Source organism: Hydra viridissima, unplaced genomic scaffold (assembly GCF_058129835.1).
Source record: "Hydra viridissima isolate aposymbiotic clone 2 unplaced genomic scaffold, HvirCarnegie_v1 scaffold_7, whole genome shotgun sequence".
Lineage (NCBI taxonomy): Eukaryota > Metazoa > Cnidaria > Hydrozoa > Anthoathecata > Hydridae > Hydra > Hydra viridissima.
Window position 1 is genome coordinate 10,768,343 of NW_028324306.1, and position 130,826 is coordinate 10,899,168.

Here is a 130,826-nt window from a genome sequence, read left to right on the forward strand (position 1 = left end):
ACATACCTTATATATAAAATTTCCCATGCAATTACAAAAAAACGGAAATTTTCTGTTATTATGCATCATTTTGTATTAATAAATATATGAGCTCTTAAATTTTTTAAATTTTACAAGAAAATAATGAGAATATTATATTAATAATACTATATTAAAAAATGATGAGAGTAACATATTATACGTAACAATACATAAATTTATGTGTAAGTCTTATAATCTTATGCCAAATTTAAGGCATAATATTTTGCTATGAACAGAGTATGTAATTTTGAAAAGATTTTTCAATGAATTTTTGATAAGGAATAAAATACATATTTTGAAAAATATTGCTGTGAAAAGAAAGATTTTTCTTAAATTGGCGTCAATTGAAGAAAAATCTTTCTTTTTTAAAAAACACACACAAAAAAATTGATCTGTCTTATAAATATTAATTTTTTGAAGTATCTTACAACTCAAGTGTTGAAGTTGTCATTGATGCAATGCTCAACTTGCAATGATCGTTATCATATTCTTCTAACATTTATTCACCCAGGGTTTAATCTTAATCTTACACAGAATTTTAGTCGCGAACCGAACTTTTTTTGAATTCAAAATGGCTGCGTCAAAAATAATGATCGTAGCTCACCCTGCTAACACTAACGCTGTTAGACTAGTTTTTTTTTAAAGATATGTGCAACTAATATTTTTAATGCTACTATTTTAAATGGTCGCAAATAATCCAAAAATGAATGGAGTTAAGATAAGAAAGGGAGGACGAGGCCAAAACAATTCGGCAAGGTTAGTTTCGTTTTTGATTAGCCTTATTCTATAGTGTAATGAAAAAGTTAACACTTTAAAAGCATATAATACATATATCCATAAATGTTTAGATATTCGCTTTTTTTTTTTTTTTTTTTTTATGTAAAATAATAGTATTAGATATTCATTTATTTACAAAATAGATATTTTTTTATTTTTGTACTGTAGAATATTTGTCAATCAAAATATTCTTTTTTGATATCAATTATGGTTTTGATATAAAGAAAATTTTTTAGTTTAAGTTTTTTATTTAACGGTATTTTATTAATATGTAATAACTGTAACCTTTTGTGTGCATCTATTCAAACTTTAGTCTTGTAATTTCCAAAATCATTTATGTTAGAAGCTTTGCAAAAATCTATCAATATCCTGAAAGCAACTTATGTTATATAAAATATGATAAAAATGCCATAAAAAGTGTAGGAATTTTATAGAATTCTAAAAAAACAATTTTAAGTAGAATTATAATAAAAAAAAAAAAAAATCTGAAATATTTTATATTTATTGAATTTTTTACTTTAAGATATGTGTGGTTCTAGTTTTTTAAATATACCTTTTAGTTAATGTTTTACATATGTGAACATTTAAATAGTTGACCTACTTGTCTAATAAAGTTAAAAAATTTGTTTTACTTAACAGCCTTGTTAAGTACTACCATAGAGTTTGTTAATTTGGGATCTAGTGCAATAGGTTTTTAACTAATTTTATGTTTCATAAGCAATGAGATGAATAAAAATTCTTTTAGATAAAAAAATGAATTTGTTGAAAGATTTTTTTAAAATCAACTTTAGCATTTTGAAATTAACTTAACAATAACAAAGAATTTTCAATTATAAAAATAAAATTGTAACTATTTTGTGTTAAATTTTACTTATGTAAAATGAAAACTCCAATTACGATTTAAAAGTTGTTAAATCACAAGTATACATACTTATTTATTTAGGTAGTCACATTACATTTTGCATTATTTAGTATTCTTTACAAGATATACTTCTTAAGTTTCTAAGCAAATATCCCAAATGGTAATATTTTGCATTTTAAGCAAATATCCCAAATGTCATATTAAATAATAAAGTATTTTTATGAGGTTCTCAATTATTACCTTTTAAAATTTTCTAGTTTGTTTTTTAGAAATTTGCGATCAAATAAAGTGCCAAATCTAAACTCAAGTTCTGCAAACTGGAGAGATATAGGAAGCAAGGTATTTCAAGCAATTGTTTAAGGAATAAATAATCATGGTTTTTAGAACCTGGAAAATGACTGATATATGGCATAAGTCAGGGAAAACCTGGGAAAATCAGAATATTTTTGTTAACTTCTTTCATAAGGGAAATTTCAGGGGGGTTTTTTAAACATTTTTAGGTTTTTATGTACTAAATTTAATAAAATATTTAAATTGTTTGATAAATGTTTTAATATTCAATTTTTTAAATGGTGTAATAAAATATTGTAATGGTTTTGAGAATGAAAAAAATTATTCTACTTCAACTAATTTTATATCCTAAATAAATTACTCTCTTTAAATAAAAATAAGTAAAAATAGCTAATTTACCATTACTTTTATCCTCAATAATTTTTAGCTGCAAATTTAAAATTGCATCAGTAAATTTTGTCAGTAAGTATAGCTTATTGTTAAAAGTCAAACATTTTGTATGAAGCATGGCAATATTTTATGAAAAATGTTTCTTGGTACTTAGCAATATTTATACAAAGAACTTTTCGTGTTTGTTTTTGTATTGTCATTTTTATTACTCTAATTTCTATCCTTGGTGTTGTGGTGTCTTTTTTTAATTCAAATTTTAAAATTATTTACACCTTGCAAAACATTTCACTTTAGTTTGGAGTTTAGGTTACTTAAGGTGTCATTAAGAATTTTAATGTAGGATTGTTCAATGTAAAGTGTAATAAGTAAATATTGCAATATTATGAAATTGTTTACCAAAATCTGAACAAATAAAAAATTTATAAATAGATATCGCCTTAGTGACAATGATTTTATAAATAGTTTTTTTAAATCTTTCGAAATTTAAACTTTGGGTTATGAAAATTTTTTTTTAAATCATGGTTGCTGTTAAATTATCCTTTTTACATTTAAACATAAATTGCTTTGCAATAGTAATTCTTTAATTGTATTTGGAAGGATGTTTTGAAAAATCTGCTACTAGAATAATAATTTTCTAATTTGGTTCAGATATAAAAACAATATTTTTCTTTTTAAAAAAGTTAACACAGAATAGTTGTTGCATAAATGAAGAATGGAAGTTTCTAAGTTGATACAGTGTCAGGTATTTTAAATTAGCAGAAAAAATATTCTGAAATAATGAAAATATAAAGTTGGTTAGTTAGAACAGGATCCAAAAATCTATAATAGGCTAAAAATGAACTTTATTAATAGTAGCTCAGTTTTACAAATGGTAAACAGCAACTAATTATCTATTTTAGGGCAATAATAATGTGGCAAATGAAGCAAATAATTATGGTTATAAAAACCCATATGTCACAGATGCATTTTACTTGATGGTTGTAAGTCAATATTTTCAAATGAAATTGTATGTTTAACCATATTTTACTTGCTGCAGTTTTGTTCAATACCTTTTGCTATTCTCATATTTTTTAGCATGAAAAAGTTTTGTAAATTGAATATCCTTTTTTATTAGTAGTTGTAGCTTAAATATATTTTATTGCTCAAGGGTCTTCAGGTACAAATACAAAAAACTGATGGAAACATATATGAGGGAATTCTTGAAACTGTTTCAAACAATGTAAGTCCATGAAATTAGATTAAATCTTTTATTTTTTGAAAAACTTTAAACCTAGAATTAAATTTAAAACTTTTTTTTAGCTTGACTTTCATTTATGTAATGTTAGTCAAAAAGTAAATTTTAAGGAAAATGAAGAAAATGGGCGATCTGAAAACAAGCTTATCTTTCATTTTCGTGATATAAGTTACTGCAAAGTTAATGATGTAGATATGGAGTTTGGTAAAAAAGATTCTTTCTTGACAGATGCAGCAATTGCTGCATCTAACATGCCTATCCAACAGAGAGAATTAGTTCAGTGGAAAGATGATGATCTTCATGGGTCAAGTACTACAGGTTTACTTGAAGATGATCTACATATGGTTAGTTTTTTTAAAAGTTAGTTTGGGGTAATTATAAAACTTTTAATGTTTATGATATTTTCTGGATGGTTTTCTTTTCTTCTTTTGTTTCTTCTCATTTACTCAGAAATACAGGTGCTAATTATCTTTAACTCTTTCCAAAATGCATAATATGCAATGCAAGATATGTACATGATGGACACAATTCATTTTAATTGGTACTATTTGAAATAAAGATACTTAACTGTATTTTTTACTTATACTTCTGGTTTTAAAAAAAAACACAGTTTTTGTTTACTTACTATTTTCTATTCACTTTTTTATACTACTAATTCACTAATTTTATACTACTATTACTAAGAACTTGATGTTAGAACAAGCCTTTATATGAATCAAACTCTGCATAATTACTACTTTAGTTAATAATTTCTCACAGTCATAGTCAAAAGCAATTTTAAAAAGTATTTTTGGTTTATATAAATAATTTCTAAGTTGATATTTATCTTAAGGATTCTCATTTGTTAAAAGAGTTGAAATCTGTCATGATACCTTGTTGAATAAATATCAAAATATATAAATATACATAGAAATGTATTTCCAGAGTCAATATACATACATAGAATCGCATACATATTAGCTTGGGGAAAACATTTTCTTTATTTAGTAAAGAAGAACTTTTTATTTTCAAGTTCATTTTTCTAATATATATGTTGACTTGTTGAACTTGAAACAAATTTGGCTGTTATTCAAAAAAAAGTATGTTTGAATAAAGTTTCTTTGAATACATTGGGTGATGACAAAAAAAAGTGGACTTTTTAAAAAGGGCCATAACTCCCTTACATAAAAATAAATGTTCTTATTAAAAATGTAATAAATAGAGAGCTTTGTTTTTTTGTGATGGTTTGAAACTGACTATGCCAGAGTATTGACCATCAGAATTATGTGTTTCTATGAAAGTCCAAGTCTTTTATCTAAGCATTTATTTTTAGATATATATTCTGATTGATAACAAGACAACTTAGAATGAAATATGGCTTAGAAATTCTTGAGGCAAGATATCAAAAGGAACAATTTGTATAAAGTTTTTAAAATTATTTGAAAATGTTGCTGTTAAAGTTTTTAGGAGATAACATATCATTTTGAGTTAAATGTGTAGCGTAAAAGGATGTTAAACATGCTAAATATTTTCTAAAATGTGATAAAATATTTATCACTATCATACTGGTGCAAATATGAAGGCTGTCAAATAATCTTGCTTAACCTTGTGCAGTCTTTTGTCCTTATGAACATTGTCACTTTAATGTCACAAATTCTTTATTTACCAGTATATTTTTACTTTATTAACCAATATTCAAAATATTTAGAAATGAACCAGTAGAACTGCATTTTAAAACATCTCATAAATGATGAGACTTAAAACTTTTCTTGAAATAAAACAAGTACAATCTTCTCTCAGAAAAGTATAATAAGGATCCTTGTAAAAATTATAAAGATGAAATACAACAACCTCCTTTTTTTAAAACTCTTCTCTATTGATTTTTTATTAATAAATAACATTTGTAATAGCGTTTCTTTTTTTTTATTAAGTTAGCTAAAGTTTGACACCTCATTTTGTAATTATCTGGGTTCAATGGGTTTTTCATCTGACTGTCTATCAATTCTAAAGAAATCTATTTTTTTTGCAGCTAAATTTAAGATAAGTCATAACTTTAAATCCTGTACACAATTGTTTTGATTTGATCGTTTGCTTTCATTTTAGAATGGGTCTTGGGGTTTTGAAGACATGTATCGTGAAAATGAAGAAAAACATGGTGTGAGATCTACTTTTGATAGCAGTTTAAGTAGTTACATGTGAGGTTTATTTTGATATTTAATAATAAATTTTCTTAAAGGTTTTTTATATGTATATATTTAAATTTAAACCATATATGAAGTTTTTGGGTTGTTTTAAGTAGTCAGAGGATTTTAAATTAGTACCAGTAGTTGCCTAATGTATTTTCTTGAAGGCTTAGAGGTTTATCTGACTAAAGCTTGCATCTGTCAGTCATCTTGTCCAAGAGATTTGTGTATGTGTCCAATCCAAAAATATCTGGTTGCTTTCTTAAAAAAAAATTTTTAACAAGTTAAAGTCTAGTGAACAGAAAATTTCAGCTTTACAGGTGTTGGCCAAAACTAAAAAATGTGTTTTGACAACATTCTACTTGTTTACTTTTAGCCAAAGCTTTAGTTCAAACTATTACCACAATTAACTGAAATTTTGATTAGGAGATTTTTTTTAAGTTTAGATGACTTGTTTTTAACTAAGTGAGGGGATCATAATGATTTTCTAGTTAAATTGGTGTTTTATTTTTTTGGGGCATAGTTAACTTTAACTATAACAGTTGTAGTAATTTTGATAAAAACCATGTTACAAAATTGATTCAGCTTATCATTCTCAAGTCATTCTTTACTTAAATTTTAAATATTAAAATGTTTTCACATGCTTTTATTCAATTATGTTTCATACTGATCATTAAAATACTCTGTGTCCCTTAAGTCACTACCAAAATCTATTTTATTTTTCCAAATATTTAATTAAACAAATTTGAATGATAAATGTCATAGGAATGTTGGTTTGTAAATATCACTTTCTACTATTAATTGAAGTTGGTAGTAAAGACTGAAGCACCGGTCCAATATTGTCAGTAGTTATTTGCTGGGCTGCATCTGATATTCAAGCCTTTCAATTTTTAAGTAATAAAGGTAATATGAACGCATACACCAACTGTTTTAGATTCCCCCAGTACCAGAAATGGCTAGGCAATGTATCTGGTGAATGTGGTGGCCAGAACTGTGGGAAAAAAAAGCTAACATCATGATCATTTGTCAAGGTTTCTGTTAGAAAATGTTGTACATTTCTCTTTATATGCTGCTGAGTGCCATCTTGTTGGTATATTGTTGATGCATATTTTTGATGGGCTTTCAAGTATGGAGCTACATGGTGCTGTAACATAGACTAATAGCTGTCATCATAAATAGTCCCAGTTTAGATGAAAAATGTTGGAACATTAATTTTGCTAGAAAAATCTATCCACACCCACAACTTTGGTAAATTGAGTGGCTTTTTGACATGGCTGAAAGTATTCAAAATGACAGTGTTCTTGGTGTAAACAGTCCTGTCTAAATGGAAATACAGCTCATCTGCCCACAACTTTGTCTAAATTACTGGTTTTCCAAAAACAATTTAGCAAATTCCTTCTGTTTTGTATAATCGTTTTGTTTCAATTGATGGCACACTGATTTGCAAAATGTTGTATTTTTTATAAAAACCCTAACCAGTAATAATGAAGATAAAATATTAGTTCACCAAAAATATGTATTTTTGCAAATAAAATTAGCATAAAATAGTTATTGAATCTGTCAATATACTTGGTAAATATATACATGTAAGTGTTTGCATAAATTGGTCACCTAGATACCCTGAAGTTATCTCCATTTTTGGGAAGTTTACTAGAGCACAACTTCTTATTTTATAACTGCCTGCACTAAAGAAGTAGTTAGCTTAATACAAAGTATTTTCTTATGAAAATATCTATTTTCTTATTCTGTAGTGGATTGTTGCAATACTAAACAATGGTACAGATACACAGACTGTACTACACAACACTTTTATTTAAACTATTTTTATTCAATCTGTTTTTATCCATAAAGGTTGGAGCTGATGAAATAGTAGGTTACAGTTTTGCTATACGTTTATTCATAATCACTCACATTATAACATATGTTCACATAATAACATATGTTCCTTGCACTTTCGTTGCAATAAAAGCAAACAGATTTCTCCATATTTTTTTAAGGGAAATAAGTACAAGTTTATTAACTGTTAACAACCCTAAATGCATATGGGAGTGTGTTATAAAGAGGTGTGCAATCTTGTAAAAAAAACTGATAGATGTACAAATGTAATAAATTGACTTGTGCAAACTGAAATAACTGCAAACTAGTGTAAAGTTAATACAGTTAAAAGTAAGCCACATAGTAGTTTAACAAAAAATGGCACCAATATGAACTGGCTTAAGTGCAAATCACTGTATATTACTCCACAGGTTTAGCTTAATTCAATGTGCAGTTATACAAGGCAGTGTATTAAGTTTGTACTTGCATGACTTTACATTCACTCCAGTGTACATAGTTTTTATAGTTAGTGACAAAGGTTGTGTACATTAAGCTAAAAAAAAAACTTTCTATCATTTATTTACTTAAGATTGCTTAGATATAATTTGTATAAATACACTTCAAGTAAATTGCTACTTGTACTAAGTTTTTATATTGCATGTGCATTTTGTTACACATATATTTAATTGTATGGCTTACAATTTCTTATTGTACTAAGTTGAAACAATTTAGGACACCTATTGAAAAGCGTGATGATGAGACTTATAAAGAACAAGAGCGAAGAGCTGAACAAATTGCTCGTGAAATGCAAAATTTTATCGATCATGAGACAGCTGACAGTGGAGTTGGTGAGGAAGAAATGTTTAGTGCTGTGTCTCGTGCCAGCAGTATTTCTAGCAATGATGGTTTTGCTACTTATACTCGTAACGTTAGAAACATTCGCGGAAAAGCAAGTAATAATGTTGTTGGTCCAAGACTCCAGCGTCAAAACTTTTCCAATAAGCATCAAGATCAATTAAATCAAATTTCTAACAATAGTAATCAGCCTAACCGAAATCAAGTCACAGCTCAACAGAGTGGAGACCTTGTGATGCGTAATAGCAGCTCTGGTATATTTTACTTTTTTTTCCCTAAAAATGTCTCAGCTAAAATGTCTATATCTTTTATTAGAAGATTTTGTTAAATTAATGTCTTTTATTTTGTGCTATTATGCCATTATTATAATATACATTATCTTTTTTTCAGTTTATCCTAATCAACAAATTCTTAATTCACAACAACATATTGAAAGTATTGGAGCAATATCTGATGTTACTCGAGTATCACATCAGCTAGGCAATGTTTCAATCACACAAACTGGAGGCCACACTATGTCTTATTCTGCAGTCACAATGAAAAAACAACAACAACTTGCTTCTGGTAAAGTCAACCAATCTAATAAACCCCTGCAATCTTTATCTCAACAACCTAATATTTCTTCCATGCCACCACCACCACCATTAAGTGATGCTCCAACTTCTAGTTCTCCTCCTGCTATCAGCTTTTCACAGCAATCACACAACCAAAATACATCCCCTGAAGCTTTAGCTGCAGCAAAACAGCAAGTAATTCAAAATTCTAAAAACTATGCATCTATTGCTTCTCACTCTGTAGTCCAACCACAGGCAAGTGTGAAGAGTAACTCCCAACCGTTAGGTAATTCTGAGTTTAATAGTAGTAATGAATCTCTACCAAAATCTCAGGAGCACCACCAGACTCAGGCATCAAGTAAATCTTCTATGCAGGAGAGAAAAACCTTGCTTCCAGAACAGAAAGATTCTTCTCAAGTTCCACCAGATCTAAATGTTAAAGAACACAGAGATGGTATCAAATCTGGTTTAAATAAATATGGAAAAGTTCATCAAACTCAAAATGCAAGCGATGGTATTTAAATATTTATGTTATTTTATTTGACAAATTTTACACAAATGATTTACTTGTTAAAAGTATAGATTTAAATACTCATTTTAGAGCAAAAACTAGTTGATGTGAATGAGTTGAAGGAGTTTGGAAGAGACTTCAAGGTTAACAATAGTGTCTACATTTTTTTTACCCTAATTTTATGTGTAACTGTGTTAATTACTTTTAAAATTAGTCAAACAAAGTGTTAGTCTTTTGCAGATTTTCAAATATTGTTGTCTCTACATAGTACATATTTTATGATATCTTCTAAACTAACAGTGAAGCATTAAAAAAAGGCTAGTTAGTTGAAATGAGTTCTCAAAAATTACCCTGCTACTTAAAAACAAGGATTATCATGATGATACAACCCAAATACCAAGAATCAAAAGAAAAAATTTTTCTGAAATTACCAAGGTTAAACTCCAATCTATAGTTTAATCATTTATAAACCTTTGAAAAATTATTTATACAAAGATTAACATTTTGAGTTTTCCAAATGTCAAAATAACAGCTGTTTTCCCCTCACTTCACATTACAATATATGTTTAATAATTATTTAATAAAAGAATATTTAATAAAAGACTTATTTTTGATTTAGTTGGCAACAGATAAGTCTGCTAAGAAGACATCTAAAACTAGATCTGTTCCATCCAATACAAATGATATATCTGAGTGGATCAATGGTAAATAATATGTAAATATAAACATAAATAAAATAATTAAGGCGATGCTTTAGACTTTTAGCATTAATATTTTGGATCTAAATTAAATTTTTCACTTTTTTATATTTCAGATAAGTTTTGTTTTAAAACTTCAGTAATTAATTGTAAGTAAATAATTTCAATAAAATATTTCAGTGAATAATTGTTTTTCACTAAAAATTTTCTATAGCAAAACGTGCAGTGACAAGTGAAAGCAGTGTATCAATCACAACAACATCTGTAACAGCTGCTCCTGTCACAACTGCAGTTAAGACTACAGCTTCTACAGTGGTGTTAACATCTGAAAATATTGTCTCGTAAGTCTAATATTTGATCAAAAATGAGTTTTTGAAAGAACTGAGATTTTCAAATAGTTACTAGAAATTGATAAAGGAAAAGCTACAGATTCTAAATATTCAAAAGTAACCATTCAAATGAATTTTAAAACCAAATGTTAGTTTTAAAGGTCTCTGCTTTTTTTTTTCTATTTAAATGAGCTATAAGACTTGGTGAGTGATTTCTTCTGAATCTAATTGCAAAAGCCAAGAAATTTATATTTTGTTAAACAAAAACTTTTGCGTTATGTTAAAAAAGCTGAATAAGTTTCCAGGTTTTCAAGTGTACTTTTTTAAGAATTGTCAATGTGTCAATATTCAAACACAGTATTATCATTTTATTTTATTTTTTGATTTTATTACTCTACTTAACCTTTAGTTTATTTTACTTAACTTTCAGGAAATCAGGAAAAGAATTTTCATTTAACCCAAGTGCAAAAGAATTTTGTCCTAATAATAAGCCTATTCCAGTAAAACCATCAACGTATACCGTAAGTCTATTTGCAGTTGACATCATTATGCAAATGTTATGCATTTCTGGTTTTACAAAAGTGTTTTTCTTTTTTTTTTCCTTTAATATCTGTTAAGATAATTTAAAATGTAAGCAGATTTCAATCATTTTAGATGCAAATGTCTGGACCACCTCAAACACCTGTATACTTTCAGACCCAGCAAACTCCTATTGTGTTCAATTATAATGTTACTCATGATGTGCTGCCATTGCAAAACAAAAATTACTCAAGAGTTATATGTGAGTTTTTTTGTGTTTTTCTCTCCATGGCTTTTTGTTTAACTGGGCATTATAAATAACCACTAAGCAACATATGTAGTTAATTACTGATTGTTGCTACCAGCAAACAATCAGACAGTCGGATTGTTGTTGATTACTTGTTGACTGATTCCTAATATTTATCACTCTACACAATTATTCTTGGTGTATTTAGATAATGTTCCTACTATGTATGGTGTTCCTGCTGCTGATATTAACAACCAAGCTGCATCACAGCAAGTAGTTGCTCAATCGAATTTTATGCATGCTCAGAGTGTAACTAATCAACCTATTTTTTTTGTGAACAACCAAGGAACCTATCAGCAAGTAATACTTCTACTATTTTAACAGAAAATTTACAAAGAATTTGATAACTGTTGTTAATACTGCTTTAAGACTTTATAGCATTATTTTTCATTTAGGTTCTTCAGAGTCCTCAAGGTCAATACATTCAAATGACAGAAGTTCCTTCACAAGTTATTAGATATGTAAGTCACCAAGGGCAACCTGCAATAGCACACGCAAGAATTGCAACAAATTATCAGCCAGCAGAAGCTGTTTCTGGAAATTTTGTGTTTTCAGGTGGAATTTTTTAATTTTTTTTAGGCATTAAAAAAAAGCTGTAAAATAGTTTATTAATAACTATGTATTAGTAAGATTTTTTTGAAAATAAAATTAAACGATCTTTGTTGAAAATTTAAAAAAAGTGTGTTGTATCTTTGAATTTATGATAATGTTGATTACTTTCAATTTAGTAAGCCAGCCACACAATCTTCAACAGCACCAATCACCTGCTAATCCGCATTCAAGTTATTCGGCTCCTTCGCCATCACCTCTCATGCAACATGGATATGTTGTCAGTCAACACCCTAGCAGTAATTATCCCCAAATCGCTTCGCCTGTAACCCATCCTCAAGGTTCCCTTAATTATCTCTTTTAACTGCCTATATGTTGTTAGTATTTATGTAATTTTACATACACATTTACGTACACATTTACATACACATTTACATATACATAAACATCTAACATTCTAAAACTAAGAAGGATTTAACATTCTAAAACTAAGAAGTAGCCAAACTAATTTTTATTTCTGACGTCTATGCGTTGTTTACAAAAAATAATCAGAGTCAAATCCATCAATAAAGATTTACTCGCGTTATTTATTACTGTTTCTTGCAGAAGAAAGAGTAATAAATAAGTAATGCGAATAAATCCTAATCGAAGGAAAAGTTCCGAAAGTTGTTTATTTTTAAAAAGATTCGCCTTTGAAAAAGCTCAAAGTTTTACAAATTCCGATTTTGGATTTTTCGGAAAAAGACCAAAATTTTTTATAGTTTTGACCGTTTAATGTCGTTTTTTGAAAAACGTTAAGCTTTTTAAAAGGTTTGTTCTTCAAAAAGTCCATTTGTCGTCATTTGAAAAAGTTGGACTTAAACCTTTGTCATTAAAATCTTATGTTTTTAGTTTTCCCGAAAAATGTAATCTACAAGTAGTATAAAAATGGTAATATAACAATGATAATACCTATACTATCATTCATTTCAGGTAATATATAAGTACTTATTTAGTAAATACCCTACATACTTTTGAAATATCGGAAACTTTATTGAGCAATTTTTATGCTCAAACCAATTTAACTAGATTCTTAGTTATATAGTCTTAAGCTTTATATAAGTATATTCCTAGTACTGCTTATACTTTAAGTGTTATTGTATACAATTTAAAAAGAAATTAGGATAATATTTAGATGTGCTATCTGGACCTAATATAATTACAATTACTATTAGTTAAAGTTACTATTAATTAATTACTAAAAGCGATAATCTAAATATTTTTTCCCTTTATTTGGAAATTTATGTGTTTTATAAGGAAATATTTTTTATATGGAACTCTACTTTTCCAATTCAGGTTTCTTGTTTCGCTGTTTCTCGCTAATTCTCATTTTGCCGTCTAAAAAGTGTTTATTTGGGATTTGCTATACGCTATTGTGCTATTCCCATTATAACACAGAAGTTAACCGCCGTGTAATTTTTCCTTGTGTTAGTTCTCTTGACTTAGTATCCCTAAATTACTAACTTATATCATCTTATTGATTATTTGTATATTCAGAAGGTGTACTTTTCAAAGTAATGTAATTATGAATAAGCTTTTAAAATGGTACTAGATGATGCTTCAGAAATTAAAAGTGTTCAGAATAAGTTTAGTTTTAGATAATAAAATCGTTTTAAAAAAACAAAACTTGAATTACACTCGTTAAACTAGCAACGAGTTCATATTTATTATTGAGTTTTCGCACTTATTATATTAGTAATTTTATTTATTTCAAATAAACTTTATAGTTGCTGCTAGCTATCGCAATCCAACACCAATTCAACAGCCGCATCACCACCAACAACAGCCTTATATAGTGCATATGGGTGGTGTTCCACTTTCATCGAATCATGGTTATATTCAAAGTAGGTAGCCATCACTAGGGATATAGTCTATTAGTTTTAATGTGTCACTTAATATCACATTTCTGTTACACCTTACAACAGTTTACTAGCTTAAGTTTTATTTCTTTAGATCAGCAGCACGGACCTGTCTATCAAAACAATTAGCTTGATGAATGTAAAAGAGGTAGTTTTTCCTTTTGAGTACAAGCATGATACAAAGCTGTTTTTGTTTAGACTGGTGGTGTCAGCTAAGATTTGCGTATTCTATGTAATTTAGATTTAAGAGAAACCTGGAAGTTTTTTTGCGGCATTGGAGCAAAATTGTTATCGAGCATAATTTTCGAACAAAATCAGCCTTACAGTTTTGTATCAAAGAGAGATTTTAAAGCTATGAAATTATAGAAAATAAAATAATTTACATTACATCTATTTTTTATCTTTCGAATGAGCTGAAGATATTTCTAATTCAGTTGGTTTAAATTAATACACTGGAAAACCGGCATTACGACCAAACTATTAACAATAAGGGTGACGAACTACTCAATGTTTACAATATTTGTTTGTTTTGTTTGTTTTTTTTTTTTTGTTTTTTGTTTTTATGTAATAGGATAAACAGGTAGTAAAGAAAAATTCAATTCCAAGGTGGAAAAAAAAATGTATAATACAAGTAAAAGTTTATGTTTAAAAGCTTAAGTTTTTCTTGAATATTAGAAATCAGGTGGCGTTGCTTAATCCCAACAGTAGTCTGATATCATGTTCCATCTTCCTCGGTACCGTTGTGCCATCACTACATTTGGTAGCCATCTTGCAGCCCTAGCAATAGGTTTATCAAGTTTCTAATCATTCCTCTCTCTCTCTCTCTCTCTCTCTCTCTCTCTCTCAATATATATATATATATATATATATATATATATATATATATATATATATATATATATATATATATATATATATATATATTTATAGGGTGAAATAGAATGTATTTTGTTTTATCAAGGTTTACCACTCAGATATGCATTTAAGTTCTTTGTTCATATCAGAAAACAGCTCATTGATATTACTGTTTGATAAGAACAAATTTGTATCATTACTGTATCGTGTGCTCTGACGTCATAATAGAAAAAAGAGGAGGAAAAGAAATAAAGAAACAAAGAAAGAAAGGAAATAAATAAAGAAACAAAGAAATAAGGAGAAAAGAAAGAAATAAAAAATAAGGAAGAAAGAAAGAAAGAAAGATAGTATGAAATAAAAAAGGAAGGAAATAAAGAAAGAAAGTAATAAAGAAGAAAAGAAATGAAAGAAAGCAATAGAGAAATAAAGAAAAGAAAACAAAGAAAGAAAAGATTTAGATCGAATTGATAGCCTTAAAATAAAATTGACAGACACACATATATATTTGTAAACAATAAGAGAATATACATCCTATTTTTTAAATATGAACAAGATAAAAAATTTTTTTTATGTAAACTAATGAAAGATATTTGCTTACATTTACGTAGATTGCAAAATCTGTTTGAAATGCCAAAGTCTTGTACATAAATATTTTAGATCAATGCTGTCATACCATAATGGTTTGTCAGTACTAATCTTAAATATTATAATAAAATGCCTTTGCTTGAATTGAATCTGCCATGTGTGCAAATTAAGTTATAGTACACGTATTTAAACATTTCAGGATAAGGTCTTTGGTCGAGCTTGGTCTTAGCATTAGCTGTTACCGTTAGCTTGCAACCATGTTTGACCATGGGTTGGAATGTTTCATTACAGTGTATTTCAACTGCTCGAAAAAATTCATCCCAGGATAAGAAAGTATCATGAACTTTTAGCGACAAAATTTGGAACAAAAAAATTATCTAAAAAAAAATTATTATACTAATCTGATCAATAAGTTTAAAAACAACTCAACGCGCACCTGGCAAATAATAAAATAGTTAACAGGAAAATCAAAAAATCACTTAAGTTCTTTACCACAAACTATAAAATTTGAAGATGTAAATATATGTGAACCGAGCAAAATTGCAAACATATTTAATAAATTTTTTACTGAAATTGGAACCAATCTCTCTAAAAAAAATTCCTATGACCGAAAATTCGATTGAAGACTACTTGTGTCCTATAAATAAATCTCATTATAACAATGAGTACTCTTCTGAATTATCCCACGACTAGCTCGATATAGCCTTTAAATATTTAAAAAGAAATAAAGCTATTGGTGCTGATGAAGTAAGTGGTAACATAGTTGCAGAATGTTATGAAAGTCTGAAAGATATTCTTTTTAAGTGTTTAATGCATCTATAAAACAAGGAGTTTTCCCAGATCAATTGAAAATTGCGAAAGTCATACCAATTTACAAACAAGGTGATAAAATAAATATCAACAACTATCGCCCGATTTCGGTTCTTTCAACTTTTTCAAAATTATTGGAAAGAATAATATATAATAGAATATTTAAATATTTTGACCAAAATAATATACTATATTCCAAACAGTTTGGCTTTCGATACCGTTGACCATAAAATATTGCTTAAAAAGCTCGAATACAATGGAATCAAAAACAACATGTTAAAATGGTTTTATAGTTACTTTTCAAATAGAAAGCAATTTCTTACCTATAATGATGGCCTTCAAAGTGACTATACTGAAATAACCTGCGGTATTCCTGTGAGGAAGCTAAACCTAATTAACCAAGATGCTATTCATAACAATCAAAACACCCAAAATCAACCATTAATATTTTACACGCTATCTAACGAAAATGAAAAGACGCCAACGCCCAAAAACAAAGCAACAAATATAAAAACGAGAAACCCGAAAAGAGTAGAGAGTTGGCAAAGGGAGTTGGAGGAGCAGCGAAAGGGAAGAAGTGGAGAGAAGAGGAGAAAGAACCTAAGAGATAGGTTACGAGAAGGCTTTGAGAAAGTTACGAAAATTGTTTAAATAAAGGAAGACAAATTATAGACATAAGGGATATACGGGTGGGCATTTAGGGTAGGGAAATTTATAGTTGGTTACATGATAAACGATAAAAGAAGGAACAGAAGAATTAGTAAGAAACAGTTTTTTTTTATATAGTTTAAAGTGGAGAATATATTATTTGTTAATAACGGAAAAGATTTGTTAATCATAAAGGAATATATCACGCGCCAAGAAAAGTAAGTACGCATTATAGCACAAGTCAGAGAGCTACCATTACACAGAACCAAAAGAGGCATCCCAACATCCATACCCCTATCCTCCGTAAATACAAACCATTAAACCCCATTCCTCGTAAAGAAACCCCGACTCACAATATTTAAACGATAAATTTATATTTATACACAAAGAAAACACCCGCCTCACATTCCACAAGGCTCTATTCTAGGTCCTCTTATGTTTTTAATTTATATTAATGATTAAAGCAAAGCAGCTAACCTTCGGAGTAATACGTTTGCTGATGATACAAATTTGTTCTTATCAAACAGTAATATTAATGAGCTGTTTTCTGATATGAACAAAGAACTTAAATGCATATCTGAGTGGTTTAAATGTAACAAATTGACCTTAAACCTTGATAAAACAAAATACATTCTATTTCACCCTATATCTAAAACCTATATCGTTTTTTACCAACAACCATGCCAAAAATTCTTATTATTAATGAACTAGAAATAAAAAAAGGAAACTTTTACTAGTTTTCTTGGCATTTATCTTGATGAGAATGTTACATGGAAACCACATATTGACTACATTTGTACAAAGGTTTCTAAAAATATAGGAGTCCTCTATAAGTCAAGAAATTATTTAAACAAAACCATTTTAATCCAACTCTACTACTCATTTATACATTGTTATATTAACTATGCAAATATTGCTTGGGGAAGTACAAGCAAAAGTAAGTTGCGTACTCTTTACCATTGTCAGAAACACGCAATACTCTTAGTTTGTTTTGAAAATCGACTTACGCATTCAAAGTTTTTATTCAAAAATATAAAAGTACTTAACATTTATGAAGTGAATGTATAAAAAATATTATGCTTTATGTTTCAATGTAAAATTAATCCGTCCTTAAACGTTTTTAAAGATTTTATTACCTTAAAAACAAAAAATAAGTATACACTACGAAATGATAACTCACTCTTTGAACCCTTTTGTCGAACAAAATTCAATCAGTTTTGTACAGCTTATCGTGCACCCAATCTCTGGAACAAAATTGTTTTACCTAATTTTGATTTATCAATTACCTTCCCAGTCTTTAAAAAGAAATTTAAAAAAATTCATTCTCTCTAATGACAATATGTTGAACTACTTTTAAAGATAAGAAATTTGTATAAACACGCTCTTTTGTTTTTTGTATTTTGTCATATTTATTTGTCTATATTTATTAATGGCTTAAGTTACATTCTATTATAACTTTTTATGGTTCTGGCGACAAGATCATTAGATCTTCCATCAGATACCAAGTTTTTATTTAAATTAGTCTATATATCACGGATTTTATTGCATCACGAAAGCATATATCACGGACTTTATTGTATTGCGACTAATTAAGTGTAAAACTAAAAGAAAAAAAAAAAAAAAAAAAAAAGCAAATCACATCAAAATTGTTCAAAACATCAACAAGATTTAGCGCATGCGTACAAAGTATTACGCTCCGAGTAGCATAGGGCTGCATAGAGCGCATTGCGCCTAAAGTAGCAACGGCCAATAAAAAATACGGTTCGTTTCACAAAATAAAGTAAAATGATTACTATTGTTACGCACACTAATACACCTTAAATTGAAACATTTTTGACTTATCAGCAACTAGTGCTACCACCTTTAGATGTTATTAAGGCCTGAGAGCATCGAGGCATACTTTCAGTTAGTGATCTAATCGTTTTCTTGAAAGATATCTTCCCACACCCGAATAAGACTTTGCTGCAGCTCGCCTAGGCTGTTAGGTGGTGATGCAAAGATGCTCTATTGGGTTCATATCTGGACTGCAAGCTGGCCACTCCAAAACTTGAATATTAACATTATACAAGAATTCAGTAACAATGTGCCGCATGTGGCCATCCATATAAAGTGGTTCCTCGAATGTTAGAAGCGAAATATCTTTCATTTGGCCAAGTTGTCTAACGTGATCATTGGTCTCTACAAACCTTTGTAGAACTCTACGGACTGTTGTATGAGACACTCCAAATTTTCTATCAAGTTTGCGATTTGTTAATCCTTGATTGGACAAAGTAACAACTGCAACACATTCATCACGACTTATATTTAATCCAGAACGCTGCATTGCTACGGTTATCACGGATCATGATTACTTACACGTTACCGATTACTGTGATATTCGGTTACAATTTTTACTGCCAAAATGCATAAAAACGATAAAAAAATGGTTGAAAAGCTTTTCTAAAGATACCTACATAGAAAAAAAGTATATATTTATTTCTGTTGAAACAGAAAAACTGTTAGAAAACCAAATATTTGTTATATTGACTAAGATAACTGACCGCTAAAAAGTTCGGAGGGCCAGTCTGAGAAAAATCAATCTTTACAAATTTCTGTTGTTTTGAAATGAAATTTGTAAAAATTTTATAAAAATAATTGCAGAGGCACAAAAAGAGAAAATCTCTATCAAAAGGTTTCTAAAAGTGTAGTAATTTTTGAAGAGAGAAATTTTGTGAAGGGCAGAATAGTCCTTTGAAGAGCGGTAAAAATCGTTTGTTGGACTGTCTCATCAAATAAGTGTGAATTAAATAAGTCTAAATTGTCATTAAGTGTGAAAAGTATCATTGATTTATATAGTTAAGTTTAAGTATGTTGAAAATTGTAATTGTTAACAATTGTCATTAATCATAAGTATGTTAATAACAAATAATAAGTATCATTAATAATTGTTAATATAAATTTAGGTTAAATTTTTTAAAAAGAAGAGCTTGATTAAGGAAAGCTAGATTTAGTGAATTAACAAAATGCCAAATTAAGCAAAGATTCATGATGAAAATCAAAAGTTTGCGTGCTTGCTCTGTCTGAAAAAAAAGACAGCTTACTGTTTTCTAAGCGAAAAAGGACATTCTGGTACAGTTCGGGTTGTTGCTCACTGCAGTTACTTATCAAGTCTTGTGAATCATGTTATTCAATCTCGCAAAATTTCTGGTAGTTATTTTTTTAAGCTCGGATTGATGGTGCAAAGGTTTTCTCAAGTTTTATCTAAGTATTGTTGATACTGCGTTAAGGGATGAAACCAGCTCACCGCCCCAAAAGCAGCCTTTCACTCAATTAACTGATAAAAACACTGGAGTCAAGAGACAAATTTTTGTTGCGGTATCAGAAGATTTGCCAGAAACTCATTCCAATATTGAACAAATCTGGTCAATTCACTAATTAATGCAAATGGACATAAACTAATTTTGACTTGTGATTTGAAAGTTGCAAATTTAATTTGAGGTCTTCAAACCCATTCAAGTATCTACCCTTGCGCATGGTGTGACGTCAAATCCAAGTGTCTTGCCGAATCTGGAAACTTGCAAACACTGGGCCCTCAATCAAATTTAGCCTCGAGTCTTTTCACCAATCTGGCGGGGTTTTTGCTAATTCAAAGCTGTTCGGCAATGTCATTTGAAAGCCAATCATCAGTGGGCCTGACAATCTTCTAATTTTGGAAATCATCCTGTCGATGGAATTGCATCTCCTCTTAAGAGTTGTCAAAAAAAGTTTTAATTTAGTTGTCAAAGCTTGCTTTGGATTCATCCTACAGCCGGACTTCGCTGAAAAAATTGAAAATTTCAAAAGGTGTTACTTAATGATAACTGGTACAAGCGTGATACCTAAAATTCACTGTCTTCTACCACATCAAGGATTTCATTAGTCATAAAGGGTCTCCCTTGGAGCCCTATAGTGAACAAACTGTCAAAACCGCTCATCAAGATTTTTATCAAATTTGGTCAAGGTATAAGCGAAACAATAATCATCCAGATTACAAAGAAAGATTGTTACTGCATAACTAATCTAAACAGTAAGCATCTCTAAAGAACTGCAAGCATAATTTGAGTTATTAGAGATTAGGAGCAGAAAATCGTAGCTTACAGTTATTAATGTACGCTTTAAATAGCAAACCAATATTTTGGTCTATAAAATGAAAACGGTACATGTAGTGATTAAACAATGATAACAAAAATTATTGTGATTACATAATAGAACAGTCATGTAACCATAATTTTGAAAATAGTGACCAAATATCACAGTAATCGGTAACGTTTTGAGGTATAAGTAGCAAAAAACTAACGAAATTTAAACTAAAACTGCCATAAATCCGTAACCCGGTAACCAATCCGACTGAAATTTTATCCAATGTTTGGTGTGGCTATAAGCCAACTTGCACCAAATTTTATCAAATCAAATAGAGTGGTTCTCATTCTATAGGTGTTTTTATTGTCGCACTATGAAGTCAAAATTTCACTCAATTTGAACATTCAAATTAAATTATTGTCCGCGGACAAAATAAAATGGTTTCAAAATTTGCATCACAAGGTATCTTGATGTGTACGCTCATATAAGTGGCGTTCTTGAGTCATCTATGTTGTCATCTATGTTGGCATCTTGTTGCGAACAGATGCGTTGCTCAAATGACAACTATTTTTTCTACTGTTAAAGCAATTTAAAACCAATTCATACATTTCTTTTAGAAGTGAGGTTTAATTACAGCAAAACATGCCAATTATGAAAAGCTGCTATAATTTCGAAATTAAATAAGGGAAACAGAATAAAGCCTACAAAAGGCGTAGTAATAAACATTATTATCATCTTTGTAATTGATAAATCCGGGAAATACATAATATTTTAAAAATAAGCCGGAATTTTTAAGTGGTGCGTTAATTTTACGGTTAAGTGTATGATTGTGTGTGTTTGTATGGATGTATATGAATGTATGTATATTAATATCAATATATTTCATGATAAAAAGAACGTTACAAGAACACAGGTCTAATTGGGATTTACAAATAAAACGCAAAAGATAAATAAAGAAAAAAAGAAAAAAAGAAAAAACTAAATAAACTACATAATAAAAGTAAAATCTTACAAAAATTTATGCAGTAACACCCATAAAGTAGATTTTTAAAAGAGATAAGTTATAGGTAAAATAATAAATATAATATATTAACATATATGCATGCTCGTATACACAAATAAAAAGTTATGAGGTATACATATAATCAAAGAAAAAAGGTATAAAGGTAAAGAATCAAGTTAAGCATATTTTAATCCCATTTAACAATTGTGGGAAATTTTGGACCGGAAAATTGAAGATTGGTCATTTTCCAAAAATGAGAACCTCAAAATGACAATTGAAGAAGCTGGGATAAAATCCAACCAGAAGAAACAAAATCTTTAGTCGAATCAAAGCCTAGACGTCTAGAAGCTGTAATCCAAGCAAATGGACATTATATATACATGACCTACACATTTAGAAAAATGCATCTTATTCTCAGCAATTAATGATCATTTATATATATTTTTTCATTTTTATAATGTTTAGTGTTAATACACATATCTTTAAAAAAGTCCTCTTTGATTTCCCTTATGTAACTAACAGTTATGTTTAAAGTAGTTAAAAATTTAGTGGAAAAATAATAATACAGAAATGGTTAGTTTGAGTTTATATTGAGAAAAATCAAGAAAATTCAATGTTTATATAAAAAATAGTTAAATAATAAAACAATTAACATAAATGCATATTAACAAAAATGTCAGCTGTCATACTATTACTGTCTGTTATTAAATAAATAGGATAATCATTTATAAGATAAATATGACCAATAACAGATGACGAGAAGTATCCTCACACCATGTAATTTAATGTGAGTCAAACTCTTTCTTTGATGGTCTGCAGACGAACAGCTTACCATCTGATCCAAAAATATTAGTTTTAGATTCGTCTGTCCACAAAACTAAGTCCCATTTCTTATTTGTCCATGCTAAATATTTATGACAAAACTTTTCTGGCTTTTACATGTCGTTTTATAAATAAAGGTACGCTTCTAGATGATCTTAAAAATAAATTTTCTTCATCTTTTCGGTAAATTGTTTATCTTTTGCGACCTCTAGGTTCCACACGTTTATGGGGTTTTAAAGCGTTTTGAAACATTCTAGCAGAACGCTCAGTTATTCTTGAAATCACTCTATATGACTTTCCGCTGTTTTTAAGTCTTCGAATTTCTAATCGCTATCTAATCGCTTTCTAATTTTCTTCCGTAATGTCCCATGTAAAAAAGGTTGTATGATTTATATTCTTAATATGTCATATAACAATAATAGCACCACATCATATTTTTAAATATTAAAAGTACTTACAGGCAAAAGGTAATACCTGTAAATTCAATTATTATTTTTTTAAATTGTAAATAATTAACTGAAATACTAATAGCATAACATATTAATAAATTGTAAACACTAATTAAACATACCATGTTTTAAAGTATCATAAGATAATAATCATAATATTACTCAATGGTGTAAGAAAGTCATAGCTTTCATCATCGGGTGGAGGGGGAGGGTCTAAGCTGCCAGGGTTACCCCTTCTTCCTATGCCTATAATATTACGGAGCCAAACAAATATTCTAAAAGTAACAACATTTGAAAATTAAAGAAAAATAGCAATTAATTACTTTTGTATCTATCATTTTTTCCACTAAATTTCCAGCTACTTTAAACATAATTGTTAGTTACATTAGAAAAATCAAAGAGCACCTTTTAATTTTTTTTCAGTAAATCATGTTCAGAGGAAATTAATTGGGAGAAAACTAAAGCTCTGAAAGTAGAGACAAAAACATTTGGTCGGAAGGTCCGTGAGGCTCTTGAGATACAGAGACACCAATGTTCTCCTCTAAATTGCGGGACACCATTTTTCACGTTTTCACGTAAGGATAAAAAACGAAGAAGCCATTCAACTGCTGACGTCAGCTAATTTTAAACCGTTTTTTTTGTAGCTTAAAGTAATTTTACGAGCTGATGATGCTGGTAACCAAAATCCAGCGAAAATTTCTCATAGTAAATTAATATTTGTATTTAGAGAATTCGTATTATTTGGTGTTTTTTTTTATTAATATATGTATGTATATATAATATTATATATATATATATATATATATATATATATACATGTATGTATATGTATATATGTATATGTATATATATTGCAATTGCGTTAAGTCTGAGAAGAACTTGACGTAGTTTCCTTTTATCTTTTAACTAGAAATCTTGTAAATATGGCTTGAGCGGTTTTTTTATGATGGTATTTGAGATATTTTTCTGGAGTATGAGCAAGTGAAAATTGAATGCAAAACATTTATAGAACAGAGGTTTTATGGAGAGAAAAAATTTGTAAATGCAACTTAGTGTTTGCTGCAAGAAAGCGACATACAGTAGCGTACAAAATTTTATAAACAGCTAAATTTTTCAAGTTTTTTCGTTTGTTATACGGATTTCTTTTTCCCGTTCCCGATGTTGTACAGATAAATCGAAACCAGCTTAATAGAACGTTGATTTATTGCCGCAGTACCAGATGTGCACAAGGTCTAAATAAATTAAAAAAAAAAAAAAAAACTTTTTTATCAAACAAATGCTATTTAACTACAAAATGGAACAACAGATTAAACACCTCACATTAACATTAGTCATAAATAGCCTATAAAACAAACTTTAATATTATAATGTATTATATGTTTCTGATTGAATTCAGTTTCTTTCTGCATTTTCTTAGAAGTAAGTAAATTTACCACATTTTAATGAAAACAAAATATGTTTAGCTATTCTTTATTGTTTGCTAAAGTATATTTTTCTTTTTGTTTAGAAGGTGTTGTTGCAAAAAATAGTTCCTGCATTGCATGTCAGAGCTTTGTATCTTATATGCATCACGAAAGCCATAGGTGCTCCCAACTTTCAAATCTAAAGAATTTATTTAAGCTGTCTCTTCTAAAAGATGTATGTTTAATGCCAGAAAAACATATTTTTATTAAAACAAAGCAATTTGAAGCTGCACCTCTATTTGATTACAAAAGCATATTGTTATCATATGTTTCATATTTTTCAGAAAAGTTGACTTCATTTACACAATTTTCAAATGGTTGTCTTCTGTGTTCAAAACAAAAAAAAGTTGAATCTGCTTATTGTAATAACCCTTTTCATACAGATTTGTTTACAAAGTTAGTGTATGGATCTTCAGTACAGTACAATCTTAAAGATAATATGTGTTACATACCACAAAAGGTTAAAAATTCAAATTTTGTTAAAGATCATTCAACAAAGCTGCAAACCTTTTCATCAAATAACAGCCTCCTAAACATATCTACATGGTATGGTAATCTCATAAACTTTTCAAAGCCTTTAATACAAAGAAAAAAAGATTTTTTGAGTATATTTAGTTTACCTTTGTCATTTGACTATTCTGATTCAGCTAAAAAATTTAAAGTTGGTGTACATAAAATCATGCAAAACAAAACCTCTTCTCTAACAAAAAATTGCATCTTTGATCAACAGTTCATAAATCTCATTAATGAGAGCTATAAATTGTTTGAGATTCAGAATACTACTCTTCCTAATACCAAATCTAAAAATAAAAGTTGCAAGAAATTTAGGATGAATCATAAGTTTGAAACTGTGCAAATAAACTTGATGCAGTCAAATAAATCCTTGGATAAAATTACTCTGAATTATTGTGTGAACCCAAATATTCTACTGCCTTGGTCTGAAAAAGATCTCAAAAATTTTAGTTTTTCCTCAAACAGAAATGTTTATTCTTCTACAAAAAGATATTGGTATCTTTTTTTTACAAATCTTCAATCTTTTAAATCAGATAATAAGTGTATATTCCAACAAAAACCAAGAATCGTTCATAGTACTAAAATCAACTCAAAGAATGCATCAGAACTTTGTAAAAACTACAGCCTATTAGCTGTTGCTAAAAATCCATTAAGAAGATTCGTTGATAAAATTACTTGCAGGGTGAAAATATTTTCTCAAAGTTCTGGTAGTACTTGTACACAAGCAATCAAAAGAAGTAGAAGACAATTAATTTCAGGTTTATTCTTTTTATTTTACTTTAAAGGGAATCATGAAGAAATGTTTTAGTTCTTTGATATCTGTTATAGGAAATGCTTAAGTATTCATTAATATTATATAGTTGTAATACACTTATACATTATGTGATTAATATAGTTTGTTAATTTTGTTTAGTTTTTTTTTTTTTATTTATTTTGGTTATAGGAGATGCTATTGATGGATTTTTTTTTGTGATGCTGTTACATTTGTTACAAACTTTTATGAAAATTAATCCAGTTAAAAGGTAATTTTGTTTTCAAATAAAATATAAAAAATGTTTTAGTGGAAGCAAAAGATTTTTTTTTTTCCATACTCAAAAGGTACTGAGACATTAAAACTTTTATAAAATTCACAAAAACCATATTCATAAACAAATTGTAGTTATTTTGGTTTTATTTTCTGAATGAAAGGAATTTAATAATCTTACTTGATAATTTTAACCAAGCTTAAGTGAGTCAATCACCCATTTTCATCATAACATTGCAAATCCCTGTCACTTGACATTATAAATTTAATTTGAAACATTTCAAAGTTATTTTCAAAGTTCGTTTTTATTTTTTTGAATTTTCTATTATTAGCATCTCTAAGATCAGAAGTTTCATTTTCATTTCCTTATAATTTATTTCAGGTTTCATGGAGAAACTTTAAAGAAAACTTGTAGCTTTGAACCAGAAAATCTCTTTCATGATACAAACAAAACAGAAAAGCCTTCGTGGCGAAAATTTGAGCTGGAGCTTCTAGTTGCCCTCGTTGAGATAAGTAACTTGGTACCGAAGGAAGCTCATGGGTTAATATACACCTCACTTGAAACGCAACAAAAATGAACGTCTTAGAGAATCTCGTTTCTTATCAAGTCATCAATTGTAATATTAAAAAAGGCTTTATTAAACTAATCTATTGTTGAGTACAGTCAATAGGTTCGTTTTAAGGTTTGGAAATCTCTTCTCTAATCACGAATATCATCTTATTGATGATTATTTTATAATGTATATATGTAATACATGTAATAATGTAAAATTTACAACTTTAAAAATTGAAGGAAACAACTTTTTGGAACGATTAAAAGCCTAAATGTTTAGCATGTAAGGAATGAAAGTATTGTTAAATTTACTATCGTATATGGGCTCACTACTACTAACTTTATAAATTGAACGTTGATTTCTTTAAGGAAACCTTTAAAATAAAAAGAAACAATTTTGCGATTTACGTTTTCTTGCTTAAAAAGTTTTGGTTTAAAATAAAAGTTTTTTGATTAACTTTTGCTTATAAGTTAGTTTATTTTTCTCCTTTGAACTTTGAATATTCTCCTATGTACCCTAGAGCTGGTGCTTATAATGTCTCGTTTAAACTCTTTTAAAAACGCAAATTTGACGTTCCATAAATTTGATATGCTATAAGTAATTAACTAAAAATGGTAATATAATGGCTTCATATTTACGACGATTTCTTGCATCTAACAGCAAGGTTATACGTGTAAACATGTCATCTTCTCCTCCTATTGTTGTCGTCCACGAACCAAAAAACAATAGATTTGCAATTCATTTAGATGGAGGTAAAAAGTTCTTTTTTTCTTAAACTATATGGTGTTTTTAGAATTATGCGGCTGTTATAATTATTATATCTACGAGTCATTTAGTGGAAGACAGAGATGGGTTTGTTTAAATTGTATAAACGAGTATAAATTGTTTAACAAATAGGTGATTGTGTGCTGGATTATGTTTTAACCAAAAAAACGTTGGAGCTGTATCACACAGAAGTACCTAATATTTACATGGGAAAAGGAATCGCCAAACAGTTAGTCAAAGTACGATGCTTTTCTTTAATATTAATGCTTTTTTTTCATTTCGATAGCAGATTTTTTTTTTTTTTTTTTTTTTTTTAAAGGAAGCTGTTGACTATGCGATGATGAATTCACTGGCCATTAAACCGACATGTGATTACGTTCAAAAGTATTTAAAGGAAAATCCCAACCCCAAGTTAAAAATTGTGAACAAAAAAACTTAACTTTAAATACGCTCCTAACTAGTGGAGTTTCTTATTTTCGAATAACATTCTTTAAAAAAATCTGTAAAAAAAAATATAAAGCTTTAAAATCTTTTCTTGAAACTAGTCCAAGGTCCAAGTATTTTTAAAATTTTTTTGCGAAACCTAGTTTAATTTATGGAGTCAATATCTAGTTTTAAAGGGTTCATTTTCTATTAGTGTCATCATCCATTTTTGTGGTTTCTTGAACCATGACTTTTAATTGACCGCTTGGTCGAACATGAACAAACACTTTCCCCCACATCTTATCGCGCTTAAGCTGCTCCATGGCCATGGCAACAGCTCGAGCAACGTTGGCTGGTACGGTATCCATGTTGAGCTTTTCTTTTGGATGATCTATTTTCTCTCTAGTTGTAGCTTTCACATCTTGCGATTGCGAAATCAATAAACTTTTATGTACTTTTTTTAAAGTTTCTGGTTTTAAAACAGCTGTCTTTGAAATTTTTGGTGCTGCTATCTGTTCATCACCTAAAACCCCATCTTTATTTTTCTTTATTTTTATCTGTTCTGCGGCTTTCTTGGATTGTTCGAGTAAATCTTTTGTTTCCACAGCGTGTTTGTTTTTATCTTTTGTAAGATCTTTCTTTTTAATTTGAATTTTTTCGATCGTTTTCGGACCACGTGGTTTATTAAGAAAATCTGATATAATATCTCGTTTTTCTCGGCCATTATAATTATCTGTATCTTTTGTTTCTTTTTCATCAATTACATTGTCTTGGTAATAGTTTTTAGCATCACCACCTGTTTTGTAAGCCTCGTTAGATCTTCGTTGACGATTGTGCTTTTCTTTACTTCCTGTAAGTTTTCTCTTTTTTTTTCTGTTTACGGTGCTGTTGTGCGAGTTTGAAGTAATGAGGGATCGCATAAAGCCTTTATCTACTATTTCAGACTTGTTTTTAAAATGGTTTTTGGCAATATTGTTTCTTTTTACTCCAGCGTTTCCGAGTTGTTTTGAGTGAGGTACGGTTGTCTCAGCCTTTAGACCTGACTCTTCTTCATCTAAAAAACTTTTATAATTGAAGTCAAGTTTTACTCTTTCAGGGTCTTCATACCAATCAACTTCATTTGATGTGAAGTCGGGCTGAATTTCCCAATGGTAGCTTCTTTTTGCATCAAGATTTTCCAAATCTTTGAACTTTCTGCCGATGTGCTTTGATATATGATGCGAGGGTATTTCCCATTTCTTAAGCACTGGTAAGTCACTCAATTTGAAGCAGCTGTGCACTAGAATTAGTGTCAGAAAAACATCTAAATTAAAGTAACATTGAGGGCGTAAAATAAAACTCCAAATTTGAAAATAAACTTACCTGATACCAGTATTGCAAAGACGATTGTGTAAAGACCAATCATATTTATCTTTTTTCTGCTCCTAAACCAAAACAAGAAGATGGTGAATCTGTGTTTTTCTTTTGAATGGGTTGAATTTTTATTTCATTTTGAACATTTTTGCGAGAAAATCTGCTAAATTTTCACTCCTTTTACAATGATAATCATAAAGACTTAGTTTTTTTAGGACTTTCATGCACACTGTAAACAAGCTCAAGAAGGAGAAATTTAATATAAAAAGACCATCACAAGATTTTTAAAAACACTGTAAATGAGTGTAGCAAACATCGTCATCGTTAAGGATTTTATAGGTTTAGAAAGCCCAAAATAAAGTTACCCAGGTTTATAACAATATAAGTAATACAGCAGAAAATGTAAGCGTTAATTCTCAAAGTATTTCCTTTGATTATAATTTGTTTTAACTTACCGAAGTTAACTAATCGCATTTTTTTCATATATATGAAAGCCATCTATCTTTGCAGCAACATCTTAACTATCGCCGTTGCAAAAATTGAAGCAAGCGTTTGAGCACTCATGCATGAACAATTCAGTTCACAGTAGTACCGACATGATTTTCATAAACAAACATTTCAGAAGAAAAAACTGAAAGACAAGGATTCAATTTCAAACTTACCTTAGAGCATATTCCTCAAAATCTGAAATGTATTAAATAGATAATTATGTTCTTCAACAATTTGATTTAAAAATTTCATATCTAAGAGATTCGTGTTCTTTTCCCATAGCACACAGTGGCTCAAAGCTGTGCAGCGCTGGGAAAATTTTTTTTGTTATTTCTAGTTTATCCCTAAGTTTATCATTAATGCTGTTGCTGCTTTTAATATTACTACTGCTAATATTGGTACTATCATTTTTGTTGTTATTATTATTATGAATATCTCATACTCTTTTTTAAACTACTTTCTACAAAATATTTTTTTCGGAGATTTGAACTTGTTGAGATTTCTCAATAACTTTTTATTTGATCGATTTTGATAATTTTATTTTTTAATTTTAACTTACTATGCAACGAATCATCCTAATTAAAAAAGAAAAAATTTAAAAAGACTTTTTTTAAATGAAAGTCTTCTCATTGCTGAATTTCGTAAAGAATTAACAAAAGTTGAACCAAGAACAAATTGTTAGTGATAGAATCAACACATCCAGGATCATTTATTGTCAAGTAAAGTCCTGAAAAACCACCATTAACAACACGGCGTGGCAATAATATACTAATTTGAATGTCAAAAGAAAACCAAAGGTTGCATCTAATATTTAAGCTGAACCAATAAAAAAATATTATCATTTGCGCAGAGCTGGCGCGTACTACACACGCGTATGCTTGTTAGTCTTTTAGACGCCCAAAGATTAATTTAAATAAAAAAATTTGGGTTCCTCAAAACAAAACGCGAACATGTACTAATTAAAATAAAATTTAGATTAAAAAAAACAAAATACCGTTTTATTTTACTTTCCTGTGACCAAAACAAAAAAAGAAAAAGCTTTCTTTTGTTATTATGTCATTAAAAAAGACGAAACACGGTTAACCTCTTATCGCCCACTTTAATTTCTTGTTGTGTAAAAAATATACTTTTTTGAATTTTAGTCACATATGATCCTAGTATAATAATGAAATTAAAAAAAACACTTGTTTTATTTATTTATTTTTTTTTTGTCAATTTAGAGTTTGTTGCTTTCAGGCAACAACGGACGCATAAAGTACTAAAATAATTTTTTTTTAATCTGATATTATAGTGCTTTACACGAAAAATCCTGATTTTTCTCCTTTACATCTCTCTGATTTTATATTTTATTTAGAGAAACGCATTAAATATTTAGGATTCATGAAAAGTCTTAAAACAGTTGGATGTTGGCGTAAAACAGAGATGGACATCACACTTGGAGCACTTTACCTTAGGGAAACCATTACAACCAGGATATCTACATCTTCCTTTCTTATCTGTAAACTCTGGCCAATGTTTGTACCCATCATTTCGAATAAGTTTGTTCAGAATTGGTGCTGCAGGACCTCTTATTTTCTTTGCATTATAATTCAGATCAACTGATTTTGAAGGTCGTCCTTTTCTGATTGACCTTTTCCCTAGCATAATCAATAATTCAGCAATTGGCACTTTAAAAGATTTTAATGACATTAGTTTTTTTTAATTTTCTGAATCTTTTCTATACAAAATCCATGCTTGGACTCCTGAAACATCAAGAAAATGCCAGATTAGCCGACGATACCACTTTTTTGAACGAGCAGAAATACGATCCCAGCGAACATTGACAGACGGGTACCATATGGTTTTTAACTGGGCTTACGGGAACGGGATTTAGAAGGGTTTGTGTTCTGGTTTCCAGACGGGTCCCTTACGGTTGAAAAATTAAGCAAAAATAGTGATATGGGCCGCATGTGGTATTTATAAGGGCTAAGAAAACTGGGATTTTTACGGGTTTCCCATTAGGGACCCATCTGGTGAAAGTAATATGCGGAAAAATCTATGCAATCACACCATTATCGCCATTTGCAACTTACCTTGGGCAAAAAAGTTTTTACAATATAACGTATAAATTAAAGTTATAATTGTTTTCTCGTTTTATGCTTTTTATGAAACTCTATATAAAAAGTTGTTATAACTATTTTTATTTTTTATACATAAATTTTTCTCTTTTTCTTTCTTTAGTAAAAAGTTGAAAATTTTACAAAGTTTTACATGCAATTTGAACAATTAATACTTTAAAGAATTCATTAATATTTACGTTTATGAAAAGTAACGCCACAAGGAAATGCATATAATATTATAAAGTTGACGTGAGTGTTTTCATTATTGTCTTACTTCCTTGTGGCATATATTCTTAGAATCATGAATGGTTTTTGAAGACCATTGAACGTTTTTCTGTAAATCCAAAAGTGCAATTTAGTAATATTTTATTCCTATATAAAGGAGATTGCGGAGTATGGATTTTTTCTACTTTCGTTTACATTTTGTAGCAGAGTAACTAACTGTGTAATTTCTGTACTGTGTTACTGAGTAAGATGTTGTATGCAAATGTTGCATTCGATGAAGAAAACAATACCGATTACGTACCACTAATTTGGTTAGTGAATGCTATGAGTGAAAATGTGTTATCAAAAATTTCATCTAGAAAATCTACAGATTTTTATTGGCCTCGCTGGACAAATATGAAAAAAATAGACTTAGCTAAATCAATATGTCAAGAACCTGAGGTTGGATAGCTTAGGTTTTCAGGAAGAATTTTGTCAACTGCAGGTAGTTTATATAATATTGTCAAAGATAGTAAACTAATAATTTTGATAATTTTTTATAAATTTATTTAAGCATTTAATCATAATTATTGAAATTTGAAAATGAAATTTTGATACATCAATAATTATCATAAGTACTTTTTAAAATATAGACACAGAATCTGAAGCAAAAGAGAAATACAGATATGCAGAAGATACCTCAAATGTTGATGAAGTATATCAAAACCAAAAAAATAGGTATATAAAGTTATATAATTTTAATTTAACATACAAAAGGTGTTTATGTTAGTGTTACTCCGCTTATGTTTATGTAACTGGCTTAAAACTTGTACATTTATGAATCATTAAAATTTCAAAAAAAAAAGTAATACTTTTGATATTTTGCCAATCCTTTAGAGATAATCAAGAAAAGCCTTTTGAGAAAAGTGATTAAGATATTGTTTTAATATTTGTTTTAATAATTGTTATCTATTATAAGGTTAGGTTCCAATTAAATGTTTGTCATTTATAGATTGCATAAAAATTTTTATGTATATTATAGCTTCCATTGTCAAGGTTTTTCTGTAGGAGAAAATTTTAATTTTTTATAATATTTTATAGTATATATATATATATATATATATATATATATATATATATATATATATATATATATATATATATATATATATATATATATATATATATATATATATGAAATATCAAAGGGAATAGATAGATATCTAGACTTAGAAAATGTCAGAATTAAGCAAGCTCTACGTATGTATAGAGTGTTTAAGGGGAATCGAAAATCTGTCCGATTTAATAAAAGTCTGACTTATTAAGGATTCAACTTAAGGGTATATATATATATATATATATATATATATATATATATATATATATATATATATATATATATATATATATATATATATATATATATATATATATATATATATATATAATTTAGAGCCTTTAACATTACTTGCAGGTTCTTGTGCTAAAAGGGAATGTGGTGTGCATTGATATGAAACCAATTTACTTCATTAACCCCCTTGAATGTTTAAATTATTGTATCATATCCCCTAACTGCCTTCTTTTTTCTAGAGTTTGTAGATTGAGATAAGTTAGACAGGCTTTTATGTATATAAATAAATAAATAATAAATACATGGGTTTACCCACAGCTACTGTGTTTTGCCAGAAGTTGGCAAAACACTTGCTCAGCTGTACAACAAATTAAACAAAACTAGAAATTTTAATAATCAGGAGTTTTCTGGTGGAAGAGTTCTCCATTCACCATTAAATATGATTTTAGTTTTTCATTAAAAATAGTTGTGTTTTTTTTTATACTGATGGTATTTAGAAGTATATTCCAAAGTTTAAAACCATACTGGGATAATGCTTGATTGCTGAAATGATTATTGTATTTTGTTTCTTTTAGTTTTAGTGTTCTTTCTGACATAGAGTATTGAATTAAATTGCATAATGACGTTAGTGCTTCCTGTTTAATAGATTTCTGCATTATTAAAACGACCTTGAAATATATTGTTTCTCTAATTTTTAGCCAATTCAAGTTGTTATATTCTTTGTTATTTACTTGAGTTTCTATTCTGGTGTTAAATTTTGCTGCACAATTCTGAGCAGTCTTGCTGCACAATTCTGAACAGACTGCAGTTTTTTTAATAGTGCCTTATCAATTCCAAAGTAGAGGGAGTTCACAATAATATAGTTGCGAAAATAATAATGAACATACTATGGTGCACAGATCTTTATGGGATAAGAATTGTTTTATTTTTGGTATTTTTCTTATTATATTGTAACAGCTTTTAACAGTCTTATTTATTTGTGTTTTTAAAGATAATTGATTGTTGAGTATCACATCTAGACTTTTTGCAGAATCAACAAATCAAATGCATTCCTTGTTAACAAAAGTACCCTTCATAATAATATCTTTTTGAATGTTAGGTGGTGCCATAATTAATATTTTTGTTTTTGATTGGTTTATGAATGATTCACACATCCATTTAGAAACGTATTCAAGACATTTTGGTATATCCAAAACTAGATATTAAAGAGATTTGGACCCAGGACTGTACCTTGGGGTGCTCCATATTTTACATTTTGGTTAGATGAACATGAATTACCAATTTTAACTTTTTGGGTACGGTTAACTAAAAAAGTTCAAATATATCATTGGTTAGTTTAAGTAAAAGTGTTTCAGTTGAATGATGTTGTTTGTAGATAAGTGTTTTTACTAATTTATAAATATATATATGGGCCATGGCATGACATTTTAGTGGGGGACCGAAGCACCAAAAAAACCTAAAATACTTTTTAAGTTCTTAGTGAGAAAAAATATTATATGAGGTCCTTTTGGAAAAATCAAGGGGGTCTTTGTCCCCACCCACCCCCACCCCCCGTCGATGTGGTTATTGTATATATATAGTGTATGTGTGTGTATATATATATATATATATATATATATATATATATATATATATATATATATATATATATATATATATGTTTATTTATTTAAAAATGTATACAATATCAATATAAAATTATAATTTATTTATCAGTAACTAAAGGAATGTTATACATTTACTATCACAACAATTTTTTATCTGAAGAGTGTTGAGTAGAGAGTTTTATAATATATTAAATGAATAAAACCAGGTGTGTTACCTATAAAATTTTAGACTAACAGTTAAATTTTATTTTTTACAGCTTATATTGAAACAAGAAAAAGCTTCGAAACGAGAATAAAACGATGGAAAAGCTTCCAATTCGCGAAACAACCGTGAAATCAGATGATACGCGGATTAAAGAATGGTTAAAAATTCTCTCAATTTTGACATTGTAATTTTAATTGTTATTTTGTTTGAAACAAACAGTCAAATCATATACAGTTTTATTTTATCTGTAAATTATAAACGTAGATTTTCAAGATTTGCAATTGGCAAACTTTGTGGGAACTATACGGGTAACCCAGCGGGCATACCCATATGGGCCCCAGAGGAAAACCGCGGCCAAGATCCGGCGGGTTCCTGATGGGTTTCCCATATGGGTTCTAGTTGCAAACCCAAATGGGTCCCTTATGGTTTTAAAGTACGGGATTTGACTGGGAGCCATAGGGGAAACCCAGCGGGCATACCCATATGGGCCCCATATGGAAACCGCGGCCAAGATCCGGCGGGATACCGTTGGTCTTCCCATACGGGACCCAGTTGCAGACCCGTATGGGCCCCGTACGGTACCCGTCTGTCAATGTTGGCTGGGATAGTAGCTCAATAGTCCATCTAAAAGATCAACGTCTCCCATGCGTTTGTTATAGGTGACGATAGCAGAGGAACAATCAACTAAAATCTCTTTTTTTTTCTTTTTTATCCCATCTTTTTACTTGAAGTCAACAAAACGCGTTTTCAAACAAAACTTTGCGGTTTCACTTTTTAAGCGGATATGCGCAATGTTGCTTTAAAGCAACGAAGGTTTAAATTATATTTAAAAACTCGTTTGATGAAAAATTAATGTGAAAAATATATAAAACCACATTAAATATGTTATTAAACAAATTAGTCATTTTTTGAACTGCAAAAAGACAATATATTTCTGAAAAACAAAGATTAAAAACTGACCTTATTTACAAACACGCAAAAATTGTATCTTTTAAAATCGAAAAGCTTATAAACCTGAGAATTCAATGTATAACCTTTTAATGTCTGTTTATTTTGATTGGTTAAATATTGAACTAAAGTTTTCAGCATTCTTTTTATTATAAAATATCATTTTAATTAAACTTTTAAACCATTTTTTGGTATGTTGACTACAGGCAACTCGGGGCTATAAGAGGTTAAGTGGTTTTCCATTTTCAGATTTGTGGTTTTTAAAACTAATACAGTTAATGAACCTAATATTTTCAGGGGTTGCTTTCTGCTACTTTTAAATTTACCTCAAACTCGAACAGTCGTTTCATTTCAGCTTTAAGATATTCTTGTTCATTTCTGATCAAATCTTTCGTTTCCTTCGTGATGGTTAGTTTAAGTGGAAAAAGTCTTTGCTCGTTAACTTGGGCCTTGTTAATATCTTCATTCTGTATAATGGATGAATTTCTTATAATTTGATACTGTTCATTGGAAAGATTACACTAAATTTAAAGCTAAAGGCATTTTCAATCATATTTTTATTGGAAAACTAACCTCTATGCTTTTAACTTTGCCAGGATTAGTGGCATTTTTCATGACAACAAAAAAAATCTTATTTGATTTCCCGAGCCTTTTCTTATTAAAGCTCATTCCTATGCTTTAGCAGGATTTCGTTTAGCCGAATTTGGCAATATTAAACAAGATAATATTTCATTTTTAAATGAGTAAACTACTTGCTGAATTGGTTTAAATTCAATTGATTTTTTACTACCTTAGAACTTTTACTTCTCTCACAAATCTTTCTAGCCCTTGTTCTTTCTACCTGGACCTGCTACAACGTCTATTCTGTTACCTGTTATTTCTTTATCCAACCAGGTTCGCTCAAGCTCCAGAAGTCTTTAGAAGATTCTTGAATGTTTCAGCAATTTAGATTTGAATTTACATTTAAACATTGATAGAGTTTTCTTGAGATTTATCACTTCAGGTTCATCAAAATTTTCATGGTCCAGACCATCCGATCGACTAAACTCAAGTAGAAGAGCCTAAAGTAAATTATCATGATTAATTCCTAACTCTTTAATGATAGGAACTAGATGTATTTTTTCATGATGAGTATAAGCATAAAACTTTTATTCTTATATTAAATATTTATTTTGTATGAAAGTTTTATTTTTAAACGTTAAATTCAGGCAATAGACAGTCAAATTGTACAAACTTTAGTTTTTGAGGTTTGAAAATTAGCATGATTATTTTGAGTATGAGTTTCTGAATGTTGGCTTTATGAGTTTTGACAAATTACCTCTGCAGTTCTAATGTAGTGTGAAAATGTGTGAAAAATAATATGAAATTTTACAAATAACTTTTTTAAAAAGGTTGTATATTGAATCGGGGCAAGTTCGAGAAACTGATCGTTTTTTTCTGCTTTCATATACTTACCCTATCTATCGGAAAATATTTAAATTACCATGGAATCTTGTGGAATCTCTAAATTTTTCAACAAAGCTCATGCTTAAACAAATAAAAAAAAATAGTTTGGGACACATTTTTCAAGATCTTAGAAATGACAATCTAAAATCAAAATGCAATGTCAAAAATATTGTATATAGTTGCGAAATATCTTAAACATATAACTTCATGTTAAATTTTGAACTGTTTCTACCTTAAAAAATCAACCTTAAAAAAGTGACATTAAAGCGAGGAATTTGTGCGCGAGTTTTTCAATAAAAAATAAACAAAATAATAAGTCTCAGGAAAAAGTGCAGAAGTTGATGAACCCCAACAAAATTAACCAAAAAGGAATTATTTTTCATCTTCCACTGATATTGGTTATATTATAACTCAATTGATCAGTTCCTGGCAAAAGTTTTTTTGGGGGAGTTTTCTGCCAATATCTTTAGATTTGGACTTAATGTGCGGCGTCCTTCAAAAAACCCGTTAATACATTTGAAGAACTTCTTGGTCTGAATTGAAAAAAAACATCTTGATTGGACCTCAGCAGTGGAATAAAGTGCTGTGGAACGGTGAGAGCATATTATTATTGTTTGAAATCAATGGAGTAAAGTTCAACGTCCAGTAGGTTAAAGATTTGATCCAAAATATCAGCTTTCAATAATAAAGCATGACAGAAGTAGTATCATGGTATGGGGATGCTTTAACTAAGACTGCATCGCTTCTCTTCAAAGATGCTATGCTGCTACTTGCAAAATATAAAATACTAGGAGAATGGATTTTTCAACAAGATAATTATCTAAAACACACAGCACGCTGCGACAAGGACTTTTTTTAGAGCAAAAAAGGCTAACCTTTAAATCGGGCGTCTTAAAGTCGAATTGAAAATTTGTGGGAACACTTAGATTGACAAACTAAAAGCCAAAAGTCCTAAGTTATCACTAAACATACCATAACGGGTCAGATGACCCATTTTGAACTTTTGCATTGAAAATGCACGGATTATCTTATTGCTTTGCACGTTTGACTCTATGACCTTTTCTATCAAATTAATCTACAGTTATTACACTGTACAAGTTCTTAGAAGATATAAATATTATTGGTGAAGAGTTTTCGGAAATTGCTGAAGATGAATTTTATTGGTTTCAAATGAAAATGAGTTTGAAGCTACAGATATTGACGATGAAGAGGAAAATATTGGGAATATACGCTGTGAAAGAAGAAGAATAAGATTACTATCAACTTCTGAAGAAAGTGAAGAAGAAATAAATGAACAACATGTTGCGAATAATGGATCTGTTTGGGAAGAAATACAAGTAGGTGGCACACCTGGAAGACCAACATTTCATAACATTTTCGAGCAAGAAGTAGGCCCAACTGGATATGCAAAACGTCATATAATGAAAGCTAAAGTTAGTACTGCATTTTCATTAATAATTGACCACCGTATTATGAAACATATAAGAACATGCACAATAGAAGAAGTAAAGAGAGTGTTAGGATGTGATTGGAGTTTATATCAAGAAAAATTAAATGTATTTATTGCAATTTTATATGCCCAAGCTGTATATGGAGTAAATAATTTGAATATTTCTTTTTTGTCGTAATTATTCCGATGACAACTTTTTTCCCGCTATTATATCGGAATGATTACAGTACGGAACTGAAACGATACCGAGACCCTTAGAAACTACTGTTTGGAATACTTTTATTAAGAATATCCAAAACTGTTACAAACCGGGGGGGGGGGGGGGGAGGGCAAAATTACTATAGACGAACAGCTATTTCCGACAAAAGTAAGATGTAGATTTACGGAATATAAACAAACCGGATAAATTTGGAATCAAATTTTGGTTAGCATCGGACGCCGATAGCAAATACGTCATTTATACACTTCCATATCTAGGAAAAGATGAAAATAGGCCCTCTTCAGTACTCAAACTCTCTGAATATGCTGTACTCAAACTCATGGAGTCATTTACGGGTTGTGGAAGAACTGTGACCACAGACAACTTCTTCAAAAGCAAATCCCGAGCAGCACAACTCCGAGCAAAAAAAAACTACGTTGGAGCTATTCGGTCAAATAAAATGGAATTACCACTAATTGCGAAGCAAAAGAAAAATGATATGGAACAATTTTCATACTTTTTCTTAGTTCTAAACATAAAATTGTAACAGTAGAAAACAACGATAAACGTTATCCTTGATTAGCTGGCATAAATGCCTGGATTTAGCTGGCATAAATGCCTGGATTTTGTATAAGCAAACAATAGGAGAAAATATCTTGAGATTTTTTACTCAAGCAGTAGAACTTGACGCTGATTTTACTCAAGCAGTAGAACTTGACGTCGATTTTCGAGAAGCCCGTGAACAACCAAAAGAAAGAACAAAATACGAAAGGATCGTCGCCTAATTCTACTATAGATGCTTATCAACGTAAGAGGTGTCAACTAGGATACTGTAAAGAAAATAAAACCAACAAAATTTGCTTTGAATGTAAAAAATGTTTGCGGAAAATGTACAATGGACACACTTATACGTAAAAAACGCGATGAACAATAAATTAAAAATTCTTATTTTTTGCGTTTGTAATAGAAATGGTCTTGTAATAGCAATGGAATTTTGTATAATTATAATAAATTTAATTTTTATTTTTGTTTCCTTCTTAACATCCATATTTCATACATTCAAGCAGGAAACATAAAACCGGGTCATTTGATCCGCTATGGTAGAAATATCAAGTGTTGGTATGATTAGTGTTAATCCAAAAAGTTACGCAAACAATTATTAATTGAAAAAATTGATTTTTAACTTCTAACAAACAAATTTTATAGAAAAGTTTTAAACCATCTATTAGTTTGCGTAAGAATGTTATTTGAAAATAATTTTTTTTAAATGATGTAAATTTATTTTACTTTTTGAAACTAGTTATTCAGTAATAAAAAAGCCATAATTTAAACAAATAATGTTTAAAACTGATCAAGTAGTTAAAGAGTCTTTTACAATTTCAAATAATTTTAAATCGTCTATATAAAAATGTACGGTAGTGTAGTTATAACTATTTTTGGTACCAAAACGATCAGCTATAGAGTTTCCAGTCCATGTTTAGCTTCATGTACAAGAGTTACATTATGGTGATTTTCTTGAAGAGCCGAAATCCGATTAATACATATATATATATATATATATATATATATATATATATATATATATATATATATATATATATATATATATATATATATATATATATATATATATATATATATATATATATATATATATACATATACACACACACACTATTATTGCGCATAATTTTACTTTGAAAAAATAAAACCTCTCCAAAAAAACGTCAAACGCATTCGAAAATTTTTTTTTGTAGGAAAAGGATCATTAACCAAAACAAGAAGCATACTACAGTATAAAATCGGAGTGGCATAAGTGACAATATTAAATAAGTAATTTCGAAATAATAAAATCTGGTTTTTAAGGATTTTCTAAATGCAAAATCAAAGTCGAATTTCAATTTAAATGTGATGTTTAACTTGATGCCTAATCTTTAATTCTTTTAATGTAGCCATCCCAGTTAAAAGTCCCATTATATCTAAACAAAAATTGACAATAAAAACATGTGGCAAAGCTGTAATTAAATTAATATCATGTACAATTATAATTAATTAAAAATGTACTATAATTTATTGAATAGCACAATACAACTTATTAAACTTTTGTACCCGAAGTAATCTGTATAAAATGTGTCTACTCTGTAGAATTCATCGTATTTCTTCAGAAAGTTTTTCATTAAAGTCAACTTTCTTGCTCCCCACTTATCATACTGATCATGTAGCAGTCCTTGACCACTAATTAAAGGTGTATCAGGTGAGGTATCTTCTATTATAAAATAATCACCTTTACACATATATTTGTGGAAATGCTCCATAACACCAGTTACATCAACATGACAATCTTCAGATATCATCCATGGATGAGCGCATTTCTAAGAAAATGGTTTTCAAATTTTTCTTCATTATTCTATTAAATATTAGAGCAATAAAAAATTAGCAATAAAAATAAAAAAGCTGGGCGATGCAATACCCATTTCTTTATGCCGGTTTGAATTTTTTCAATAAAGCCGATCAAAAAGATAACTTAATAAAATACCTTTAAAAATTCTTCTGAAAAGATTTCGTTGATCTTTTTGACATCTGCTTTCTTTACGATAATGTTCTTGCAGGTCGCAACTTGAGGGTCTACAAGCTTTACGTTGATATCTATGGAGTAAATTTGTACAGGAAGATTATATATTTTCATCATATCTGCCATCCATAAGGCACATGCTCCAGTGTATGCACCAGTTTCAAATATTGTTTGGGGTTTTATTTCCCAAAGAAGTTGTTCATAAATAGTCATATCAAAAGTGTCTTTCATCATACTAATTCCTCGCCATCGGGTTGTGTATTTTCCTAAAAGAATTTTATAGAATATTGGATAAAAAGAGTTTTATAGAATATTGGATAAAAATCAAAATGACAAATTTTAGTAAAAGAGACTCCGATAATATTTTGTATAAGAGAAAATTGCCTTTTGGTAATATAAATATAATTATTTAGTCAGAATTATTTTAATTCTACAATTCTTGATCACAAAATAAAAGTAAAAACATACATATTTACATTGAACATGAAACATACAACTTGAAATCGCTTCAGACTTGAAAAAGGGATTTTCATACTTAAACGGTTTTTTGATATTTTTAAACATCCTTTATTCTTTATGACTATGAGTTAGATTTCATTTTTTAAATTTTTTGTATTTTGCAATTAACCATACTACTTCTATTATAATTTACAACTGAGTTTTTAACTCTGCTTTTTTAATTTGTTTTTTATATTGAGATTTAACTTTCCTCAAAGAAAGTTTCAAACAAAAAAGGTTTTTTGTGAATTTATTCATCCTATAAAAAATCTTTATAAAATGTAAAAAAATATAAAGATAGAGTTTACTGTGTTTTTAGATACCTTTAGATACTTTTTTGATAAGCTCAAGATCAAAAACACTTCTTTCTTCTCGTTCATTTATCGATATAAATCGATCAGGCCTCGACAATAAATGCGTGATCTCTTTACAGATACTGGTCTTGCATCTTAAATAATCTGTAACATCTGTAATAAAGCCTCTTTCCATATCTTCATCACTTGTAGAAGCCATTTGAAGTCTTTGAAAATTTTAATCAAAATGTAAAATAAGTTAAAATTTCTAAACCTCTATTTAAAGAATGAACCATCATTTGTTTAAAGTTTTCTTTATTTGAATACTGTAAACGATTATAAATATTTTTTTTCAAATCATATTTTTTGCAATTCGTTTTAACAGTTGTATTTTACTAAAATAATTATCTTATAAAAACATCAAGAAAACTTAGGTAGTGTTTCTAAACAAAAAATATTTTGGTTTTAATAAAGTTTTACAACTTTTGTTTCTTGTATGATAAAATTTAAGAATAAAATATGTTATTTGAGATACTTGATTCAAACATCTGTTTTATCCTTGTTTCAGTGCGGTAAACGCAGTTTTATAGACAGGTTTTTCCTTATGAACATAAATTAGTGCAAAAACTTTAAATTCAACAAATGTTCTGTAAAAAAAGAAAAAGTTTATGAATTTCATTATTGAGTTTCTTCTCTCTTAACTGAGTTTTAGAAATTTCTGTAAAAAATATTAAAAATTTTTTAATTATTTTTTTTTATAAATATCAAAAATAAAGAAAGATGTAAAAAATGCTTCTTGTTCTTTTTCCATTATAATACAATTTTAATTATCTTCAGATGACCTGTAAACTGGCTTTTAGAAACAAACTGGCTTTTAGAATATCGCCATATATTCATTAATGATTGAGAAATCTTGTTTATCATGAAATTCGATTTATTAGTAAATTCAGCTGAGAATTTATTTCTATACTTGACAAAAACCTCGATTTGAGTAAAGATTTAGGAAAAGAGTGACTAATGTCAACTCTAAAGGCTTTTAAGGACTTAAGTTTACTTGTTTTTTTGTAACATGTTTTTAGTTTACATGTTTCCAAAGTATATTTTAAGCATAAAACAAGGTCTTTTCAAGAAAAACTGATTTTAAAGAAGTTTATTTCATTTATAATGAGTTTATTATATATTTTTTTAGACCAGTGTTATCTGAAATTTCTTTCAAATTCGACCTACAGTCTTTTTTTTTTTTTTTTTTTTTTACTGACTTTTTATTTTGATTCTTAAATCGAATTATTGTTTAAAGCTGTTATTTGATGTTGATATGTTCTGTTTTGCGCATAAATACTAAAATCGCTCACAAATATGAGAAAATTTATGTAAAAAAAAAAAAATAATAAGTAGAAGAGAATACCGTCAGTTTACCCTTTAGAACTATTTCTTGGCTAATATATTAATAGACATGAAGCTAAGAAATGAGATCTCGGCAAAAAAAAAAAAAAAAAGAAAAAGAGATTTCCCATGCTCAGTTTTCACTCTGAGTCCCATGCTCAGTTTTCTCCTTTGAATTACTATGCAGTTAACAACAATCCAAATAGAAGTTTTTGATTTCTTAAGATTGTTATCAGTTCCTTATTACTAATACTTTACTAATATTACATTTCTGAAATATCAAAAAGGATCAGCGATAAATCGATTGCAGTTGTCGCTTCTATTCGAATTATCATAAATGGTATACTAAATTTTAATCAGCCCCTCTGCCACAGTACTTTTAGTTTAATTAAAAAAGTTTATCAGTTTTCTTAAACTTAACTTGCTTGAGGTTAATTAAAGAATTTAAAAAATCAACCGCTATAAGCATCAAAGCCAAAAAATCATACAAATTGTGCAACCTTTAATTGTACTCAAAATGACATAAATTTTCCTTTAAGTGTATATTATGTGGCATTTACTCGCAGGGTTCAAACTGATCAAACCCAGTGGGCAAAGCGACGTCGAAACAACGTCGGATCGACGTCGGAGCTGACGTCGGATCGATGTCGGATTTACGTTGGAAATGGAAAGGTTAGGCGACGTCGAAAAAAAGACATCGGGCGACGTCAGAATTCTGATGTTAAACCAACGTCGAGAGATGTTAAACCAACGTCGAGCGATGTTAAATCAACGTCGGAATGACGCCAGAATACTGACGTAAAGACGATGTCATTATGTGGTAGAGCGATGTTAAACCAACATAACAAATACAATTAAAAAAATAGCACATATTTTCTAGCGTAAAAGCATTACAAAAAACAACTTTCTATTTTGTATTAGTATCTTTCTGGAGACCCCCACCATCCCTGCCAACAACTTTGCTAGGAGCATACCGCAATATCTTTTGAACCTCCGCTTTAATATCGACTAACGTAACTTCGCTTTTTTTCTTCATGACACTATCTAAATAGAAGTTCACAGTATAAAGGCATAAATATATAAAGACGAACTTTAACTAACTTTGAATTTCAAATCACATAAGTAAAGTTATTTCGGTTAGAAAAACAAGCAACTAATGAAATCTAAAAATATAATTCATAAACTACCCAACAAGAACAGCTTAAACTGACTGAAAACGTTAAAAACTTTCTGAAAACTAGACCCATTTACCACCTTTAAAGGTAAATAAAACAGACCAATATTAAGTCTGTTTTGTTACTTCAGAGTTTCGTCAATGCTAAAATCAGCTAAATTGTTGTCAACTTTAGTGCGGTGGTAGAATAGTTGTCAACTTTAGTGCGGTAGTAGAATTGTAGAGCGCTCGCCTTGTATTCATGAGGTTTGTAGTTCAACACTTTTCCACGTCTCTGGAAGTACCGCGCTCAATTCGTTTCTCCGCGTAGAGGCCCTATTCATATTTCGAAGTGAAGAGTTGAGAGTTGAAAAAAATGTCACAACTCTCATAAGTGGCCACACATCTCTCATGAGATGTTGTCACACACCTCTCACGAGATATTGTCACACATCTCTCATGAGATGTTGTCATTTCCCATTGACTATCAGGAAAAGTTTTCAATTCTATGCTTTAAAAAGGATTAAAATAATTTGCCGATCTTTAAAGTAAAATATGGTACATTAAACATTTTATTATAAAAGAAGAAAAAATTACCAATGATAAGCTCATAAACTTTTAACTTTTCAAAACTTAGTTTATCCTGAACATCTTTCTTATTTTTTTCGTTGCGGTTAGTCCCTTTCATGTTAAAACAAGCCATAACTTTGTGTGACATTAGACTATAAAAAGAAAGAAAAAATTTAAAAATAATGAAAGAAGAATAATTTTATGAACATATTTGCCATGTACACGCATCAAGTTTTATATATATATACATACATACATGTATCCCTTTAAAAATAAAAGTCCCCATAAAATCAGTAAGATACTTAAAAAACCCCTGTAATCAACAAAATTTCTGTTCCCTAATTATTATAGCCACTAAAACTGTTAACTCCGTAAAATTAGAAAAAATGAAATCAACAATTTTCTTTTATTGACTTTTATGGAGACTAAAAAGTTGATAAGTTATTTTAAAGTATATTTTTAATGTTTTGAAAAAAAATATTTTTTTTACTTTGCACCAGCAGATGCCATTTTTTCACAAAATTTGAAATTCTTAGTGGTTACTAAATATCTGGAGACATGAGTGTGCTACAGACAAGTATATGACATATTTGGTAATTGATCATGTAAATGTGATGTGTTAAAAAATTTCAGTTCCTATTTCTATTACATCAACTTGTGCCAAGTACTTTTTTAAATTAAGTCAAAAAAAAACCAAACTCAATTAATCCTTAAAAAATGCAGATTTTGGCGCAAAGTGTTGTGACTGCCACAGAGACCTAAAAAATTTTTTGCAAGCTCCTTAAGAAAATATAATACATTTAAAATATACATATTTGAGTTCTTTGTTGAAGAGGGAGCCTATTTCCCAATATGACATGTCCAGTTGGCTCGCCATAGCTGTATGGGGGATCAAGATTGCAGTCATTTTATTGGTTGTATCCATACTTATATCAGTTCTCATGGTTTACCCAATACCTTCTTTAATAACAGTAATGGTCTGTCCCTGATTTCTCAAATGAAGTGTGTATTCATTCTTTGAGTTATACTCTGAAGTTGATTCCGAAAACGAAAGATATTGTTTTTGGAACCAATATATTGATAAATAATTATTTTTAACTATCAAATATGCATGTCAGTGCACTTAGGTTTTCAAATAATTGATAACCAGTAAGATTTTCTTTTAAAATGTTGCCTACTGATGCAAGGGGAAAAATTTTTATTCAAAAACTCATAAATAGCCATTTTTTAAGTCTGCATAAAAGAAAATTGTGTAAAAAATTATGACCATGAACTACAACAGCATAGACATAAAATTTTATAAACTTGAAAGTTACTCTACTATTAATACATTTTGACAAATTTCTGTGCTTGTTATTATATTGCACATTTAATGTTTATTCAGTGCTACCAGTCCCCACAAAAGTATCATACCTTTCCAACATGTTCTTAACATTTTCTTTCAATGTAATCCCACCAACTCTTGAAAGACGAGCAACCTAAAAGGAAAGATACTATTGATATTATGTTTTACTTTTTACCTTATTGCTTGTTTTACTGTAAATAGTATAAAAACAGATATTTTTATTATACAATTTGTTATAACAAAATTAGATAATAAAAATTCTTACCCCCAACATCCATAGGGAAGTCTCTACGTCTAAATCGTACAGCATCTTTTCTTTGCATAGGGGTAGAGTTATTGACAATTGGCGATACTGCTACTGAACCAAATCTGGTGACATTTGAGACACTTGATGGTGGTGGTTTAACTGGGGTGGATTTCAAATGTTTGCTTGAATGAGATTCAGTAGTTTTGCTTGAGTTAGATTGTTGTGATATTCTGTTGAAAATGTTGCACATTAAAACTTGATTGCTTGTTGGAACGCTGTGATGAGCTCTGATGAAGCCGATGTTTGGTTGGAGGTATATTTAATGGATTCTGAGTTGGAAAAGTAGGAAGTATATTTGGAAAAAATTTTTCTAAAAGTCAAAATGAAAAAAGTATTTTAGACACTAACAATAATTAGTGGAAAGAAGGTTAATTATTCTAAACTGATTAAAGCACAAAAAAGCCATTTAAAAATAGTAATTAACTAAACGATATGTTAATATACAACATACAAAGTACCATAAAATTGAGAGCATCTACAATATAACATGAACACATCACCTCAACCTTACCTTTATCAGAAATAATTTTTTCCATTGGTTCTGTTGGTTGTTCTTCAGTTGTTGTATAATCTGTACAGCCTTTACAGTCTTCTTTTGTACCTTAAAAAATAGCAATAGAAAATAGAGATTAAATTGTCTATAATTTACTAGATTCAAAAGTACCAAAAACAATCAAAATCACCCACATCACAAAATATGGAGCATAATACCAGTTTATTCCCATATATTGTGATATAGTTTTAATGTTTCACTTGAAAGTGAAATTTTATTGTTTTACTTGAAAGTGACTTGAAATCAAATTTGGTTATGAATTTCAATCTTTAAAAATATATGATTTTTCTTTATAAATATCTTATGTAAAAACAAATCATCTTATATCTTCCACCTATATTTTTTATGGCCATTCTCACTTTGACTTCTTGAATATAATACAAGTCTTTGATCACTGAAAAATAGATCAAGTGCTATAAAACATAACTCTTCACTCACAATGGCTTAGTTTCTCTGGTATAAGTACAACAAAAATACACAATAGCACTTGGTAAATAATGCCTACATACCACACATTTTGCATTTGATAAGTAAGAATTGTTTCCATCCAGGTTTGGGAGTTTCTAAATTTTCAAATGCGTGTTTTACATTTAGACCATTTGGCCAATACACCACTTTTCTTGTTGTATCAACCCAGCTTGATGGAATAACTCTTTCATAATCTTTATCTTTTTCAACCCAACAAGCTCTTGTTTTAGACTAAAATAAAATCACAAGAAAAGTAGACTCTATGACAAAATTATGACAAATTAAACATTTAAGACTAGTAAAAGTTTGATTTTCTCCTTGAAATCCCTACATATCTATGAGTACTACAGCCCTCTGAATTAATGGTGGCAAATAATAATGCTGTTGTAAGTCCCAATAACTGTTATGTATCAAGAGGGAATCACACATAAAACTTGTGTACATCCCTCTCAATAGATATCTGATATCTGACATAAAGATCATAAAAACTGTGAACTATAAGAAAGTCAAAGTTTTGGAGTATACAGTAATTTTAAAAGTATGATGTTCACAACTTCAAAAAAGCATAACATAATAACATAGTTTTCAGTATGTCAAATAGATAAACAAAAATATTTTTAGAAATTTTACAATCTGATGCTGTGAACATAGGGCATTAAAACATAACTTTGATTCCAAGTTAAACAAACAAGTTTCTGAAGAATGTCATCTTTAGAAATGTTTTTATTGTTCATTTGAGTATCTTGATTGAATACATAAATATCCAAATCTCTAGAGTCACAAGGTTTAAGAAAAAGATACCTTGTATGCCTCTTGTTAACAACTTTACAATTAAACAACTTGTTAGTCAACTTTTCTGTTATACAGACCAAATCTCCATTTTTTAAACAAAACCAACTATCCCTGTTGATAGTAGAGATCTTATCTCTTGCATGTTTATGCTTAATAGATTCACTTGCATTCTCTAATTCAGTACTTCTTTTGATGACTTGAACAAGAGGACTATTTGAATTTCTTTAACACCTGCATATGGTTTTCAAACTGAAAAGCGGAGATTGAAATCAGATCTTCTCTTTGATTCGATACATCTTCATGTATATGTATCAAAGAATGTGTGTTATATGTTGCAAAAGTTTGACCATAGAAATCTCTTTGCCGTATGGTAACAATGAAGTTCTTCTTTCAAAATCTGTGTAACACATAATTCTTATGACAATACTAAAAGAAAGAAAATGTACATAACTATCCCTTGAAAGAACTCCTTTTAACACAACTGGACCAGTGTATAAGAGAAATTGCTTAAACTCAGTGGCTTTCCACAGTCTTAATTCTTTTAAAGATCTTGGCTGCCTAGCACATTCACTTGGTAACTTCAATTGCTCTAGATAACAAGAAACTTCACTTATTTTCTTCTGAGATAGTCTGCATACTCTTGCACCTTCTTTCAGAAACTGGAGTAACCTTTTCATAACACCTAAAAAAACTAAATGCATTAGGTCCAGCAAAAAGTTTTTAACACAAGGAATGTCATAATCAAGAAGTATACTTTGGTTCAATTGATGGCTTCCTTGATAACTCTGCTGTGAAAAGTCAATATCATTGCGCAAAGGACAATCTTGCTCTTCAAAAACAACTCTATTTTCAACATATGTGCCATGAACAGTACACCTTTCACAAGAGTCATACCCATTATCCCCCCTAATACATTTTAATAACTGCCTTGCTGGAGCATCACAGCAAAAATATTTTAAACCCACTTTAAAGAACAAATTGAAGTTTAAGCCTTTTGCCTTTAAATCACAAAATTCTACTAAAAAATCATTTAGAAATTCAGAAACAGGATCTGGTTTTTGCATTTCACAGTACAATGCTATGATATAAGGTTTCATTTCACCAAATGCACCAAGTATTGGCCAAAACTGTTTACTGCTGCTTTTAAACAAAGGAAGTCCATCAATATTAACTTCAAAATAAATTGGATTTAGAGATAACCTGTCTCCTGTGTATGATTCTAGTACTTTCATTATACCATTTAAAATACCGAGGTAAACATATTCTCCCCCACTTAAAGGTAAAGTATGCACATACCGTGGTGTTTTCATCAGTGTTTCGGTTTAAGTCATTATGTCCATTATCAATGAGAATCTCTAAAAGTTCATTAATACATGCACGTGTACATTTGTTCCGAACAGCCCAGGATGCTAGTTTTTCAGAAAGAGAACATCCTGTGATTGGCTCATCATTGTCAAAACTTAAATCAGAAAGATCATCAAAATTCGATGTATTACTATTAGCACTTATGTTCTCAATAGGACCATGATCAAAATTGCTACAACTAGCTGACTCAGAACAAAGAGATTCAACTTCATTGTTAACAAATTGCAAACTGCATCAGAATCATTTTGCAGAGCATCATAAATTAGATTATTGGTTTCTCGATTCCGTGCTCTCCAATTACTAATGTAAGACATCTAAAGAATAATGTTAAAAAGCTGTTGAAAAAGTTATAGATTGTGATATCAATCAATTTAAATGGATTTTTGAATGTTCATGTTTGTCTGTGTGCCTATCCAAAAAAATTAACATGGAAACAAAAAAGTGGGACAAGATCATGGAAACAACAGAGACAAAATCTGTAAAGCAGGATGAATCAGTTATACATCTAACAAAGTGTATATTAGCATATCCGAAGAAGAATGGAAAGATGTGCAAACCACAAACATTTATTTACAAAAAGCTCAAATACTCAACAACACTAAGTACTTGTGGAAAATGAAACATTATGAAACAAGTTCCATCATTTAACTAATAAAAAATAGTTTTTAACGAGAAGCATGTATTTTTTACCTGATGATTGCAATAAGCATCAAACTTAAAGTAGAAAACATTATGTAGTTTTATTTTAAATTTATTGCATAAAACAAAATATAATCTAATTTTATTCATTGAGCACTCTTGTTGAAATTACATAAACTTAAGAACACTGAAGCAATCAATTAATAAAAAAGTTAGATAAATATTTTTTACTAACTTAAATACATACATACATACATACATACATACATACATACATACATACATACATACATACATACATACATACATACATACATACATACATACATACATACATACATACATACATACATACATACAAACATACATACATGCATGCATATATACATACATAGATAAAAAGAGAGGATCATTAAAATATATATATTCTCAGAATACATATATATACACACACACACACACACACACACACATACACGTATATATACATTATACATATACATACAGACATACATATATATATTTATATATTTGTATGTGTGTGTGTGTTTTAAAGCATCACAATTGATTAAATCAGATAAAAAAATAAACTAACTTACGCTTGCCATAAAAAGCATGCGTTTATTGGCTGTCAAAGATGGGTAATTCCATGTCAAAACAACAAGTCGAGATAACCCACCATCTCAGAAATACTTGATTTTTGGCACAAATGCATTTAATACCGTCGTTAGGAATAATCAAAAATAATTTGGAGCCAATTTCATTATTTTGAGAGTTATGGGTCTTTGAAGTTTGAGATTTTTTACATTTTTTTTATTCTCCGCGTTCTTAGCAACGTCTATAGCAACACTTAAATGTTAAAGTATGCACAGTTACATTAACTATATGTTTACAAAATTTAATAGGCATAGAAACTTTTGAAGAAAGAAGTCAAAAATCATTACTTAAAGTTATTAGATCTTATATTTGAATAAAAACTTTAAGATGAAAACCGGGTTTTTATCAATAATTTTTCAGTAAACATGTATAGTTTAAGATTAATTGCAGAAAAGGTATTGATCTATTCATTTTAAATCTTTACAATAATAGTTTATATATAAATACCTGTAAGAGTCAAAAATTATTTCACTGTTTTTTAATGCACATATCTATTTTATTATTGTTTTATTTTTGCAATTTTATTTTTGCATTTTTATTTACCGTTTTGGTTATAATCTCCATAGAGAGATTATAACTAAAACAAATTCTCACAAAAAAATTATAATTTCTCACATAAGTATTATTATATATAATACTCAAATGTTAGAACCATTTGCTCCATTTAATTAGTTAGACAAGAAACCAGAAATTCATTTTTATTTTGAAAATAAATAAGTGTAACAGCTATGATTACACTTATTTATTTTAAAATAAAGTTTTGATTATAATACTCATGTTAGAAATTATTATTTATTTAATGTTGGTTTTAGAAAAATAAAATATTGAAATTAAATATTTTGATAATGGCTGGAACATCACAATGCTCTCTTGGATTGATTTTAAAATCAAATTGTCACAAGTTAACATATACAAACCACATTGGAATAATATTTTTTAAAGATTTAGCTCCAGATGAGCAAAATTTAGTTGCGCTGAGGTCTGGTGTTTCTCCTGATTTGATTATTGACTTATGTTTTCATCATCAAAAGTTCTATCTTGAGAAGTTCCCTGTGTTTCAGAATAAATGCTGTGATCCACTGTTAGTTCACAAAAGACCGTGCAAAGGTTAGTAAAGCTTGTCATAAAGTTTTTTATAAATGTTACTTTGTCATAATATTAAGGTCTTTATGTTTGTTAATACTAGGCATATTTTATTTTATTAAGTTATATTTTTTAATTTAGCATCTCTCAGAGTAGTCACGTTAAGAACCATAGCTTTAAACAACAGGTTCAATATTGTACCTGGTCAAAAAATTTGTACAAATTGCTTAGTCAAATTAAAAGCTTCCACTGAAATTAATACTGATAACATTGATATTTCTGATGATTACACAAATGAAAGTATAAATAAAGAAAATGTATTTCACGTTCAACAAGAAGCTGATATAAATAAAAACAGACAAGAACTTTCGGATTGTCTCAGTATAATTGGCGTGTCACCAGTCAAGCTTCATGGACAGCCATTTGCGAATCGTATGAGTATTGGGGAAAAAAAAATTAAAACTATTACAACAGTTTTCAAAGAAAAGTTATCAAGTTCTTTAAAAATTCCATTGACAGAAGTTGAAGTTTTTGATAATGAATATATTCTTGATTTAAAAAAAAAAGTTGTTCAGTTCGAAAATATGTTAGTTTTGATAAAAGATAAACTTGAAAAATGCTGTTCATTTAGGGACAAAATTCAAATATTGACTTTGTGCCCACAAGAATGGTCAATTGAAGCAGCTAGTGAGTATTTTGGTGTTTCAAAGTATCTAATAATAAAATCTAGATCTTTAGCAAAGAAGGAAGGAATTCTTGCAGTTCCACAAACTAAGCGAGGTAAAATGCTCCCTGATCAAATAAATACTTTAGTAAAAAATTTTTATGAAGATGATGAAAACTCTCGCCAGATGCCTGGTCAAAAGGATTTTGTAAGTGTTAGTTGGAAACTCCATATGCAAAAGCGACTACTTTTATCAAGCTTAAAAGAGTTATTTGTTTCATTTAAAGTTCGATATCCACATGTAAAGTTAGGTTTTTCCAAGTTTTGTGTTTTAAGACCTAAATGGTGTGTTTTGCCAAACTCATCAGGAACCCATTCTGTGTGCATTTGTATCTACCATCAAAACATGAAGTTAATTCTCCTACCCATTAAAATTGATTACCATGAACTATATAAATTTATTGTTTGTGATATGCAAAACAAAGAATGCATGTTACATCGATGTACACAATGTCCAAAAAATACATCTAAATTAGAAGAAAAGCTATTCGAACTAATAGGACAGTTTGAGGAAGAAGATACTATCGAATTTAACCAATGGGTTACTACTGATAGATCAGATTTAGTTATACAGCTTGTAAGCATACCAGATTATGTAAATATGGTGATGGAAAAACTAGTCAAGCTAACAGCACATTCATATATTTCTAAATGCCAATCTAAATATTTAAAAAATCTTAAAGAAGAACTGCCATCAAATAGTGCAATAGTTCTAGGAGATTTTGCAGAAAACTATAGTTTTGTTGTGCAGGATGAAGTACAAGGTTTTCATTGGAATAATCTTCAGTGCACACTTCATCCAGTAGTTGTGTACTATAAAGAAAATCAAGTGTTGCAATCCACTTCATATTGCATTATATCAGATGATAACAATCATGATGTACCAATGGTTTACGAGGTACAAAAATCAATTATCAATAATCTAAAGCAAAAGATACCCAGCATTGTAAATGTGATCTACTTTTCTGATGGCTGTTCATCTCAATATAAAAACTGCAAAAATATTTTTAATCTATGTCAGCATAAATCAGACTTTGGAATAGATGCAAAATGGGTTTTCTTTGCAACCAGCCATGGAAAGCAACCTTGTGATGGTATAGGAGGAACAGTTAAACGGCTTGTAGCTAATGCTAGTTTGCAGAGAGTTTCTACAAATCAAATATTAAACTCACGTGATATGTTTACATATTGCACTAACAACATCAAAGGTATAAACTTTATTTATATTTCAAGTGAAAGTTTGATAGAAACAAGATTATTACAATCTGAACGATTTAAAAATGTAAAAACAATACCAGGAACAAGAGACTTTCATGAATTTATTCCTGTATGTCAAAATGAAGTTAAGATGAAATACTGCAGTGATGACACTATCCCTATCTTGACTTACAAGTTTAAAAATTGTGAGATGCAAAGTGATGTGCAAAGTTGATGTGGGATTTAAATTTATGCACCAACATGGCCCTTGAATCTTAAAAAACATTTGCTTGCTTCCTTTTATCAATTATTTCTTAGAATTGACAGTTTGCATATGTCTATGATATGTATATGACAGTATTTTTTCATTTGTTAACAAATATTACCTAATTTTGTTTTATTATACAGTCCAAAGAAAAACAAAGGAATATGTGAAGAAGTTCACTGATTTGAATATAAATTTGTCAATTCATAAAAACATGGAATTCAAAGAATTAATGTGTTTTGATATTTAAAATTGAGTTTATTTACGGACATGAATACTATTCATAGACATGTATGTCATGAATATTGCATTTTTATACCTAAGTGAAAATACCTCTTATTTTTGACTAGCTCTGAGTGAAAATGCCTGTTTTTAATATTTAAGTATTTTTAATTGAGTTTATTACATATGCATATTGTAGTTTTACACATAAGTAAGAACTCTTACTTTCTGGTTGTGCCTAAACATAAATACCTATCAATTTTCTGTCTCATTCTCAATATTCTTTCAATCAAAAATAAAAATTAAATTTTTTAGATTAGTGAGTCGAAAAACAACTCAATTTTTTTTTTTTTTTTAGGTATTTATATATACTTTAAGAATATGAAGTTTGGAAATATATAGATCATAACCTTTTCTGTAATTCCTCTTATAGTAAGCCTGTTTACTTTTAAATTTTATTAAAAATGCCAGTTTACTCTTTTTGATTTATTAATAAATATAAAAAATTATTATTTCTTAGTATAATTTTATGGTTTAGCATCTAATAATATGTGGAAAATTTCAAATTATGAAATAATATAGTTAAGGTAACAACGTATGTTTTGACATTTTCTTGTTACTAAGGACGTTGCTAGGGGCGCATGATAAGTAAAAATGTTACAAAGTTTTGAATTTTAAACGAGCATAACTTTTAAAATATTCCGATTTGTTTAAAACAACTTTGTGGAATTCTTTTTAGCCTAGTTAAGTATCTTTGTTGAAAGAATTAAGTCATTTAGAGATAGTGGGTTATTTTTTTGAAATTTTGTTGTTGTTTTGACACGGAATTACCCAGATATAAATATATCTTCCCGGTAATAATAATTTATCCGGTAGAATACCGTAGATTTTCCTAACTCCGAACAAAATCGTTCTAAAAATTGAATAACTCCGCTTGCTTTTTGAATTTCATATTAATTTTTTTAAATAAATAAACTGGAACCTAAACTAAATCGAACAATATTAAGCAACAAGTATATTTATTATAAAAATATTGTTAACTTTTAAAATTTAAAAAGTAAAGTTTTCGTTTGGAATTTGGAACACGTGTTTCTAATTCCGAATGTACATATCAAATTCCAAAAAATGTTTGTTGTTTAGTTAATGTCGTTATATTACTATTGTTAAATATTGTTTTTAATTACATGCACATAAAAACGCTAACTTTTGCAAAAAAAAAAAGGGCGTTTCAAAATCTGTTTAGAATTTGGGTAACGTTTTAATTATGCAGAAAAGTACTGCTTTTAAGATATCTTACGAAGTATTGCTAATTTTTGACTTTTTTTTCAGATAAATAATCACCATCAAATTCTACATCGAATAGTATGCAATTTCAACTGTCTTTTTTTTTAAATCGGTTTTAAATTGTTGGTTTTTCAGGGTTTAAAATGTGTTTTGCTTGCAATTAAAAAATTTAATGGTATCAATATATATTTTGAAAATATTTTTTCATATTCTCATTACCCTAGTCTTCCAATTTACTAATCAGTTTTCCTTTTAAAAATCCCACAAAAATAAAAGGTGCAACAATAAGTGAACTAAAGCTGTTCGTAATTAGGGACTGTTCGGAATTAGGGAAATCTACGATAACTACTTTTTTCCAGTAAGATGTTTGCGGTAAAAAATCTGTTTTTTACTGGTAGATAAAGTTACTTTCCGGCATTCAAACTTCCAGTACAAAATAATATAAAAAAATTATATTAATTTTGTTAATTAATGAAACTATGTCGATTTACATCGTATTTATGGCAAAAGACATCGCACGATTTCAGAACGACGTTGGTAAAACGACGTCGTTTTGACGTCGTTATCGCGACGTTATAACAACGTCGTAATAAGTCGGTTGACATCGCCGATGAAAACCCAACGTAAACCCGACGTCGGTTTGACATCGCGTGCCCACTGGAAATTTTAGATTTTTTTTGAAGAAAAAGTAGAACTCGAAACCTTTGTATTTTTATCTTTCTTTAAAAAAAATTTAAGTCTTATTTTTAAAACTTCAATAAACAGAAATAATTATATTTTGATCTTAACTTTTATTTAAAAGATATTTTTTTACATAATATAATTTTTTTTTGTACAAAAATAATTGAAATCTAAAAAGACGGCGATTAAATCTTGACAAAAAAAAAAAAAAAAATCAGTATTTGGTGGTGGTACAGAAGATATTTAGTGTTTATATTATAAAAAAAATTATACCCAGTAGGCATTAAACGTCCACTGCCTACTGGGTAACACTTTAAAAAACACTTTCTGCTTTTCTCTTCAAAACAGAATGAGGAAGTTTAGATAATTTTGGTGACTGAAGTATTTTTTTCTTTAAATGAAAGTAGAAATAAAGCGATATAAAACCCTTTAATGCTAATCAATTTAATAATAAAGGGTTGACCCGAACAAATAAAATAAAGTAACTACAGAAAATGGCCAGACTAATGCAGCCATTAACGTATAAATCAGTTGATTGGATGCCACTCCAGTTTAACTAATTTCAAAAGAATAGTTCTTACGCCAGTAAAAAGTAACCCAGCAAAATTTAACACAAATTTTTTACAAATGACTTTTGAAACAGTTTGATCCTCTTTTTTTCTATGTTAGGTTTTTAGAATAAAAGTATAAAAGCTCTGTTTTTACGAAGAATGTAAAAATCTTCTCCCTCCCAAATAATAATAATTCTGAAAGATAAAACATCGCGTTTCTTGCGGAGCCTGAATATGAAAGCATCAATAAAACAAGATAAAAAGTTGCAAAACTTTCTAAAAGTATCTAAAAATAGAACTTCTTACAAATCTCTTCGACACTGAAAATATTTTTCTACTGAAAAAATTTTTTGAAATTAAATTTTGGGAAAATATTCCTTCTATTTGTATGAATCTTTCAACCAGAACTAATCTCATTGTCTTCAACTTCTAGTGTAATAGGAGGAATCGGTTTAAACGTTGTTATTTTCTCAACTGGAAAACTAGGAAAAGCAGGAAAATCTTCTAGAAGTTCAATGGATTCAAAAAAAATAGTTTTAAAAACTTTTTATACGAGAAATCGAATCAATTTTTTTAAATTTACCATTATCTGAGTCTCGTAATGCAATTGTAGAGGTTTTTTTATACTTTGCATTATTTCTTTTAAATATCTCTTTAGGTTGACCAGAATCATATAAAGTTTCTTTTGATACGTTTATCGTATTTATATTCTTGAGCAATAGTCTTCTGGTTTCTCTTTGAAATGTTTTTCTTTTTTTCCTCTCAATTAAGTGCTCCACTTGAGAATTTTGGAAAGTGATATTTTCTAATGAGCTGTTTGGGTTTTCATAAACATTATTTGACTTTACTACCAGCTGTGTATGTAATTTCTCTCTTTGATATTCCTGATTATCTAATACACCTGATACTTTCATGATACTTTCCCAAGTTATATTTGTACGGTTTTCTGTTCGGCAGTTTTCTGTTTTATTAGGGAATGTTTTGGTGAAATTAGTTGTGTTTTGTAATAATAAATTTGTTATATTGTAAGTAAAGTTGTCATTTTTCTTAAGTGTGATATTAATTCCGAACCGATTAAACTCTAGTATTTTAAAAACCGTTTCGTTATTTCTTGTTCTTTTACGTACGTGATAATTTATACTACTGCTTTGTGAATTATCGATCATCTGAGATTTTTTAACATCAGAAACCGAGTGCGATCTTTGCGCGTGAAGTAACATAAGGCCATTGTGCATTTTATAAGTCTCTGAACGTGACGACCCGTCCGTTCCCTTTTCGCTTTCCACCTGAGGTCGCTCGGTAGTCATTAGGGAAAAATTTGCTTCAATAGTATGATTGTTGAGGTCAAGTGAGGTGACTTGTAGGTTAGAGCATAAACCATTTCCTAAAAAAAAAACAACAACTTATAAAATAAAAAAGTTTTTTCCAATAAGTTATTATATACGAGAAAAATATCAGAAAAGAAAGATAATCTAAGTTTATCAAAAATAGAAAATTGTTAATTATTATTTCAACTTTTCCCACTTGTTCATTCTGATTGTTTTTATTTGCTGCTTATTTCAAAAATATATTAAAACTTTACCTATTATATAGATTAAAATCAGCAACGAATCCATTGCAGTTAGCTACGTTTGATCTTCATGTTTCCTATGCATTGTAACCATGATAGGCTTAGCATATATAAGCGTAACAAATCAAACTAAGCTTTCTAAAGTTAAATTTATTCGGTACTTAAAAATGAGCCGAAAAAGAAATGCCGAAACTAAGTATTTTATTGCAATAACAACAAAAGACAAAAAAGTTTTGTATCTTGGTCTTTTGATCCTCATAATGCCAAATTGGTGAAAAGTTTACATGACTTTCAAAACCTAGAAATTTTCAATGATATATTATATATACTAGATGTCTAACTTCGATCCGAAAAGTGAAGCCGTGGAAGCCACTTCTAATTCGGGCAAAAAGCTTTTCTACATATATGACATTTCAAAAATTAACTATAAAATAGTGAATTCAAAAATTAACTATAAAATGGTTGTTCTAATAGATGCATCAAAGGAAGTGACATCTTTTCCCAGATTTCCAGTTCATAACCAAGAATTTTGCAAAAAAGTGGACAATCGCATTAAATCGCATTTAAAATGCAATTTTGACTTCATTAAATCGTATTGAGCTAAAGTTCACCGGGCGGATATAAGCTGATGAAATTCTTTTGTCAACGTCGGGATTTCTCTATACAATAAAGTATTTTTCTTTGGTATTAACACCAAAGACGATTATATTTAAAAAAACAACAACAAAAGAAAAACGTTTCAATAAATGGATTTTAAAAAATATGGTTATATTTTATCATTACAATAGCTAGAAATAACGAGTCTATCGTGGTAGTCTGCAATTAAAGTTTAATTCAACTGCGAGAGTTGGAAGTACCATATTGAGGAAGAGTCTGAAGCTAATCATATTTGAAAAGTATTTTAAAGGATTTTGAATTTAAAATTATTATGTACTAAAAAATCTAAAAAATCTAAAGAATCTCTATGCCACTAACTGTAATTACTTACTTAAAAAAGTTACACGCATCCACCTCAATTAGTATTTAGTTTTGTTGACAGTTAAAAACTTCAAAATCACGTGATGCCAGCACAACCAACGAAAGATTTGAACATCATTATCAAAAAATATCAAAAAAAAAAAAAAAAAAACAAGACAAAAAAAAACAAAACAACAATTAATAACTCAAAAAAAAAAATCTTCAGGTTAAAGAAACGTAAAAAATAACGAAGTTCAAGAATAATTTGGCAAAACTGAAATTGAATATAACATAATGAATCTGCTTGATAAAGTAAAGACTTCTTACAAATTAAATCTTAATTTATGGTAAAAAACATTAGAAAAGTCATCATTACGACTAAATACAAAATAAAAAGTAAAAAATCAAAATGAAATAAAGCTGCTTAGAAAATTCGAATAACTGATCTTTAAAGTAAATACAAAAAATGAAACGCATAATCACGTGGCTAAAGAAACAATTTTCAAAACCGAAAGATAAATTTCGGAATTCTTTTCTAAAGTATCTGTGTAGGGCAGGGCGGGGCCAGTGAAGCTTTGGGGCAAGTTGGACAACTAAAATATCTCAAAAACAACGCATCAAATTACTAAACATTTAATGGATGAAAGATAGGTATATATATAATGGTAATACAATGCGCATCAAATGGTTGTTGGACCACGGTCAACTGAGAAGCACGGGTACTTTCGAACTATAAAAGTAAAAAAAATTTTTGCTATTTTTCTCTTATATTCTTAAAAAAATATTTATCTGACAACACCTAAGTGTTGATATTTTACCCATTTATTTGACTTTCGGTTATACTTAGCCATTTTCTCTAAGTATTATAGCTCTTTTTATAACCTAACTTTTGTGTCACCTATTCTAGTCGGGATAAGTTGAGCAGGTTTGAAAAAAATTAATTAATAAAGTTAATTTAAAAAATTGATTAATAAAACGGCATTATTGGATAGGGAGAAACAAATTTCTTTGGGTAAACATTTTAAGATCCATAAACACTTTTAAATTAATCATTATTAAAAACAGATATCTGAAACCCTTTTTTTAAAAAAATATGTTAATGTGATTTAAAACTATAAAATTTTTGCTTCTTTTAAAAATATTTTTACTTAAATATTACTTAGTAAATAAAATATAAGTCAAAAGTTCAGAAATAAAAATTTTACTTACTAATTTTATTTTTAACTTACCCTACACAGCTGCTCAACCTGCCCCAGCTGGGGCAGGTTGAGCAGCTTGATAAACTTCAGGGAATATTTTCTCAAACAAATCTAAAAACTTCTTTGTTTTTTTCTTAAGCAACTTTTAGCAAATTTATAAAATTATCTTTCTAATAGTGAAAAAATTATGTAAATCCGACACACCGTTCAAGAGATCTTTTAGATTTAGTAAAAGTTGCACAACTAGCCCCGCCCTACCCTACTTATTAAGCAAGGTTTACAAATTAAAGGTGGAACAAGGGTGTTTGCAACTACTTTCAAAGAAACACTATAAGACTTTTTCTCCTAAAGTAAATAATCTAGTTTATTTTTATTACCGGCACAATGACCTTTCAAAGTTAAAGGAAAAAGTTAAGATTGTTTATAATTAGAAAAGTTTACAACTAGAAGGTAACAACAAAAAGATCATCGCAGAGCCATCAACTGCTCATTCCGTTTGTTTATATATCCTTTTTTTGTATGTACCCATGCTGTAAATTTTATATGACGTTAAAAAAACTTAAAAGTTTTGTTCTTGTTCTAAAAGAAACACTTATTCATGATTGAGAATTTTATCATCAAGATTAGCCACGGCATTACCCAAAACCAGAAGTTATCTCTACCTAAAATAAGCCAACTTTCTGAAATTTTTCATTTTTTAATGCCAATCGGTAACGCTTGTACTCATTGCCTAAGTTAACTGAAATCAAAATAGGAAAATATAATTTCAAGTAGGAACCAGTTATAGGGCCTTAATACGTATTGATACCCCCTATTGGAAATAAAGTTAGGTCTTATGAAGCAATTCGTTTAAGTTCTTCGTCAAGAATCTGAAGCTTTTTGATAAATAAAAATTTTTTTCCTAAGTTATCTGAAACTAAACTACAATCGGCATTTTAGATTTAAAGACTTTTACCTTACTTTTTCGTAAACATGGAAACAAGGTTTTTGAAAGGTTTCTAAAGATTTTAAAAACCCGCAACAGACGGCCCTAAATATGGGCCATCATGCCTGAAAAAAAGTCTAACAATGAATATGCTGCAAATGGTAATCTGACTATCTTTAAAGAAAAAGTCTGAGTTAGTAATCTCTATTAGCAATGGATGGCTTCGGACGCAGTTTGGTAACTGTTTAAATATAATTTCTCTATATTTGTCTCAAATTTTATGGTGTAGTTTGTAATAAACAGTGCATATGTCATAGTCATTGTTAATATCCTTGTCTGGAATTACAAGTTACTTAAAAACAGACTTTATTTTTTTACAGCTTACCTAAAAAGGTCATAAAATAAAAAAACATTAAGCTTTAATTTTTCTTAGGTTCTAAAGTTTTTACTAAATTAGTACTATAGTTTTAAACATGTTTTGTTCCATCACAAATACAAATGTAAACAATTTTCAATAAATGTATTTACTGGAAGGAATTTAAGCAGTATTTTTGACTGTTCGTATTTTTTTTTTTTAAGCAAAATTTTTGTCTAGATTTATGGAATATGTTATCAACTATACAATTATTGTTTACTTTTGTATTTTCTTAAACATGAAAATAAAGCAATAATAAACTAAATACAAAATAAAGTTTGGAGACAAAATCTCTATTACAAATTTGTTGTAGAGAAAAGCAATAAATGCATATTAGCATTTCCATGTATAGATAAAGTTACACAAAACTGTTTTGCCATACGTTCTGTTATAGAGATAGAAACTCAACTTTTTTTTATTTAACCAAGTGGATAGGAAATTGAAAAGTTCTTACATGAAGGCAAAACATAAACTTGTTCCACTGATTAACAAAAGTCAATTAACTTGATTTTTTAAGTTAATAAATGTTATATAAATATATACTTATAGGTATTAATTTACGTTTTAAACTTCATATTAGTTATTATACTTTAATGTTTTAACAAGTTTGGTGAAACTTTTTCAACTCTCTTAAGTATTTTTTTTTTTTTAGAGAGCGAGGGAGGCAAAAGTTTATAATGATTCAAAAATAGATGATGAGATTGAAGGAAAGAGACAATTCTCTGTGGAAGAAAAGCTTGTAGATAAAAAGTTTAATGAAAATTTAAAAGATGTCATACTGGAAATGGAGGGCCAAAGTAAATAGTTCTAAAAATTAATGATTATTTCCTTAATCTGCACAGTTATTGACCCTCCAAAACCTCTTAATCTGCACAGTTAGTGACCCTCCAAAACCTCTTATACCCAATCCTAATTGTGTACTTTTATCTAAAAATAAATTTCTTTTTAAACTATAATATGCCTCTTCCATCTCTTTTGTAAAAATATTTGGTTTGTTAGCTGAATGAAACAAGTGTTGAAATATTTCTTCTGCTATATTTAATTCTTACCTTTGCTTTTCTATATATTTTTCAATTCAATCAAATCTTAGCTGGAAAAAATAAATTGGTAGTCTTAATATTACATTTGTGATAAGTTAGAATTTGTTGTATGCTAAAAAGCAATCTTTTTAGCATATTGTACTTTGAGTTACCTCTTTTTTTTTTTTTTTTTTTTTTAGATTTCAATTTGAAATATGTTCAAGCAAATGGTTTCAATATCCCCATACTTTTTAAGCGTAAAGATGGTCTAGGACTGAAGTAAGAGTCATTTAAAGAAAAAATAAGTTTTTATATTATAGTTTGAACTATATAGCAGTTTCATAATTGTAATTAAAAACCTTTAGAGTTCTCCAGGCCATGCAGATTTACAATAAAAGGCCTGGTTAAAGTTAAATACAGTTATAAGACAGCTGTTCTGATATAGGTAATTTAGCTCTCATAGTCTACATACTTTTTACATTATTAAACATTTTATTCAAACGTCAAAAAATCATTTGATTGATATTAATATAGTTAATTTTTATAATGTATTTGTAGTAATTTATTTTTCATAAGTCAGTTTTTACTCCTACATTTTTCATTTTTCTTATTTTTACAAATCCCTATTTTCTTCTGCCACTAAGTGTGTAATTCCATTATGTGTATTAAACAATGAACAGCAACATGCAATAATTTGAACCTTAGCCCATTGTTTTTGTAAAAGTTGACTTTGAATGCATTTTTATGGAAAATTTAATTTTACCCTATGATGCAAAGTTTCTAAATGACTAACTATAATATTTCCCTAGCATTAAAAATAAAAACTATTATGTTTACTAAAATTAGATGTTTAGGGTTTTTTGATTGTTTTTTGAAAAAAATTTTTAACTAGAACTAGATGGTTTTAAAAGTAAGCCTATAACATCTGTGATTCTGATTATATAAGTAAGTTCTAAAATCGTCATCCGTGTTTCTGATTATATTAGTAAGTTCTAAAATAGTTATCCGTGTTTCTGATTATATTAGTAAGTTCTAAAATAGTCATCTGTGTTGTAGTAAACAACACTTTCAATTAGTATATCATAGTTGTATTGAAAAAGAGAAAAATAATTGTGCAATGGAGTTTCATTTTCTTTTAACTTTTTTAATTAAAATATCTTGAGTAGAGGGTATTTATGTAAAGAATTTAAATATGAAAACTGTTTAAATTCTTATAAAATATGGTGGAAGTTTGTCAGATTAACTTATTGTTAATAGAACTTGTAATTATTCAACTTAGAATGCCAGATGCAGATTTGTTCAGTGTGATAGATGTAAAGAGCTATGTAGGTAATTAACTATTTTACTTTTGCATGAAAATACAATAAAAGTGTATTGTGCTGCCTTATCCTTAATTGTCTTGTAAAAATAAATGAAATATATTTTAAAAGTGACTAATTCTTAATAATTTTATTTTAAATGTTTAGCAAATATATGTTATTTGGTATTTCTAAGAACAACATTTGTCTTAGATAAAGTTAATTGAGGAAAAAATATAAAAAAAAGCTTTGAGTTAAGATTTCAAATTATTTATAATTTAAAAGTAAAATCTTTTTTAATGTTTAAATTATTCTACATCTTATATACTACTTTCAAAATAATTCTTTTAAAATATTTTTGACCTACCTACACACATTATTGTGATTTCAGATAAAATGTTTTTAGGTTTGGATTCAGTTGTTCAATTCAAAACATATTTGCATGTTGTTAATGTTTATGTTGAATTTTTTTTTTTTTTTTTTTTTTTTTTTTTTTTTGCAAAAAACATTTTTATCTAGTTTTTACAAAAACTAGATAAAAATGCTTCAATAGATTTAAATTTATTTTTTAGGTGCACGCCGAACAGTTGATGTGTTTGATTGTGATACACATGAGGCCATCCAAATGAGCGTGCATCAATGGGTCAAATACTATATGGGGCTAGAGAGAGAAAAAATCTTAAATGTAACAAGTCTAGAATTCAGTCATACTGGACTTGACAGGCTAGTGAAATGTCCTGATATTGTAAGTTTGATAGTAAAATTTTTATTTACATTTTTAATTTCATACTTTAAGTTTAAGAATAAACCATGAGATTTGTATTCAGAAACAGCAAAATTTTATTTTATATATAAGTATCTTCAAGATTTGTAAAACTATTTCATGAAACATAGTAAGTGGGTTTTCCTATATATTTACATTTGCTATAAAAAAAAAAAAAAAAAAAAATTGCAATACTTATTTGAACATAAGTCTTTTATGGCAATTTTTGCATTTGATTTTATGGCCATTTCACTTATTTATTTTAAAAGCTTTATAGATCAGAAGATATCAGTGTGAATGATACATTAGATTTTACAATCTCATTTGAAAATAATTTTAACAATATAGTTTTTGAAAGTAGCTCCTTGAAATAAGCAGTTTACTGAAGAAAATATGTAAAAAAAGATTTAATTAGGAATTTTTTTTTTCAATTCAATAAATTAAAAAAATATGAATTTCATTATTCTGTTTGATCTCTAATGAAAAGATTACCTGAGGCAAAATAGATAATTTTTCATGAAAAATTTCAGGTTGAAGCTGATCTTGATTGGGTACAAATGGTGTGGCCAAAACATCTTTTATCAGAACAGAAGGATACCACTAATGTTGTTGAAAATATGAAGTATCCTAAAGTGCGCAAGTAATTATCATTCTGTTGTTATCTAGAAAAAATTTTTTTCATTTATTTAACATACTGTTATGTAATTGAAAATACTTTTAAAAAGATATTGCCTGATGAGTGTTGCTGGTTGCTATACAGATTTCCATATTGACTTTGGAGGCACCTCAGTATGGTATCATATTCTTAAAGGAGCTAAGGTAAAGTTTTCTTTTTCTCCAGTGATCCATATATTGATTTTTCTCCAGTGATCCATATGTTAATATTTCTCCATATAGTGATCCATATATTGATTTTTTCAATATATTCCACAAAGTAGCAAGGTATTAAAGTTAGAATGTTGACATTATGCACAAAGTAGTGAGCTGTTAGTGTTAGATTTTGACATTATGAAAAAAAAAACCTATTGCTTGTTTAAACAGTCTGTCAGTAAAATCAAAAAGTTTTGATTAATGTAACAAGATTCAGTTAAAATACATTAAGTATGTATGTTGAGTTGCTCTACCATGAAGATCACTTTTATTGTTTTTGTTTCAAAAGACCATAGTGCATAGGTGATTTCCATTTACTTTTATTTACATTATCATGAAATAAGATGATTGCAATCAGAATTAATATTACTATATGGATTTAAAATAAATGTAGTTGTAATTTGTTATTTTTATCTGTTAGTAAAATGTTTAAAATATTTTTCCAACTAAATAATTTTTAAAAATGTCTTTAGTTTAGCTTTTAATAAAAATAAAACTTTAATTTTGATTCATTCCTAAAATACCTGCTCTGATGTACATGAATTCTTGATTTTGTTTTAAAAAGGTGTTTTGGTTAATCCCCCCTACAGATGAAAACTTGAAGTATTATGAAGATTGGGTTTTGTCTGGTCGTCAGCAAGATATGTTTCTTGGAGATGTTGTAAATCAATGTCACCGGGTTCATTTAGTAGCAGGAGATACTTTTATGATTCCAACAGGTTTTCACTTTTTTTTTTTTTTTTTTTTCATTTGTGCTTTATGGTCTCAAATTTTACTGTTGTTTTCAACTGAATAAATAAGTTTTTAATGCTCTTAATATTTTCACTTAGCTTTTGTGTATGTTTTAAATTACTATTAATAGATTTAGAATTAATGAGTTATAATAATTGACATTTTAGGCTGGATACACAGTGTTTATACTCCAGTGGACTCTCTAGTGTTTGGTGGGAACTTTGTTCACAGTTACAATATTTCTCTTCAACTAAAAGCAGCCAAAATTGAAGAAACTACTCATGTACAACTTAAGTTCATATATATGTAAATTAAAGTTAATGTTTTTTGAATTTTATGTATTTTCTGGACTTATTGATCAAATTATTTTTATTTTCTGAAAACTTTTCATAATTTTTCAAGGTTCCTCGCCGACTTTGTTTTCCTTTTTTTGCTGAACTGCATTGGTATGTCATAAAAGCTTATGTTGATATACTTGAGCGAGATCTAGATGAAAGAAGAATTCTTGAATTTGAAGCTGAAGATGAAAACTTTTTGAAAGCTGTAAAAGATGATGCTGTGGAAGAAACCAAAAAAGCAAAGCAAAAATGGGCAAATATTTATCTAACAACATATGAACTAAAAGGTTTAAAAGATCTGTGCAAATCATTTCGTATATGGCCATTTGCAAAGCTCAACTTTCCAAAGGATTTAAAAGATGATGGAGTGGATCTTATTGATAGATTAGAAGTAATTTATTTATTTTATTTTTAAAATTTTACAGGGTGTGGCAGTAATTTGTAGAGTTTTATTACTACTGAAGTTTTAAGACAAAAATAATCATTTCTTGAAAAAAAAAGCTTGAGATAAATGCCTTGTCTACCTTAAGATTTTATTTGACTTCCATTTTGTTTAATGATGTGGGCAGAAGGCCTAGTAAGTACTGATGAGGTATTCCCTAGACCAAGTTTTATGCTCTTTTAATGAATAACTTGAGAGACCTGAGTGGGTCATTTTGCATGCCTTGCTCTCCACAATCCTCAGTGTTGAATAATCAAGTGGATTCAAATCTGGCTGGAATGAACTCCAAAAGTCTTTGAGCCAAAATCTGGCCAGATTGTCTTTTGATTTTTGTTAGCCTTTCTGTTGATGATATAGCATTAAATAGCTTCTCATCTAATAAAATTTTGATGATCGATGGATAGGCCATAGCTCTGTAGTCATTTGAAAAAAGAAACTTTTTGGTTGTTCTAATTTGAGAGCTTAGAGTCTTCTGTCAAAAGTCAGATAGGTTTGACAACACTGACCTCACAATCCTTTTATCAAGTTGAAAAGTTTCAGCAGTCTTTCTAATGGACAAAATTCTTCTTAATATGCTTCTTTAGTTCTTCTGTGAACTTCTTGTCAACTTTTTTGTTTACAAGAGTTGTTATCTGAGCCCTTTCAACACTATTGCATTTTTTTTTTTTTTTTACCTTAAAAAATGGACTTTTAGAAATCCAAGGTATTTTGATCACTACACTTTTAGGTAAACCTGTGTGTAGTTAAAGTTTTTTTATACAGGAGTTGCTACAACACCATGAAGATGACGATCAATTTTTGGCATGTCAAGGTGTCAATATTTTCAAGCAATTAAACGATCATCTTGATTTTCCTGACCAGGTTTGCTTTGATTGTTTTGTTGATCTTCGATTGTTGATATTTTAAAGGTCTTTATTGATATTTTAAAGGTTCCTTTTATGATTCAGAAAAATCTATCGTCTCCTGTAAATGTTCCTTTGGAAAATTCGCCAATCAAAAAACTCACAACCAAAAAAGTTGTATCATCTAAAAAAATTCCGTCAAAGCCGATGTTTAAAGAAAAACTTAACAAGTATTTGGAAAAAAGAAAAATTCCTTTAGAAGATATTCCAAAAGCTATAACCAGAAATAATTTTAAAAATGAAATTCAATCTCCCTTGTTAAAAGATAAACGCAAAGTTCGCATAGAATCTGAGAAGCGAAAAGAGCATGGTAAGAAGAGCAAGACAGTTGTGCGTCGTGTACGTTGCCGTGTTTGCGAGGGATGTTTACGGAAAAATTGTGAAGAGTGTCGTTATTGCTTGGATATGATCAAGAACGGTGGACCCGGTCTATTAAAGCAGTCTTGTGCAAGGAGATTCTGTCAAAATGTAAGTTATGTAAATAAAAATATGAGCTTTACCTGTAGAATGAGTATTAGCAGAACGAGTATTAGCTTTACTTGTAAAAAAAAAATACATTTTTTCGTGGAATTATTTTCTATTTATTTGTTTTTCCCCAAAATGTTTGTTCATCAAGCGGTGAAATCTCACAGACTAGTGAGATCTGCTTTTCTCAACACTCACGGTATAAGAAGGAACAAATTCCCCAAATTTTAACAAAGTTATAATTAAAATTTCGTCAAGTAAAATGATTTTAAGACTGAAATTTACTGAATCTAGCTGAACCGAAATAAGAAAGACGAGCTACGATGCTTTATGGAACTTCAAATAAGAATGGGAGTTATTGTGTACTTTGCAAATATATGTTTTTGTTTAGCCCAAACTCCCTGCGTATGTTGAATGTTACATCTGCCATAATGGACATAAAGAAGATGAGCGTATACTAATGGAATGCTCCATATGTTCTGAGATTGTACATCCAGAATGCTTAAAGAAATCTTCACCATGCAAAATGTCAAAGAAAGTAAACAATTGCTGGGAGTGTCCGAAATGTTGCACTGACAAGAAGGTGAAAGTCTTTTCCCCCATTTTTAACCGTTGCTTCCTCACTAAAATAGCTTTAACTTTATAGAGGGTTTGTATAGGGTCCGGAAAACAGTGAAAACTACTGACTAAGCGAATGTTAAGGAAAAAATGGGAAACTCGTGGAAATTATTTGCAAAAACTTTTACAATCGGGAAATCTTTTAAGCTGTCTCTTATTTATAGAATGGCGTTAAAGTCAAGAAATTTTATTTTACTGGCAAAATTTTATTTTCTTTACTTTTTTCTCATTTTTTTAGTTTTGCTATATAATTTTTTTTAACCAAAATGTTTTAAAAAAAAATTTATAGCATATATATATATATATATATATATATATATATATATATATATATATATATATATATATATGTTATTTTTTCAAATAAATAAAAAAAATACTTATTTTAATGATTAGTGGTCACACATTTTGATCAGGTAAAAATGTTGCATTTTTGCCGAATATGGAAAAGTCGGTGTTTTCTGTACGAACCGTGTACACAATTCACTTTTCTACAATCCTCGCTACATCTGTCATGTAAAAATCTTTTTAAGAACTAGATTTCTAGAATGAAACTTTGAACTAACATCTTGTTAATTTAGGCAGAGAAATTTTCTCCTCAAAAAGCGAGCGGTCACATGAGCGAATATAAGCGCAAGGTATAATAATGTTTTTGTTTTTCTTTTCTATGATACATAGCTAAATAATTCTTCTTTTCATTATAAATAAATTTTTGAACAGGAATATTTCGTAGATAGATTTACAAGGCGCCTAATCTTCGTGTTTTTGTTTTTTTTTTGTTTATTTTTGTTCTCCAGATGGCTCTCAAGCAAGAAGAATCAAACGACCTTAGTCCAGGAGAAAATCATATTAAACCCGAAAAATCTCTATCAAAAAAAAAGCCCATGTCTAATAATCAAATGGCTAACAAAGTAAGTATTTAAGAAATCTTCTATAAGGTAAAGAAATTAAATTACTTTTCAGTTTTTGAAGCTTTTCTCGTATTTCTTAGGAAATTTTTAAAGTCTTCTTCCAATTTAGGTTCAAAACTTGAAGCAAATTTTACAAAAAGCAAAACTAAGTGTAGATAGGATACACAACATCGATATAAAAGCGCCCAATGGCCATAATCACGAAACGACTTCTAAAGAAAGTAAGAGTAAGGTATGAATCTATGCACGAGGTTATGCATATGAATATGCTAGTATGTGTGTATCCTAAATCTGCAATAATTTATGTTCAGGTTTGTTGTGAAGGCTCAGATAATAAATGTGAACTCGAACCACTTATGAAAAAGTTAAAGGTAATTTCTGCTTTTTGCTTTCGATCTGTAAATGCAAATGTGCTATTAAATTTGCAACCTCAACGAATAATTAAATATTTAAAAATAATTAAATGTATGTATATTTAAAAAGAAAATGTTACTGATAAGCAAAAAAATAGCCACTTTCTTCAATATGCTTTATTTTCAAATTAGTAGTGAGTCACTTGGACTAAGTTATTTTAAAACTAAAAGTTTTAGTACTTCTAGTCGGACAAAACGACTTTCCTAGAAATTTAAGAGGCAGATTATGATGAAAACATTGAGTATATGGAAATTAACCAGACTATGTATCTCAAAAGATTTATGTGGAAAATTATTTCTTTAAAAAAAGACCAGAACGTAAAAAAGGTTGCTTATTATCTTTGAAAAAAAAAAAAAAAATGTTACTTTCCTGTGCACTTTTTACATTTAAGGCGCCTAAACACAAATCGTTTGACAAAGTTCCCGAAAATATCCGATGTCCGTTGATTACGCACACTGCAATTACGGTTGTTCGTCCTGGACCATTGACTCAGCACGAGACTTGCATAATGACTGACGATGGAAAACATCCGCTAAATAGAAGACTATGGGTTCAGGTTTTCATGTATTTAAGTAAAGGTGACATTGCAAATTGCATGTTAGTCTCTAAAGCTTGGAACCAATGGTGCTTAGATAATCGCCTGTGGAGCGAGATAGATATATCTAATCGGACTTTAACCACTTCGATGCTTTGTGGAGTTGTTAGGCGTCAACCTTCTCTATTGAAACTTTCATGTACAAATACGACAGCTAAACAATTAGAATGGCTTTTGAGGCGCTTGCCTCGCTTAGAGGGTATGGATTTAAGTTTAAGCACTGCTGCGACAATATCAGCTCTCATGAGAGTAGATTGTTCTCAGTTGAAGTATTTAAACTTATCATGGTGTAGCGCTATTTATGATAAATTTATGATACAGTTACTCGGCCCTATTACACTAAACCCTTTATACTCAAATGAAAGCAGATTACCTGGTCTCGAAGACCTCATATTAGCCGGATGTGATATCTCGGATGATACAGCTGCTTATATACTTAAAAATCTAAGATATTTGCGCCGTTTGGATATAAGTTATTGTTCTCGTGTAACCGTTGTAGGTATGGAAGCTCTTATTAAGAATGAACACGTATCTAGTGGTGTTTTACAAGAGGTTTTGTGTGAAGGATGTTCGTTCTCAGAAGAAGATTTTATAATGCGTTTCAGAAACTCCTATGCTGTTACCAAGCCACTATTATGCTCAGCCAATTAAGCTTCTTTATTACTCAGCTGCATCCCCTGTTTTTCATTCTAATTTATATAATTATATACAAGGGCAGCAGGATTGACTATTGTGCGTTTGAAGTTTAAGAACCGCGAAATTAAGTTTGATAAAAACGTAATTATCTTGCTCAAAATAACTCAATGTTTTCACTAAGAATGAGGTCAACCAAAAAGTTTAATGAAATGTTATAACGATCACTACAAGTTGAATATATACTGGTAAGTCGTAATAGTAGTTCAAGTAATGTTGATACAAATAATAATAAATAGAATCGCAGGATTGTGATTCACCTTGATTTGTGGGACACCTTTTATTGAAATCTTTAAGTTTTGTTATCTCGATAGAGTGTGGCCTTAATCTAACAAGACTTAAAGTGTTTAACATGGTTTCCCTAAGATCTTTTCCTTCAAAACGTAAACAGTTAAAAGTAATTTTCTCAGAGTAAAACGTAGTTTGTAATCTTATAATAACAGTAGCGAGTTAGTGTTATCAATAATCATGCGAAAATTCATCAAAAGTCTTTCAATATACTCCTTTTGGCATGAAAAGTTTAGTAGTAGAGAAATTCGGTTTAGTTTTTCTATTAGGCGTATTTAGTTTAAAAATTTTGGTTAGGAGTCTAAATAATTCAATTTAGAACTTTTGAATTTAACGTGGAAGCTCTAGAGTTAGGTCATTGGGTATTTTTATAGTCCTTGGTTACGGTTATTTATATATACATAATTTTAATGAGACCCGTTTATTTTTGCACTATACTTATTGCAAGGTTATGTTCACTCATGCAAATGTGTTATTAAAAGATATAGACTCACGTATGTATGCATGTATGTTTGTATGTATGTATGTATGTATGTATGTATGTATGTATGTATGTATGTATGTATGTATGTATGTATGTATGTATGTATGTATGTACATAAACGCTCAAGGCTGTATAGATAGACTTTAATTGTTCTGTTAGTATGTATGTAGTTTTTTTTTTAAACTGAATATATTCAAGCAAATATGCTTGTTTCATAAAACGATTTAAATTCCTTTTCGATAAATCACATAGTTTGAGGCTTTTAGGGTTCTACTTCTGAGGCTTTAACCCTTTATTTGCGCACTTATTTTGTAACCTCAAAACACCACCCCTTGGCTGTTGCAGCTGGAGAGTTGCTATAAGATTTTAATGGTACAAATTTATTACAGTTAGTTTATTTATTACAGTGTAGAGTTTGTTAATAGTATAACTCTGTTAAAGATAAATAAAATATACATTTTGTTTTCTTACATATAAATTAAAAACAGAAAGTGATATTTAAGGTCAGCGATAACTCAAAGTCATTACATACAAGTATGACTAACAATTAACGAGTGCTCTCCACAGCTGTGGTCAGTACACTCGGAGCATCTTGCAAAAACACATCGGTTACGGATATAGCACAGATGATGTGACTTTCTAGTTTTGCCTAAAGCATCTTGGGCTGGAAAATGTTGTTTTGCAGACATCAAAGCAAAATATCGTCTCGGGCCTGACTGAAATACTCAACAATGCGGCGGTCCATTGCAGTTTCCATCATTTTTTAGACTCATTTTCAGTAAGAACTGTATTTCTTTTGATAAACTATGATTACCTTCATACTGCGGCTTGTTGAAAAGGAACTAGCTAGTATTGACAGCATCAAATTTAAGATTGCCAAACAAAGTCATTGGTCAACACAGTGTCTGCCAGAAAGTTAAATAATATAAACTTATAAAAAATTAAAAGTTAAAAAAATCTTGTGACTATATTGGAGTCTTGCCTTTTGCCGTGCAGTATATGCATGAGCTAGCTGGTCAACTGTAACTACGCCAAACTTAGTATCATTGTAATTGAGGATTGCAATTAGCATCTGATGTACTTTTTCTGGCATTTCTGTGGGGGTGTTGAATAGACAATATGTTAATTTTAAGACTGTAGCTCACTAGCTGCATTTATTCAGAATACACAGTGATAGACTTAAATTGATCTCGAGAAAGAAGTAATTTGGAAAGGATATCTAGTTTGTTTCCGTTTAGTGCTTTAACTAGTGGAACAGATGTGAATAATTGGTCTGTTGTGACATTTCTCCCACTACCATAAAATGGTTCAGTTAACTGCATCACCACTCGTTCTTCTTCTCGTACCCCATCAATCTTCCCCAAACAGGTCTCAACGTAATAAAAATAGAGGAACTTAAAATTGGTCAACTTCAACACTTAAGTGCTATGGTTGTCAGGTTTTTTTGGCCCGTATTGACACTATTTGTTCATTAACGCAAATCATATCGGAATCAATGAAATATTAGCGATGACTTTTGGCAAACTGTTCGCAAATGTTTCTAAAAAGCTGCTAGTTTATCGCGTTGATATCTTTCAGTACGTGTTTCCTTGTTATCGAATATCACGAACTTCGTAATCATTTCAAATCTTTCTCGAGGCATTGTGGTTTTATAGGCAGAAATTCTGAGTTCGTATAGGCTTCTGAGAAACAATTTTGTTGTCTCATAGCACCCATCAGAAATCGTATACCACAATAACTAATCACTTTATGTCCTTTGATGTCATACCCATACCTTGAAAACCTTCCAGCGTTGTGCAATATGTTGAGATACCTCTCCAGCTCGTAATGGCACGTTAAGCCTCTTGATTGCTTTCATGAAGTGTCCGTTCTTTCATTTCTAGAGTAAAAAATAAATAAATTGCCAGATTAACTGTTGGTCTCATTCGCTCTCTCGCAATGCTTTCCCTTCTACGTCTACCACGTTGTTCCTCTACTGTTGTTTTCTGAATTCTTCCATTGCACCCAACATGCTATGTTCTGCATTAACTACAACTTTACTTTCACTATCTTCTTTCTAAATTTTATCTTCCAATTCACTTCCAGAAGATTCATTTTCCAAATTAAAATTTGTAAGACGTTCAAAAATATTCTCATTCATGATATTTTTCTAATTAAATACTTTGAGGTACCACAAATATTTTAATGTAGAAATTCATAATCCCAGACATGGTAATGGAAAATAAAAGTAAGAAGGTGGAATTCATCTAAATATATAAAAAACCAGGCTGTAGTTCAATAACATCATGTATTGTGATCTGTTAAATCAAACTTCAATCTTCAAGACGATAAAATACCCGTTAGTAGACCACCAGAAATCGAACACAAAACACGGAGTATGACTGTAAAAAAGAAATATGCTTTGGAAATGTTTCATTAGTGTTGCCGGACCTAATTCTGTTTATTACTAATCAACATGTCTACAAAAAAAAAAAATAGAAGATCAGATGATTCTCTTTGCAAGAGGCAAAATCCCTTTGACCATACCAATGATTTATCAGCAAGGTACTGATTCCAAGCCAAATGCCAAATCAATTAAAATATTCTTTCTCAATCAAAATATCATTTGTTACAGTGCTAGGCCCAATTACACGGCTTAAAACCCATCTAAAACCTATGGAAATGGCATGACGACATATTTTGACTACATAAAACATCGTCATTTAAATCTTGCTGAAGGTGTGTGAGTGTTTTGTAATTTTTATCCAATTATCTCTTTAGCTTTGGAACACCTTATAGCAGTAAAAGAGGTATTAAAAAGAAAAGTATTTTTTATATTTTTATTTATTATTATTTTTTCGTTTAATTTTTTTAGGGAAAATTTAACATTTATTTTTAAGCAAGTAAGTACACATAGTAAGGTATGCAAATAACTTGTAAGCTATCAATTTTTCAAAATATCAGATCAGCAAAATCACCTTAAAGAAATTTGATAGTTAGATGACATTCAGGATCACCGATTGTAAATAGAAAATCAAACTATTTATTTGTTCTATCTATTAACATAATCCTTACAAATAAACTTAAGAGTTTTTTCTTCTGCATCAGATTTGCTCTGACAATTGTCAATTTCTATATAAAATTAGCGAGTTATAATTTTCTATTTCTGTCCCTAATTCATTAGGGTTTGCTCATGAATCTACATAAGTCAGTATAAAAGCTCTGCTTGTTGATGGTTGATAAGATTCAGCTGAAGCTTACCGAGCGTTTTTTACACTTTTTTTTGCAGAGGAAAAAGTGTCGTCCACAGCGTCCGACGCCAAATTTGACCTCTAATTATATTTCAATTTAAAAGTAAATAATTATCTTTGCTTACTTTTATAAAAGAAATAAGGTAAGAGAGAATAATACTTTGAAAAGAAAAAAAACAAATCATGAATAACTCTAACAATCATGAAACTATCATGAATAATCCTATTATCCATGAAAAAAGTAAAATGGTGTATGATAAAATGTTTTCTTAATATTATACATCAAATTCTTTTTTTTCTAAATATATAATAGGATGAATTAAAAAAAAAAAAAATCCGCCTTTGATATTAAGAAATTATAAACTTATAGGCGGACCAAAAAAACGTCTTTGCGGATCAGATACGGCCTGAAAACTGTTTTGATCAGGGGTGGTTTAGCTAAATGTTTATTTTCCAAATATATAACTCGGTTACCATAGATGGAGGGTATGGAACAAGGCAACCAAATAAAATGTTAACATTATATGAAAACCAAATCAGCATAAAGTAGCTTTAAAAGCGTTTTATTGTCAAAAATATCGTTATCCTCAAATTTCTACCGGAATCAAAATCTTAAGTCAATATGAAAATTTAAAACTATCGAGTGACTTTTAGAAACACACAAATATTTTAGAAACACGCAAATATTGTAACTGACAGATCATCTTAAAAGTAAAACATTTTAAAAGTAAAATTCGTAAAACTTTCAAATTTAAAAATATTCGTAGAAAAGATTGTAAAGATAAGAAAAATCTGAAATAATTAGCACTACGAAAACAACTAACTTTGCAAGCATCCAAACAATAAAACGTCTCCAGGGTGAGGTAACCACATATTCCAGAATCCTAGATCCTAAGCGTGATAATATATACCTTTGTACATATGACTACTTTTCTGAACTCTCTTTAGTTGCTGGAGTTTTTTTTTCCTTGCTCTTTCTAACAGATCAATCTAAAAATGAGCGACTGTAATAGTGCCGTATTTTAAAAATTGAATAATGCCGTAGAAGTATAAATATGAATAATATCGTCAAAAAAGGGAAATATGCTATAATTAAGAAAAATGAACGCCGCAATAAAAAGATAAATAGAATAATGCTGTAAGTTAAGAAATATGAATTAAACCGTATTTTTTTTTAAAAAAAATTTAGTGTATTGTAAAAATATGAATTAGGTAGGTATTTCAGTCTTTATTAGTTTTTCATTTACGACGCTATTCTTTTTTTTATTAATTTTTTTTACTTACAACACTATTTTAATAAATACGGTGCTATTTGAACGATTTTAACAAACAAATTTACGATATTAAAACCTCTGCGACACTATTGCATTAATTCATAAAGATGTGTCATTTACTATAATAACGATTTACACTGAACAATTTACTATAAATGCCATTGGATGTGAGGGCATGTAAATGCAAAATGTACTCTTTTTAGTTACCTGTGTAATACTACTCTAAATATTAATTGTAAACTTGACTGAGAATAATATTATCTTGTAAATTCGACTGAGAATAATATTAAAGTTTCTAAGTTTTTATACTTAACAATTTGGATAAGTTTTATACATGAAGTTCTCATCGTTGCTCAACTCAACAAGAAATCTCCCAGATGCTGAGCTTGAATTATTTTGACAAGCTTTTCTAAACTGAAGCCAAATATAAATATAAAATATAACGTCGGGTATTAAACGTTTTTTAAAAACTACGTGTTAATTTTGTTAACGGGAAAAAACAAGAGTTTTTCTTACTTTTTTAACAATCAAAGTTTATTCAAATTTTATTCATGCATTCTTAAAATTAAATTTATCAATAAGGTGTACTATTTCATATTTTTTGTAGTTTTAATATTTTTATTGATATTTAGGAAAAAGTAAAAAACATGGACGATATCGTGCTTGGTATCACCCTGTAAATCTTTGTGATTATCACCCTTAAAACTACGTGACATCACCCTGAAAACTATGTGACATCACTCTTTAAAAGGATAAAGTTAATATACGAAAAGGTGGTTCTGCAATATTACTTATAAAATTATTGCAAATTTCACAGTTTAGGGTGAAATGCTACAACAAAGTTAACAGAATTTTATTGATTGTAAATTATTTGTTTAAAAGATATTTATAAATGAATTTTTATCGCGAATTGTTAAATAACCAAGAAAAATCTCGTGATATTAAAAAATAAAACAAGTCTTAATATTTTATTAAGATCCAAAAAAATTGTTGTTTAGCAAAATATGAAACGTAACATGAGATTATTTGGTGGAACATGAGATTATTTGGTGGAACATGAAATTATTTGGTGGAACATGAGAATATTTAGTGGAACATGAGATTATTTGGTGAAACATGAGATTATTTGGTGGAACATGAGAATATTTGGTAAAACATGAAATTATCTTGAGAATTGGTTTCGTAGTCACGTTTTCTGATGTATCATCTACTTGGAGTGTCTCACTTAAAGTGTCCCACTCAGATTTAAATGCCTATCCTAAGAAATGAAAATTGAAATTGATAAAAAAGGCAATGTTGCATCTTTATTATCATACTTTTATGTTAAGATAAAAAATTATGCACTTAAATAAAAACATGCAAGATTTTACTTTATAAATGCAACTTAAGTTCATCAATTTTCAAAACAAAACGTTATGCTGATCATTATGATCTACTGCTTCTAAGATAGTTTTTTCTTTTTCTAATAAAAATCAATTTTAATCAGCATAGGTCAGTGAAACTGCGTCAATTATTATTATTATTATTATTATTATTATTATTATTATTATTATTATTATTATCACTATTATTATTAGTAATACTATTATATACATACATACATATATATATATATATATATATATATATATATATATATATATATATATATATATATATATATATATATATATATATATATATATATATATATATATATATGTATATATATATATATATATATATATATATATATATATATATATATATATATATACATACATTTTGTTAAAAAAAACTCTTTTCTTTAAGTATTATCTCCCGTGATATAGAGCATTTAATTGGATAAAAAATAGACATATCACACTTTGTTTTGAAACTTGCATGCGTATGTAGATTTAAAAAAAAAAGAAGAAAAATCTTCTTATCGAGCGTACATTTTGGTACGCTCTGAGCGTACATTTTGGTACGCTCTGAGCGTACATTTTGGTACGCTCTGAGCGTACATTTTGGTACGCTCTGAGCGTACATTTTGGTACGCTCTGAGCGTACATTTTGGTACGCTCTGAGCGTACATTTTGGTACGCTCTGAGCGTACATTTTGGTACGCTCTGAGCGTACATTTTGGTACGCTCTGAGCGTACATTTTGGTACGCTATAAACTGGGAAAAGTAGCTAAGGAAATCCACAACAAATTGACTTTAGTAGAGGGCCTCAAAAACCAAAACCGTCTTGGAGCACCAATTAAAAACGTTGAGAGCGGCAACTCATCAATAATAGTTTCCTTTTTCCTTTACATCAACTTGAAGCCCAATCATCGTTGTTCTATAGTACTATCGAAAGAATTATTTATCATTTTTATCTTCCGAAATTCGCATCACGCTGGTTGAGAAGTATTTGGAGAGAATACAACTATGCATAGATGATAAGACCTTTGAACAAATATTTGTAAATATACTACTTCGTTGCTCCTTAAATATAATTTGTATAAAAAATTTATTTATACCTTAAGTATAGATAAAATTTTTTCACAAATTAATAACATTTTTATTACATGATTACTCAAATAAATATTGACATTTCGAACAATTAAGTTATAATAGTTCAATAAGAACGATGAAACTCCACTTTTTAACAAATATCGTTTTAACGTTTTAAACCAAATCGCAAGGATCACATACACACAATTAGAAGATCAAAACTTGATGTTGCAAATAACACTGTTGCATAAATCTTCGTTTTTTAAAAACTGATGGCTTAAACACAAGTAATGTCTAGACTGTGAAAATATTTAGTTTTTATTTAAAGATATCTTTACAAATTTTCACAAAAATATTTTCATTTTTAACTTTTCAGGTTTTTTCTTTAAAAGTTACAGTGCCTTGCATCCCGACGATATTTTTGGTTTGAGCAAAAGTACATTAGGCTGGTCTTATACGCAGTCAGTTACGCAATTTAATCTGTTTTAGTCACGTTTTCTTACCTCGTTCCCGGTTTTAGTTTGCTAGTTTAATAAATTTTGAAAAAATAAAGAAAAGTGGACTCCATCTAGTCTATACAATTTAACTACCGAACGTCTTCTTAACAAACTAAAATTAAAACAATCTCTTATTAATGTACTAAACGTGTGTTAGTTTTATAAAATTAACTTTTGTGACCGCAAAACGCAACCTTTTTATTAAACTATTAATTGTAAATAGTAAAAAGTTAATAAAATTAAAAAATATTTAAAAAAAAAAAAAAAAAAATTAAAATTCTTCAATTTATAAAAATTTTTATTTATCATAGTTTTAATTTAATTTTTAAAATTTTTAATGACTTAAAAAACTTAATTTGTAACAAACAAAATTCTCTATTTGTTATTTAATATGCTTATTTCTGTTTCTTACTTTTTTTCTTAAATTTTAAGGTCTGTGAACAACTTTTTCTATTTTTATCGAAGGCTGAAAATATCTAGTTGATATTTTTTAAAATTTTATTTTAGTAAACTGTGAGTTCTTGAGAAGTAAATAGATGTATAAATTGTAATGAATTTTCTTTAAACTTTTAAAACACTGATAAAAGCAGGTGCGACAACATAATTTGTCAGGAATTGAAGTTATCAAGTTATTTTTAATGAGGTTTAGAATGTTTGTAGAATATAAAAATGCATCATCTAAACTTTCATATGAAATCCTCTCATATTTGAAAACAAGTTTGTAATGTGGAGGATTTTTAATTACATCTGAAGCTCACCTTCATCCAAATGCTAGAAAAAAATGCGGACTAAACGGAGATAGAAGACGAAGGTTTCCAAACTTAAACATGTTCTTGTTTTATAATTAATGAGAAATCTAAATTCAAAAATCAACTTTTGTAAACACCTGCGTCTTTTAACTAAAGAAATGGTGAAGTTCTACTTAAGCAGCTGACGAAGGAAAGAGAAAATAGACAACCATTTTCATCTTAGAGATATATCTCATCGTATACGTTTTTAAAAACAAATTTAAAAAAATTAAATTCGATACGATTTATAATAGTTAAAGATAAGTTTTTGTAAGGAAAACTTTTTCTTACAAAGAAGCTGTATGTAAGTATGTATGTATGTATGTATGTATGTATGTATGTATGTATGTATGTATGTATGTATGTATGTATGTATGTATGTATGTATGTATGTATGTATGTATGTATGTATGTATGTATGTATGTATGTATGTATGTATGTATGTATGTATGTATGTATGTATGTATGTATGTATGTATGTATGTATGTATGTATGTATGTATATGGATGAATGTATATGGATGAATGTGTGTGTGTTTATGTATGTATAAAGTCTAAAACGTGTTAGTTATATATTAAATTGTTATTAAAGTTTACAAAAACTAAAAGTTTATGAAAATTAAATCTTTAATATTAGTTCTTTTGAATTATTGATTTGTCTATTATAGTATAATATCTACATCTAGTAGCCTCAAGTGTTTATTGGGGTCAGAAAAAAAGCACATACTTTATTTTTCTAAGTCATAAGTGGATTTTTATTTCTCTGCTGGAAGTTTTTTTCTGAAAATACCTTTTTACTATTTTTAATTTCTTTGTTTCCATTATAATTAAATAAATTTTCCAACTGGTTTAACTTGTTCTGTACTAATTTTTTAGTAGTAATTTTGAAATTTTATTTGGTTTACTTTAACTATAAACAATAATTTTTACTTTTTTTTTTAATTTATAGACATAATTTTTAATTTGATTTGATTTTTAGTTATAAATAATAATTTTTAATTTTGTTTGGTTTTTAATTATAAGCATTAATTTTTCTCAAAATTTTTATAAAAAGAAAAATGTTAAGTTTCATTGAAAAGAAAAAGAATTTAATGTCAGAAATCACAGCAAAAATAATTTCAATAACTTTCTGTCCTCTTAATGTACTTGCAATGCATATATCAATATCATAATTGTGACAGAATTTGTAGTACACAAAATCTTCAAAGAAAAATTTGCCCTAATATTATTTACTTGACTTTCCATAACATTCATTTCCTTTTATTTAAATGGATTTATTTCAAGTAATTAATATTTAATTTCTTTTTAGCAAACTGATAGCAAGAATAAGAAAAAAAAAAGAACAAGTCAATAAAAAGTCTTCTCTTAGAATGACAACCAAATTTGTAAGTTTTTTTTATTATTGCTGTTCATTTTTTGTTTTAAAAATTCAGTTTTTTAAATGGGTTTTTACTTTTGTTAACATACATTAAAATATCAAATGTAAGAAGCTATTTTCTTTATGATATGGTATGGTATCAATGACATACATTTTCAATCTTAAAATCAAAAGAAGATAAATGTTGCTATAAATTTGATTTTATTTCTTATTGCTTCATAACTTCACAGCTTATAGTTTTTGTTTTGAATACTTTTCTTTTTATCTTCAACAATTCATCTTATTTTTCTTATTACTTACAATTACAATCTTTCCTATTCCTAAAATGAAAGAATTAAAAGTGATGTCTCTGTTTTTTTTTTCGCCTTTCATTAGATTTTCAAAGAAAGTTTAGAATTTGAATAAGAAGTAAAGTAAGCTATTTAAATGTGAATAAATCTGTTTTCAAATGAAAAGTAAAAGTACAAACTGTCTAATAATATATTCAATTAATATTCAAAAAATATACCATAGCCCTTTTTAGCAAAAAATTTGTTTCTAAAGTTTACAGATAAGATGAGTTTTTGTTTAGTTTTGTGCATCTGAAACAGATATGTTTTATCTTAATTTAAAGACATTATCATAAAATTTGTTACTTTGTTGTTGTTATTGTTCTTTGTTTTTTTAAATCATATTTGCAAAAATTTTTAACAAATTTTGAATTTATTTTCCAATCAATGAAAGCTTAAATGTGTATGAATAGGCATATATAAGATTTTTCAATTATATATATATATATATATATATATATATATATATATATATATATATATATATATAAAGCCAGTGATTTGTAATTATTTCTTTCTTTTCATACTTGTTTAATTTTTAATTTTATTAAACACCTTTTTAACCTCAGCCACAATCTAAATCATAGTTAAATAATCGTTGGTATTTCAAATACATTTTGAAAACCTAGGATTATTCACAAACATAAGAAAATTATTTGTGTAAATAGATTATCTATAAACATGAGAAGGCTTTCTGTGTAAATGGCATTCAATCAGGTATGGTTGGATAAAAAATGGTACATATTTTTTATGTGCATGCACATGAAATTGAAACTTAGAAAAGTTAAACTTATGTATAAACTAATGGAAAAGTTGCTCACAATAGTTTGCTTAGAAAAACTTGAAAAACTTGTTTTATATCTTCTTTACATTATTTTATGGTTTATGAAGTTGTTTGTTTTTTTTTTAGATAGGAGATGGAGAAAAGATTATAACTACTGTACTTTTAAATGGTGAAAGAATTCATATTAGAGTTCATGTAAGCAGCTTTCTTTTATACCTTTTATAAATTTTTAAACAACTTACTAAACTGTATAAAAATGGCTGTATGTATTTTATAAATCAATGTAGTTTCTAGTTACTTAATATTTGAATTAGGTATAATTTATTTTTTTCTGAAATAATTTTTTTTTGGTTTAATTTTTTTTTGAATGCTCATAAACAATATCTTACTACTATATAATGCTTTAAAAATTAGATTGATTTATGTAAATTTAGTTCCACTTGTAGATTATAAGCATCATTTTATCAAAGATTCTATATGCTCTCAATTTTTTTTAACAGTAAAACAGTTTTCAGAGCAATTTTTTTTTTATAATGGGAATGATTATAATGCAGAAATTTTTTTAGTAGCCCAGTTTTAAGTGACTTGAATTAAATCTATAATCATAGAGAAATTTAATTGACAACTATGTGTTGAATAGTTAGTATTATTCAATCTTGTATTGAGACGTTATTTAAGAATTTTACTTCTTTCTTAGACACATGCAAATGCACAGAATGTGTTTGATGCTATAGTTCAGTATATCGGCCTAACAGAAGTGGTTTATTTTGGCCTCATGATAATCAAAGGTATTTTTTTGAAGAAAATATTAAAAAAGTTTAATACTGTATCAAAAAGTAATATAAAAGTAATATAGTATTTATAGTGATTGCATTTTAGCAATAATGGTATTTGTGTTAAAGTTATTGTAGATTGAGTTTGGAAATATGTAACAATAATTGTAGAAAAACAGTAAAGTATAATGGTGTTTTCATTTTTAAGATGGTGAGCAACAGTTTCTAGATTTAGATGAGAAGCTAAGTAGACTTGCAAAATATGCACCCCACTTGTGGAAAGATGATGTAAGATTATGTTAAAATTCTTAATATCTGTTTATAATAGAAACATAAAAATATCAAGTTTACTAAAATGACAAATATATTTGATAGCTGTGGGAAAAAATTTTTTTATCTACAAAAACAAAATTAATATTTAAAAAAAAAAAAAAATGAAAGAAATAAAATCAACTATTAAAATGTTATGCTTTCTTTGTTTAATTTTTTTTACTTTTTCTTTTTAAGAATTCGTGTAATTCATCATTAGTATTTACTGTGTTCTTCAGAGTAAAGTATTATGTGGAAAACATCTGCTTGCTGCAGTGCGTTTTTTTTTTATTCATTGTATATATATATATATATATATATATATATATATATATATATATATATATATATATATATATATATATATATACATATATATATATATATATATATATATATGCATTAGGGTGATTCATCATTTAATGGAAAAAAATGTTTAAAAATCATTGTCCTCAAGGTTACCTGTGTTTCTCTATCAATTAAGATACTGCACACCAAAAATTTGAATATCTTAAGTATATTTAGGGGTTGCTATGATTTGTGAGATTGTCTGATAAACTGCTGATTTTAAGTTTTTGTATTTTTTCATTTAAAAAAATCAGTATCATAACTGATTGTATTTAGTATCATAACTGATTGTATCAGTATCATAACTGATTGTATTTAGTATTATTTATGATTATTTAAAATTAAATGTTTCCAATCAGATATTTAATAAATCTAATGATAATGTAATACCCTAACCACTGAAATTTGTAATCAATGTTAATTGTACATTGTTTTGTTAATTATATTCCTATTTATCATGTATTCTTATTTATTCTTATATTTTATTGTATTTTACTCTTATTCTTTTTTCTCTTATAGAAATTTTTATAAGATTCAAAATTGAAATTATGGCTAACACTAAATCGTCAGTTGAAGTTTGGCTTATTGGTAAACCAACTAAAACACTCTCCACTTCTTGGCTACCTTCGAGGTGAGATGCCCTTTCAGATTCTTTTCCATCACTTAGAAGAAGTGAAATAGAGTGTTCAATCTATAGTTAAAGCAATGCTAACAATCTGGGGAAGAAGCAGGATTCCAACTCAGAGAAACAACGCTGAAAGAAATCTCAAAAAACTTTACGATAAGTTCCTCTTTTTTAAAAGAACAGAACAAAAAATATAAACATTTGTTGTATGAAAGAAGAAGTTTTCAAAGCTGATTTTGCAGAACTCTTTGACTTTTCAGCAAAGTGCACACAGTTGTATAAAAAATGAAGAGGACAAAACATTTTAAATAATGCAACAAGAAGATCCATTACGCTGCAGTATGACTGGGGTTGATCAATCTTTAGCAGGTAAAGAAACTTTAAAGAGACTTAGAGAATATCATCTCATGATTGTGTCAATATCTCAAACACTGTCCACTTTTTGTTGTAGGAACAGGCTCTTGGACACCCTGTTGAGGAGCTATCATTGTCATATAGTACATTCCCTACAGTAGATTCAAGAAGACTGCTGCCAATGAAGCTTCATTTACTCCTGATCCATTCATCCTGCGCTGGGATGGAAAACCTCTACCAGATATTGCCAGTGAAAAACAAAAAGTGGACCAAATTACCATTCTTGTCACTGGAATTCCACAGATTGTTTGAGGAACAGGCAAGGAACATGCATTTTAGGAATTCCACAGATTGGTTGAGGAACAGGCAAGGAACATGCAAAGGGTTGAATGTGCACCCTTAAGGATTTGCAGGTGGAAATGCATGTGTCTAGACTTGTTTTTGATACAACTTCTTCAAATACAGGGGTAAATATTGGTGCCGGTACAATTCTCAAACAGAAACTTTGGACTTATCTTGAATATCGTGGATAGCCTGCAAGCATCATGTTTTCGAAATTATGCTTTCCAGTTTTTTCACAACATCTTTTGATTATATTGAAAGATGAAGACCATAATTTCTATATTATTCTACTTTGTCTTGTAGATCTGCACAGAAAAATTTTTTTAACTGCATTGAAGGCAAAAGTATGAAAGATGACTCAATAAACTGTTTTAGACTTATTCTATGCTCAATATTATGTAGCTGTTGTGGTAACATGCAAGTTATTATACAATTATAATTACTAAAACCATAATATATTTGACTTTAATTGATAATGTTAAAAATCATAGCAATCCCTAAAGATTATTTGATTTGCTTCAAGTTTTATCTTAAAGTCACTAATAACATATGGATAAAGGGGAGCCTTGAGAAGATCAGTTAGGCTTTACTTTAAGATTTTGAATCACCCTATGAATGTGTGTGTGTATATTGTGTATATATATATATATATATATATATATATATATATATATATATATATATATATATATATATATATATATATATATATATATATATATATATATATATATATTATATGTATGTATGTATGTATGTATGTATGTATGTATGTATGTATGTATGTATGTATGTATGTATGTATGTATGTATGTATGTATGTATGTATGTATGTATGTATGTATGTATGTATATACATACATACACATTCAAAATTTCATTGAATTTTCACTTGACAAATAAAAAACATCTGGAAATGTAGTTGTTAAGATTAAAATAAGGTTTGTGTTTCTTGCTTAAACAGAGAACAGCAAACACGACATCAGTACTATTTGCAACTTCGTAAAGATGTTTTAGAGAACAGCATCAGGATACATGAAGATACTTCCATGGTTCTTGCTTCCTATGCATTACAAGCAGAATTGGGAGACTATGATAGAAATGTTCATGGAATTGACTATTTTGTACCACAGCACTATTTACCAGCCAGGGTATACATTTTTCTTAAACTTTTTTATCTGACTATTGTCTGCTTCAGTTTTTTTTCACTTGGTATACTTAGATGTAGAAATTATTTTTGGCAATTTTGATTGTCAACAATAATTTACCTGATTCTATTGGAAGAATGAACTGCAAAGATTTTTAATGTTTGTTTTAGTAAAAGTTCTTGAATTGAGTATCTTTGCTTATAGTTAAAATTTATTAGATACAATCTGATAATTTAATTACTATTGACATTTGCAGTTAACAGTTTTAGTCTAAAGTATTTATCTAATAATTTATTATTACTTTTCAAATCATAATTATTTACAAAATGGCAATTTTAAAGATTTCTTTGTTTTTTTTTTCCAAGGTGGAATAAACCCCCCCCCCCCCCAAAAAAAAAAAAAAAGTTTTATTTTTATATTGTATCACCAGAAAAATCATCACTAAAGCTAAATGTTAATAAATATCAACTTACTTCTTTTAGGCTATTGCAAAGCTTGCTATACCTTATATTAAAAATACTTTACCAGCAATGCACCAATCACTTCGTGGTCTAAGTGAAAGCCAGGCAGAGATAGAGTTTTTAAAGGTATTACTCTTTCATTACAAAAACATAAATAAAACCTATAGAAAAAAGTTCTTAAGTATAAGTCCTGTCCTTTTGACTAGTTTTTTTTTTAAAATATCTTTTTAATTTTTATTTTTAGGAAGCCCAAAAGTTAAGTGAGTATGGCATATTGTTTCATCGGGTCTACAAGGTGGGATTAGAAGCTACATTTAAATCTATGTTTTGAATTTCTTTGAATTGAAGTTTAATGAACTTTTTTTTTAAAAGTTTGTATATCAGTGAAATGGAATTTTTGTAGAAAGAGTATTCAAAGCAAATTCCACACAATATTGGAATATGTCTTCGTGGTTTAGTGATATATGAGGTGATTTTTTAAAGTCATGTCATCCCTGAATGTTTCAAATTTGAATAAGTATTCTTATATAAAAATATATATTTCAGACCATTCCTTAATATTTTAGATTGCAAAAATATTTTTATTTATAAGTATATTTCTTCAGGAAACTGGTCCAGTAAGAAACTCTTTATGTAAATATCCCTGGTCAAAAGTTAAGAAAATGTCATTCAAGCGTAGCAAGTTTATAGTTGAAGCTGATACACCAAATGTCAAATATTCAAAGCTTACATTTTATACTGCCAGCTACAAAAGGTTCTAATCCCCTTTTCATTCTTTTTTTAATGGTTGTGACAGCAGACAATATCTTTTTTATTTCTTTGTAGATCAAGTTATCTTCTTAAAATCAGTTCTTCCTTTTTCAATTTCCAAATGAAGATGGGGAGCAAGATTGCAATGTTACCTGAGCATGTTATGCAAAGTAATTTTATTTCATATTTTCAATGCTAATGTAATTTTTCTTCATTCTCTTGCATGATGTGTTAGTATTATCTAAATTGAAAAGAGTTTGAAAATGTTCAGGAAAAAAAGTTGTCATTGAGTCAGGTAATCAGCATGCCAGTATTAGCATAGCATTTTAAATTGACTGCCTAAATAGAAAATTAAACTTACATTTTTGATATTATGCAGATGATTTGTCATGACATGTCATTTGCATAGAATCTAAATTTACTTCTACTAATTAATGCCCAATAGTGATTTTCACCAATTTTGTTAAAACATACCACTTTCTCTTAACATTCACATTCTCCCTCTAAACATTGCTTTTAATATGTTCTAAAATCATTATTAAAAGTGTTGCAAAAATGATATGTATTGGTTGTATTGGTAACACCTAACAAAGTTTTTCAAAAAAAAATTTGCTTCTCCCATGTACCCTTTTTTTTTTTCTATTTACACCTTGTCTGGTGATGCAATTGAACTAAGTTGATAGGTTCCTCTGATAGATGATTGTCCTATGCTATTTTAATTGTTGTGAGTGCATCAAAATGGGTGATTTTAAGCAAATTGTCAAGCTGTTCCAGTAAATCCTACTCCATCAAATATCCCAGAATTGCTCTGTTTTTTTTACCTTTTGAAGACTTTTCTATTCAGCAAATATCATTTCCAGCTTGTTAAAGCAATCTTTGGCTGTTCAAGTAAGTATTCCAACCTTTTCCTAAAATGCAAACACTGCTTTGATTGACTAGCATCTTACATTATAATTTTTTTACTCTGCAGAGATGTGACTACACACACATCTCTGCAGAGATGTGAACTAGCATTTTACATCATCTAGACTACACCACATCTCTACAGAGATCTTAACTAGCATCTTACATTATTATTTTTTTACTCTGCAGAGATTTTTTTACTCAGCATCAGTATGCTTGGGGTAAGTTGAATCAATCAAATCTAATTTCTTTGAGTCTTTTTACAGCCTATACATATATATTGTGTGTTATACTAGTGGATTAGGTTCACTGTGAACTAGATGTTTAGAAATTTTTGAAAAGACAAGAATTGGCAGCTTTCCACCTGTCAGGTTCTGCTAATGATCTTGGCTTTTTTTCAAATCCTGATTCCTGATGGTATTTGGTTACTCATGTTGAATAATAATTCAAATATCTGATTCAGATTCTTCATTCAGATTTTTGGACTTAAGAAATTCTGAAGTCCTCTTTTCAAAACTGAAACGCTCCTATAAGTACACAGTAGCAAGCACAGGGCAAACAGTATGCATGTAGTCTAAAATAAAACATGTGACACAGGAGAATGACAGTTCCATTCAGGTAAAATATTACTCTGATGAATATTCTTATAATTGCATTTTATGAATTCTTCATCTATTACATGCAATTGTCAATACACCTTCCTTTTATTTGACATCTTTCACAAGCATTTAACCAGTATGGCTTTTTATTCATTTTAAATAAGACTAAGCTGGTGCATCACAATTAAATGCTAATATGGATGTATAAAATATCTTATTATTATACCAAATTTTATCTGATTTTAACCTTGTGTATTTAGAAATAAAATCCAATAAAAATTCATTAACAGAACATGGTTAGCTTTTTCTATAAAACAAACACACCACAAAAGGTCTATATTTTTTAATGCAGCACAAAATTGTCAAGAAATTATCAGCCGAAGATTTTTTTAATGGTAACCCATCAAAATTAACCATTTGTTCAATGACATTGTAATCATTAACAAATACTGGAGTTTCTTTTAAAAATTGTAGTATTTTTTTTTTCTTAACCATAGTAATAGTAACTTAATCTTCAATTATCTAAAAATGGTGTAATTGAAGGAGTCACTTATATAGCTGAAGAGTGTGACTGTCAAACTCTTCAGTTATATAAGTGACTCCTTCAGTTGTTCAATCCTTCAGTTGTTCAATCCTTCAGTTGTTCAATCCTTCAGTTGTTCAATCCTTCAACCATTGAAGAAGTCACTTATATAACATTTTGGCAAACTTAAACTGTGTTTTCTTAAAATATTGAGCAAACTATCTGCACGTTCTCTGCTACATTGGCATTCTATAGGCTTTAATTGCTTTTAGGACATCAATGTTGTTTTTAGGTTCATTTTCTGTACTAAATAGAGATTTGTCTGTGTCAATGTCAGAATTAAACTCTGGAATTATATATATTATATCATTGAGGCTCAATGTAGATTAGTGATCTTTGATTAATATCATTGCATTCATGATTCCTTCCAGTTTCATTTATAAGTTTTTGCATGTGTTTGCTTGTTCAGCATTAAGGCTTTAGATAATTTTGTTGAGAGCTCATTTATGACAAACCTGTAAAACATAAGCCTTCCTAGTACTAACTTATGACTATATTTATAACATTATAATCCTGCCTTATTCACCAACTCCATGAAATTAATGCATTTTTCTCACTCAGCTTATTCATTTTTTCTCCATACTATATCATTTATTTTCTCCATGTCATATCATTTCTCAGCTTAACCTCTTGAATGCTTTGAATGCTGTAAGTAAGATTTATCACTATTTTTAAAATGTTGAATTGTAACATTAGCTTGTGCAACCAATACACATCATTTTGACAATATTGTTTGCCAGATGGGTATAAACATTCAACTTAACAGATTTTTTGATCTTATTTAAATTTATTTTTAAAGTGTGATCTTTAAGTAAACCAGTAAATTTAAAGTAAGAAGCTTTAATATAGATACTGTACCTGTTGTGCCATTAATGCGCAATGAATCTGGAGTTCATCTAAAGAGTGGCCTTACTTCTGAGCCTAATTCACACAGCGTTGTTTCTGCTCGACAATCTGGATCTGGCAAAGATAGTCCAAAATCAAAATCGCAAATTAAGCCAGAGGTAATACTGGATTTTATTTATTTCTAAAAATAATTTTTGTATTGTTAGACAAAATAAGTTGTATTAAATATAAATTTAAAATCTTATTGTAAAAATAGAATATTTTTTCATTGTTAAAAATTTCTTAAAAAAGTTATAAAAATTTGTAGCATTATTTAAATAATTTAGCATAACTTAAGTATTGATATAGGTTTTCTTTCCAAAAACTGCATTTAATGTTTATAATAAACTTATCAATATTAAATTATTATTTTAGCTGATTGAGATGGAAAAAAACGAAGATTCAAAAACAGAGATCATATTGTAATTTTATTTTGCGCTTCTTTAAATTTAAAGTAAAATAAAATAATTGAAGGATAATTGATTAAACTATCTATAAAAAAAACAAAACATTTAAAGGTATTTAAATAAAGTAACAACTTTGTTTAACTATTAAATGATGGAGTTAATAATTATTTAAAATTTTAATTGCACTTATAAAAAGTTTTATACTCAAAAAATGGTTTAAAAAAAGGTTCAAACTTGTATAATTTATCTGATTATTTAGGTGAAGCAATATACACTAGATTTGATTAAAAAAGATGGAAGTTTTGGGTTTAGTATAGTGGTACCTTTATTTATTTTTTAATAGTTTTTAATTTAAAAAAATATTGAATTTAATCATAAACATTTTTCAAAAATCTTTAACTTGTTTATAAATTCTTAGGGGGGCATTGAGCTGGGTGGTATATTTGTGAAAGATATTACTCCTGGTGGCCCTGCAGCTCTCTCTCGCCAGATAAATGCAGGTGAACACTGTTTTTGTGTTTTTTAATATTTTTAAGTTGATGTTCATTGTGATAGTTCAAGATAGTTCATTATTGTGTTTATCTTAAGGGGATCGAATTGTTCAAATAAACAAAGTCAGTTTTGAAAATGTTACACGCCGAGAGGTTTGATTAATGCATCTCTAGAAATTCATTTAACATGTCTGCATTATGTTGTTATTGTTGTATTTTAAATTTAATCTTGATATTATTTCATCCATAAGTTACTTTTATTAAGGCTATTAACACACTAAGAAATGCAGCAGATAAATCTAAATTTATCATTGAATCATTTGGACAAAATCTTGTTATTGAAGCTGATGCATCATTAAATACACCTCTTGTTATGTCTACACAGTCAATTACAATGACCCAACCACAAATACCTTTGGTACAGACTGAACGAGAATCTGTAAAAATCTTTATTTTTGTTTTTTATTGCTTGAAAAAATTGTTCTTTTTGTTTTTTAATTTATTAATGTATTATGCTAATTTTTAAAGAGACTGCTTTATTAGATGAAAAATTTTTAAAAAGATTTTATTTCAGGAATTCATTCGTGTCAATCTGGTAAAGCACAATAATACCTTTGGTATAGGATTTACAGTAAGTCATTTTATTGTTCAAGGGCACTTTAGCAGATAAATATCTTTATCTATGTCACTATACATCAAGCTGAATTTTGTTGCTTATTCAAAAATAAAAAAATGGTTGTATAATAAAAATTCTAACTTTTATTCCAGGGGGGCCCTGAACTTGGTGGTGTTTATGTCAAGTCTCTTCTTCCACATAGTTCTGCTGAGATTGATGGTCGAATAGCAGTTGGTAAATATTGTTTTTGCATAAATTAGATATAAAAACTCTCTTCATTTTTACGATTTACATTTAAAGTTTAAAGTATGATTTTTTAGGAAGTTTATTTTTAGGTGATAGATTAGTTGAAATTGATCAAGTCAACGTGGAAAATTTCACAAGAAAAAAGGTTTCTCTTTGAAAACTATTTAAAAAAATTGTAAAGCTAAGGTTTAGTCTTATTGGTATAATATAAAGTAAGAAGGTAAAGTGCATCATCATCATCATCATCATCATCATCATCATCATCATCATCATCATCATCATCATCATCGTCATCATCATCGTCAATTTTTTTTTCATAATTATGAGAATGAATATTAATTAGGTGATAATTAATATTCTGCTTATTTAGTCAAATTTTTTATTATAATACATATAATATTATCTCAAGATTCAAGAGTTCTTAAAGCAAGTTCAAGGACATGTGTGCATAGTGGTTGAGCGTTACAAACAATTACCATCTGCTGGTGGGTTGATGTATATTGATCGAGAGAAAGTCTTGAGATCAAGTCCTGTTAGTGTTTTTTTTTTAAGTTTTTTGTCATTGTTATTATTAGTATTATGAATAAAATATCATAAATAAAAAAATTATTTAAGTTTTTATAATTTTATGTTCTTCTATAGAACTTCACTTCAATAACTCTGAGCAAGAAAAATGACAGTCTTGGATTTAGTATCACTGTATGTTGTTTAACTTTCAATAGAAAAAAGAAATGTAAATTTACTGTTTAGAGTATGGATGAGTTCTCATTAATAAAAGTCTTGAATAGTTCTCAAGAAATAACCTTTTAAGTGTTTTCAAAAAAGATCACTTATGTGTTTGAAAACATTGCATTTGTAAAAGTTTTTAAGTTCTAGTTTAAAGTGTGATCTTCAGAATGAAAACAGGGACTTGTTTTTATTTATCCTTTTCTTATCTTGAAAGACAAGAAAAGGATTAATAAGAATGAGACTATTAAATTATTTCCTACTTCAAAGTGTTAAAAAATTGTTAATTGCTCATTTAAAAAGAACTTATTTCAAAATGTTTTAGGGTGGGTTGGACTTAGGAGGTATATTTGTAAAATATCTAAATCCTAATGGACCAGCAGCATGCGATAAAAGATTGGAAATAGGTATCTCTTAATTACTATTTTGTTTCTAATTCATAATTAAAAAAGTTCAAAAGCTTTTTTTTTTACTGTACTTCATTTATTTTGTTACAAACTTTAGTTAAAATTTTTATGTATGATTTATCAAAAACTATTTTTAAAGGAGATCGTGTTGTGGGAGTCAATGATATAAGCCTTGAAACTGTTAGTCGGCAAAAGGTTTGTTTTTTTTTTAGTAAATACTTGTAAAATTTGTTTTCTTCTTTTTACATTTAAGAATAATGTTTAATTGTTAGGCACTAGAAATTCTTCGTAATGCCACTTCTCCTGTGAATTTGATTATTGAAAAGTGTATGTCTCCTGGAGGTCCTCTATCAAAGATAACTGATTCAGGAATAAAACTTTTGAGATCAGATTCCATAAAGTCATTACCTACTCAAGCTATGCATAGGTAAAAAATCATTATAAACAAATTTAAATTATTTATTTTACATAATTTTCTTTTTGTAAATGTAATTTAATGGCAGTTCTATTTTATTTAGACAGAATATTGGTACACAATCTCGTAACCTCAACTTTTCCATGCAGCACTTAGCCAATGCTATATCTGGTGTACCATCAAGTATTGTAAATCAGTTAAATACTCATGATATGAATGCAAATTACACTGCATCATCAAAATTTAACCCTCCGATAAAGTCTTCTAAAGTAATAAACCTGATCAATTTATTTTCTCATGTTTATTTTTATAGTTTGTTAGAATTATTTAATATCTAACAATTAAGATTATTTCAGCAACAAGCCTTTTTTATCTAACACCACAAGCTCATAATATTATTTGATCATTTATAGTGTTTATTAATTGTATATGTTGTCTGGATGTATTTGGATGTACAAATGTGATTTGTGTTAATGTATATCTGTACTTGTGTCTGTTCAAATGCAATTTGTTTCAATGTATATATGTATTTCTGTATGTAATCATGATGTCTGTCAATATTTAGGCTAAGGAAGTAAAAAAATTTTCTTTTCCACAAAAAAAGCAGCCTAAAAAAACAGCAAAAATATGTTTTTTTTATGTTTTTTTTTTCAGTTAAATTGTAATATTTACATGTTTTATCAATTAAATGTTACATGCTTTTCATTAAACATAAATGTGATGTCTGTCAATGTATATGTAAAAAAAGAAAAACCTATACTTTTGTTTAGGAGGTATTTGTTGTTGATTTAACAAAGAAAAATGGTTGCTTTGGAATAAGTTTAACAGTAAGTCAGAATTTGACGTTTGATATATTTATTATTTCTTTATCAATTTCTAACAGAAGCCATTTGCATATATTTATAATTAATTTTAAGGGTGGAGTAGAAGTGGGAGGTATATTTGTAAAAGCTCTAAAGCCTGGTACCCACCCAAGTATACAAAAAGGTTTTTTACTTTTGTTTATAGCTTGTTTATACTTTAATGTCAGGTTGGCTTTAGTTGGAAAAGGACTAAGTAGGGTTTGTAATCCCGTGCTATATTTAAAATCCTGGGATTTCGGGATTACATTTACCTATTCCCGGGATCCAGGGATTAATCCCGGGATTTTTAAATACCTGTTTTTGAAAGATTTTAACATGTTATTTAGAAAAATTTTAAGGAAATTAATAAGACATTTAAAGTATGTTTAGAAAAAACTTTCAAATTACAAGGAAATTCTTTGGTTTGTTAGTATTATACATACTTAATTATTAAATTATAAAGACTTCGTTGTTTTTGTAGATATAATATACGTATGTAATTATTTTTGATTATTCTTAAAATATGTTTTGAGGAAGCAGAGCACATCCAAAGTTTCATTGCCCAGACGACTTCTTATTTTTGTTGCAAAATGTCTGGCCGCAGAAAAAGCACGTTCTGATTCCACACTGGTAGGCTTAATAGTCATTAAAAAATTATACGCTCTTTGCAAAAAATCACCACATGTTCCTCCATTTTCAAACAACACCATTTCCTTTTGAATTTTCATCGATAACGCCTCACATCAAGTTGGTATGCTGGGCAAAAGTGCTTTTTTTCAAGTCTGTGATTCTTTTGCTGTTTTTAAGAGCAAAAGAAATAGATTCCGATGAAGAGTCAGAAGAACCAGAAACAATTTCAAGTAGTGCCTCATATGAAACAGAAAGTTCAACTTCTGATTCAGAATCATTAGCTGTTAATGATGTAGCTGGATTTGTAGCGTCTAGTCTTTCAAGTAACTCAACTATTATTTTGCGACATTTTATTGAAGTCGGAACTGTTACTAGCTCTATTTCAGATTTGGACTGAATGTTGGTTCTACCATTGTGCAGATACTGAAGGATCCCACTTGCATCGGTACGCCTTTGTTGCATTCGAAGAACGAGAGATGAATGCAACTTTTGACTTATAACGTTGTTAGCATCTTTAAGTTTTTTTAACATAAAAGTTACTGCAACATCGGCTGTAAACAAATTAGCATCCCAATGGCAAAGGGCCTAAACTGTTGCTTTTACTGGAAGTAGCACATTAATGATAGCAGATACAGTTTTAATCTCAATATTAGATAAAGCGAAAGATTCACCTTCTGGTAGACTTATGTCAATTAATGCCTTTTGTATACAATTTTTTAATAAATAGACGCATTTAAGCATTGACAAAAAACTGTTCCATCTTGTCTTGCAGTCTTTAATTAGAGCTATTTGTTTCCCAAATTCAGCCGCAACATACTTCTGCAAGATACCGTTTTTTTTTTGGTGATCGTCTGAACATTACTATTACTTTTTGTACCTTTTTGATCACTGGACCACAATTTACCTTAGTAACATCACATTGGTTTCCTCGATGCCAATTATGACTAGCATCGAGATCAACCAATTTATCGTTGTCAGAAAAATCATCATCCTTGCAAGAGTTACTCTCTGAATAATCATCTTCTATATCTGATTGTTCGTCTTCATCTTGCTGATCTATTTCTCTTTCTATATCCTGCTTTTGATATAGTACTTCAATAATGGCCAGTTGCACACCATGGGCAAAACATAACTGTTGATTTACAGGTAATATTCTCTTAACTTTTTTCATCACATTTGCTCCGTCAGTCATAATACCAACAATATCTTTTCTCAAATCAAGTCCATGTTGTGCAAGCTTTTGTTCTAATAGCTCAATACACTTATCTGCAGACATTGATCCCGTTATACGAATTAAGCCTAAGCTCCAGAACTATAAGACCTGCACTTATATCACTAGAATGGCATATCACGTTGAACGAAATCCCATCAATGGCTGTTAATTGTGCAAGTGTAGCAGGAAGTGATTTTTCTTCTCACTCCAATATTAGAAAATAATTGGTTAACGTTTTGTTTTTTTTTATTGGTAGTTCATCTCGTTTGTTTACTGAAATAGTAGTTGGTGTGAGGTTAATTTTATGGACAGAAAGTAAGTGTGTATGGAGACCTTTTGTTGAACCACCTCCAATTTTTAAATTTTTTGCAGTCAGTAGACTTACAAATTGCTGTTTGCCCTTTTTCTCCTCTTAAAAAATGTTTCCAAACACCAGAATTACTTTTTTTGTCATATTCCATGTACGAAGCCATTATAATTTTAGAAAATTTACTGTTCAAATAACCAGCAATTTTATTTTTTATTAAAACTTGTACTATAAAATAGTCACAAACAGATAACGTCTATTCGAGATAAAAATTGTCAGAAACTTGAATAAATGCGACTAAGTACCAAAAATTTTTAAGAATGTAATTGCAATCCAATTTCAATTGTTATAACAACTTTAATCCAATTATTCAAAAACATAACTGCAAGAATTTCAAAATTGTAAAGTTCGAATTTGATTGCAATTGAACGAAAAAAATAATTTTAAAATGTTGAACTGAAAATGATTTAAAAAAAAATCCCGGGATTAAATGCCTAATCCTGGGATTTTGGGATGTTAAAAACCGCGGAATCCCGGGATTTCAGGATCCCGGGATTCCCAACCCTAGGACTAAGCAACAATGTGTAAATTTTTTAATTTTAATTTCTTGAATAAATTAAGACAAATGATTTAATTTAGGTGATCGTGTCATTGAGATAAATGCTAGACGTATGGATGGTCTCTCTGGTGCTGAAGCTGTTAACTGGTTAAAGCTATCTGGCAATACTGCTACTTTTATATTAGAACGATATCTTTATCAACCTCATGAGTCACCCCAACTGTCTAGGTTATCTAGTTTGGATGGGGTAAGTCTTAGGTTGTATCTGTTTTGTTAAGAATCACATGGCCCCATAATAAAAATTTTAGTAATTATTACTATAAAAGCTGTAATGACTATTATGATAATGACACTCAATTGGGTTATGATTACTCGACATTCAGTACACTGTCAGTTAGAATTAAGTGTAGACTATTTGGCTGTTTTTAAGGAATCACTCTGCCCAGGGTGTTAGTACAGTCCCACAGGATCACTCTCATACAAAAATTAAAATGAAACTATTTTATCCAAGAAAATAAATTGCATTTGAAAATTCTTATTTTTCATTCTATCACAAAATGAGCCAAATGATAGATTTTACAAAATTTTACAGTTTTACAGCATTAAAAATGGTCTAGATGAACAGGGAAAGTTCTACAGATAATAGATCTTGCACAAGAATACCACACAAATGAAAAAAGTAGAAGACTCCCAAAAGGTACTAATTTGACTTCTTTTCAAAAATAATTAGTTTGATAAATGTTTGTTGTTGAAATGACCATATGCAGTTCAAACTTCTTTCCATATTCTGGATGGGTTTTATACCTTTTGTACCTTTCCCAGTGACTCTAAAAGCGTTGGTGCATGAATTAGAGAGTTTGTTCACTGAAGATACCAAGGGACATTTTCATGGCAATTAAGTCCTTAACATGAAAGAATACTGCATGAACTTTTGAACTGATGGTGATGCCTTGCTGAGAATAGTAGGAGCGGTGAAATTGAGCAATTTTCTCCTCATAATCATGATCCCAAAACAGGCAGTGATCACACTACTAAACATTTGGAATGTGTCAATCAGGCTAAAGACCTGAAATGCACAATTTGACTCAGCCAGCCTTTGAAGAAGCTTTATGTTTTTCAGAAGTGTTTTGCAGTCCTACTCCAGCTGTCACCCATGTGACTGCTGGAGTGAGACTGCAAACCAATTAGAATGTTTGCCAACTTCAGGTCACATGATGTGATGAAGTCAAGCTTGTCCATTTGAATGAGAGAGAGAACTTGCTTAACATTTTCATAGTTCTCTGAGAGGTTCTCAGCAACAGCAACTAATAGTTGTTCCTTAATACCACTGTCTTCTGCTGTCTGGGATGTTAAAATTTTATTGCTTGGTGGGCTCAGCTCTGGGTCGACTTCCTAGATGCCCAGGCTGACTTAAAAAAATCCACCACCTCCATCAATACTAATTATTGGTGAAGTATTCAGAATACACATTTCTCAGAAAGACCTCTTTCTAAATTTCAGCCAGACTTTTGCAGTGCACAATAATGAGTGGCTGAGTCACCTCTGCTGCTAGTCATGTTCAGTGTTGTCTAGGCGAAGTAGTACAAGAGTTTTTCGCTGATCTCTTGAAATTTGGCTTGAAGATCTTGCTCAATGAGTTTGGTGATTTTCACCTGATTGAGAGTTGTTTCCAGCTTCTTGATGCCTGCATTTGACAAGCCTGTGTTGACTTGAACTTTGCCAACCACCTTTGATTTGTACAATTCAGGCAGTTCCATGGGTAAATGCATCTTTTCAGGCAATTACAGATGATGGAATGAGTTGAGGATCTTGAGATGCTAAAAGCCTTACCTCAGGGCTTCTCAACCTGGGGGTCGTGACCCCCAAGGGGGTCATTTAGTTTTTCTAGGGGGATCATGAAAGTATTCCACTTTATCCATAAGGGGATCATTTACTTCTTGCATTTGATATAATTTTTTAAATATGCAATATAGTTTTTAATAATATTAATACAAAAAATAAAGTTAGTTTTGAATTTAAGATTATTGTGAAAACCAGATCAATCAGTAACAGTCACGTGAAGCATATGATTCACGTGACTTTGTTTCTTTATGTTTTTTCATATTGGATTAAGTAATTTGTTTTTAAAAAAATATTGTTATAGTTGTTATTATATAAAAAAAGATAATATTATAGTTTGTTAAAGTTATTTCAGTCTGTATTTGAAAGAATGCCCAAGTAGTTTCTTTAGTTAGCATGCTTATTTTATTATATATATATATTTTTTTATTTAAATTTTAAGTATTGTGTATTTAAATCTAGAAAACAAATGGCTACGATAAAGAAAAGAAAGTATGCAAAAGAGTATATTAAATTTGGATTTATTGCATTGGATGATAAAGGTATAGAAAGACCACAACGTGTATTATGTCTGAAAGATTTGGCTGCAGAATCAATAAAACCATCGAAATTAAAAAAACATCTGCTGACAAGACATACAGAACATGCTGGTAAAGATGTGTTATTTTTTGAAAGAAAACAAAATGACCTGAAACGACAGCACCTTGATTCCAGTGGAACATTCAAGCAAGAATTAAAAGCTGCTGTTGAAGCGACTTACTCTGTGTCTTATCTAGTTGCCAAAAAAATGAAGCCCCATAACATTTAACTGACATATTTTCTGAACTGAATCATCTTAATTTGCACCTTCAGGGCAGAGAAGCCAATATCATTGATTTTAGAGACACAATTAAAGCTTTCATCAGAAAATTGGAAAATTGGCACTGAAAAGATAACTGAACATTTGAAGCAGTTGGCATCTGAATTCAATAACCATTTTCCAGAGCTATCAAATGAAATAGCAATATTGGTAAAAGATCCATTGAATGCTCCTGTGACATGCATTCCAGATGAAAAAGATGCTGCACAGACACAGTTAATGCAGCTGCAAGAAGATACATCTGCAAAATTGATGTTTAAAAAAGAGAACTTAGTTGGATTCTGGTCAAAAATTGGTGCCAGTTACCCAACGTTATCTGAAATGGTAATGCCAGTGCTATTGCCATTTGCATCAACTTATAGGTGTGAATGTGGATTTTCCACAATGCTTATGTTAAAGACAAAACAAAGAAGTGTATTGAAATTTTAATATGATATGAGGCTAGCACTATCAAGACAAAACCAAGAATTGAAAAACTATGTGCTAAAAAGCAACAACAACCATCACACTAACCAAATGCATAAATAAAATAAATTTTTTTTTTTTTAATTGAAAATCAGTACTTTTAATGTTTTTTTGGGAAAATATATTCAATATTTGCTAAGGGGGTCACTGTTTTCTATTAAATCTCAAAGGGGGTGCTGGACTAAAAAAGGCTGAGAACCCCTTCCTTATGTTCTCTCTGAACTGTGTGCAGTTGTGTTTTCCAACAAGTGTCAAACATTCTGAGCACTTATTATCTGCCTGCAGTCTTTCTTGCTGATCAGTCCCCTTAAGCGGGTATTTTTTGTTAAGTGTCAGCTTTTCTATCTGACAGATCAGACAGTCACAGTTTGTGCCTCTTGTATCTGGTCTTGGTGTGATTGTTGAACTTAAAAAGGGAAGGAAGGATGACACTCACCATCAGACTTTTTGCAAAAAGCTTGTGGAACTCTTGAGTCAGTGATGACAATTTCTGTGGCCAAGATAGTTTTCACCCTTTCTTCAATAAAGCTTGTTACCTGCCTTGAACACTTTCCCATGCACAGGAAACTCACAGTTTTCCGACAATCATCATGTGCTTTAGCTATGTTGGGCATTTTGCCCAGGAGTCTTAAGCCTAAACTGTCAATAGTTTTGCAACTCAGAGAACAGAACTCAATTCTAAAGTGTAAACATTAGAGGCTAAAGCTAAATATGCAATTATTGGAAGCAGGGAATTATCAGTCTTAGAAATTGTATATTTATTTTTGCTAAATTAAAAATAATAAGATTTCAGCTAAAAATTGTAAAATTATTGTTTATTCCACTTAAATAAGTAACTAGTTCCTACTTTTACAAAATATTATAGTTTTAAAAATATTATAGTTTTTACAAAATATTATACTTTTACAAAATATTATAGTCTTACAGCATTAGCACATTTAGATCAGTACTAATGCTGTAAAACTGTAATATTTTGTAAAAGTTATCAATGAGTACTTTTTGTGATAGAATTAAAAACTGAGAATTTTTAAATAGTATTCATTTTCTTAGACAAAATAGTTTTATTTCAATTTTTGTTTGATAGTGATCTTGTGGGACTGTCCTAACACCCTGCACATATTGTGTCCTTAGGATCAGCCAAATAGGTCATACTCAATTCTAACCAATAGTGAGTGTTGTTACTTTGCAATCTTATGTCAAAACCATTCATAAAGTTAGAGAAGTATTATCTTAAAAATGTTGGAAGAAAATCAAATAAAGAATTACTCTTTTTAAGATGAAAAGATTTTTTATAGGATGTGCTACAACTACAGCTTCAGCGAAAAAATAACTCGTTTGGTTTATGCTTAGTGGTAAAAGTATTAGTTTTTTGATTTTCTTCAGTACTTCACATGATTTTTGTTTATTGTTAGGAAGTCTTATTAAAATAAATATTTGGTTTATGTTTTTCAAGGATGGCCCTGAGCATCGTGGTATCTTTGTCAAAAGTATGTTGCAAGGAGGTAGTGCAGAGTTAGATGGAAGAGTAGATAGAGGTGATAGACTCCTTGAAATTAATGGTATCAGTCTGGAAGGACTAAATAAGCATCAGGTGACAAAAATAAAAGTGACAGAAAATAGTCTTTTGTATGCACTCTATCACAATATTTCATTACTTTTTTTTAAATTTATTATAATTTTGTTTTATAGGCGTACGATTTATTGAAACAAACAACAGGAATCTTACATCTTTTAGTGGAAAAATATCATGCAAATGAAAATCTTCGCATTTTTGATAAGGTAAGTATTTTGATGGTATATTATTTAAAAGTTTCATATTTATTTTATTGGTGTAATTATATTACTTACTTGAACCAGGACTTAAAAGTTGTTACTGATTTATGATATTTGAGATATATAGGTTTACTCTTATCTTCAAAAAGAAATCTTTTAATGCTCATCAAATTTGTTCAATTAAATTTGTTATTGTAAAATTAGTGATTGAAAGAAATTTTTTCTTATAAAGTTTTTTTTTATAAATATCCTGCATGATCATCATGTTATTACTTTTTTTTTTTTTTTTTTTTTTTTTTTTAAAAAATTACTGGAAGAAGGTGATCAATTTTTTGTATTAAGAATTTGTATTTTGTGTTTTAGGACATGTACAGTGTGGAGTTAAGGAAGGGTGATGCTGGGTTAGGGTTAAGTATAACTGTAAGTAATAGTTAAAATCTAAAAATCCAGACATTAAAATGCTCAGGGTAAGAACTCCTATAATTTAAAAGTCTATTCAAATGTTCCATTAATTTTAAAGACATTCTATAAAATTCCTATTGCATCCTAAAAGTCTAAAAGACATTTGCTTGATTGGTTGCAATAGCAATGTTTTACGTTTAAGGTTCTTAAAAAGTTATTCTTCCAGGAAATAGTTTTACTTAAGTTCAAAACAGAAAATTTGTTTTAAATAAAAACTTTTTTAAAAACTTTAAATCTTATTTTTTCTTTTTAATTCTTAGATATTTCTATTCTTAAATTTTGATAAGTATGTGTTTATTTTTGACCTTTTCTTTAAAATCAATAACTGATCCAGGATCTTAACTAAAAACAAATTAATTCTTGTACTCACTAATTTCATAAACTTATAATATTTCTATAAACTTTGTAAAAAAGATAAAAGTTGATATCATTATTATAAACTTTTATCATTTTGGTAAAAAGTTTGGTTAAAAATATTTTTTTTTTTTTTTTTTTTAAAAAAAAAAAAAAAAACTTTGTTAAACTCTTGAATTTGTTTAACATTTAATGTTCTGTAACATAACCCAAATATCTTTTCCAAATTTTTTCCAAATTCTATTTTGTTTTATTTTATTTTGGGGGAAAGGGGGGGGGGATAGTATTGCAAGGACATTGATCAAGATATTGTTTATGAGATAGAGTTGTTTATAAAATAAAAGTAAACAGGGTTTTCTAAATATTCCTTCACTGCATTTTTGCAGTTCTTTTGCATAAATAGAAGGCCCAATGAAATGCTATCTTTAATATGTGATGAATTTTTTAATTTTTTTTTCCTAGCATAAAATTGTGCTATAAATTACCTAAAATGTGAAAAATATTTTAGTGAATATAGCAAGCAAACATAATAATATACACTAATGTTCAAACTGTATAATTTCAAATTTATAAGCAATCTTTTTCTTTTGATTAAAAGATAGTAATTCTTATGTGATATTGTTGTAGGGTGGACCAGAGTTAGGTGGGATTTTTGTTAAAGGACTTTTGCCTGGTGGAGCAGCTGATGCCAGTAAAAAAATTCAAAAAGGTAATAAAAAGCCTTAAAAGGAAACTTTTTATTTAAATTTTGCAATAAATCAATGTTGATGTAAAAATAAACTGACTTTGAAGTTGCCAAAAAGCCAACTTGCTTTTTTTGTTCACTAAAATTTGTGATATTAAAATTTGAGCATTTTTTTATAGGTGATCGTTTTGTTGAAGTAAATTCTATAAGTTTAAATGGGCTATTAAAATTTGAGCATTTTTTTTAAACGTGATTGTCTCGTTGAAGTAAATTCTATAAGTTTAAATGGGTTATTAAAATTTGAGCATTTTTTTTAAAGTTGATTGTCTTGTTGAAGTAAATTCTATAAGTTTAAATGGGCTATTAAAATTTGAGCATTTTTTTTAAAGGTGATCGTCTTGTTGAAGTAAATTCTATAAGTTTAAATGGGCTGAGCAAACAGCAGGTATTTAACTTTTTTTTTCTTACAGGATTTTTTTCTTGTAGGATTATGTAGAAAATGTTTGAAATAGTTTTTACATTTTAATCTGTTTTCCTTTCTTGCAAGCAAACAAAAAAACTTAAAAATTTGTAATAACAATTTTGTTTGTTAAGGCATGGGAAGTTTTCCAAAAGGCACCAATAAACATGAACCTTCTCATGGAGAAAAATGCAGCGTTTGATAACATAATCATTCCTGAATCAGTAGGTTTTATATTTTTTTAAACTCTAAACAAGTTTCAGCAGATTCAGAAAATGTTATTTTACCAATTTCTTATGGATTTTGAAAAATACTTTATCTTGTTAGTAGTCTGCTTCTTAAAGTTGAACTTGGTAGCTAAATTAACAGAAAATGAAAATCCTTTTTTTTTAATTAAATAAAATCATTAAATGAAGTTACAAAGCTTGAATAGATGTATTTTACTATATGGAAACTTATGTAATCCTTTTTATTTCCTTGTGCTAAAAATGTTTATACCTGTGTATAAATTTGGGATCAGTGGATAAGTGTTTAATGTTAGCACCAATATCTTTTGACAAATCAGCTGCTTTATTACGTTCTTCAACAAAATTACTTGGATAATCAGTGGCTGGTTTATTTTTAACTGATGATGGTGATACAGAAAACTTCGGTGGACCAGTTATTTCAAAAAACCTGAAAAAATGTGGAAAGTTTTAGTTTAAAAGCATAATTTTTTTTTCATTAAAAGGATATTTATAATGGAGCTTTAACAAAAAATTTTCATTTTATTTTTAGCTTTTACATTTAATTGGCAATATACATAACAACCCAACAGTTTTATTTTTTAACATTATATCAATTAAGTTCATAACCAATTAAATTCACTTAGCAAACTTTAACTGGATGATTTGGTTTTTGAGTTAATGGTTGCTTAATTCTATTTCCATCATTTTTTTTTACCATGTTATCTTCTATGAAGTTAACAAGGAAAGCAATAAAACTCTGGTCATAAAGTTACATCATGAAGAAAAAGTAATTACACAGAGTATAGCATTTTATACCACCACAACTGTGGTGTGCAGCTCTGAACCTGATTGTGGTATGAGATTTAAAGAATGCACTATATAAAAATAACATTCTAAAAGTTCCAGGTTCTGGGGAACAGGTCTACCTAAGTTGTTTGTCAGTAGTGATTGTAATGGAAGTGGCACAAAGCTTTGGTAACCACAAACACTAGGCATTAGAGTGATATGTTCTAAGTGCTAAAAAGCCATACAATTCCAGTGCTAAACAAATTTTTTCTATGGCAAGGTCTTTTTTTCACTGATCAGAGAATATAAACTCTTACGTATTTTTTAAATTTGTGTTACTATTACTATACTGGCTCTGAAAACAACCACTAAAGTAAAAATAAGGATTGCTTACTTAAGATCAATTTAAGATTAATTTAAGATGTGGAGCTCAAAAAACACCCAAAAAACCTGCTAAGACTTAAAAGTAAGTTATTTTCAAAATGTAACAAATTACTTTTTAATTTGTAGTAACTGTAAATGAGTTTATTTGTAACTTTTATAACACTAGAAAATGGACCTTTTTTTATTGGTAACAATTGTTTCATTGCTATTATTAAATTTTTATGAGTTTTTAAGAGTCACTTTTAATTCAGTAAGAATTTTGCTCAAATTTGTTTTGAAAACAGAAATAAAATGTAAATGGATATTCTTTTTATGACTGCTTCAATATAAGTTTCTTTTTCAGTTTTTTTAAAATTTTTTTTCATTTAAAATGAAGACTTTTTTTATTTTAACTTTTTGCTTCTTTCAGGATTACTTTACAGTTGAGCTCCACAAAAAGAACAATGGTTATGGATTAAACTTGACTGTAAGTTTGGAGAATCATAAGAATGACTTCACTAAAATCCACTGGAACTTTAATAATACAATAAAAAACAAAACTTTTACAAAAACTCTCCACATAAAAATTAGGACATAATGTTACCATCCACAGCATGAATCAACACGACAGCACTCTATGAAACAAACGGTAACTAAAAATATTTACAGTTTATTTTCAACATACCTCTAAATCTTTATTTAAAAAAAAAAAAAATTTACTACTTTAATAAATAAAACTAGTTTAGTTTCCAGGTTCATTTACAGGTTTGTTTAGAGGTTTGTTTATAACTTTTGTTTATGAGTTTTTTGGCAGGTTTGTTTACTGATAGTTGCTGTTGTATGTCTAATTGATTTTTGCAGTTTTAGAATAAATTTGAAACTGCGTTTTTAGGGTGGTCCGGAAATTGATGGTGTTTATGTAAAACAAGTGCAAAAAGATAGTGCAGCTGATCAAGATGGAAGAATAAGAAAAGGTTTTCTTGATTTTTTTAATATGAAGTTTATTGCACAAAATTTACTTTTTAATAGACTTCAGCAGGTTTCTTGATATATGCAACAGTTTACTATATTGTGGATGCTTCATACTTCATTGTGGATTCTTAGTACTTGAGTTCTAAAGGAATCGCTATATGTTTTAGGTGACCGCTTGATAACAATCAATGGGCGAAATGTTGAAAGCAGCACTCGTCAAAAAGTATGAAAAAGTTGTTGAAAAAATAAGTTTTAAAAAGAGATTTCTTTAAAAAAAAAAAAAAAAATTATTTTTAATTATTTTTTAACTATATATATTTTTTATTATGGAAGACTGAAATAAATTTTATGTATTTCTTTTGCATACAGTGTACAGAAATGTTAAAACTTACTCAAGACATTGCTGTGCTTCTCTTGGAACGCTGTGTTGTTGGGGAGGACTTACCACCACTTGATACAGTGTGTTCTTACTGTTTTTGTTGTCTTTAGGAGCCTTTACATATAAGCTGAAAAGTTTAATTTTCAGCTTATATGTGAAAAAAACTCCATTTTGTACCATTTCTAGGTTGATTTTAAATTGTTTGTAAGAGCCCTAAATATTAGCCAATTTTTACCTTTTTTGTTTTATTGTTTTTATTGTCTTCTGGTTGATTTTAGCAGACATGAGAGGGTCTTTTCTCCACAAAAGTATTTAGCTTACAATGAAAGTTTTCAAAAAACTTGACATTCAAAAAAATGCAAAGATAAACCACTAAAGACATTTTTGCTGCTGTAGCATGGTTTATATTATTTCTATCACTTCAGAAATCAGAGTTGTTGAACTAATTTTACTGCTTTCTTAGAACAGTTCTTTACAACATTTAGATCTTAAATTGATTGTTCAAACTCAAGAAAATAATCATTGAGTTTTCAAACCTCAGGAGGAATCTTCATCCACTGAACTTTTGTTTTACACCTCTTAATATGGATAATCTTGATCAGTCAGCAAAGATTACAAAATTTGGGTCAAGTTACAAAGTAGAATTGAGGCGGAAACAGCTTCTGCACCATGAAGATTCCAACTTTTAAAAGAAGATTTAAATTTGATAACAATCTCATTTATTTTCTCAAAAGCATTTTTTTTTTCTTTCCTTCTAAAAATAGAATTATTAAGCTAATTCTAACAAAGCACTTTTTTTGTTTGTTTACTTTTCTACAAGACCTCAAAGTCAATTTGCTTTATAGGGAGTTCTTATGTTAATTAGGTTTGCAGTTTTAACATCTAAACACGGAATGGATGTAACTTTTAAAAATTTGTTGCCTGCTCCAGAAGTATCACTGCATCTGGATCTTCCAGAAGAGAATCTGTTAAAATGTTAAGCATGTGGAATGCACATTAGGCTACTGTTAAGTAATAAAATTACGATGCGCAATAAATTATATTAATTGTTTATATTCTTTATAGGAGTGAATTTTTAAAACTCACCAGTCAATTAATTTTTATTGTTTTTTTGAAAAGGCTTCCATGCAAAAGTTTAGAAACAGCATAATAACCCACAATTATATCAGGTTTTTGTAAACGAAAGCATTATAAAAGGTCAAATTTTTTCTGAAATTTATTATTTGAATTAACTTGAAATATTTCAAAAGCAATGAAGTATAATTAGTTGAGAAATTATTTGTGAAGTTTTAAAATTCAATAACGTAGTGATATTTTAAAAGCATGGGAAAGGCTAAGGAAGTTTCAGATGAAATAAAGAAATTAGTTATAAAAGCTGTGGGGAAAAAATGACTTACAGAAGGATTTCTGATCTTTACAATGTTTCTAAACCAGGAAAATGTCACATGAAAAGGTTTTGTCAGCACAAAACTATTAAAAGCCAGCCTCGCTCTGAAAGACCTAAAGTTACAACTGAAAAGGCTGATAGATTATTAGTAAGGTTTTGCAAGAATAATCCTCGCATGACTGCTGTCGAACTTAATTCAATTATGCATCAGTTTCATGACACAAACTGTAGCGTTGAAACAACTAAACGTCAGTTACGACAAAATAATCTGTATGGTTGCGGTCCAGTTAAGAAACCTCTTATATCTGCGAGAAATTTGAGAACCAGAATAAAATTTGCAAGAGATCATCTTAGTTGGACAGTTAATGATTGGTCAAAAGTCCTTTTCTACGATGAATCAAAGTTTATGCTATTCAGTAGTGATGGAATTAGATGTCAGATGTCCAATAGGAGACAGATTCAATCCAAAATATTAGTTACCGACTGTTAAACATGGAGGAGGAACTGTTTAGGTTTCGGGGTGTTTTAGTCGTGACAACCTGAGTCACATTCATCGCATAGAAGGTATTATGGACCAGAGAGTTTATTTAGACATAATGAAGAATATTAGCAAAGGAAAAAATGAATAGCAATTGGATCTTTCAACAAGATAATGACCCAAAGGATTGTGCCAGATCTGTTAAGGAATATTTTCAATCAAAAAAAGTCAGCGTTCTTGAATGGCTTTCACAGAGCCCAGATCTCAATCCTCAGGATGTTCTCATTAATTTAGTTGATTCAATGCCTCATCGCTGTGATGCTGTTTTAAAAGCAAATAGATATGCCACCAAATACTAACTTTTTTATTGAAACTATTTTGTTAAAAAATTGTAAATTTTGAAAGTTTTAGTAAATATTTCAGCTTTATAGAAATAAATAATAATCCAAATTCAGCTGTTTCTAAACTTTTGCACGGATGTCTTTTCAAAAAAACAATAAAAATTAATTGACTGGTGAGTTTTAAAAATTTTGTGAAATGGATTTTAAATTGTTATAATATAGAGCACATTCGGTAAAAATTTCAGGTTATTTGAGAAAGTTTGTGAAAAGTTATGCATTAAAAACTAAAAAAAAGTAGGTGTTTCTAAACTTTTGCACGCTACTGTATATACATACATACATACATACATACATACATACATACATACATACATACATACATACATACATACATACATACATACATACATACATACATACATACATACATACATACATACATACATACATACATACATACATACATACATACATACATACATATAGGTTTATTACAATCAGTCATTTTTCCTTGTGCAACATTTGAAGATATTTGAATATGCAGCTAAATTCTGAGTATCATTAAGTTAACAGTGTAATTCTATTATTAAACAACTGAAGAAGTCAAAATGCAATAATATCAATTCAAAGACAACAGTGTATTTGTAGTGCAAATTGTTTGAAGATGGTAAAAGAACAAGTCTTTTGGATGGTCCACAATCTGGTCAGCCTTCCACCTTAACCACGCAATCAAAAAATGATTTGGTGAAGGAGCACAGCAGAGCCAAAGACAACTGTACAAGCATTTGCTAAAAATATGGGATTATGTTTAGTAACTATTCATAACACTTTCACCCAATGTCTTGGGTTAAGAAAACTTTGCTCAGTTTGGATTTTTCATCATTTATCTCATCCAAACAAAGAGAGTCTAATTGCTTGTGCTGGCTGTTGATGAAATGGACAATTGTACATAAGTTGAATCTTGGCTGAGAACAAAGTTTGGATTGATCCTGCTGAACAAAGGCCATAAATAACCAGACCAAAGCTCACAAATTGAAAAAAACAAATGTTGTTTGCATTCACTAGTGATGGGAAGTGTGCCATTGAGGTTATAGCTCTTAGGGGATACTGTTACAGGTAAACATTGCTGCAAGTTTGTACATTATTTTGAAGAGAAATGGTGGAAATTGCAATCCAAACCAACATAATTGAGTGATCTCTGGTGGTAGCACTATAATGCAAGGTCTCACACACCTACAGTAACTACAAATTTTTTCAACCAATGACATGTCAGATTGGTCAGTCAGCTTATAGTCCTGATCTAAACAAATGTGACAGGCACATGTTTAATGATTTGAAGAAGTCTCACTGACAACATGATTTTATGTGTGCATAAGAAATTAAGGAAGCTGTGCTGCAGTGGTTACTACTAGCTGATCAATTTCAAATGGAACTAAAATGTTTCTATGACTTGTAAAGTTGTCATAAGGTGTGATGATGACTACATTACTTGGGTTTAATGCGCTTTTTTATGTTATTATTATGTAATAAAAAATTTTGATAAATTCCTTTAACAGGCTTAACAAGCAAATTGTAATAAAGAAAAACTGTAAAGTTGTTTAATATTTCAGGTTACTATAAGCTTTTAAAATAAGACCTAAAAATGGTACAAATGGAAGAAAAGTCGACCTTTTCAGCCCATGAGTAACTTTTTTAAGGAAGTATAAAAAAAAAACAACCTTTTTTGAGTACCATGTAGGGGTCTGAACACAAGTTTGGGCTCTACTCAAAGTATTTTTAATTTTTTTGGTGTTTTACAGGTATTGACTGTTGTAAAGTTAACAAAATCTATCAGTGGGTTTGGAATCAGCTTAACTGTGAGTCCTAAAATTTTTATAAATTTCTAACATTTGGGAAGCTATGATTTAAAATTTAGTTATGATTTTTAACTTTTTCAGGGTGGTCCAGAAATAGGGGGTATTTTCGTAAAAGCTTTAATGCCTGGTGGGTGTGCTGAAAAAGATGCTCATATTCAAATAGGTAAAAAAAAATTTGAATGCAACTTTAAAAAGTTTAAATTTTTTACTTAATATCTTTATAATAATAACTCCTTGTAATAGTGTACTATTACTAGTGACTCCTTGTAATAGTGTATAACTCCTTAATTTTTCAATCTTCAATGTCTTTTTTGGAAGAAAAAAGTAACACCAATTAAACTGTTATAAGTTTTGGATCTTTTTCATTTGTTTAACGCATGAAAATAAAAAGATAAAAGCTAGTATAGTTACTAAAAGTTATTATAAATAAATAGTTCTTATGTTAAAAAAGTCTTGTTTAAAAGTCATTTATTTGCCAATAAGAATATATCTCTTATATATTTATGACTTAAATTTTGTATTAAAAGATATATTTAAATAAAGATATAAAACTTAGGTGATCGCTTGGTCGAAATAAATGGGCAAAGCTTCGATAATCTCAGTCGTCAACAAGCTACCGATCTCCTCAAGAACAGTGCTTCTACTGCCACTTTTATTTTAGAAAGATACAAAACTAGAATTAAAGAGGTCAGACATTTCTAACATTTAAGTTTTTATCCATCTTTAATTTTAACTTTTATAACTAGCAGAAATGGTCGACTTGGGAAGATGCAGTTACTTTATGTACTTGTGGTTGTGAGAATAATAATAATGGCAAAATGATTTAATACATGATGCATTTTTTATTTTATTTTAAGCAACCAATAGTTTATCCTAGTATGACGCCAGATTCTACTGTTTCCAAGCCATTGCTACGACCTATGGAAAGACAGTCACCACAAATCAGTGAACAACACTTTGCATTTCCTTTATACAACGGAGCTGCTCCTTCAGTTCCTCCACGCCATAATGCGAATGGTGGGCCTGGTAGAGAAAGTGCATTTAAACGCTTTGAGCAGCAGCAACGAGTTTCCTCTGATAGTACTCAACATAATAGTTATCAACTTAACAACCACGGAAACACCGTTTCAAATAGACTCCCTTCATACATGCAAAGACAGAACTCTATGGAAAGGAAAGAAAATGTTGATAATTATGTTTCTCAAGATGATCAGGGTGAATCAAATCAAGTATATGGTTCTCAAAACACTCATTTTACCATCCCTGAAATAGCAGACCAAGTTGCACCATTTAGTGTAGTTGAAGGTCCTTTGCGCATGTATGTAACTCCACACAATGATATTGTAGATGATTCACCGCAAAGATTTATTCAGAAACTTTCAAAGTCTGTTGTTCCTCAGAATGCTGACAATGCCTTAATAGCTTCTCGTGTTCCTTTGGGACCTATTTCTTCTGCTATTTTTGGAGGAAATAGAGATGGTCGGAACGTGCATGAACTTTTAGATCCAGAAATAACAAGAGAACATATCGACGGAGCGCGCTTTGTTATTGATAGCAATGGTGATTCATTGTCAGCGGAAGGTTACATCCGAAATAGTGTTGAACAACGAGAAAATAACAACGCTTATGAGCATCCGCGAAATCGTATTACATCGAACATATCATGCAATCAGGTTGCGGCTAATGTTCTAGTTAACACAAACTCAAATACATCGGTCTCAAAAAATATATCTTATAAAAGTATTAAGCCTTCTGTTGACGTAATACTGCAGGCAACTAAAGTTGAGAACAAGGGTTTCCAACCTGCTAATATTTCTGATGAATATAAAAATCAACAAGCTTACTTGTCATCACCTAAACCACAAAGCTCTCCGTTCAATCAAGATGCTAAAACTACCGATAAAATTTACACGAAACCTTTAGACAAGCAAGAAACAATGGCCAATAAAAATGTAAACAGCTCTATTAAACCTGCAGGTTTACAATGGATTAGCTTTAACTCAAGTGGATCAAATGACCAAAGTGTGAAGAACTCTGTTTCTTCTGCACTTCGTGGAGCAGATGTTAATACTTCACCTAGTTCACCAATCAACAAAAGAAATCTCCCAAAAAACGAACCTGCAACGTCCCGTTCTCCTCAACCGCTGAGTTGCGACATACCAGTTCCATTCGCTTCAAGATTTAACAACACAACAAAAAACAAACTTCCAGGTGATTTTTTTTAATGTCGTTCTTGCTTATTTATGTTTGCAGTAAAATTCCTTTTAAAAAACCTTTTTTTTAGAATTATAAAAGTTTTATTTCGTCTGTATAGTAGTTTCAAAAAAAAAAAAAAGGAAAAATAAGGCTATTGTTCTTATAGGCTCATTATAAACATGATTTTTTAAATAAATTTTTTTGGAGCCAAATAAAAAAAAAAGATAAAAAAAGAGGTGCAAAATTAGTAATTAAAGCATCCCCTTGTACTTTTTAAAAATAGCCCAGCAGTTATGTATTTTGTATTTCCTGTTTAACACTTCAAAATTACTTTCTTTCCTAAAAATTGCTTGCTTTCACTTTTCGATACAAGCAACTCTATTCTTACTCCACGGTAATCTTTTGAACCTCTTCGAGTCTTAATTTGTTATCTAACGATTGCGTTCCAATTTTTTTTACCGTTATTTTCTAAGCTTCTCTTAAGTTCGCTTTAACACCTTCAGATCGGCTCTTTTGAAGCAAGATTTAAGATTGTTCGCTTGTTCGGTAGTTTCCTGACCCTATTTTGTAACCTGTTTTTTTCTTTACACGATTCTCAGGTATTGATAATTTTGCTATTCTTCTATTGAACTGAGGCCACTTCCCATTAAATTGCTTCGTTTACTGCCTTTTGAACCGTATTTTTGAATCTTTTAAATCTTTTCAGTAGCTTATAAAGTCCTTAAAATTGATTTTTATGAGGTTTCGAAAAGATTTGATCAGCCACTATCGACATTTTAATAAAAGCTCTTAGAGAAAACGAACAAAAGCGTTTTTCTATATGCGTTTGATAAAATCAGCCAAAAAATAATCAAAAAACAAAGCTTGTTATGATACATTGATTTACAGTGAACACAAGTCTAATATAATCACATAAAAAAAAAATAATAATAAAATTGCCTGTAAGTTTACTTTTGTATTCCCTATCAGGGGTTGTATTAATCTATTTATAGGCCGCCAATAATGGTGGTGCTTTGAAGAAAAAAAAGATTAATAAGTCCTTAAGCTTCTATATTTTTATTGACACCATCATACAAGCCTGGTATTATTTAACATGAAACTATACTACTATGGTAAAGCGGTATTTTATTTTTACATGTTAGGAGATTTTGTGTTTGAAGTGACTTTATACAAAGGTAGAAATGGATTCGGAATGAATTTAGTTGGTGGAGGGAGTGCCGATAGTATGTTTTACTTTTTTAGTAATGATAATTTTCTTTCTTAATAATAGTTTTTTCTCAAAATAACAAAAAATGTACTGAAATTTTGTTATTTACTGTTACTATCATGGACCTATAAGAGATGGACGTGCAACCTATTGTTTTACATCAAAGAGGCCGCAAAAATCAGCGAGCCATGCGAGTTTCCGACAAACTCTAAATTTTCACCCGTCAACAAAAAAAATCTATTAAAATGGCTGCCCATAGTTTTAAAACAGAAACTCTGATCACGTGGTATTAGTTTAAACTTTTATAGCATTTGTTTAATAAAACTGTTCAGTTAAACTACTTCACGCGTTGACAAATTACTAAACAAATTACACCAAGGTAATATTAACATGGTATGGTTTACCAGCTATATATAAACTAATTTTTGTTTGGCAAAAATTAGTTTATATATAGCTGGTAAACCATACCATGTTAATATTAAATACTTAGTTATTCTTGTGGTTTGCCATAAATTGGCTTTGCTAAATTCTTTAAAACTGTGACAAATAAATTTTATTTCTATTGTATTTACATTCATTTTATGTATAAGTTATTTATCCTTAACTGTATATAATTCTGTTGTTAATTGTAAAAGAAGAAAACTCTATAATATTCATAAACTGGAAGTCTACAGCAATATAATAGATGGAGTAGTTCCCTGGACATGAAACCATTGCGCTCCAGGTAGCTACAAAACTAGTTGATATTCTGTATTATTTATTACATCTCTAGTTATACATGTACTAAAGTGGTTAAGTAAATGATCTCAATTTCTATATTATCATCAGCGTTATTTCTAAAAGTATTAAGAATATCTAGCTATATAAAATTAAGCTTAAAACCTGATTCTATTGCTGTTATCTTGAATAACTAAAAGGAAGCTGATGTGGCTGGTTAGACGAGACCAAAAAGTTTCGACGAATCCGACAGACTTCAATATAATTTAATTTCTATTGTTTAAAACAAAAGATTTGTAACAATACGCAACGAGCATGGTTCGCAAAAAAAACAATAGGTTGCACGTCCATCTCTTATAGGCCATGTTACTATTTACCTAAATTTAGACCCACTGAAGATAAAAAAGATCGCTTCTGGAACTTCAGCGGATGAATCAGGACAGATTAGAGTTGGTGATATTTTACTTGAAGTAAGTGATGTAACTTAAGAAAAGATAATAAACTAGCCTTGTTGACCAATATAAATGTGATCATTTTTGGTGAAATAAACAAGACAATATTAAGCAAGTTTTGTTTGTTATATGACAATATTATATATAAATATTATGTATTGATATTATATTATTTATATATATATGACAATATTATATGTTTGTTATATGACAATATTAAGCAAGTTTTAGTTGTTAATAAAATTTTAAATACCATAGGTGAATGGTAAAAAGCTAGATCATCTTGTAGCAAAAGATGTCATCTCCATGTTGCGAGGATGCCAGTCCGAAGTTCAACTACTTGTAAAAAGGTGTGCTAGCCAAGATCAAATCTCGTCTCTCAGCTCGTCTTCTGTAGGACTTTAGTGATAAAAAGTTTACGTTAAATAATTAAACTTCATTTCAAGTAGTTTTATTTTGCTTGTAGTTTTTATGTGAATTATGTGTTTGTTAACCTTTCTCTAAATGTTTTAAACTATCGCCGTGTAATAATTTTTTTGAAAGATTTTATTTATATAAAGTTAATTATTTTTTCTATCAAGTTTTAAGTTTACTATCTTATTAATTTTTTATTATGCTTTGTTATACAGTTCGTTTGCTATTAATATTTATTATATTATATATTATTATTATTTACTATTACTAATTGATTATTACTACATATTTTGAAAACTTGGCTCTATAGAAGCATTACTGATCTGTTTTTCTTCCATACTGTCTATTTCTTATTAAGTATACTTCTGTTTTAGAGCTTAACATAAACGTTCATACAGTTTGCGCTTTTTTTTTTTGTTTTATGTTGATTTAACTTGAAGGACTAATACGAAAAAATAAAGATTTAAAGCTTCTTTTTGATTGACGCGTAAAAACGAATTGCGTAAAAAGTTAAATCAGTTAATCGATATTTAAAGCAACAGGTTAAGCTTCGAGTATCCGTTGTTACTACCACTAAGCAACCATTTGAGTCACTCTATTTTAGGGAGTTTTGCAACGCAATTGGTGGAACACAAAGTATTCCGATCGCCATATAGATTATTTTTTAAAACACTATCATCCTAATCTCTGTAAAGAGTTAGTAGTCACCTCAGACACTGGCCGACCTGTGTAAAATGTAGAGGCCGTCATATCTCGACAGTAAACTTGTTATCGCTAAGGTACATCTCATAATTAGGTTGGCAATCATGATTTGACAAGGATGATATACGTTTTTAATAAACGTCAATTTCAGGCTAGTTCGAACTAATACTATTGATGGGCGTGTAGTTCGAGCTTGTTCTATTGATAAGATAAAATGAAAACAGCAGAAGTCCGAAAAAAGAAAGTTTTTTCGTTTTCTCAACTTAAAATGTTTGAGTTAAACACATTTTACATTTTATAGTTTAAATCTTCTATAATACAATTATTATACAAATCTTTTATAATACAATCTTTTATAATACAATTAGAGAGGCAAGTACCCCAATGTAAAACTTTACTGTAAAATAAATTTTTGATAAACTTTCTTTGCTCAAAACTTAACGAAACACTTAAACTAAGCAATTTTTCAACGTTAAACATTCAAACAAAGTTTTTGAGAACTTTTCCCAAGTATCTTTTTGCGTATCAAGTCGGGCCATCATTGGTTTCAATGACTTCTGCGAGTCGATTTTTGCATAGATTCAACTAATTTCTTTGTCGTATCTGGATCAACTTCTTGCTGGATATTTGCTTTTTGAAAGATTGTGCGTCAGCATTTGATTCAGAATATCCCACAGTTTTTAATTGGATTGAAACCTGGACTTTAAGTCGACCATTTAAGTAGCACAATCTGCTTCTGGATGAAAAGCTCTTTTGCTTTCTTTGATGTATGCTTGGGGTCATTGTTTTAAAGGAAGATAACATTTTTTCTCATTTGCAGTTTTCTTGTTAAAGCCAAAAGATTTTTTACTAATTATGTTGACATAAACCTCAGTCTAAAATTCCATCAATAAATTCCAGCTTTTTTGTTCTATCACAAGTCATCGATCCTCACACAAAAATATTGCCTCCACCAAATTTTACTGTTCTTCGAATGCAACTGAGTTTGAATGCTTCACCTTTCTTTCTCCATACATTTTTAGCACAGTTAGACCTCATAAGTATAAATTTTGACTTGTTAGTCCACAAAGCCTTTTTCCAGAATGATAACGGTTGTTTACATATTTCTTAGCAAATGCACTTCTTCGTTCTGGGGTTTTTAAAGGAACGGTTTCTTGCGTGGAATTTTTGATTTAAATCCACTGTCTTTAAATTTTAAATAGTAAATGAGCTCTCTCGAATTCTGAGTTCTTTACGAGAATGTTTAACGTTTTTGGTACTGACAAAAATCGGTTTTTCTCTATGATAATGACTCTTAGTCGATCCTATCTGGGTGTTGTTTTTCTCTATGATAATGACTCTTAGTCGATCTGGGTGTTGTTTAGCGATTTGCTCCTGATCTTCGCCAATTATTCACATATTTAAACGTTTTGTACTTTTTAATCAACTCAACTCGCTGATGGTTCTTGATGCCATTTCAATCGTTTCTTATTTTTTGAAAAAACTCTCAAAAGTTTATTTTTCACAACATTTTTTGTTCGGAAACTCATCCCTTCAACTTTATTTATGCTAAGGTAAAATGAATGCTTGGATTTTGAAAATAATTTGTTTTTTTTAATTTAAATGTTCTTTATAGTTTTTTCTTTTGAAAATTTTAACGCACAATATTAAACTTTTTTATTCGGCTAGTACCAATAATAGTACCAATAAAAGCACATCCAAAAAAAAAGCTCCACGTTCATTTTTTGTGAATAAAGTTCTAACCTTTACTTTCAGCTGTCAAATATTTTGTGTTTCCAAATTAAATGACAAAGTTTTTGTTTAAGAAAACTTATTAAAAAGTTAATCATTTACTTTATCATCATATTATACGGTTATCATAATTTAAAAAGCAAATTTTCTTTTGGTAAAAGGTAAAATAAATAGGTTTTTCAGCCTATTTATTTTACTTTTTAATCATAAGCTATCTTAATGTGGCAGCACCAAACTCAATCAAGACCTTTTTGAGGTTGAATTTTCATATTTTCTTCTAAAAAAAACATCCTAAACCGCTATCGATTGAGAAGATTTATTTCCATTGAGAAGCTTTGATTCATCATTTGCTTTGTTCAAAACTTTGTTCGTTTTACAGCCACGATTATTTAATAAAATACTTTTATCTAAAATTCTGTTTTACGGTGGTTCCTTACAAAAAAAAAATGCCATATTTGAAATATCAATCATGAGTAGTTTTTCAGCTATACCGCCCTCCCCAACTTCCCCCTCCTCCCCACTTTTTCAACCCTCTCTATTCAGCTCTTCCGGCCTAAGAACTTTAAAAAGTAAAAAGAAAAAAGTATCGAAAATGTCTATTTTTCTCAACTATACATTTTCTAACTTATAATTCCATCCTCTTTCGCATTGTTTAAAATAATATGCGACATTTTAAAATTCAAATATTAAACAGCACAAGGCAACAACAACAACGACAAAAACTTTTTCAATCGCATGAGATTTTTAAACTGATTTCTATAAATTTTTTAAGGTTATTCACTTCAAAACTCAGTTTTTTTCGAATACTCAATCATTTGTTATAGTGCTTTTGTCTTTTGTTATATTTTTAACTTAACTTCCTTTTTTTTGATAATTACAAAACGGTCATTATTTTGTTTTATTCAAATATATGAAAAGAACCTCCTTTTTTTTCAGAAGTAAATTCATTTGTTTTCTGCAAAAATGTTTATTCCAGATCTCCTATCAAAGTTGAACATTTCAATATGTAATCAAACAGAATTGAGAATGTTTATTAATAGTTCAAAGCGAAGCCTCAATTGTGTCCTATTGCAATTTAGCAATATTTTTGGTTCTGTGCATTTGGTCATTCTATTTATTAACAAAAAAACCTACCATGACATTAAAATAGATTAAATATCTGGAGTACAAATGGATCATTTGTGTTGATCTAGTGATTGGTTAACTCTCTGCAAATCAGAGATGGTTTACTAAATTTTCATGTTATTTCTGTATGTGGGACAGTCGAGCAAAAAATCAAATTGGACACTAAAAGAACGGCCCGTTTGTGAGTAAGAATACCAAATATGGTATATAAAATCATTTTCTACCTCTTCATCTTAAACTTAGTTTTATAAAACAATTAATAAAGTAGTAGTAGTAGTAGTAGTAGTAGTAGTAGTAGTAGTAGTAGTAGTAGTAATAATAATAATAATAATAATAATAATAATAATAATAATAATAATAATAATAATAATAATAATAATAATAATAATAATATTAATAATAATAATAATAATATTAATAATAATAATAATAATAATAATAATAATAATAATAATATTAATAATAATAATAATAATATTAATAATAATAATAATAATATTAATAATAATAATAATAATAATAATAATAATAATAATAATAATAATATTAATAATAATAATAATAATATTAATAATAATAATAATAATAATAATAATAATAATAATAATAATATTAATAATAATAATAATAATATTAATAATAATAATAATAATAATAATAATAATAATAATAATAATAATAATAATATTAATAATAATAATAATAATAATAATAATAATAATAATAATAATAATAATATTAATAATAATAATATTAATAATTATTATTATTACTATTATTATTATTATTATTATTATTATTATTACTACTACTATTATTATTATTATTATTATTATTGTTATTATTATTATTATTATTATTATTATTATTGTTATTATTATTATTATTATTATTATTATTATTATTATTTTTATTATTATTATTATTATTATTATTATTATTATTATTATTATTATTATTATTATTATTATTATTATTATTATTATTATTTTTATTATTATTATTATTATTATTATTATTATTATTATTATTATTATTATTATTATTATTATTATTATTATTATTATTATTACATAATAATTATTACATAATAATTATTACATAATAATTATTTTTAAAACTATTACATATAGTTATTACAGTAACTATTAAAATAAAAAGTTATTTTCTGCATGTTCATTTTGCTTCGTTTATCCCAAACGATCAGTCGATTTACTGTGAATATATTTAATGTAATAAATTAATATAAAAAAGTTAAATAATTTGTAAAGTAATATTTTAATAGCAATGATAAAAACCAGGCTAAAAATTTGATTTAATTTTTCGTAAAAGATAAAACTTTTCCCTTTAAGTAAAATATTAACACAAAATGGAAGGAATATGATCTTTATATAGAAAGTTCCTTTTTTAAACGTCCCTGTGCTTAAATTTACTCAAGTATCACACACAATACATTTTAAATCTACCCATGACCGAAACGAACCAATGCTAATGTCAAATTCAATGATAAACTTAAGAGAAAGAATGCTTGCACTGGGTTATTAACTTTCAGTGTTTTTAATGTAAAGCCAAAAATCCAAACTTGCACAAAGGAACTTGCAGACCTAAAAAAGAAAGACATTAGGGCTGCATTTCCGTTTATGCCACTCCAGGACCGAGAATATCACCGTGAAGTTCTTTACCCATAAAATCAGCTGAATCTATGAAAAGCTTTAAGTCTTGTATATAATATAATCGTTGTAAAATGTACCATTAAAATGTAGTTTGATTAGAGAAAATAAACAAAGTGAGTAAATAAAAATATATAATTTCACATTTCGTTTATTTTCTCAATCACACTACATATCTAATATAATGTAATATTTATTTTTCAATAAGTGAAACATTTTTACTTCGAAAATATACTAATGGCCAGTAAATATATCATAAATATATTTACTGTATATCATAAATGATAATAATGGCCAGTGCCTTTGTTATCATGGGGAAAAAAATATAATGAATGCATATTAATAAATTTCCATGGTAGGAACATAATGATGTCTATGACATCGATTTACTCAAAAATACTCATGGATTAGTAAGAACTTTGTCAAACCAATGCGACGAAGTGTCAAATTAATTTAATAAATTTTTTGTAGGTTTAATTTGTCTGTTTGTTGTTTTTATTTATTTTAAGTATGTTTTAGAACTCGTTGTTCAAGTGCCAATACGAAACTCGTATAAAACAGTTTTATAAACGCGATTTCTGACAACACGAGTCGTTTTTTTAACATAGAAATAGAAAAAAAATTATTGCAACTTTTATCAGTGCAGTAGATCAGAACTTAACTCAAAGGTGAATAAATTGCTTAAGGTATTTGTTATGGTATTGGTTTGAAGTATACTAATTGTTAAACCAAATGTTGGTATAGAAAATTAGCAATCTTGTAAATAAAGTACTTTTTTGGCAGAAATTGGGGCGAACTTTGTGCAAAGTAACCGTACTTTGGCTGGTCATTCAACAGGAATACTTTCTAAAACTTCATGCTAATATTATATATAAGAAGAGTTACTTCATTTTTTTAATAGTTTTATTAATTTCTTGAGTAACTCAGAGTCAAATTAATAGTAATGATTTTTTCCTGATGTCAACTCATTACAAAAAAAGGAGGTTAAAACCAGGAAATACAAAGTCTATACAGAGGATAACCTATCCAAATATTTTAGATGTAAAATCTAAAAGCTGATGCAAATGCAAGCTGCTATAAAGTATGGTGTTAGTCGCACATTTGTTAAAAATTGAAAGGAAAACGTAAATTAAAACCTGGTAAATCGTATTATTTTTCCAAAATTAGACAAGGTTGTCTATATCAAATGTGCCATTTTATTGAAACATTTTGGATTTCTTATCGGAAAATAAGACTTAGGTCATTTTATGAACAATCATCTCTATTGTTCTGGTAGAAAAGTAAAAGAATGTAAAGTCCTGGACTCTCCCAGAGCCAACAAATAAATTTGTACCACAGATAAAAAAGTCTTAAGCAAAAGTTAATGAGGAAATTATAATAGAATATATTCAACATCATGCCAAAACCATTGGTATAAAACACAGAATATAAAGATTCGCCCGCACAAAGACATTTCTTGACAAACAACATTTTCCAAAGCCTTTAAATAAGTTATTTTCTAATGTAGCGCCAAATCAGGCTAGTAATTTACAGTAAGGTTTTAAGGTTTTAGTGCAGAGTCTATCCAGTTGATGCCAATGAATTTCTTACAAAATTTAGAGAGAGAATCACATGATAAAGAAGCTCAAGAAGACAGCTTTAAGATTTTCTTACAAGGCAAATCCTTGGAATCTCTATGAACTAATGAACGAATTAAATTTTTCCTGAATGTAAAAGTGTTAACATTAAAGATCTAGAAAAATTTAATGAGGGTTTTGATATTGCCTCTATGAACCTTGCAAAGAGGAAAAAACAAACACTAAAGATGTTTACCATTAAATTATAAGTTCAATCTGAAGTAGACCCAAAAGAATGCAATGACCATAGTTCTAGTTCAAAAGCATTCAGCAACATGAACAGTGAACAAGACAGCAAAATGAAAAAATGAGAGAAATCAAGCTCAAAAAACACGATATCTGTGCAAAGAGAAGAAAGGAAGCTTGTTGTCTTTACTCATGAAAATGTATTTTTTCTTGGTCAAATTACAATCGTTAAGGAAGATAGTGCATATGTAAAGTCAATGGTCAACATTTTAAAAGTATGGAAGTGGTCTGAAATACAAGAAGATAATTATGAATGGAGTAATATTTTTTGCTCAAGTTTTTACCCCCTATATACAAACTTTTTTTGGTGTTTGTTTTTTTTATGTTAAGTTTATGTTCATTATTTTTTTATCAAAGCATGTTATAATTTCTATCAAGCAAGATAAAACAGATGATAAAACAGATGATAAAAGATAAAACAAGTTGAAAATTAAAAGTTTTTTTGCAAAGTAAGATACTTTTACGGTACTCTAAGAAAAAAACGAAATCTAAAAGTCCAAAAAACATGAAAGCATCTGTCTTTCGATTGCATCCATCAATTAATTTTAATTACGGATCTAAGGTATTTTCCCTCCCATGAGTACTGTGACTTTTAAGAATCTATACATTAGAGGTTGAATCAAGTGAGATGAATTTACTCTTCCAACTAATGAATGTTTTGTTATGAAATTCATCCATAAAGATAAGAAGAAACAAATGGTTGCCAAAGTCAAAAAAAAAATTTACAACAAATTGTTAAAGGAGATTTTTCAAAATATAGTTGCACGATGGAATCGATAAAAAAAAACACACAAAACAAAATATAGTTGCACGATGAAATCGATAAAAAAACATACAAAACAAAATCAGTACGCATTCAAAACTCATGACCTGCCAAATCGATGGTTGAAATAGTGACTCAGCATTTTAATTAATTATGAGTTGTCATGAATAGGAAATCGTCAGAAAAGGGTAGTTGAATCGGGTCAAAATGGAGCAGTGGTAAGTAACAAATTTCTGCGTGGAGATCATATTTTTGTAGTTTTGTTTAAATTACGGTAATGCTTTTAGTATTTGTGATAATTTATAGAAGAAAACTTCAAACTTACTAATGGTTGATATAAGCCCTCATCATCAAGTACAATTCTGCTGGAGTCATCATGTTGAATAATTAATTTTTTAGGAGTCTCATTTAAACCAATCTTTTACTAACTAAATTGGCATAATTTGACATTTTTGTGGGTGGGCATCTTTATATTTCTGAGACCAGTAATCAAGACTTTCAGATGTCGGATGTTTTTCAGAGGTTAAGGAGCATAATCCTGTTCAAAATAAACATATTTTTTCTTGAACAAAATAAACATATTTTCCTGAGTGCGTAGGCAAACCCAGTACAGGGTTTACACATTTGAAGTCAAAGGCATTATAATTTACTTCCTCGACTTAAGTTTTAACATAATTAGTCCTAAATTCCAGGTAGATTTAAAATCTGGATATGCTGAACTTATCACTATCTTAATATTTTGAAGAAAAGAAATGCAGGTTTTCAGGATCAAACTCATTACATTGCAACCTTCAGGAAACATTCTTCTCCATCCACAACTACATTTACAAACATAGCGGCCGAGAGAAATTTCGGTCCATGGGAAATTTTCTTAAGGGGCCCTCATTATCATCAATTATATACCCAGGACTAATAGAAGCGTGCTCTGGTCATTGAAAATTAAAAATGAAAGTTAATTAAATCTTTTAAAAGTCAAAACTATTTAAATCTTTTAAAAATTATTTTAAAAAATTATTTGTACACACACAGAGCCCCGGGAATCTTCTCTGTCCACACACCCCTCTCGGCGGCCATGTTTACAAATGTTTTATAAGGGTTTAGTTTCTTTTCATTTATAATATGCATTACAAAATCACTTGTATTTTTGACAAAAAAAATAAATTGCAGCCTATTTTGATCCTGCCTTTCCTCTAAATTCAACTAATTTTCTAATATCAAAAGAATTCCGCATTTGACTGAAGCTCTTCATGTTTCGCAAATATATTTTTGGTACAACTTTGTCCAAATTAAGAACTGAGTTCATGCTTTGGAGAATTCCAAAAGCAGTTTTTAGAGTCAGCAGCATTTAAAGAATGTTTTTGTTCAAACACAGCATCATTTATAACATCTGTTATTTTTATGTAATGGTATAGTAAAAGGGATTAAAATAGGAATTTGATAAAATTATACCTAATGATACCTTGGATACTTTTGGTAACCAAAAACTTCTTGCTGTGCTTTTGTAAAATTTAAGTAGATAAAGGTTCCTTTGACAAGTAAAGGAAATGTAGCAGAATATGCTTCTAAGTTACGATCATATTTATAATTAATAAAAGCATATGTTTTTTGAATGATAGGTTCAGAAACTGTTATAAACTTCTTTGATCTTGCTCCTTTGTGTTTCAGGCAAACACAGCAAACACGTTTTTTCTTATAAGAAACGTGTTTATAAGAAAATAGTATTAGAAGCCCTAAAATCCTAAGAAACTAATTGGTTGTTAGAAAAGTCTTGTCGGTTTTAACAGGTAAACATTAACATTGAGCAACTTTAGTAATACTTACTCAAATCAGTTGAAATAAAAACCATTTAAATCAGCACACTTTTGCCAACAAGAAACAAGTCGATTTTATTCGTCCTATGCTCATAGTAATTTAAATAGACGTTTACCAAAAATTATGGTGGTCAGAGTCTGCGAACAATTTTACCGTAAAGTCAGGATCCGTATATCCAAAAAGGGGTGGTTAAGGGACAAGGGATGGTGGAAGGTAACATTAAAAAAACGCCGCACAAAAATAAATTTGACTAAATTCCATCTTTAAATTCTTGTAGTTAAAGTTATGACCATTTAAACTTGATCATAATTTAACTAAAAAAGATTTTTACTGATGGATTTTAGTCATCCTCCCCCCGTCAGCAAAAAAGATTTGGTGCTCGGGATTCAATGAAGTCGACAAAAGCCGTTTTTTGCATCGTCCTGATTGGCTAAGGTTTTACCAGTGAGAATGTTATTGGAGTGCTTGAAAGGATGGTAGTTGGTTGACGCAAGGTCTGAGAATCATTTGGGCTGAGGGAAAACCTCGACGCTCAACTCAACAGGTTGTTTTGGTGGCGCAGAGGCAAGGAAGTTCTGTTCAGAGATAAATTTGAGGATTGTATTAAATTGAATGATATTGATGGAATTCAAATAATTTTAGTTGACTGACTGTAAAACATTTTATTTTACTTGTTAATATGTTTTTAAATTGTATGTTATTTACTTTTTCTCTCTTTTGATAATCTAAAACTTAAGAAATTCTTAAAAAATTTTTTGTACTAGAGTTGTAAAAAAGGACCCTTAAATAAGGAACTTTCCAGTACTAGCCCATTTTCTTGGTTTCTTATAGAAAAACAAAAAAACAAAAAAAAACATGTATACTGAACCTTATCGCCATTTTCTGTAAACTTTGTTACCAATGATGTACTTTATATAAAGTTGTTTATTTTCCAAGGATTTATTGGTGCATTTTGCTAACTTTTAACAAAAAATAGATGAAATGTAACATTTAAAAAAATTCTGCTCAACATAGTCTCTACTAACATATAGTAATAGGAAGCAATTAAACTTGTGATTAAAATCACGTGCTGTGTTTGTCTATCTTAAAAAAATACACAAACACAGCACGTGATTTTCATTTTAAACTTAATTGTTTCCCACTACGATATGTTAGTTAGGGATCGCTGGTTACAGCATACGGTATACTAACTTTACGGTATACTTTACCGTATACTTGGTATACTAAGAGTTAGTATACAGATTAGTATGTCTGTTTACTTTTATTTGTGAAATATTTTGGGACTTTCTAGATAATCTAATAATTATATTTTCTTAATGAATAAAACTACTGGACCATGTCTATTATTTGACTTATCATGATTAAAGTGTTTGTTTTTTTTTTAAATTCAATTTTTGTTTCTTAGATTTACTTATAAAAACTTTATTTTGTTAAGTTGTTATATTTTTATACCACGCTGTTTGTGCTGCTCTTCACCGTTTTAAGATTTAAGATTATTTCATGGATTTCTCTGATCTGAAATAAATTAATAATAATAGTAATAAAAAAAAATTAATAAGTAAAAAGTTTAGTTTACGTTATACTTTACAGTATACTTTACGGTATACTACTAAAAATTATGCTAAAAATTTAGTGTACGGCAAACTGTACACTAAATTTTTAGTATACCGTAGACTAGCGATCCCTAATGTTAGTAGAGACTATTTTATGCATAATTTTTGAATTGAAACAAAGTTCAATCTGGTGGTCGAATTTCTTAGCAATAAGATCCCCATAGAAATAGTCATGAAAAAAAAAAGTTTGCACCAAATATTAAACGACGAGAAATGACGTAAAGCTCTGAGTTCATAGTAAAAATAAAACAGTATTCCCCATTTTTCTTCTGCTTTTAGAAAGTTTTAGGGTGATGAGAGACAAACAAAACAGTGAATAGTAAACTATGAAAGAATGTAAGAACTTTGGCTTTTTAACAGTACATCCTGCTCTTTAGAATATCCTAGTCTGCTTGTCAGGAATAATATGCTTTTGAGAAAGAGGCTGGGTGGGTATGTCAGTCATAGGTAATTGGTTATCTGTTATGTTGCTCATTATAGAATTCTTTAGTAAAAGATATGAGGTTTAAATTATTTCATTGGTTTGTTTAATTTGTCTGGGCTTTTTTTTAGGAATTCCGGATATCATTATTGATTCATAGGGCTATTGTTGGATTGGTTGTGATTCTCTACTATACTCTGATGGTGAGTTTATTTCTTGTAGTGAAGCAAGTTGTTACATCTAAACTAGGGCAGAAACTTTGGTTGAAACAGCATCATTTCTTCCATTTAGAAATTTGATAAGTGCGAAGTGGGGCGAGGTGTGGCAATATTGTTTCTAACAGTTGAACTTTATCAACAAGTGGGTCTCCTTTTATTCTGACTAGACGTCTATTTAAGATTGTGGAATCCTGTTCTGTTAGAAAGTTTGGTAGAACGATGTCTTTTATATATTAAAATATATTTTAAAACATTGTTGCGGAAATTGAAATAAAAAATCTGTTTTGAATTATTTTATGTAAAATCTAACACAACAAGCAAGACCAAATTAAAATGCAAAACACAATTTAACGTACAAAGTTATATTTTGTCAAAATCTAAATTCATAATAAAAATAAAGCAAGTTGCTTTCATGCTAACACACGAAGAATGATATAGAAAATTTTCATCAAATTTCTATGATCTATTCTCAACTGGTTAGGCTGTTTGCTAAAAGCTATATCTACCTCCTTCATATTTTCATATTTTGAGTGTCAGTCAATAAATATTGTTAATGGTTGCAAAAGAGCAGATACTTAACCATCATGTATAGTGCATTCAAACTTCTGATTTCTGGCAACTATTCTATGTACTATGTTACTCTTCATAGAGAAATTTTGCTTAATCTGACTTCCTTTGTTTCTTTTGCATATGGATGAAAACGACAGCATTAGGTGAAGAAATTAGAGTTAGTTCACAGCAAGAGAAAGTTGTTCATGTGAATAAGGACTCTCCTAATACAATTTTCTGTGTGTACACACACTGCCCTGTGAATCTATCGAACCCAACCTTACAAATATTGAGATCTATTAAACCCAACCTGACAAGTAAGAAGTAATGTTGTGGATTTAAATTTTATACAGTTATGAAAAGTGCAGCCGTCT

The 130,826-nt window shown here is 28.9% G+C and overlaps 11 protein-coding genes and 2 pseudogenes across 25 annotated transcripts; 8 read left to right on the forward strand and 5 right to left on the reverse strand.

Annotated features, from left to right (window-relative positions):
* The first annotated feature begins 561 nt into the window (after positions 1-561).
* On the forward strand, positions 562-14,159 carry LOC145184641 (uncharacterized). Its single transcript, XM_090092569.1, has 19 exons — positions 562-777; positions 1,930-1,999; positions 3,241-3,321; positions 3,489-3,560; positions 3,641-3,919; positions 5,658-5,749; positions 8,285-8,661; positions 8,798-9,475; positions 9,563-9,615; positions 10,092-10,176; positions 10,385-10,511; positions 10,930-11,020; positions 11,154-11,280; positions 11,474-11,625; positions 11,721-11,880; positions 12,054-12,215; positions 13,641-13,757; positions 13,867-13,920; positions 14,014-14,159. The coding sequence occupies exons 1-18, from the start codon at positions 704-706 to the stop codon at positions 13,899-13,901; spliced, it is 2,832 nt and encodes a 943-aa protein (XP_089948695.1). The 5' UTR covers positions 562-703; the 3' UTR covers positions 13,902-13,920; positions 14,014-14,159.
* Positions 14,160-16,553: 2,394 nt separating this feature from the next.
* LOC149886113 (uncharacterized) lies at positions 16,554-26,943 on the forward strand. 2 transcript variants are annotated; one of them, XM_090092963.1, is made up of 7 exons: positions 16,554-16,782; positions 23,466-23,747; positions 23,953-24,461; positions 24,550-24,680; positions 24,790-25,776; positions 25,962-26,040; positions 26,425-26,943. In XM_090092963.1, the coding sequence occupies exons 5-7, from the start codon at positions 24,945-24,947 to the stop codon at positions 26,618-26,620; spliced, it is 1,107 nt and encodes a 368-aa protein (XP_089949089.1). In that variant the 5' UTR covers positions 16,554-16,782; positions 23,466-23,747; positions 23,953-24,461; positions 24,550-24,680; positions 24,790-24,944; the 3' UTR covers positions 26,621-26,943. The 2 variants fall into 2 exon arrangements, with proteins under 2 accessions (XP_089949089.1, XP_089949088.1); XM_090092962.1 differs by lacking the exons at positions 16,554-16,782; positions 23,466-23,747 and having other exon boundaries at positions 24,550-25,776.
* Positions 26,944-27,066: 123 nt separating this feature from the next.
* Positions 27,067-27,889, forward strand: LOC145183954 (protein NATD1-like). The gene is made up of 3 exons (XM_090092964.1): positions 27,067-27,348; positions 27,494-27,600; positions 27,681-27,889. The coding sequence occupies exons 1-3, from the start codon at positions 27,219-27,221 to the stop codon at positions 27,798-27,800; spliced, it is 357 nt and encodes a 118-aa protein (XP_089949090.1). The 5' UTR covers positions 27,067-27,218; the 3' UTR covers positions 27,801-27,889.
* Positions 27,802-29,692, reverse strand: LOC145183955 (uncharacterized). Its single transcript, XM_080059469.2, has 3 exons — positions 29,593-29,692; positions 29,147-29,208; positions 27,802-29,063 (listed from the first exon to the last, which is right to left on the reverse strand). Exons 2-3 carry the CDS (start codon positions 29,187-29,189, stop codon positions 27,985-27,987), a joined length of 1,122 nt encoding a protein of 373 aa, XP_079915595.2. The 5' UTR covers positions 29,190-29,208; positions 29,593-29,692; the 3' UTR covers positions 27,802-27,984.
* Positions 29,693-30,894: 1,202 nt separating this feature from the next.
* On the forward strand, positions 30,895-35,415 carry LOC149886114 (uncharacterized; annotated as a pseudogene). The gene is made up of 4 exons (XR_016454089.1): positions 30,895-32,434; positions 32,583-32,667; positions 32,827-32,855; positions 35,145-35,415. The product of XR_016454089.1 is annotated as an uncharacterized LOC149886114 (transcript).
* Positions 35,416-38,500: 3,085 nt separating this feature from the next.
* LOC149886115 (uncharacterized) lies at positions 38,501-39,114 on the forward strand. Its single transcript, XM_090094326.1, has 2 exons — positions 38,501-38,528; positions 38,675-39,114. Exons 1-2 carry the CDS (start codon positions 38,501-38,503, stop codon positions 39,112-39,114), a joined length of 468 nt encoding a protein of 155 aa, XP_089950452.1.
* Positions 39,115-40,785: 1,671 nt separating this feature from the next.
* LOC145184434 (uncharacterized) lies at positions 40,786-42,927 on the reverse strand. The gene is made up of 4 exons (XM_080060104.2): positions 42,529-42,927; positions 41,672-41,973; positions 41,245-41,507; positions 40,786-41,114 (listed from the first exon to the last, which is right to left on the reverse strand). Exons 1-4 carry the CDS (start codon positions 42,716-42,718, stop codon positions 41,063-41,065), a joined length of 807 nt encoding a protein of 268 aa, XP_079916230.2. The 5' UTR covers positions 42,719-42,927; the 3' UTR covers positions 40,786-41,062.
* Positions 42,928-44,735: 1,808 nt separating this feature from the next.
* On the reverse strand, positions 44,736-48,721 carry LOC145194562 (uncharacterized). The gene is made up of 7 exons (XM_090094327.1): positions 48,626-48,721; positions 48,319-48,508; positions 47,768-47,857; positions 47,412-47,566; positions 47,018-47,082; positions 45,632-45,756; positions 44,736-44,925 (listed from the first exon to the last, which is right to left on the reverse strand). Exons 1-7 carry the CDS (start codon positions 48,719-48,721, stop codon positions 44,789-44,791), a joined length of 858 nt encoding a protein of 285 aa, XP_089950453.1. The 3' UTR covers positions 44,736-44,788.
* Positions 48,722-48,789: 68 nt separating this feature from the next.
* Positions 48,790-51,284, reverse strand: LOC149886116 (uncharacterized; annotated as a pseudogene).
* Positions 51,285-51,921: 637 nt separating this feature from the next.
* On the forward strand, positions 51,922-55,119 carry LOC149886117 (uncharacterized). The gene is made up of 2 exons (XM_090092932.1): positions 51,922-52,837; positions 52,955-55,119. Exons 1-2 carry the CDS (start codon positions 52,576-52,578, stop codon positions 54,967-54,969), a joined length of 2,277 nt encoding a protein of 758 aa, XP_089949058.1. The 5' UTR covers positions 51,922-52,575; the 3' UTR covers positions 54,970-55,119.
* Positions 55,120-58,001: 2,882 nt separating this feature from the next.
* LOC145184727 (uncharacterized) lies at positions 58,002-60,367 on the reverse strand. Its single transcript, XM_090092933.1, has 3 exons — positions 60,296-60,367; positions 59,320-59,966; positions 58,002-59,121 (listed from the first exon to the last, which is right to left on the reverse strand). Exons 2-3 carry the CDS (start codon positions 59,351-59,353, stop codon positions 58,274-58,276), a joined length of 882 nt encoding a protein of 293 aa, XP_089949059.1. The 5' UTR covers positions 59,354-59,966; positions 60,296-60,367; the 3' UTR covers positions 58,002-58,273.
* Positions 60,368-62,466: 2,099 nt separating this feature from the next.
* On the forward strand, positions 62,467-79,517 carry LOC145184936 (lysine-specific demethylase 2A-like). Of its 8 annotated transcripts, XR_016454080.1 has the most exons (19): positions 62,467-62,625; positions 63,456-63,600; positions 64,023-64,101; positions 65,102-65,151; positions 65,693-65,865; positions 66,414-66,523; positions 66,609-66,702; positions 67,319-67,472; positions 67,653-67,768; positions 67,888-68,214; positions 69,028-69,126; positions 69,213-69,635; positions 70,024-70,215; positions 70,832-70,888; positions 71,048-71,161; positions 71,271-71,393; positions 71,473-71,532; positions 78,772-78,912; positions 79,138-79,517. XR_016454080.1 is itself a non-coding variant. In XM_090092930.1 (18 exons), the coding sequence occupies exons 1-18, from the start codon at positions 62,602-62,604 to the stop codon at positions 78,817-78,819; spliced, it is 2,388 nt and encodes a 795-aa protein (XP_089949056.1). In that variant the 5' UTR covers positions 62,467-62,601; the 3' UTR covers positions 78,820-79,036. The 8 variants fall into 8 exon arrangements, 7 of the variants coding, with proteins under 7 accessions (XP_089949056.1, XP_089949057.1, XP_089949051.1 ...); XM_090092930.1 differs by lacking the exon at positions 79,138-79,517 and having other exon boundaries at positions 78,772-79,036; XM_090092931.1 differs by lacking the exon at positions 79,138-79,517 and having other exon boundaries at positions 65,102-65,147; positions 78,772-79,036.
* Positions 79,518-81,998: 2,481 nt separating this feature from the next.
* LOC145184636 (tyrosine-protein phosphatase non-receptor type 13-like) lies at positions 81,999-118,131 on the forward strand. 6 transcript variants are annotated; one of them, XM_090091986.1, is made up of 47 exons: positions 81,999-82,187; positions 83,194-83,269; positions 84,502-84,570; positions 85,073-85,163; positions 85,357-85,436; positions 85,656-85,732; positions 88,091-88,277; positions 88,757-88,861; positions 88,980-89,030; positions 89,139-89,204; positions 89,341-89,489; positions 89,561-89,655; positions 92,420-92,574; positions 93,122-93,181; positions 93,281-93,362; positions 93,451-93,506; positions 93,619-93,792; positions 93,928-93,984; positions 94,122-94,203; positions 94,305-94,360; positions 94,625-94,747; positions 94,858-94,914; positions 95,267-95,348; positions 95,488-95,543; positions 95,621-95,775; positions 95,867-96,032; positions 96,534-96,590; positions 96,681-96,750; positions 99,395-99,561; positions 103,773-103,829; positions 103,931-104,068; positions 104,167-104,256; positions 104,614-104,670; positions 105,694-105,775; positions 106,141-106,196; positions 106,346-106,435; positions 108,018-108,074; positions 108,480-108,561; positions 108,727-108,782; positions 108,929-109,018; positions 112,944-113,000; positions 113,082-113,163; positions 113,557-113,687; positions 113,858-115,211; positions 116,339-116,419; positions 117,508-117,590; positions 117,831-118,131. In XM_090091986.1, exons 2-47 carry the CDS (start codon positions 83,255-83,257, stop codon positions 117,975-117,977), a joined length of 5,430 nt encoding a protein of 1,809 aa, XP_089948112.1. In that variant the 5' UTR covers positions 81,999-82,187; positions 83,194-83,254; the 3' UTR covers positions 117,978-118,131. The 6 variants fall into 6 exon arrangements, 4 of the variants coding, with proteins under 4 accessions (XP_089948112.1, XP_089948111.1, XP_089948113.1 ...); XR_016453839.1 differs by lacking the exon at positions 81,999-82,187 and having other exon boundaries at positions 83,148-83,269; positions 117,508-117,683; positions 117,831-118,017; XM_090091985.1 differs by lacking the exon at positions 81,999-82,187 and having other exon boundaries at positions 83,148-83,269.
* The last annotated feature ends 12,695 nt before the right edge of the window (positions 118,132-130,826 follow it).

Excerpts from the sequence above, each read along its gene's own strand:
- LOC145184641 (XM_090092569.1), top strand. The coding sequence starts at position 704 with ATGGTCGCAAATAATCCAAAAATGAATGGAGTTAAGATAAGAAAGGGA. Across the intron at positions 3,920-5,657 it reads TTGAAGATGATCTACATATG|AATGGGTCTTGGGGTTTTGA; the intron begins GTTAGTTTTTTT and ends CTTTCATTTTAG. Across the intron at positions 12,216-13,640 it reads GCCTGTAACCCATCCTCAAG|TTGCTGCTAGCTATCGCAAT; the intron begins GTTCCCTTAATT and ends TAAACTTTATAG.
- LOC149886113 (XM_090092962.1), top strand. The coding sequence starts at position 24,410 with ATGTATTATATGTTTCTGATTGAATTCAGTTTCTTTCTGCATTTTCTT. Across the intron at positions 24,462-24,549 it reads CTTTCTGCATTTTCTTAGAA|AAGGTGTTGTTGCAAAAAAT; the intron begins GTAAGTAAATTT and ends CTTTTTGTTTAG. Across the intron at positions 26,041-26,424 it reads AAAATTAATCCAGTTAAAAG|GTTTCATGGAGAAACTTTAA; the intron begins GTAATTTTGTTT and ends AATTTATTTCAG.
- LOC145183954 (XM_090092964.1), top strand. The coding sequence starts at position 27,219 with ATGGCTTCATATTTACGACGATTTCTTGCATCTAACAGCAAGGTTATA. Across the intron at positions 27,349-27,493 it reads TGCAATTCATTTAGATGGAG|GTGATTGTGTGCTGGATTAT; the intron begins GTAAAAAGTTCT and ends TTTAACAAATAG. Across the intron at positions 27,601-27,680 it reads TCGCCAAACAGTTAGTCAAA|GAAGCTGTTGACTATGCGAT; the intron begins GTACGATGCTTT and ends TTTTTTTTAAAG.
- LOC145183955 (XM_080059469.2), bottom strand. The coding sequence starts at position 29,189 with ATGATTGGTCTTTACACAATCGTCTTTGCAATACTGGTATCAG. Across the intron at positions 29,064-29,146 it reads CTTTGCAATACTGGTATCAG|TGCACAGCTGCTTCAAATTG; the intron begins GTAAGTTTATTT and ends CACTAATTCTAG.
- LOC149886115 (XM_090094326.1), top strand. The coding sequence starts at position 38,501 with ATGCACGGATTATCTTATTGCTTTGCAC. Across the intron at positions 38,529-38,674 it reads ATTATCTTATTGCTTTGCAC|CTACAGATATTGACGATGAA; the intron begins GTTTGACTCTAT and ends ATGAGTTTGAAG.
- LOC145184434 (XM_080060104.2), bottom strand. The coding sequence starts at position 42,718 with ATGGCTTCTACAAGTGATGAAGATATGGAAAGAGGCTTTATTACAGAT. Across the intron at positions 41,508-41,671 it reads TTTCAGAAGAATTTTTAAAG|AAATGCGCTCATCCATGGAT; the intron begins GTATTTTATTAA and ends CCATTTTCTTAG. Across the intron at positions 41,115-41,244 it reads TTTTATACAGATTACTTCGG|ATATAATGGGACTTTTAACT; the intron begins GTACAAAAGTTT and ends ATTTTTGTTTAG.
- LOC145194562 (XM_090094327.1), bottom strand. The coding sequence starts at position 48,721 with ATGTACACAAGTTTTATGTGTGATTCCCTCTTGATACATAACAGTTAT. Across the intron at positions 48,509-48,625 it reads CACCATTAATTCAGAGGGCT|TCTAAAACAAGAGCTTGTTG; the intron begins GTAGTACTCATA and ends ATTTTATTTTAG. Across the intron at positions 47,858-48,318 it reads TATCAAATGCAAAATGTGTG|GTACAAAAGAAGACTGTAAA; the intron begins GTATGTAGGCAT and ends CTATTTTTTAAG.
- LOC149886117 (XM_090092932.1), top strand. The coding sequence starts at position 52,576 with ATGGCTGGAACATCACAATGCTCTCTTGGATTGATTTTAAAATCAAAT. Across the intron at positions 52,838-52,954 it reads TCACAAAAGACCGTGCAAAG|CATCTCTCAGAGTAGTCACG; the intron begins GTTAGTAAAGCT and ends TTTTTAATTTAG.
- LOC145184727 (XM_090092933.1), bottom strand. The coding sequence starts at position 59,353 with ATGGATTCGTTGCTGATTTTAATCTATATAATAG. Across the intron at positions 59,122-59,319 it reads GATTTTAATCTATATAATAG|GAAATGGTTTATGCTCTAAC; the intron begins GTAAAGTTTTAA and ends TTTTTTTTTTAG.
- LOC145184936 (XM_090092925.1), top strand. The coding sequence starts at position 62,602 with ATGGATGGCTTCGGACGCAGTTTG. Across the intron at positions 65,866-66,413 it reads TAGTGAAATGTCCTGATATT|GTTGAAGCTGATCTTGATTG; the intron begins GTAAGTTTGATA and ends GAAAAATTTCAG. Across the intron at positions 66,524-66,608 it reads AAGTATCCTAAAGTGCGCAA|ATATTGCCTGATGAGTGTTG; the intron begins GTAATTATCATT and ends ACTTTTAAAAAG.
- LOC145184636 (XM_090091986.1), top strand. Across the intron at positions 88,862-88,979 it reads CAGAGATAGAGTTTTTAAAG|GAAGCCCAAAAGTTAAGTGA; the intron begins GTATTACTCTTT and ends TTTTATTTTTAG. Across the intron at positions 96,591-96,680 it reads GCTTTGGAATAAGTTTAACA|GGTGGAGTAGAAGTGGGAGG; the intron begins GTAAGTCAGAAT and ends ATTAATTTTAAG.